Here is a 144179-nt window from a genome sequence, read left to right on the forward strand (position 1 = left end):
TGTTTTTCCTACTGCAAATATGTGATTTGAAATCTGTCATCTTTGCTTCTGAGAACCTTAGTTTGTAAGCCAATCACATGAATCATAACCAAATGTCATATGACTAGTCACTCTTGAGTTTATTTTATTTACGTATAGGAGTACAATATAGCTTATATGGGACGCACTTTTTAAAATATAAAGGCAGCTATTTATATATAAATATAAGACTCATTTCTACAATGAAAAATTAAGTAAATGTGTAATAAAATATGATAAATGTGTAGAATGTGATACGGAAATTAATGGATAGTGGAAATTAATGGGAAAAAAATGTAGATGTAAGCCTGAAGACAATATATAAATATAATATAATCTATAGAATAAAAATACACTGATTTTTATTTTGATAAATAAAAATAATTATTATTAATTATTATTATTTTACTTTTCTGTGGACCCATAGCACCCACTTGTGGCCCCCTGGGGTTGTTGTATAATTTTATATTAACAGTTTTTTAGGATTTTTATGAACATTTCATAATCTTGGAACAATTAATTTTGAGGTTGCCTCCTCTGCGAAGGATTCATGCTGTGCTGCCTCCCAATTTGGCCACGAGAAGATGTGTTATTAGGCTGCATAATTAATATACCAACATCTTAGAACAGCCTTCTCAATAGGATAGCGCCTAAGATGTCTTAAGATGCGGCCTACGGTAGTAGCTCACTAGGTTTTGGAAGAGAGCTACAGGGTCTTTAAGGAACGAAATGAACATGCTGTGCTCCATGAAGGCGCATGTGTGCATCTGTGTGTGGCGTGCAGCTCGATGGGGAATATTAGATGTGATGATTTCAAAGAGAAAGAGTGACTGAGAGTGATGGTACGCTAGAATGCTGATGGGGCCTGGGAGTAAACCGCTATATAAGCCTTTAATCTGCAGGTAGCTCATTGCGCTTCTGGGCGCATCAGAGAAGCGTAAGTAGTTGTGTGAATTATGGGACGCCGGCCATGGGAGTAGCGTGTGGTAGGAGAATGAAGAGAAAGATATGCGCGAGCTGATTAATAATGAAGAGTTATAACAGCATGGCAAAGCTTGGGCAAACATCTCTGCAGACTGTCACGCCACATAGAGCAGAACTGCTGCCTCCATCTGCTGGAGCTCATGTCCAGTAGCACCAGCATGCTGATGTGAACGGTAATGGAGATGATGATGGCGTCTGAAATCACCGAGATGGGATGAATGGCATCTCTCTGGAGGACATTAGTGAACTGGTGTATTTGTTGTGGGACCCTGTCTGTGCCTGTGTGAGGTGTGTAGGAGGGTGGGAGAGGATGCACGGCAAGAGGGGAGGAAATCATTCATTTTGTGACCCATGTATTCGGTTATGGAGAGACCTTGAGCACTGTGTGTGTGTGTTAGAAGATATTTTTAAATGTGAGGCTGTGATGAATCAGAGGTGAAAAGGGAAACCAATAATAATGGTCAAAACAACATGATAACAGATTACGGTGAAATAGCCTCATGATGCAGCAGTAGATGGGAAGACCTGTTCCCCTTTCTGCCTTTTTATGAGAACAGATTTGTATGTTTGTCCAATGTTCCATTAGCTGTAGTAAGTCAATATTATACAATAATGGGGCTCTTGTAACAAAGAGCCAGCCTTTATAATGGGGAAAGAGAGAAAGATATTTTTTATTTTAGTTGTTAAAGGTGAAGTGTGTAATTTTTTGTCACAATAGCATCACCAAACGGAAGTTAAAAAAAAAAAAAAAATTTTAAGCAGATAGCCCCGCCTCCAAAATCATGCCATTGATTGAGCCGGTGTTGCTGTGTCAGGCTGGTTGAGGTGCACAAACAAAGAAATGGTTTGATAGCACCACACAGAAAGAAACCCAAATGGAATATTATAGTTATTTCTGCATAGAAGACGAGAAAATATTATCATAAAATAATTACACACTTCAGCCCCTTAAAAGATTTGATTTATCTCTTTTAGTTAATCTATTCCAGAGGTGAACAAACTTTTTACAACAAAGAGCAAAATATTAAACTTGATCGTTGGCCAAAAGTAAATGTTACATTATATTGAACTATATTATATAAAAATTGTACATAAAAAAAATAAATAAAAATAAAAATTACTTGCATTCTCTAAATTTCAATGCAAAAATAAAACAAAAAATGTTAAAACAAAAATATAAATGAAATGAAGATATACTCTGTACAGAAATAAAGATATGCTTTAATGGTATGTTGCACTTCTTTTGTTTTTATATTACTTTTTTTTGTGCTGTTCACTTATACGGCTGAAGTATGCTGCAATGCTTTGGAATATAAAAACACAGTATATATGATTTTATACTATTTTTTTTTTTTTTGTTTTTTTGATGGGGAATAAATACATTTATTCAGCAAGGACACATTAAATTGACAGTTTACATTGTTACAATAAGAAAGATCATGTGATATTGAAGACTGGAGTAATGGCTGCTGAAAATCCAGCTTTACCATCACAGGACTAAATTACATTGGAAAATATATTAAAGAAAATGTTTTAAATTATAATAATATTTCATACAATTTTTATTTTTACTGTATTTTTATCAAATAAATGCAGCTTTGGTGAGCTTAAAATACTTCTTTCAAGAGCATTAAATATCTTTTGAACAGTTATATACAGTATATAAATAGAGAGGGAGAGATACAGGTACATGACATCACAATCAATGCTACCAGAAATGATTTTAAATTTGTTTGGCATGCTGTTCACTGACCGCATGGCCAACTTTAATGCACCAGTGGTCACATTTCCCATTTCAATTGCTTCATTTATGCCATTCTTTGGCGTGGTGGTGCATGACTAGTTCTAGCTGCTGCAAACCTCAGTTCGCCTTCAACAAAATGATGTGAGGTGTGAAAAAAAAAAAACACAAGGCCATACATCTTTTATTCCTTATTTCCGTTTCTACCGCAAACACTTTGACCCTCGAGACAATTCGGGTGATTCTTCTGACCAATTTCAGTGGATGAATATACAGACCACTTGTGAGTGATAAAAACACAATAACCTTGGAATATGTGACCCATTTTTCTGCTGTCAGCCAACCAAATGCAGAGCCGCAGCATAGAGATATAGCAGCAAAGGAGAAACTGACAGGCAGCCCCTTTATGCTGTGTCACTGTGCATGTTACACCGAGTTTGAGTGGCATATAGATCTGGATTACTGATATGCTCTACTCTCCATTTTTTTTTATTCCCGGAGACATTTAAGGCCCTGATATCTCTGGCTGGAGGATGGCTGGCTAAATGCTGCCAGTCCCTTGTGCTTTATGATGTGACTAGTGCAAGACAGTTACCCATATTTCTTTGCAGAACTGCAACCAATTACAGAGCCCAGTCACAGTAGACAGTAGGACAAATGCCAAGAGCACAGAAGCTGTTGACTGGCCTCCATGTGGCCTCCCTTTACACAATCAGTGCATGACCCCCTTTCGAATAGAGACGTTTCAGGAGCCGGTGTCATATGCAGTGAAAACACTTTGCGGGTTGCTGTTCGTTTGTCAATGTGTACATTTGCTCTATATGTATCACACGTGTTCAACAGCACCACATAAAGCCTGATTTAATCCGTTCAGTTTGAATGCCTGCACACCTTTTGAGGGATGCAAACCTAAACATCTGTTTGCATCAATATTTTATATCAGCGCTTCTCTCATGTGCATGTTACCTCGAACAGCATATGAAATATTTACTATGGAAAAAAAAAGGCCAAAGCAATCACAGTGAGGAATGGGCCACGGGGAAGGACCTGGCATTCATACTATAGCAGGGCGGCTCTCTTAAATTCATAAGTTAAAGGCTCTCAACAGCTATTATGATATGCCCTTACATCTCAATGTCCTCACATTTCACCCCTGTGTCTCCCTTTTTTACTTTACTCGGTAGAAGGACCCTAAAAAATGAACATAGTAATGAACATTGCATTAATAATGAACGCTGTATTTTCTGGATCTGCTTTTCTGTTTTCTACAATAAAAGCATTTCTTGATTCAATAACATGAAAGACATAGAAGAAAATGAAATGTGACAGAAAAAAATTTTTTTTTTGATTTGTATCAGAGTTGCATGGAGCTCAGATGGTGTACCTACATGTCCTAATAGCCACTGAAAAGCCCCCGGCTGTGTTTCTTGATATTTATTGTGGATTAGATATAAATTTCAGCCAGCTAAACAAGAACAGACATTTGAATCAACAATCCATAATCATTTTCCATAATTGCCTGTATGCAAATAAGAATAAATGTCCTTTTGATCATGTAGAATTTAATGAAAGCATGCCATCTGAGTTGCGCATCGTAATTGCACAAATTGATCCCTGTATCAAAACGGGAAGAGTCGGGTGAATCAGACAGTTCAGAGCAAATGTGTTTTCAAATATTTCAATATCTGAGAGAGCAGCAGGGAAGAATGAAATGGCAATGTGTTCTGTGAGAAGGTTAAAATGTTTTCTTACCCATTAGAATTGTGTTTAATAACCACCGTGCAGTCTGAACTACAGCACATGGCATCAGTTCTTGGAAAATTGTGTTTTCTTGTCAATTAGGGAATGCGGGGTGAAAATGCAACGTTGTGCAATTTAGATTTTGGCCTTCTTAAAATGCCAAACAATCAGCAGTATACAGACATTGACAATCAGTTTACATGTGTGTAATAATTAAGGATAACTAATTAATAACGGGGTCCACGATTAGTATTGTTGATGCTGGCACAGTGGGGCAGAGCTGTTTTTTATTCTATGGAAGTCTAAGCAGTTTATTAGGCTGTCAGAAGTAGAGAGTTTCTCCCATCTTGTGGCATGTCTGAAAATAGAAGCACAACTTTTTGGCTGCATCTGATCCATTATTTTTTTTTTTAAGTCAGTTTTCTCTCTTATATGGCATTGGTACCGGCATTAAATGGCAGAGAAGTTACAATATTAACCATCTTATTTGGGTGCATTGACAGGCTAAAATAAAACAGGATAAACCGCACTTGACAGTGCATTAAGGTAGTCATTTTGCCACGATTGAAGATATATCCGACTGTCAAAGAGTCATGGGTTGTTTACAGTGCAGTGCAGGGCCAATGACTGGACGTTTATTGCCATCCGCTCGGGTTGTATTTCACCATTGTACCTCAATCCACTGAGCTGTCATTGTATGCATTGCAGTCAGAGATTTCCCAGAAGCCTCTGCTCTTGATATGTCTCATTGCAGACTGTTATTTTGAGTAGTAATATAAAGTTGCTTAACAAAACTTGAAAATCATTTGATCTACTGTTACTTTGAATTGCTGAATAGTCAGTAAGAGTGTTTTTGGCTTTTCCCTTTATGGTTTGTAATCTAATACACTGAATGGATTCTGCCCATAAATCACATACATAAAGCAGCATCTACAGGCCAAATTTGGCTAACCAATGTGGGTACTAAACAAAAACTGATTTTATGTACTGTACTGTACAGAGGACAATAGATATTGTATTATAATTTGTTTTGTGCTGCTTGCTTAGGCAAGCCATATCTGGGGATGAGAATATCATAGATTTGTGAGCTTGAGCTCTTCTGAATTGGGCAGGTGAGTAACCTCCAAGCAACCACACAGTAAACCCTAGTGACACCCTGATAATGCCAGGATAGCAATGTTCTAAAATTAGCAACTGCTTAGCAATGCACTAAATCACTCAGAACACCTCCCAGAATACCTAATGCTAAAACTACTCGGCTAAAACACCTTAGCAACTTCATAGCAACAGCACTGCAACCTGACAGAACACCCTAGCAACTGCATAGCAACGACCTTGCAACCTTCCAGAACATTCTTGTAACACCCAGAACCATTGAGAAGCAGACTTGCGCAATGCTTTGATCCTCTCAACAGATTTGAATGGGTTTAACCGGGACAGACAGCAGTTGCACTATATTTGCAGCAATGTGCATTAAAACTACGTTTCACAATAGCATTTTATTCTGGGGATTGCTTAAATTACTCAGAACACCTTAGCAACTGCATAGTAACAGTCTTGAAACTTCCCAAAGACCACAGCAATTGCAAAGCAACATGCTAAATTGTTCAGGACACCTTAGCAACTGTATAGCAACGACCTTGAAACCTCCCAGAACACTCTAGCATGCTGATAGTTTTGACTGGGCAAACACACCCCACTTTTCCCTCAGAAAATGTAAAAATCAGTAGGTTTGTGAACAAACTGACATTTAAAAAGGACAATTCTAAAGGATCGTTAAGATGAGCAGAATTTCATAGCTTGTTTGTTACCTGTGAATGAAGCATCACATTTGATTTCCGCTGTTCTGCACTGAGATTCTATTTTAGCCACCAAGGTCTGGTTTTAAAAATCACCTTTTTTTATAGTGTGAAAATCTACCTCTTAGTACCTGACATTCGTCTATGCTCCGCTACACATTTTTATCTCTTGTGACTCGCTGAACTTCATGCTGCTCTGCACCGGTGTGATATATTGACACATCGACAACATAACAACAACTCTTGATATTTACAGAAGCCAAAAACAAACCACCGGCAAGCAGAGTTGTGCTATACTTCTCCATTATATGAGGTTTCCTCATCGGAAAGCATGTGTCAAAGTAATGAGGCAGAAATTCAACACTGCATCTCCTCACTGTGGTCTGGGAGAGCTGTGACATTGTGCTGTTCCTCCTGACCTATGATTCACACAGTATCTGTGCATTCAACATGGATGACTGAATAGTGAAAGGAGAAAAACAGGTGGTTCTTGCTTCACATTCTCCTATAAACAGGTAAAATTCAGAGGCTTTGTGATAGGAATGATAAGATACTAAAACAAACAAAAAAACAAAACACATGCAACTTCCTATATACCATTCAAATGCAACACTTTTGTTCAGCAAGGACACATTAAATTGATTAAAAGTGACAGCAAAGATGGTATAATGTTACAAAAGAACAAAATGTATGAAAACAATTAAGCAACACAACTGTTTTCAACAATGATAATGAGAAGAAAAAAAAATCTTGAGCATCTGATCAATATATTAGAATGATTTGGGAGGAATCAGGTGACACTAAAGACTGGAGTAATGCTGAAAATTCAGCTTTGCCATTACTGGAATAAATTACATTTTTAAATATAGCCTATTAAAATAATAATAATAAAAAAACAGTAATTTTAAGTTGTAATAATATTTCAACATATTGTTTTTACTGTATTTTGGTCAAATAAACACAGCCTTGATGTGCATACAAGACTTTCAAAAACATACTTTATTTTTAAATGGTAGGATATTAATGTATATAAATAAACAAATATAAAAATATATAAGTTGCAGAAATCATCTGTTTATATGTCCAAATTTGCTAATTCAGTCCAAATGAGCAACTGCATATTTAAATTAAACATTGTCACAATCTACCCACTTCATATCACTTAAATCTTGCATTACACTTTCCTGTGGAAAACAAAAAGAAACAAAATGAAAAAGCCACACTTTTCCATAAAATGAATATGCATGACGATCACTGGCTGTTAAATTTTTAACTTCGGCTGGTTAATAAAAATGTATAGCCTATTAGGTCAGGATTTGAACCCATGGTCTCGTGCATAAACAGCGCCTCTTGCTGGTATTTTTGGTCATGTCTTATCTCACCAAGGACACTGTGTGAGCTAAAAAAACGCTGCAAGCTATATTTCAGTCTAATAGAACTTGCAGAGTCACAACATGCCCAGCCCTTAGATTTGTGAAACCCTTTTTAATCCTATATTTTACAGCAAAAGCGTGTCTTTTGTCTTGAGGTGACTTACAAGCTCATAATGGCCCTATTATTCAAATAATGAACCCAAGAAGTCATCATCATCACCAGGCTTCTAACAAGCCTGGTTTTGTATTGATACTCATTGTCATGAAAAATACGCATGACATCATGCAATCGTAATTACAGCATTCTTTGATCCTGTTCAATAATTCTCTGCAGTTCACGTCGATAATAGGTTGAAGGAAGCAGAAGCCCTGTGGAGTGGGTTTGATAGATCTTGATCACACTGGCTCCCAGTGAGACCCTAAATGAATTCAAAACTTCAATATATTCACAGCCGCTGTATTAATCTGCACTGACTCACCAGGAGCCGTCAGAAACCTTGCATTGACCCAGCTCAACAGGAAATGAGTGTCTCTCTCTCCAACTCCAATCTTTTTTTTTCTTTCTCTAAGCTACTTGACTTCTAAATAGCAAAATACTTTGAATGACAGTTTCCGTGGCAGCCTAGCATGGAATGCGGAAATGTGCAGAAATTTATGACAGAGACATGTCGTCATTTAAATCAGTCCACTTCCTACGCAAGTAAGTATTATTGGAAAATCAGCAACGACTAAGTCTAGTGTTAATTGCTCCTTGCTCTGTTTGCTTCTGTAAATACGCTTGTGACAGTGGTGTCTGTAACCAATCAAAGACACTTTCTTATCAGGAACGCTGACAAGGGATCCAAGGGGACATGGAAAATATGACAAGTCAAAAGACTCAATGCATGTGACCCCTCCATAAATAGCTCATTAACTCCTTCCTTCTAAGTTGGAAGGGATATTAAACAACCTATATGATCATTATCTAGCATACAGTCTATCACTGCGCACCAATCAATGCAAAGTACAATTAAAAATCTGCGGCACTGAGCAGGAGTCAATTCAGAATCCTATAATAAGCTAAGCAGGGGAAACGCTATTACCCTCTAGGGACCTGTAGGAGGCGCCACAAAAAAATCGCGATGATGGTTTATTTCAAGTTTCATCACAGTGTTTTAAACTCTCTCGCTCACCTACTTCTCAATCTAGCTCCCATGTGAATCTTATAGTAAAATGGAACAGCTCCCAAGTGACGGGCTTTACAAAATAGGGCTGCGCGACAGATGAACCTAATAGCAGAGAGTGCCAGAGGCACGTTAGCGAAGAACAGGCCACAGTTGATAAGTCATTGAGTGAGAGTCTTATCCATGCATGAGAAATTATGTCAAATATTCTATTTATCTCACAGACCCTAGAACAGACCGGCCAACTTCTATTAAATGTCACAGCTTAAATTGCTCATCACAACATGGTAGAACGGTATTTAAAGAGCATTTATTTCTGTTCTTGTGAATGGATGACTTGAGCTACCAGGAAAAGAGCTGAAAAGTTGACATTTCCACGCTAAACATTTCGCGCTCCAGGTTTAAGTGCGCATAATTTCTCGTGTTGCCTTTGCTTAGGAATGACATTTAGTCCTTTCAGATAAATCTGACCACGATCTGTATGCCTGAGCCACAAGGTGGCGCTCACTGGACCCCTATCAAAGATTTCAGACATCAGAGCTTGATTCAGAAATGTCAGTTGGATTTTAAATAATGCAAAAGCATGTCAACATCGTTCCCAAAGGTTTGATTGAACTGCCGAAAAACACCCAAGCATTGCGTTTGCAGAATAGACTCTCTCCGGGGCCGTGTTTATCAGTCCACAATTGGCCTCATTATGAGAAACATCAAATCTCAGTGCGGACAGGATCACTTTATTATAATCATTAATTCCATAGTACTCTGTGTGCTAGTACTCCCAAGTTTCATTTGTATTTGTGTTTATGTTTGGGATGAAGCCCAGATTTTCTAAGGCTCTTGTTAGTGTGAAAGGCAGTACTGATCCATGGCTTCAGGGCTGGCTGTGAGTGATGTTCTCCCGAACACGGCCACAGACGCTACTAATAACATAGCAGAGGAATGCGGTGACCATGGAAATGACTGTGCCATGCTGATAAGGGCTCCCACTGATGACATCATAGTAGTCTATGTGAGACTGCAGGATGACTCAGAAGGGTGTGGTGACTGAAGTCATCATTACCGACCTTCTCACACAAAAACTCCTTCCTGGGAAAAATTCTTCAGAGCCCCCATAAGGAACATGGCAACTTTAAACAGCTGATTGCAATGGAGATAATTTATTATCCATTCCGAGTGACACACATGTAGATTTCTTCAGTATAACAAGGAATAATTTATCACAAGCAGTGCCTTATATTCAAAAATACACCCATAGATACTTATAACACATATTACGCTTATACAGCCTCTTTATGCATATATTTATTATATAGGTTTATATAACATTTAACCTGTGCAATAATCACTAAATCTGCAGTTTGGACGAGTTCGTAAAACAACAACAGTGAGCCTCAACTTGTTTAAGAATCAAAAAATGTTTATCGTATGGAATTGTCCATGAAATCAAACACTTAATATCATTATGAACTGCATAGGCCCAGCAATATGCAAAACGATTAACATGACATGCTGAAAAGGAAGCAGACAATTTTGGTTTCTAAAGGTCTCATGAATTTTGATGGTTTCATGCTCTCGGTAGCCAATAATTCATTGCACAAATCACATTGTTGTTGGCACAAACCGTGTTTATCTTATCTGCAGGTGAACCCGTATTTAATGTAATCTGGGTTTTTTTTTCTTTCTTTAGCTTATGGAGTTTTGCGCATGATTTTTGACGATGAGGGATCTCAAGCAACCTGTCCATGTTGGCATCATCTTAATTTGGCTAGCTTTAACCAAGTAACTGTTGATTTTGTGCCAAAATACTGTTTGAATGGATGCACAGCCTGTGATATCAACAACAACAAGAAATATGGGAAGAACTTTTGCCTGGCTTTTAAAAGCAATGCCTTTTTTTATTTTGCATGATTAAATTTGCATCATTAGCATTGCTTTTCCCTGATGTCTGTGATTGTATAAGAACAGACCTGCAACCCTACACCAGAGAACCCCTTGCTTAAAGGGATAGTTGAAAAGCACTATACATATGAAGAAAGTAAAAGGATAAATTATGCAATGGATGAAGAGAAGCTCATGGCTAAAAATGTCCACTTTTGTTAACTTCAGAGCAAGGGACATCAGTGTTTTAGTATGCATTTCAACACAGCACTCTCACACCTTAACGACGGAAAGAGCAAGCGTTTTAAGGATCCACATTAACAACAAAACCTGGAAGTTCTTAATTAATGTCTAGTCCAACCAACTAATGTAGTGGGCTTTTTCTTCCTCCAGTACCTGCAGAGCAAGAAGTCATTGTTGTTAATGCACTCTACCTTCCTTAGCCACTGAGTTTAGATTATTGTCTGTGCTCTACCACTAAAGCAATTTCCTCTGCGTATCTAATTGGTATTACGACCACTTGGCTTCTCCTGATTTGTCTGAGAGTTATTTATTTATTTTCATTCCAGGGAACCGCAGCACTTTCCCAATGGGCAACAACCATGAGATGCATAACCTGCGGAAAATATGAATTTCTAAGGGCTAAATTAACACAGCTGTCAATTACCCTAATGCTGTTTTATGTTCCCATAAAGAGAAAATTTGAAAATGCCATATGACACAGTAAAAAAACAGACAGACTAGATGCAAAAACAACATATTGAAGAGAATAAAACATCCACTTTCATGCACCGTCATCTTTTCTGAATGGCCATTATGGGTGAGATGCGGATGTTTATTTTTTAATACATCTGGCCCCATCCAATAACCTGCTTATTGCTCCTCCACTTCATTAAGCTCCAAGAAAAAAAAAAGAAAGAAAGGAGGAAAGAAAAAAAAACTTGGGTCTGGCAGATTTGCTCATTACTTCACAATAGTATTCAGGCTTGTGAAGACAAAGTACTTGTCATCCACACTGCAGTCCCCTCCTCTACCAAAATTGCTTAGCAGTGCATATAGTCTATGTCATATTCACACACATTGGTTCACCTACCCTCCCCCAAACGGACTATCAAGCACATGAACACCGCCTTGACACATAGTCAGCGGAACAGTATCATGCATAGATGTAATAATTTCCACTAGAGGTTAAGGTGTGATTTTTATGATAGTTGTATTACGCCTTCACCAGAGTGGCCCCTCTCTTCCTCTGTTGACTGATGGTGAGGATAACTTGAGACCATTCAAACAGAATATGAGATTCATTCTGCTCCAAAGATGAATATGACAGCCTTGCATAAAATATAACTTCAATACAATTCCAGCTAAAATATAAAACTATAAAAAAGGCAGAGAACCATTATGAATTCTTAGAAAATATGAAATAAATTAAATGACTGTCATCCACTTGGCTCTATTGTAGAGCACTATGCCCTCTCCATATAAACTGCTGAAAATGTAAGATTATTACTATTCATGCTACAACTCGCCTGGGACTCACATCTCAATAACTTCCTATATGAGTCAGACCCACTTGCACTGCTCTCTGCACTGTGTTCTGAGGAAAAAATCTCATACCAGCTGCTCATATATTCACTGCAATTCCTACTTCCTCTTTTTCATACATAGATTTTTGAAAAAGGATGAATCCGACCATGAGATTAAGTATCACGAGTAATCTAAACACAAAAAAAGGTCTTTCAGCCTTTCCAATCTGGTGTACAAATGGTCAGCAAGCTGGTCTTTCAGCCTGACCAAACTGGTGTTAAATTGGTTGGCAAACTGGCCACCCAGCTTGACCAGCTGAAATGTGCCTCAAAACCTCCTAAAGTGACCAACAAACCAGGGAGACCAATTAGACCAGCAAACCATCTATGGTCAGAAGATAGATAGATAGATCAGCATTATTGCTTATTCTCTGTTTTGTATTTAAAAATAATTCTTAATTAATATGTATTTGTCTTTCTTTATACATTATAAATCTCTTGTTGCTTAGATTATGAAACTATGATGAAAATGTAAAACAAATTTAGCCTACTGTTCTTATGTCAAATAAATAAAGCTGAACTGAAACTTGATAGTAAGTAGAGAGAAAAAGACAGAATATGCACATTTCCTCTTCAAACCGAGTCAACAACCATGTAAAATCGTCCCTTCACAAATTTCGCCACATTTAAATCTCCTTTCACACCTTTTAATCTGACACCATTGTGTTTTAATGTCCCCCACTGCGAGCTCAGCTGAACTTTACTCGAGTATCGAGCCACTCCCAAACACACCTGATAACACTGACCGACTTACTGCTGGGAATCCGCCATCATCCTCCGCGTTCAACTCACGGGAAAAACCGAAACTCCTCCTAAATACTTACACGAACTCTTACATTTATCACTCAAACGGGCTCTTTTAGTCAGGTTTTAGTGGATTATATCTTTTGGCTTCGGTTTAGCCGCTGGGAGGGATTATACCACGCGGAAAAACTTTACCACAGTATTTTAAAAGTCTCATCCCTCCATTTTGAATCTGACAGGAATTTCAACAGTTTGGTGAGTATGTTTCGCTTTTGTCTAGTTAGTTTAAACGGCACTGTTTTTATTATTAACTAATATAAAAGCGAATTTGCCTCATACTTGGTTAAATGTATGTCTATATTGTGAATACAAGACAGAAAGGCGGAATGTGTGTTTGTGGCTACATTGTTAGCTCGTTTCCCAACTTCATGGAATGTTTGGGATATTTCTGTCTCTGTCGTTTCATATTACACTAAATAAACACCGGCTTGTTTCTTGTAAACGCTTTGTTAGTCATCTTTTGACGAATTTAGAAGGGTCATGAAAGGACAAAAAAGTCGAAAACTTCTTAAGAGTATGAACCAGAAACTATCCAGAAAACTTTGGTAGGGAATGCTAGTTAGCCGTTAGCTGCATGTCTCGTATCAGGACAAATGTGTCGGCAGTTTTTATTCTGAAAGGTGTTGTTTTTTTTGTTTTGTTTTTAATCAAAATAGGGCACGTTAATGTTATCGTATGTGTTGTTGTGGATGTTTTCATTTTTGAAATCGACTATGATGATAGTTTAAGGCATTTGAGATAATAAAACCCATTCGAGGAGTTTAGGGCTCCGCCTAAACCACAAACTATGGATCGGGCCCTTCCTGTGAGCTCTGCCCTTAGCAGTGTGTAATAATACAGGATGCAGACAGTTAACGTTACTGAGATAACAATGTGTCGTCTATCTAAAATAACAACAAAGATAATAATATTTACCACTTTACCTGTTGATATGTAAGAGATAATGTACAGTCAGCTTGTCATTATTGCAAAATAAACCCTCATTGGCTTTATGGAAACCGGCTGTAACGTACAATATTCCGTTTTAAAAGTGATTTATCAAAAATGTTTCTCTCTCTCTCTATGTATATTATACTTGTACTACTTACAAATAAATAATGAACTGTTACGTGGCTTAGATTCGATTTGAAATTACTTTATTAAATCACCTGTATATGGTCATATATATATATGAGTTCGCAAAGGAAAATGTTCTTTACAATGTATAAAACAATCGGTAATAGATAATTGAGATACAAGATGGTGCCAGTTGCATTTTTGTAAAACAAGACTGAGCAGACGTTGTGATGCAAGACAAGAATGCACTCATTCAGTCCCATAATGCACCGCAACAACGAGTGTAGAATCGATGCACACTCGATAGCTAGAGAATACCCATATTGCACTGTAAGACTGCAGCTGAATTATCCATCCATCCAAACTGTGAATTTGAACACAGCCTTAAGGCTGGAATACACTACACGACTTTTAAAATCTGAACAGATTTTTAAAACACTAGGCATCATACACTTACCGACATTGTAAATAGTGACAAAGGAAAACTGGGCATCATACACTACGCGACTGAAGATCATACACTACCAGACTTTAAAGTTGTTCCGATCACAACAAACTCATGCAGAAACCTGCGCCTTGTTGCTAGGAGACGCATGACAAATGAAAACGAAATGTGACCATCATACACTACATGATTTTCTGTGGAATCTGTCCGCTGTAATCTGCAGACTGGCTCTGACTTTCCTCAACTAGTGTCAACTTGTTCAGACTGTAAAATCGGGGGGAAAATCAGGGCACAAATCGTGTAGTGTATTCCAGGCTTTAGTCACGCCATCCACCGTCGTCCATGGCATTGCCCTGTAAGTCTTGAGTTGGAGAATTCTTTGCAGATTTTTTCACCAATATTCTGACTGTTAAACATAATTTGACAAAAGATTTAAGTAATCTGGGTTGATGGGTTCAGCAAAAGCATATAGACCCTTTTTGCGCTGATGCCACGATTACGTCACCTCGCTAGCTGGAGGCAAAACAAACGGAAAACTGGAGGCGGCCCATTAAAACCAGTGCAGATTCGGCTACATAAGGAGCTTAAAATATCATCTTGTTGTGATGTTGGATGCAAGAATCGAGGTAGTACAGGCTCCAATTTGAAATTTTAACACATACCTGCTGCCACTCCCAGACAAAAAACCGACGACAGCTGTGGTTAAACGAGATAAAACGAGCAGACTGGACAGAAACAATCGTCAAAAATACTCGCGTTTGCAGCGCGCACTTCTTATCAGAAAAGGTTAAATAAAGTATTGTCTTTTGTTGTTATGGATTATGGTTTGTGTTACGTGTCTAAAGATTTCTTATGCATCTCACAACTATGAAATAATGTCTGCGTGCATGTGTGTAAAACAACAAACTGACGATTTATATGCTTAATCATCTGGAATATACATTATGATTGATAGTGGCTGGACTTTCTAAGAACTTGGTAACAAAGAATAATCAAACACAGAAAGTTCAAAAATTATTTCTAGAATTTTTATTTCTAGAAACTATTCACATCTTCCTTTAAATGTACTGTATGTAAAGTATTGTAAACTTAACTTGCATATAATTTACAGGATGTATATAGCCTACTTTAAAATAACTATTTGGCCATGAGACATACATCTTCAAATAATATATCCATCACATTGAATGTTTAACTTACTTTTTGTATTTTGGCCCAGTTCACTCTCACGTAACGTTAGCTGTAAAAATAGTTGCCTGCTAAAATTGAAATATATATATATATACATCTTCATGACTAGATAGACACAGGTGAGTTTCTCTTTACTACTCGTTAGGTTTCTCTATATGCGACTCGAGTCACTCAATCGGAGGTAATCCTGTCAGATCGTCCATCCATGAGCATAGGGTCGGATCTTATTTTGTCCATTAAAGTTAACTTATTTAAATAACAATCGTGGTCCTGCACAGTGAGTGACCTTACATATGCAGGTAAAATCGGATTTTCTTCAGCCATTGTTAAAAAAACAAGGTAACAAACTTCATAGCTAGCGTTAGTGAAGCGGTCAGGGGAATCTTTCTGCCTCCACCTAAGCCCCGCCCACAGAAAAACGTCACAATGTTTACTAACAGAAAAAGGGTCTATAAGGTCGTTAACAACATTGTTTCTCAGCAGTTTTGTCTATAAGTTATTGTCAAAAATGAATTCCTTTATGGAGAAAATTAAGTGGATATTTACTTTCGGAACCCCATACTTGCATTCCATTGGAATGTAAAGAATTCTATTTGATGTTTTAATATATGTTAAACATGCGTGTCTGTTCTTGCTGGTTCTGCATTGTTTTTTTTTATAAATTCTAACTTTTTTTTTTTTTGTAATAGAAAACTACTTATGTATTATTCAGTTTACTTGGGCCAAAGTTGAATGTCCTAACTTTTTGTAGGACACATTTGAATTCAAAGGTTTTATTCCGAGTATGTTGGTCATGCAACACTGACCTCGCCCACTTTGTCTGCATTCCCTGACCTATATAGCAAACAATGTCCATTTAGTCTGGCTGTCTAGTGCAGACAGACCCCTGCAACAACAGCAGAGCCCTTGGGGTAGGCTGATTATCCTTGTCCTTCAGTCCAAGATTGCTGATCAATACAACTGCAGTCACTGTTTGAATGGAAAATAGCAGAGTGGGCAACAGAGCTACTCGGACAGCATAAGTGTGGGTTGGTTTTGGTTAGCAGTGAGGATTGTTTACATCATTAGTGATTGCGTACACTAAATATGAGTCTGTCATGTGACATTTAATTTGATAAAAAACACAGCCCCGGGCAGCTTATTTGTCTGTCTCACCACCCCTCTTAATCAATTGATCGCTTTTTTTCTCTCCTCAGAAACATGACGAGCATTAACACAGCAAACATCAACTTCAAATGGGATCCCAAGAGCCTGGAGATCCGCACACTGGCTGTGGAAAGACTGCTGGAGCCCTTGGTTACCCAGGTCAGACTACGTTTCCAGATTTCACCCTCAGTTGCTGCATTGATCACCAAAGGTCACTGTTTTCCTTAAATTTTTCTTGCACCATTTGCAGGTCACCACTCTTGTGAACTCCAGCAACAAAGGACCGTCCAACAAGAAGAAAGGCCGCTCCAAGAAGGCTCACGTTCTGGCAGCCTCCGTGGAGACAGCCACCCTGAACTTCCTGGAGAAAGGCGAGAAGATTGCTAAAGAGAGTCAGTTCTTAAAGGACGAGCTGACCGCAGCGGTGGAGGATGTCCGCAAACAAGGTATGCAAAAAAGGGAAGTGTGTTAACTAGGGTTGGGTTGACAGTATTGATTTCTATTTTTCCTTTTCTGTAGTGTGTTATGTAGCTGTTTGTGCATGTATAAGATCTGCAGAGTTACAAAGCTCAAAGTCTCCCACAAAAGGATTTATTCTATCTAAAAGAGAAGGCTGATCCAGACCGGGCTAAAACGCCTCATTCAATCACGCCCCCACATGTCTATCAGGGCTCGCAAAATCGCTAGCCCGACGTCCCGGGGCTATTGTGTTTTCCAGTCGGGCTACCAAAATGTATCACTGCCTGCCCGACGGGCTCCTTAAATACAGATCTCCCGCGGGTCCTTAAAAACTCTGAAAGTGAGTTGTATCAAACTTAAGGCCATAAAAAGTTTTAAATACGTTAAATGGTATAAGAAATGTCTTAATTATAATTTCAAGAGGTCTTACAGTTGGGGACGGAAAGACAAGAGTCGCGATACAGCAGGATTAAACTTCAAAAGGCAATGATGTCATTGAATAAATGAGCGCTGCACGTTTCAAGTCAAAACACGGCGCGGATGTCTTTATGTGAATGCATCTGAAGGTAACCGACTGTCCTCAGAAATGTGTCGTTGGCATTTTAATTTCATTTTACCTATAATTCCTGATAAAGCAGCGTTTATGAGCGCGGAGCTGCTTTGTGTACAGCGTTTCCGGGGAAACCGCAACATTTCAACGCTCCTAAAGCGACACTTCGTGGCAGAGAATGAATTTACATTTCCAATAAGCCTTTCTTGCCGTTTATGGTCAGATCAATGCAAATATCATCTCATGTTTTTACGCAGCAAACACAAAGAGTTGTAAATGAGAAAGAAGTTGATGTGCCTTCTAAAAATCTAAACAGTTAAGACAATTAAGAAAATTTATACGTTTTAAATTAACATAATGATTTATATGCTTGATTGATCCCTTTTCATAAAAACGGTCTATAGCCTGAAATGCTGTTGTATAAGATTTTTGTTTTTGTGAAAACCTGTATGTGAACTGTAAATCATGTAATTTTATGGCTCAAAACTTTAACTTGCCATCTATCCAATAATCATCTTTTTTTGATGTACTGCTAGTTATAGCTTGAAATCAACATGAATGAACATCAGAAAGTATGGTCAAAGAAATGGTACAACGTACCGAAATGTATCATGTCTCATGTAATCGCTCAATCAGTGTTTTAGCCCCAGCGAGATGTCAACAAAAACAGCTTATATATATAATATGAAACATAACATTACATTTACCCCAGAAAGCCATTCAATGTCCATAGCCCATTAGTTAGCTAGAACAGATTACTCTATAGAGGAGCATTTTACTAAATGTATGCAATATATTTGATATTTATTATATTTTGACTTGAGCTGTTAGTGATGTCTGTACTACAGAGTATGTTAGTGTATGAATTTGACGGATATGTTTAATGTGAATACATCTATAACAAGTTTTTTTTGACAACCGCTGCTTATATTTCAGCAACAAAATAGAGTAGAAACATATGAATAAATAGATATAATGTGATACAAAAATGTGCATGTAATTTAGTTTTTTTGTACACAGTTGTGTTAAGAGACTGTTTTCCTAAAGAAAAATAGACTTGGACTGTACCTGATATATCCAAATAAATCAATATTGAGTTTTTGTATCTGAAACAAATCTGTCAATACACAGCCCTATTTTTACATCTACAATAAGTTCAAAAGTGTCTACAGCCATTGAAACTATTACAAGAAACGGTTGAATATCCTAATTCGAGTAATGGCTTTAATTAGTGGTTTCATTTCCTGCTTTCCTTATCTGCCTGTGCTTATCTGCATGTGCGGATGGATTTTTGAATTAAGAGGGCTTGGCTTGTGCTATCGGAGTTGCTGCTATTGTGCAATGGAGTGTGTACTTCCCCAAGACTGTTGTCCTGTATATCCCCTCATGTTGTTCATTCTCATTACAGAACATCACTGGTATCTCTGCCATGTCTCCTTATGGCAAGAGGATAGAGAAGACAGGTTAATAGAAGGGTTTAACCCTGTCAAATTGCACAACTCCTCATTTCTCCACGCCTTGTTTGCCATGCATTTATGATTAAAATCTTGTCAATATCGATACGCGATCACTGCGACACTCTAGTTAGCACGCGTTTTCTTTTGACTTTAGTTAAATAAAATTCAGTAGCTTCATCATATCAGCATGAGTTTAGAGGCCTTCAGTTTATGGTATAAATTTGCATGGCATTTTTGACACTGATTGCTAACTAATCCTGGGTATATGGCTATGCTCCCTCTGCTGAGGAGGAATTGTCACATTTATTAGCGAACAGCTTGCCTTGACTTGTTGCGCTGATCCATCAAGATATTTTTATTTATGCTCTGTTGCCAAGAATGAGAAAACAAGAGCAAAACAACTTGCATATATACATGGAGTCTGCCAGTTGTCAAAGCTGATGTCAGATTTCGAGAAAGCGACGCTTTACTTATGCAAGACTTCAGCCCAAGTCGGTTGGATTGTGACAAAAATAACCTGTAGCCATAAAGTCATCACCATACGTTCTCATTTGAAGTGAGTGGCTGATGTGAGCCTCCTTGGCCGGAATGCCCCCTTCTTCTGGAATTAGTGTGGCATTTCGCACTTCTGAGATGCAGAGTGCAGGCTCAACCCACTTATCACTTGTTGGAATAACATCTTTGTCAGTTTCAGACTCGGCACTCAGTGTTTATTGGCTTAGTTTGGGCTGTAAAATCTGTCAAGCGCCGGCCAGCATGCTGCTGTGATGCTGGGGAATGTCACATTGGTTTTGCTATTCTGTCATTGGCTGCAGAATCCAGACGCTGTTGCTCGCTGGTGCCGGAGACTGTCAGCTATGCAGTTTTGCTCGACCATGCGTGGTTCGACTGATAATGCCACTATTGAGTGGGGTTAAAGCTTCCCTAGATTGAAAAGAGATCCCGTACCCAGCTGTGGCTTACCAGCTGTTCTACGAGCCGGGCAAATGTAATCGTTGCGTATTGCACGTTAGAAACCACCGAATCCTTGAACGTTTGTCTCCCTAACAGCTCTAGTATCGTCTGCTGCATGTGTATGTGCAACATTAGCATGTCTCCTGGGTGGAATGTCTTATTTACCGTAGAAACTGATTTTGATTGCTTTGCACCTTTCGACGGGACGGTTGAAGGATGCTGGGAATGATAATGCCTTTCTGCCTTCCCTCCAAGGAATCTGGATGCTCATTGTGCCTTCTTCAGACATCCGCTTTCAACATTTCATCACAAGCCTCTGTGGTCTTCTTGTGAGCGCTACCTTAGAAGTGATAGATGTGAGTTTATTATGAGTGCACTGATCACTATCAGGCCCATGAAAATGGTCTTATTGATTGCACCCTCTGGAGGGAATGACAGTCCCAGAGACCTTAGTTCTTTTTGGCTGGTATATGGTGGGGTGAATTTATTTTTAAGTGATGGGTAAAAATAGAAAGGTTCTTAGAGATACTATTCAGTGTGTGGCAACCACCGCTTGCACAATAACCCAGAAAATCTTGTTGCCGTCATTCTGTGAGACTTTCTTCCTGTTACCAGGGAACACTGTGCACATTATTCCAAACATCAACAAAGGAAGGAATGAGACCCCCTCCCGAGCACAAAGCTCTTACTCGCTGCCCTCTCAGATAGATTTTTTTCTTTTCATTGAGTCCATTTTAGTTCAGTCTAGTTATGAACTTAGCCATTGCTTGCACTCTTGGCTGCTTTCATTGCAAGCTTTTTTTTATTTTTATTTATGACTTGAGTGGGATGCGGGGATCTGCATGATTGCGTTCAATTTATTTGCCGACGCATTTGACAAAACAAGCCGAAACTGTGTCTAATGTGAGGTTTGTGGTCGCACGGCAGCACTTATTCATTTCAGTATTTTAAGCTGCTGTTAAAATGCTCTGCTTTGTCGCTTTGAAAATGTTTCAACATGAGCCAACTGGGATGTGAAGGCAAGTGATGACACCCTTTCACAGGCACATCAGATAAGACGTCAGTGTTATCCCAGGGACTCGACCTTCACTGAAAGGACTCGTTTGGTGTGCTAGCATGTGTCACAGAGCTCTGGCTATGAGTAGACATGAATCGAGCCTTTGCTTTCACCACCATGTTTCACTGCTTCTGACTTTCCTCTCCATCTAGCATTTCACAAAATGACATCCTAATGCAATTAACCCGTCACCCCCCTAACCACTGGCATTTATCCTTGAACATGAACACCCGCTGCCCTGGTGATTAACTCTATATTTCACCTTGTAGTTGTTCTTGTGTATAGTTGTTGGCTCTGCTCTTATGACAGACTGTAGGGTAGCTGAATCAGACCTGCCGCCTGAATTGTTGGTTTAAATTTCACAGCTCATCATGTAGCTCTTTGTTACAGGGTATTATTGATGTTTTCCCCCTGTCGTGCTCATTGTTTACTTGGGTTTTTGAGGCAGAGTTGCCACTAAAGAACCTCCTGTATGTTATGTTCTTATATCTTTGTGTTGTCTTGCAAGTGACCTTGCTTGGACGGTATTATCATTGTCAATTAACAGAAGCGGATTTTAATCAAATAACGGACAATAATTAGGTCCCAGTCTTTAGCATTTCAAAAGGCCTCTTTGGAAGTAATTGCATCTTCAGATGTTGAATTATCTGTTATGTCGACTTCCACATTGGGAAATGATTATTTCATTGACCTTGCTACTCTTGCATCATGAAGGCTATGAAAGGACGAATTAAAACTAATAATGAGACTCTGTGTATGACTGTTTTTCTGTAGGAGAATCCATGAAGTTGGCCTCAGGAGAGTTTGCAGAGGATCCCTGTTCTTCAGTGAAGAGAGGCAACATGGTCCGCGCTGCACGTGCCCTTCTTTCTGCTGTCACTCATCTGCTTGTACTGGCGGACATGGCTGATGTGTACCAGCTTCTTCTTCAGCTCAAGCTGGTGAGACACATGCGCACACATTTTTACTCTATGAAAAGTTTTCACCAAAAAGTGAAAATTGCTATAGTTTATTAACTACATTTTCTAAAATATGAATTAAATAGGATACAGAAATTGAATAAACTGTAAATCAACATATTAAAGTTATTCAACAAAACATTTAGTCAAGAGCAGTGAGGGATTTCTTCTGTCTTTTGTTGTTTGATTAACATTAATGACAGAAGGCACAGCTTTATTAGGCTGCTGTCACAAGACCTGTTTCACGGATCCAATACTTATACATATGCGTTTTCTTTCGCAACTTAAGACAAAACCGACATGAGGATACTCGCCAGGACGACCATTTTGACATTATTTTGTGTGTATTTGGCCACTTAAGCGCAACAAACTTTGTTTGTTTGTTCGCAGCGCTTTGGATGTGACTGTGAGCGCACAGAAAAGCGCCTCTGGAGTGCACGAGTACCGAAAGACTTAAAAAGACGTGCAAATAAAACATTTCTGTGATGCACCAATGACCAATTCTGTCAACTGTACCAAAACGCGAGCTAAAGTCTTGTATCGCAGCGTGCAGCAGCACTAGATGCGCCGATGTGAAGAGAAGGTCAAAGAGAGATGCGGTACAGCTGAATCACTCACGTTGTTTTCAAATGACTGGTTGTGTGAATTTATTTACTCATCTAACCTACACGCTATATTGAATAAATGTTTTGCAGGAATTTCCCTCATTTTGAAGTCGAAAGCTGTGGGTATATATGCGCAATCCCACACCGAAATTCAGGACCTGATTAAGCATAATTCTACTGTACATAGAATTGTGAAACATGACTTTTCCAAAACTTTCTGGGTTTATTTATTTTTCCAAAACTTTACAGGCCTGGAAATTGCTGTTTTAAAATTCCATGACTTTTCCAGGTTTTTCATGACCGTATGAACCCTGAATGTGACGATCGGGTGCGGTTATCTAAATCAGACAAAAATATAGGTGTGGGCGGTTGGCGGGTGGATAATTTATTTGAAGCTGCGGATTCGGGTGACGTTTAGCTCATCTACGCATCACTAACGCGCATGCATTTTTATTTGCATGTCACGTTTCACTTATAAAAAATGCCAGAACATTTGGTGTCTGTCGAGAGTAAATGATGACACAATTTTCATTTTTGGGTGAATGATTCTTTTAACATTTTGATCACTCTAGACATGCCCGGAGGGGTTATGTGAAAATGGGCAGAGTATGTGCTCGGCAATTTCCATTTTATTTTGGAGTGGCTCACATCATGCCAACCAGCAGAAACTCTCTGGCAAAGTATCAGGCTGGTCTTTTTGAAATATGACACTTGTTGGAAAACAAGTTTTAAGCTGGAAATTAGCCAAAATGTGTTGTGCATACAACTGGTGCTAACATTTACATTGTAGATGGCTGATAGCAAAGTTATTTTGAATCTTCATATCTTGCTGCATCACTTGGACTCAGTCCACCACTGATTTCAGATTTCTTTTTATAACCCCCTTCATTATCTCTACCCCTCGTCAGTCTGTGGATCTGAGAAAAAGCGAAAGCCGAAGGGAGTACCGCAGGGAACTGGCTTTGGTCCAGAAGGCTGGGTAAAGCACATAAAAAGATGCCTGAGTTTAGTCCTATTTACCCCCTTCATCATCTGCACTGGTGTCAGTGCTTTTATTACCCTCTGGTTTTACTGCCCAACTCTTCTTGAACTTCCAACAGTAATTATATGCACGGCAAACCCAGTTACTGTGTGTGAATATTAACACTTCATATATAAAAAGAAAACCCTGCATGGCAGCTGGTTGTTGCAAACATTTCAATTTGTTTCACATATGCCTAGGTTTTATATTAGATTTGTTTGCATTTAGTCTATAGGTTGTTGGTACAAACTAGATTACATCCCCTTTCTGTTTCTGCAAGCAACACGCTATTGAATCACATTTTGCGTAGTCCCTGATGCAGCGTAGAGAGGTCTTGCCACGTTTGTGCACAAAATGATTTCACCATGTTGGCAGGTCTGTGAAAATCTCCCCTATTTCATTGAAAATATTATAGGATACAGGTGGATTATTTTTTCAGATTTTTATGCCAGTGTTTTTTTGCTTGAAGTTTATGATGGACGTTCGTGCAAGTGGAAGCGGAAGCTTTCTCGTGGAAGAGTAGGCGCTGTTTTTCTTGCCTTTTTTTCTTTGTTGAATTGTTCTGGGAGCTCAGCTTGAATGATCAAATGAGAAGCTTTTTAAGTATGCTTGTGTGACCATGAAATATTTCTCGTGTCTGATTTTGACTAATATACTAATGAATTGGCTAATGCATTTGTTGAATTAATTGGAGTACACTATGAAGGGGGAAATCATGATGATTTTTTTCTTTTTTTTTTTAAACAACAGTGGTTGAACGAAGTGCACTGATTACAATTTGAATGTAGGTAGCATGAATGGTTAGGTCACTAATCATTTTTCAATACAATAATTTCATATTGATACCTTTTCAGGGCTCGCAAAATCGCTAGCCCGAAGTCCCGGGGCTATTGTGTTTTCCAGTCGGGCTACCAAAATGTATCACTGCCTGCCCGACGGGCTCCTTAAATACAGATCTCCCGCGGGTCCTTAAAAACTCTTAAAGTGAGTCTTAAATTTAAGGCCATAAAAAGTTTTAAATACGTTAAATGGTATAAGAAATGTCTTAATTATAATTTCTAGAGGTCTTACAGTTGGGGACGGAAAGACAAGAGTCGCGATACAGCAGGATTAAACTTCAAAAGGCAATGATGTCATTGAATAAATGAGCGCTGCACGTTTCAAGTCAAAACGTGGCGCGGATGTCTTTATGTGAATGCATCTGAAGGGAACCGACTGTCCTCAGAAATGTGTCGTTGGCATTTTAATTTCATCTAAACTATAATTCCTGATAAAGCAGCATTTATGAGTGCAGGGCTGCTTTGTGTACAGTGTTTCCGGGGAAACCGCAATATTTCAGCGCTCCTAAAGCGCCACCTCATGGCAGAGAATTAATTTACATTTCCAATAAGCCTTTCTTGCTGTTTATGGTCAGATCAATGCAAATATCAACTTTTTACGCAGCAAACACATAGAGTTGTAAATGAGAAAGAAGTTAATATGCCTTCTAAAAATTTAAACAATTAAGACAGTAATATTTATTCATTTTAAATTAACAATTTATATGCTTGATTTATCAAGATAAGATTATAAGATTTTTGTTTTTGTGAAAACCTGTATCTGAACTGTAAATCATGTAATTTTATGGCTCAATACTGTATGTTACCTTAGACACTGTCCAACCTAGCTCATTCTGTGTTCATTTTCCTCGTGCAGCTCTTAAAATGGGTCATAAATTGCCTTAAATTTATTTTTAAAAATTCTGCAGATACCCTGTAAATAGTGAAATAAGATTCCTTCCTTCATATTTGTTGATATTTGTGTATTGAAAATATTTTTGATTTGACATTTAAACTCCTATCTGATTTTTCTATATTTAAAAAAAAAAAAAAAAAAAAAAAAGGTCGTCTTTTAATTTGGGCTAGTTAAATTAATTTTCGGGCTACCAAAATCTGAAGAGTACCTGCCCGAAAGGCTACCAGGGATTTTGAAATTTTGCGAGCCCTGCTTTTCAATCGTACAGCTTTGTTTTCCCCTTATATATGATGTTTTCTGACACTTCTCTCTCTCCAGTTCTTTCTGTTGTCTTTATCGATAAAAAGTAGAAAAGTTCACAATAAGTTCTAAATTTTAGTTTATCCCGGAAGGCCCTTTTAATAGAGTTTTATGGTGATTAAGAAATACAAAGCCTGCAGGATAAATGCATTAATGATTTTCAGATGTTGCACTTAATGTCCATAGACCATAGATTAAGAGTTTTTTCTTTAACGGTTTATTGTACTTGACCCACAGGTTGAGGAGAGTCTGGTGAAGGTGCGTAATGCTGGCACTGAGCAGGACCTGGGTATCCAGTACAAAGCTCTGAAACCGGAGGTGGACAAACTGAATGTTATGGCGGCCAAGAGGCAGCAGGTAAAATGCAGCCTCTCCTCGTACTAAATGTTCTCATAATATGAAGAGATCTAATTTCATTCGGAGATGTACTGACTTTGAATAGCATTACATCCCCCACCCACATGTGCAGCGTGGAGCTATGTATGTAGCACTGGTTGAAGATTTGATAAGTGTAAGCACGAACAATCTTCTTTGTACCGGTCGGGGAGGGGAAAAGCAAGACTGGGTTGGAGCAGCTAGACTAACAAAATACATTTAAATGATATGAGAATTGGGTCTTTGGGATTTTTTTTGGGCATATCAGGATAAGCAGTAGTCAGCAGTGATGGATTTCAGGATTAATTTTCCAGGTGAGCTCACTGATTAATAGAATGAACGTTGTTTCGCAATTGAGAGAGATTATAGTATATTGACAATGCTAATTATTTCTCTTTTCGAATATGGAGTAGAGCTGTTCATTTTATTTATTCAGCGTGATTTCCCCTCTCATGCTACACTGGGCCCTTCTAAGTTTATAATTTCGTGAATCTGTCGGCAGACGCTACAGCCTCACTCCCAAGGTGCAAATTGCTGTGGTATTAAATTTTTGAAAACTTTTTCTACTTCCATCTCAGAGGAGTTATGCTTTTTTCCACCGAGAACAGAAGTCATTTTCAGTGAGGGCTAGTCCACACTTGGGAGATCTCAGGTTTGACAGCAAAGATCGATCATGAAAGCACAAAAATTGACCCTGTCCCCCCCCCCCCCCAATCTTCAAAACATTTCACACAGATCAAAATCCTGTCAACTATACTCAAACTGGCCACAAAGTGTGTTTTTTTTTTTTTTTTTTTCTTGGCTGTAACTTGTGTTCTGACAGACAGTAATTTGTCAACACTGTACACTGACTTTAAGTATGGGGCAGCAACAGCAACACTTTAGAGATTAGAAGGCATTCACGCAGGATGTATTCCCTCTTTCAAACAGCTAGACAGCGTGCGTATGGAGCAGGCCACTGATTATTAACTTGACACATCCTCTTAAAAATGTGGCACTTATGATGTGAAGGAAAAAAAAAAGATGTCCATGTGACATTATGTACACTGGCAATAAAAAAAGTAGACAAATTACCTATTTGTTCACTTAACAGAAGTGATCATATTTACTTTGGTTCCACATGGCATGCGTTTCTACATGGCATATTTGCCAGGCTGTACGGTCATGATCTGATTATGAGCATGTGTGGCCCCTTGGGGATTCTCTTTAATGTCCTTATTATGACATGCCTGTAACATCACCCCTGAATTCTCCCTCTTCATATGACAGGAACTCAAGGACGTCCATCACAAAGACCAAATGGCGGCGGCTCGCGGCGTCCTTCAGAGGAATGTTCCCATGCTGTACACGGCTTCGCGCGCCTGCCTGCAGCACCCAGACGTGGCCGCGTACAAGGCCAACCGGGACCTCATCTACAAGCAGCTGCAGCACGCTGTCTCCGGCATATCTAATGCAGCTCAGGCTACCAGCAGCGAGGACTCCAGCTTCTCCCAGTCTGCAGGTGGAGGAGAGCTGGCCTATGCCCTCAACAACTTTGATGTAAGTCCGTGGGCTTTTGGATGTCACGTGTTTGGGCTTGTTTCTCTGATCCAGACAGAAATAGCAAGCCTATATGCTGTGTCAGTGAAGAATTGTTATTCAGCAACACGACCGAGACTAAACTGAGAATTGGCCTCCCTCTAATTGAGGGGAATGTGCTCTGTGAACATTGTCATTTAGGGAATAGGCGCTTTTTTTTGGCAGTTGTATTGGGATGGATGCCATATTGCATGCTGCTGTGAGGTGCTAATCTCAAAAAAGGGTTGAACAACAGAAAAGCTTATGCACTTTTCAGTGAGGGTGTGAAAATCCAATGAATGGCTTGGTCCAGCTTTAGGTATGGGATGTAGATCGTGAAATATTCAGAGTTCACGGAGAAGGTTATATTGAAGAGTTATGAAATATGCAGCTCCTTGCAGACCTTAGGCTTGGCTTAACGTGTTAAAAATTCTTTAATTGCTGAATCAATAATTCATCTCCATTAGAAAGTCTGCAGAAAGATCGGGATTTGGCTAAAAATGCAACAAGGCTTGATTTTTTTTTTTTTTGGAAATTTTGCTTTCGGGTTTGTGAAAAGCGCAAAGTTGTTTTGCAGCCAGTGATGAAGATGAGCATATTGTGTGTTGGATCTAACAGCAGTTGCATCACCCTCTGCAACTGCTCCACACAATTTTATCAACAAAGAGCGTGAGAGCAACGAGTTGTTGACAAATCCGGTGTGTGATTGAACTGTGTCGAGGAGACGGTAATCCAGGATTGGATCAGATTAAATTTGTATGTCCAAACAAAGCTTGAGTTACTGACCTCAGAGAGTCTTTCACAAGTCTGAACTTCTTTTGCAGGGTTGAGTCAGGTCAGCACCAAAAACTTATGGGAAATAACATGACAATTTGACTAAGGCAGCAATACATTTTTGTCCTGATGTGACTTGTTTTAAATAGTTCAGATCAGAGTCTCTAAATTTAATTTGAGGTTAAGGGTAGCAAGTGATCATTAGCTATCCTTCATTTAATTGCACTTTGAACAGTTAGTCTCCTTCCGGAATAGGATGCGAACCATTAGTCTAACCGTTTTTGGTCTGTTGCGCACTCAACATTTGAAACAATCAGTTAGTGAAATAATAAATTCAAATGATATGCACGAACTGAAATGTTGCCATAGAGATCTGATAAAAGGGGAAAAAAGTAGGTTATAATGACACCAGCTGTTTTTTTGAGCATAAGGTGTCTACATATTTCTTTTGAATTTGGTCTAGCAAATGTAACCTGTACTTTTAAGTAATGTTCCTGATGGACAGAGTGGAAATGAACCTTTTTCTCATTATCCACAGTGACTGCTAAATTTTTTTTTATTCAGTTCCAGCTCAGTATATCTGTGAAATTGAACAGAGCATTAAATCTCGACAAGCTATTTGTAATTTTTTTTTTGCTGAATTGGTTGATTTATTTTCTAAAGCTGTTTTTGTTTTTAATGTTGAAAAGAAATGCCAAAAAATTAAGTTTTTTTTTTTTTTTTCTTCAAGGCTGCCAATTGTGGTGCCTTGTCAAAGCTGAGTAAAATGTCCCACATTGAGAGAAGAAAAAAATTGTTTAATTTCCACCCTGCTGATGGACATCAGCATAAAAACATCTTAAAACTCTCTGCTGATCTCAAATACAATTTGTTTGAATCTGTAGTTTTTGCGATGACTGACTGAAGCAGGTGCCTCTAATGAAGCTTAAAGCTGTTCGAGGAGTGTTTACAGACTGTGTTGCTCTTGATGTGCAGAATATACTGTTTTTACTTGCTGCTTTGAAATGGATGCTTTCAGTCATGAAATAATGATGAGATAAGTCTTTAAGAGATTAGCACAGCACTTCATTTCATCTCTAAAATCCCTAATTATAGGGTGTCTTATTAGTCCAGCTCAAATAAACAATTTTATGATGTATCGTATATGTTTGCCTGCACAGCTCAAAATAATTTGTCAATTAAGGCATTGTACCTCCTGTTAAACCTCCTCAGCATCCTCTTGTTAAATTTGCAACAAATCAGTCACCACAGGTACTCGTCTCCGTCTCTTGTGGCGAGAGGGTTTGCTCATCAGATTTCCTCTGCCTCGATTAGCTGTTGAAAGATTTTGCACGCAGTGGTGTCAGAAGTGGCGTCGCTCTGCTAAAGAGAGAACTCGCACATCAAATCAAACCCTGTCACTCTGTTCTTTCACCATTTTCTTTTCTTTTTTTTTCTTTTTTTTTTTTTTTTGTCTTCTGCAAAAGTGCAATCTCATCCTTAGTTCTGGGGCCTTTAATTATTGAGGTAATGGGTTATTGTCTTGTTTCGTGAGTTTTTGTGCTCCTTTTGTTTCTCCAAACTGTCTCTGGGGTTGTTGGCTCTGAGCTCAGGGACTTTAGAAAGCTCTGATCTTCAAAATCTGCTGTCTCTGGGGCTCACATGCTCAGTTACCTACAAGGCATTTATTTATATATCTTGTCTCTTCTTGCTTCCTCACTCTCATAGGATGAAATCACCCTTTTTTCTTTTTATTTTTTTTTTTTCATCTTCCCACTTGACTGCGAATACATCTGTAAGTTGATAGATTAATGCAGAATTCATTAGTCATCTACAGAGCTGTAGGTGTAGTAGCATGAGTCAGTTTCTCTCTTCTCGCTCTTTCGCACCCCTCCACCCATCTCTCATTCCCTTTTCCCTTTTACACGCTGCAATTATCCCTCGTCATTCTACAATAATGAATCGACATACTCAATTTTTTTTTTTTTTTTTTTTCCTGCTTCTGACTGGAGCCCAAAATGCATTGTTTGTCGATGGACTTACCAACTGTACCGTTTTCTTTGTTTTACGACAAGGGTTGGATTCCACAGCATCAGGCCTTTGTCATTTGCTGTTCTCTTGTTCTTTTTAGCTCAAAACCATTAGGAAGTGATAATTTAATCATGTGAAGCAGACTGCAGGATACACCGAGACAAAATTTAACGCTGGCAACAAAATTAAGTTTATAGATTTTGTTGCATATGGTTCATCAGATTGAGTATCTGCGAGAGGCAATTAATCTGAGATGTTTTAAATGAATTAAGAGTTTTCAAAATGTTTTTGTGGTAACCCAAGGCTAAGAGTGTAACATGGTTAATTGTAAGTGAAGCAAATGTCCTGTTTTTTTTTTTTCCTTTCCTTCTTAGCCAATCAATACTCGGCACAACGCATGTCGTGATTTCTAGCAGCCTGCAGCTCTATCCGTACCTGCGGCTGCTAGAATTATGGGTACCCTCGGACCTCCATTATATTGATTGTGCTGTACTATGTGATTGGCCCAGTTTTTACTCTTGACCTTGCATGCTGCTTTTCTAGGGAATTTTAAAATGCTGTATAGAACTCATCTTTTTAGATTGATCTACAGACAGCTGAATTTTTGCTACCGTACTACCTTCTTTTTTTAATGATTTCCATTAATGCTAAAACCCGTTATAGTCTTATTTTAGCAATGTGTTGTCACTTGCTTTGAATAACCAGGTGACTTTTTGGGGGGTCTCGAGTTATTGCTGATGAGGGTGTCTTTTGCAGCTCGTGTCAGGGCCTGGCGATATGTCACATTAATTCACAATATTTTTAATAAACCTTTGAGTAAGTTAGCATATGCAGGGATCAACGCTAAGGATTTTTTCTACTGCCCTGCCACAAAAAATGAAATAGTTGCTGTTATCATTGTTTTTGATCTGTTATCTTGTATTCTAATAAGCTTATTTGACTCCAATATTTTAGATATCAATTAAATTTTACAATTCTATTTCAATTTCAATACCACAGCAAAAATCACTAGCCAAAAATAATCATAAATATAAAGTTTAAACATTTATTAAAGACAAGTGACAGCCAGTAACTACATTACAACAAATTACAAGTATTAGCACAAATAAACATAGGCCTATAGCACAAAGATAAATGAAATGATGCTTTAGGTTTTTGTTTTGTAGATATTGAAATTGAAAAATCACATAAAATAACATTTGAATATTCTTCACTCTGTGTTGCACCTTCAATTCGATTAGATTTTTCATAGCCATTTGACATTTTAATCATGGATTAAAAATTGCAATGTTTGATTTATATTAGACTGTATAATTTCAAAATCTGAAGCAAAAACAGAATGACCCGACTTTAGCTTTGTGAAATAATGCTAACGTTACATAAAACATCGGCACTAAACAGGGCTGAATGAGACGCTATTTCACTCTCTGCCAGCAGGCGGCGCTCATGGAACAGTGATACAGCGTTTCCTTGGTTACCACTATTAAACACAGCAGCCCTGCGCATATTAACACCAATTTAATATGCATTCTACGGAGACAAGATGAAAAGAAAACGCCATTTCTGAGCCAGTTCCGCTCAGAAACATGTTAATTTAAAATTCAATATTTGGATTTTCTTCCTATATTTCGCGCATTGTGAACAGTGATCTTGTTCTGCCTGCTAGTGCTACAGTGTTTTCTCCTCTTTGTGTCCGTCATCATCTCTGGCTTCTGTTAACGGCCGTTTAAAGACTAATTATAATAACATAATATTTCCACACAAATGGCATTTGGGAAAATGATTGCAGTGCAGTTTGTGTGCAAGCACGGAACAGAAGATGCTCTAAAATAAAACAAAAAATGTCTGGTTGATTGGTGCATCTGTACTCCTGTGTATAAATTCAATATAGATTAATCATTGTTAAAGTTACTTGCCAGAATGTGTATTTTGACTAGGGATGCAACGATACCATTTTTTCAGAACCAATCCAATCCGATACCAGCGCAGTTTTTTATTTTTTTTAATCGATTGTAGAATTTCTGTACTTCTGTGTTGACCTGATCGTCACTCTTTTGTGTTAAACACAATCTACTACATATAGATAACTTCATTTTAATGAAAAATAACAAATGAAAAAAATATATAATCATAATCTATGACACAAATACTATTATAAACTAGGTTAGTGGATAATTCAGCAGCAAAAGATACTCTAGAAAAATCATGGGTGCACAATTTTATAAAACCTAGTGAAACATTTTTATTTACAAATAAGTGAATGTGTAGGACTAAATCTGGTAAAATGGTACACATTGCTCTTTGTATTGTTGTAAAATACATTCATGAAAAAACAAACAAATGCATTTATATATAAATATATACTATACAATTAAAAGACATTTCTTTTAAATCTATAGCACAGTAATGAAGGCAGTGACATATGATAGATAGGACAGAACAAGAAAGGCTATTAATAATCTTTCATTGCGCAAAAGTATTATAAAACGAAAGGCTCCAATACAGAGCGGCACAAAGTGCTTATGCGCATCCTGAGTGCAGAATGATGCGCTTAAATCAACACGGAGTCACAGCGCGCAGGCTGCGTAACCCTCCGAGTACGCATGGGAAAGTTCAAAGTGAAAAGGTATTGATGCATAGTGTATTAAATCTGTGCATTAGTTTATTAAGCCTTTTCTTTTAACAGTTTTAAACCTCAGTTACTGTGCGCTCTTGAAGAGAGTTTGACTGTAGTAACCGAACGTGACACGCAGTTTGACGCTGAATGGAGGATGACAGACAGACGCAGCGGAGAGAAGAGTTTACCTGAACTTGAATTTAACGACTTAAATATTCATCTGCACCTCAGATTAAACTATGGAACAGCTTCAGAACACTTGAAATATAGTACACGAAAACTTTATGGTGCTTTATAATGTTTTTGTGCCTTTCGTGGGGCTCAACAATAACAGAATAGTATACGCACAATATCGGATCTGGATCGGTCTCTTCTGACCCATACCCGATCCGCAGAAAATGACCGTATCGGAGCCGATACCGATCCTGAATATCGGATCGATGCATCCCTAATTTTGACATACTTTTGTATGTATTTGCCGTTCAGGTACTGGAAGGAGTTGTCTCTTGTGCCCAATTGCTTTTTAATCGCTTGAAGGTTTTAATTAAGGCTTAAAAAACGCATGCAAATGCTAAACTTTCGTGATGAAGCTGCAGTGGTCCGATCGGGCAAGTGACAAATCCGTCTACTGTCCCGAGCGTCCTTCACGCTGGCCCTGGGCCATCGGGCAGTCCTTATTGTCGAGCCCTGCTACATATCAGGAGTTTAGCTCCAACCCATCTGCCTTTAGTATTCATTATCTGCTTCAGGTGCGTTCAATTAGAGCTGGATGCATGAAATGTGAACACCAAAATAAAAATTCAGTTTAACTTGAAGAAATTTATACATTTTTCTTGTATACTAAAATGTACATTTTCTTCTGAAGTAATTTTATTATTAAAGGAATATCATAGTATAAAGATTTTTCATCCTTTTTATTTATACAGTATACACATTCTGTTTTGCAGAACTATATTTTACTATAAAATTTGATGTAAATTATTGTCATTTGATTGCAGCTTACAAGATTCAATTCTTAAGGTTTAATGAAGCAATTTCTTTAATGATAATTGAAATCATAAAATTCAATCGATGCAAAAACACAATTTTGAATTACACAATTAGCTTACTCTGTGTAGTTTACTTGCGTCATGTTTTCCCTCAAACAGCTCTCTGCTAAACTCTTTAAAGGCACATCTCTAAACCCCTCTGTACTGTTCTTTGTGAAAGGCTGCTAAGTCAATTGCCCTTGTGGCTACAGAATGAAAACATCACCAAGCATCAGCAAGACTTGTTTCCCATAATTGTTGTAAAACCAGCTTTGCTTCCCTTAATCTTGGCTATTGGGATCTGTATTGCTTTGAATGCAGCACAAAGGGCCCTGAGCAACAAAAAACCCTGGTTAAAACTAAAGCAATCATCAGAAAATATTGGCATCCATGTATAGTTTGGGTGACGATATACTGGCAATGTCACGTTGGTTTGACATGTTACAAAATTGTATCGGTGCATCAAAAAATTGCACTTTATATTTTGTATGTTAAAATGGCTCATGCTGGAGATGGATCTGCTCTATTCTTGGTGGTAGCTGTTTCAGGAGGCCAGACATTCTCACAAAAGAGAGTCGGTCCTCTGCCCAAACAGATGGCATCTGTTTAACTAAAAGAAAAAAAGTGGCTGTGAGTGTGTGCTCAAATGAGATGGGGAATGTCGGTACCTCAGATCATGTGCGTCTTTAATTTCCTGGTGACCGTGCAGAAACTTCAGCACACATGCACATTTTTTCCACATCGCTTCTTGCTGCTTAATTTGAAGCTGGAGCAACTTTGCAGTGAGTCAGAGAGAGAGGCTTGTTGCCATGCCAACGTGACACGCAAGTAAAGGAGGTCAGATGAGATGAGGCTAATAAACTCAGATTCTAACAACTGAATTGTTGAATATTTTACACCGTATATGACATCAGATGGAGGGGCTTGTCACGTTGTTTTGAAGATTGACTCCGCCTGCCACTGTTCTGCCTTTTCTTTTCTTTCTACGCAGTTATTGCTTTTTTGGCACATATGTGAGTCGCGTCGCTTTAATTGCACCAGACATTGACAGGTTTATTCTTTGAGAGCGGGAGTGTGATGTCCCCATGTGAGTGTACCCAGCAGAGCACATGTAGGGACATCTCAAATGTCATCCTGGCTCAAGGAGAAAAATAGCAGTGTTTTTATATGCGCAACTGCATTTTGTTGCCCTAGGCCGAAATCCGATTGCTCTGCCGTTTAGGGTTAGTAGCCTTAAAGATGCGCTCGTACTAACTGCAGTGTTTACCGAAGCAGTTCTCTGTTGGAAACCCCACATGAGATGTGCAAGAGTCTGTGATCTTACATAATGTGCAGTTAAGCTTGATTTTTGTCCCGCTTGTTTTATTTTTTTTCCCCCATTCGTTCCCAGAAGACAGTACAAATGGCTTTTAAGATGCCGTCTGTTACGTAGAGTTGATTTAAAAGGCAGCCAAAGTGCACAGGCAAGCTAATGCAACCTCTGATTGAGCAAAAGCCGTTGGCCTGAAATTGCATCAGGAGCCCTAGACCATCATCTCAGATCTTGTGAATTATTGATTCGTCCAGTTAATGAATATCACAGCTTGTGCCTCGGCGTCAAGGGAGATAGATTCCAAAATCCTGTTGGGACCACACAGCCAATAATGACTGCCGTTTAACTGTCAAACTCTTGTGAAGTTGGACATTTGCTATGTGAAATCATAAATCTCACTTTTTCCCCCCCCTGTTTTGCACAGAAACGCTGAATGGCAATATTTTAGTGCATTAATTCTGAGAAAGTACTTAATCTTCCTGTCGTGCTCCTTCTACTTTTAATCATCTTATGCCTTATTCTCTCTCTTTTTCTCCCCCTGCAGAAGCAGATCATCGTGGACCCGCTGAATTTCAGCGAGGAGAGGTTCCGGCCTTCTCTCGAGGAGCGTCTGGAGAGCATCATAAGTGGCGCCGCCCTCATGGCCGATTCGTCCTGCACACGTGACGACCGGCGTGAGCGCATCGTGGCCGAATGCAACTCCGTGCGACAGGCGCTGCAGGATCTGCTCTCAGAGTACATGGGCAATGTAGGTGCACGTGAAATACTGTTTTTCCTTCTCGTTTACTGCTTTTCCCCTTCCACAGTCCCACATCCCTGAATGGCGATGCGGAGTCCCCACCTGCTACCTGAGGCAGACGCACTCCTGCAGAGATGGAGAGGGGAGTTTTATTTCAGGGACAGTGCACACATCACGTTCGCTGGGTGGTGTTGTATAAAGACCTCCAGTCTCATCACAATTTGTCCTGTGCTGCCTAGCTTTTGAACAGAGGGGTTCAGTACACACAAGCCCCCTCCTGTGATACTGATCTGTGCGTTGAATTGTTTGACTGCTGTTGTTTTCAAATAATTCCCTTGTTTGCTCACCAATATTGGTTTTATTTATTTTTGCGGTCTTTCATTTCATTTGTTTTCCTTTTGCTTCTCCATTTATTATATTGTTGTCACGGATTGTTTTTTTTTTTTCTTTTCTCCATGAAAGTCCTGAGTAGTTTAAAGAAATGCTGGTTGAAAGCAACAGTTTTACACCCCTGCGGCGTGCAGCACGGTGGGTGACATGATATGCTTGTGGTCCAGTGGGTAAATGAAGAACTTGTAAGTTCTTTGAAACATTTGGCAGTATTTGCCCCACACCGAGAGAAAATTGGCCACTTTTAGGCCAAGCTGGTGTGGAGTGCTATATTTGATAAACAAATTCAATCATTCTAATAAGTAATTTAACTTTAATTCACCAGGTTAAAACCCTACCTCATTTCCGCAGGCTAATTTATTCCTTCGATTTCTAACAGACACTGAATGTCATATCATCACTCTCTTTCTCCCCTAGTACATTTCTCTAGATGACAGATCTTTGTTTTAACTGACCTCTTTCCCCATCTTCATCTCATTTCCAAATGGAGTAGCAGCCAATCAGTTTTGCTGTTTTTGGCTGTCGTGGTACTGCATTCCATCTGTTTTTTTTGTTTTTTTTGAAATAACTAAATATTACTTTCTAGATATCTAGTAAGGGCTGCGTGATTAATTGAAATAAAACTGAACTAAAGAAAATCTGCCTCTTTCAGGGTGAAGTATGGCATTATGTTCACACACATGAGCAGCTCATTATGCGCCGGTGATTGCAACGTCTCAGAATGGCTGCTTTTTTTTTTTTTTTGTAATTTTTATATTTAGTATTAATTATAGTTAATAATTATTAGTTAGTAATATAATAATATTTAATAACGCTCGCGTTTTTTCTAAAACCAAAACATTTTGGCCAATTTTGTACAGTCCTACAAATAAGCAAAGCAAAAAAAAAAGAAAAAACACTAGCTACTCCCATTGTAATCTGTATTATAATAATATTTTCCTGCTTGATGGCCTTACTCAAAGTTCAAATAAGTTCTTCGCCCCTAGCACACAGTAACATAATTTTTCTGTCACACGTTAATAGCGGTGTGTGGGCAGCCGAAGTGGTGTTGTGCCACAAACCGCTGAAGATGATGTTCGGGGAGGCGATGTCTTGCAGGTGTCAGTGACTATTTATGTCAGTCTTACAAAACGTCAGGAAGCAGCAGGTCCTCGGCTCTGTCTGGAAACACAGCAATGTTCTCGGAAACCTGAGCTGACACGCTCCAGATGGCTCATTGCTGGTTCTGTGTAATTCCAGACCAGGATCGTGAGCAAGCGCCTCTGTCATTACCGTCCATTTTTAACACTGCGGTGCGAGAGCCTGAAAATGGCTGTCTGATAACATCTAGCAAGAGGTTTGGCATGGATAAGGCACAAGCATTCAATAAAAGTCAAATTACACATTCGATTTCCAGTGCCATTTCAAGTGATCCTCGTGAAGAGTGCTCATGCCTGGAATGGAAAAATCATACCAGATTGATTCCAGCAGTGATAGTAATCACTAATATGCAGCTATCTGTGTAATAAGCTTGCCATGTCATCCAAAATTAGCCGTGCTACCATGACTGCATGAGAAATGCTAATATAATTGGACAGGACCTTTTATAGAAACCCCAGCTTATGTATAGACTTTTTTTATGTCCCCGTTAAGATAAATGACACAGAGCAGTCCCATATGTCCCTACACAGATAAATGACAGAGCCGTCGTTTGAATACAGATGAGCGCCATCCATGAGACGTACGTTTCTGTGATCGCTTTTTTACTCATCCTTGGTGCTGCTGGTTTATTTTAGCTACAGATTCATCCAAGCAGTGTCTGGGTCGTTTCAAAACAGGTTTTCTACTTGACTAGGCCTTTGCATCGTGTCTGCCCCAACACACAAAACACTGCTCCTCAGCCCTGAAGCGCAGCTGACATGACAACGCTTTGGCTGCTCACTCGTTCAGACAGGAGAAACAGATGAGGGAGATGATATGTCCATCTTTCTCCACTACCCCTGGACTAAAGCCTCCTGGAGTCTCTGGATGCTTTGGCCGGCACTTTACCTGGCATTACCTTCTGCAAACTCTCTTCCAAAACCTATAGTGAGCTATTGCTTACATAGGCCGCAGTTGACTCGAGATTGACAATGTAATGCATCTTGCTAAATAAAAGCAATGTTCATTTTATTCAAATATTATTCGTTTTGTTATATATATATATATATATATATATATATATATATATATATATATATATATATATATTTATTTTTGAGAGAGAGGGTGACATAGCACTTTATTTGTGGATGGGTTAAAATGTTTATTTAATGTTTAAAATCTTAAGATGTTTTGTCATAGTGCCAACAGATTTCTGGACATTTAATGCAGGAAAAGTCTTAACATCTTTTTGTTATAGTCTTTCAGGATTTCCTTATCAGGTAGTAAAGTTATTTCTCCCTCAATTTTTTCTTACACTTTTATCCTCTGCTAAATGGAGGAATGTATTGGGTGCAATAGGCTGGGATTTTCGATTTGAGTAAGACCGGTGCAGCTCCTCCTCCCTCTGTTAGAATGAATAACTAGTCTCGCATCCAATTTATGCTCTGACTGTGTTGTTAAATGAACTCTGAAGGCCCGCAATAATACAGAGATTAAATTGGTGTCCCAAATTCAATTTTTAGCCATATGATTTCTCCTGGAATAAAGGAACTGCCTTGTTTGAAGTGACTTGGTTTGATAGAAGGACATATTGGCCAGACAGCATATGGGCTCTCAGTCACAGCTGAGACTGTGCTATTGGAGGAGTTTTGCTCTTTAAACCTCTCTCTTTTTAGCTAGCTAGCATAGCAGTGGGTCCTTTTCTCTGACTTTTACATTTTTCAAACAGCAAAATGAAACTGCCAGCTGGAACTTTGTGCTTAATTTATTGAAGCAAAATGATACATCGACATAATAGAATTGAAGACAATGTTGTCAAATATTTTCCTGCTTAAGGCAGTTCATTCTAGTCAAATTTCTACAAATTTATCTTTTCGGATGAGAGATTTGATTGGATGTGTATTTCGACAGCCTCCCACAAATCAGCTGTGTGAAACAGACTTTATTATTCTATAAATTAAATGAGAGGTCTCGAAAGGTTAATCTGAAACCCAAGTTCTGTAGTTAAAGCCTCTGGCAGTGGCTCTGGTTATGAATGTTTATGAAAATAAAATAAAAAGGCATAATGTAACTATTTCCGGGCATGTTGGTGACCAAGCTAAGTGCTTAACACTTTAGGCTTTCTGACTTCATAGTGCTTGAATGTAAATGCTTTAAAGTTGCTCAAATTGGCATAAATTTTCGTTGTTTTTTTTCTCATGTTTGTTTAATATCCTTGCTTTGATTCTTGCCTCTGTCACACATTTAAATGAATTTTGGAGCAGTGCCTCAAAATAATCAAACCTCTATTCATAATTGATATAATCTTATGATGAATACTAACGTTTTAATCACTGTTATGCGACCTGAATTTTACAGGTTTCATTATCATTGAGCAGAAATGGTGCATGTAGGCAGAAAAAAACCAAAGGCACGGATTGAATTATAATGGACTGCCGCATCCCGTTTTTGGCTTAGGTTTGCAAAAGCGGTTTTCAGGCTGTTCAAAAATAGATTGTAATTAATTGCCGATTAGCACAGAGATTGATCAAGCCTTTGTTAGCCAGGATAAGATGTGTAATTGTTACGCAGGACCTTAAACCGCATGCCCCGGTTTGTGCTGTAACCCCAAACTCAGGCAGTCAATCTGGTTTCGACTTAAAAGTCCAGCCCAGACTGATTAGCCAGATGATTAACAATGCAGAGCACTGCTAAACAAACAAGCCTCTTCACTTTGCCGAGCACGAGCTCATAGTTTTGAGTGCTGTGGTTCAAGCACGTATTTAATTATTCCACCCTCTCGTGACTACTTCACATGTGTCTGTTCTGAGCTTTTCTGCTGCATTTTATTAATAATGCATTTCAGACCCCCCCCAGACTCTTGTTGTAGAGGTGATTGTACACAAGGCGAGCTGGCAGTAATAAGGTTTGACATGTCAAGCTTTTGACATTTAAATTCTTAAACCTGAAGGCGAACATCTGAAGAATCTGTGAAAAGACAGATGCGAACTCTTCAAGGCCTTACGGAGGGGAGATGGAAGAGGAGACCCACACACACCCACACCTCTCTTTCCGTCTGTTCTCTTCCTCACGTTTTCCTCTTTGCCATGGGCATTCGGCAAGATTGACACCTGGTCTTGTTTCATGACAACTCCCTTCTGTTTTTTGTTTATTTATTTTTTTTTTTTAAGAAGTCTCTTAAGTCGAGCTGAGCCCTGTTTCTATCATTCCTCTTCTTGTTCTTTCACCTAACTGTGTGCTTTTTGAAAATATTTTTGTCTTACCAGCCTGGAATAATTTTCCTTTTTCATAAATAGCGATAACATTTGAACAGTAAGAGCAGATCATTACCATTTGACCTTTTCTGCAGCAATTTTCTTCTTTAGGAAATTCAGTGTAGGGACACCTGCTTGTTAAAGCCGAGTCTTAATGAGTCCCTTCTAACCTGTTGGCCTCTGGTTTTCCCAAATATTTACTAAAGTTAATTAAGATGGAGTCAAGAGTTCCTGCAGCTTCTTTAAAAATATTTGAAAAGCCAGGTCACTTTCAATGCATATTTTCTCATTTACTTCAGTTTTCAAAATCTCAAAACTGACTTTGTCTCTTCCATTTTAACCTCATCTGAATGCGTAATTAAATCGAATCAAACCACATGCAGTGCATCAAGGGAGCACTTTACTGTCCCTGAGGCTTTTGCTAAATTTACAGCTCTCCATAAAAACGCAAATCTGTCACACATGGGCTGTCAGATGGTTCCCCCATACCTGGTCCTTGATCATTTAGCTGTTAAAATCACATCCCTGGCTTTTCAGAGAGATGGATGAGGTGCTTTTTTGCTGAAGCAATTTTAATTGCATAAAGATTGAGACCGTTTGTCCATTTCAGAGGAAGCTTGCTGCACTAAATTTTTTAGTCTTTTGCTTAAAGGGACCGTTGACACAAAGGAAAATCGTCATTTAGTCACCCTCATGTCGCTCCAAACCTAAATGACTGACTTTCTTTTGTGAAACACGAACGATTTTGAATTTTCTTTTTTTTTTTTTTTTTTTTTATATCCATACAATGAAAATCAGTTTGGTACAGTGTTATTTGGACCCCAACGATCTTCAAAATATATTTTGTTCTACAAAAACAGATTAGTAGCTATTGTTACCTGATGCTGATCACAAATAGTGAAAAGTCACCCAGAATATTACACTGGAATCTTACTGTGCTATGATTAATGAAAAAAAACATAAATCTCTGTTTTTGTTATGGTGTAAAAGCCTGTCACATGGGCATTGCTTTTCAACAGTGATTATCCAGCTATGCAATACACCCTCTAGTCAAATGGCTTTTAGTGCTTGTTGGTTTTTTTTTTTTTTTTTTTTGCGGTCTGGGTGTTTGGCTGTAAATGTTAAAAGCACTTTCCTCCAACTGCTGTAAATATGATGGCAAAAAGAGAGACTTAATCCTTTCTATATTGATCACTTTAGCCAAAGACTTTAAACAGTAGACCTAATTATTCACAGTTTAGAAGATTGTGCCCACTTCATATCCCATCCAAATACCAAGCCTTAAGGTGCGTTCACACCATATCGTAATTCCTGTAATTACGAGATACCAACTTGTAAAAAGCGTTCACGTCCTTGTAGAACTCGTAATTACAACTTGTGAACTGGGAGTTTTCAGAGAGTTACGGCTTGTACCACGTGACCGCTGCACCACCTGATAAAACGCGCCCCAGGCTATGCTAGGCTATGTAAACTTGCAACAAAACACATTAATTGTTTTTAAATTTGATTATTTATAATTATTATTAGTCTTTTTTTTGACAGTTCTGCTGCTGTTACCTGGGTGGGATGAATTTGTATTTTCTTTATTAATTTGCTTAAATTAGGACTACATTATTCTGTAATTATTTCTTCCATTTTTATCTAAATTTAGTATTTTTTTTTAAATGCCAAATGACATGATTATTTATGTATATATTTGATTAGTATAAATGATAAATTAATAAATGGGGTCTAAGATTAAATATATTAATTAATCTGTCTAATGTCTAAAATATATAATTATATCTACTAAGCTCTGATAATGTATGGAATATTATATTAAGACTATCCAAATGTTAATAAAACAATACCCTAGAACAAATACCTTTAGAAGCAAAGATGTGTCTATCACTTTAAAGGTATTGTTCACCAAAAAAAACAAACAAAAAAACAAAGTCATAATTTACCCAAGTTGTTCTAAACCTTCTTTTGTTGAACACAAAAGAAGATTTGAAGAATGTGGGTAACCAAACAGCTGCTGGTCCTTGCTCAGTAACTCAGTGGTCCTCAGAGTCATTGGGGACCAGTAACTATTTGGTTACCCACATTCTTCAAAGTATCTTTTATGTTTAACAGAAGAAATAAATTATTACAGGTGTAACAACTTGTGGGTGTGCAAACGATGATAACATTTTGGGTGAACTATCCCTTTAAGTCAGACAGTCCACTGTAGGCAAACTCTTCCCTGCAAACTGCGCGTTCATCATTAGTTACTGGACAGAACCATTGATAACTTTCCCATTCAGCCCTACATCTGGAGAGTCTTGTGTTCAAAGGGCGGATGTGAGCTCTTGATGTTTGAAAACCGCGCAGGTTTAGCGCATGCTGCACTGCATGCAGCGCTCACGTGAAAGGGCTTTGGACTCCGTTGCTATGGAAACAAAGACGTCAATGCAATCACGCGCAAATGAGCTTCTCTAATACTTATGAAATTGATTTCATTAGAATTGCGATTAGTCTTATAAACAGTGCAACATACTTGTTTGTTTATTCAAATATGTGCTGGCCTTTGTAAAATACGGCACAAATCGAGTCCCGTGTTGATTTGATACGGGACACATAATTTTACCTTTTAAATGCGGGACGATTCCTTATTTTAAGGGATGGGTGGCAACCCTACCACCTGACCACCGCACTGACCGCAGGCGCTGTTTAGGCGTTGATAGTGTTGCCATAGAAAATCATAATTCCAAGTCCGAGCAGAATGTCACGTGTTGTCATCTCAAAATTACGGTAATTATGATATGGTGTGAAGGCAGCATTACGACACACACATGGCATTTTACTGCTTTACCATAAAAGGTAAAAAAGACAACAGGTAAATAATTTTTTTGTGTGTGGTTTGTTTCCTTAAAAGCATTTACCACTTAGTACAGTAATTTATGTCGCTGTGTGCGATTTAGCTGCTGAGCAAGAGTTGACCTGACCTCTTATAAAATTTAAATGCGAGTAGATAAAATGTGTGTTTGAGGGATGGAGGCGTGGCACTTGGAGGATTTATGCCACACACTTTGCCATCTATCTCACTGCCTGTTCCATGTTGGGAGACGCACGTGTGTGTGTGAGAGAGAGACCGAGCACAAACCACTGATGATTCCATTATTTTCATTCATCGCTCTTATCCTCATGGGTCTTAGACCACTGCTGTTGGCTGCTGCAGAGCTGTGGCATCACTCCGTGACTGACAGTTTCTATTAAGGATCGTTGAAGTCTTAGACGTGTTGTAGAGCATTTAAACGACAGCCCAGATCTGTGTTGAAGGTTATTGTGGTGCCATTTCACCCCTTTCAGGATGCTAAGTGACCTCTGCTGTGCCTTGTCATTTGTCCTTGTTGCATATGTATTTAACAGCTTTGTTTTGTCATGCGTGGAAGTACATTTTCCTTTTTCTGTTCCAAAAGATAGCACTGTGCCACAGCACAAATACTAAACGGTCTTAATGATGACTATAAAGATAACTATAAATAAATTGTTCTGTTTATAAGAAGCCTGTTTAAATGTCATTTGCTGCTTTAAATGCAACAGCTCTTTAAAGTTGGGGCAAAATCGTTTGTCTGTTCTTATAGTTGTGGTGTGGACCGCTTTATTCTTATAGAATTAGATTGATTAACAATAACTAAAGTTTTAGTATAGTTATTGTCTTTGGTGTAAACGACCTTTAATTTAACTTTAATTTAGGTTTAACTGACACAATTACCAAACATGAACTAACAATGAACAATATATTTCTTTACAGCTTTTATTAAAGGGGTCCTATTATGCTTTTTCACTTTTTTAATTTTAGTCAGTGTGTAGTTTGGGCATACGATCTACAAAGTTACAAATCTCAAAGTCCTCTCCAAAAGTATTTTGTTTTTAAAAAATCCCTTTTCAAGAACTACAACGAACGGCTTGTTTGGACTGCAAAGTTGTTTTCCTGTATTTGTGATATCACAAAGCGCTCCATTAGAATATCATTAAAATAAATCCAGTTACAACAATAAATAACAGTTTCACTGCAATTCATGTTATAATGTTAGAATTAAAGAACAATAATCATAATACATATTACCGTTGCACTTATCTGTACATAGTAGAGCTGCAGCGATTCGTCGACATCATCGATTATGTCGATTTATAAAAATACGTAGATTAGCATGGGATGCGTTGATGCATTGCACTTTTTAGCCACGCCCATTGCGCGAGCCTGCAGTTATCCCTACTTAAGACTGTTTTCCTGCCATGTTTAACACAAAACAAGACTCTAGAGCAGAAGGTAAAGGCTAGAATGGCAACATCACTTCATAGAGTTGCATTCATAGTGCATTTTATTATTATACGACCGTCAGAACCGCATATAAATATAGCCAAACTGACGCCTTTACATGTCAAGATCCAACCGCATTCTCGCATTCAAAGCTGTGGTGAATGAACGGAACAGCACTGGACATCGAGTTGTCTATATAATCATGACGGGTTTAATTCACCCACAGAGACTGAGAAGGAGAAATGATTTGCGTTCATCTGAAGATCCACTGGAACTGCAGTCAGCGCGATCGCGCGAGCTCTGAGACGCGCGCACCAAACGCGCTCTCTGCACTCGCTAACAAAGCATTTAAAGTCATTGTTAGTTGTTTAACTGTGATGGATTGGACAAGCCTCGACTGGGCTCATTTATTTAAAAACGGGCTGTCAACTGTGATAAAACATCCTGGTGTTATGACGCCATTTTTGATTCTGTCGCTCTAGTGTCCTGAATGCGGTTGTGATTTCAGCTGTTCATTCATACAGAGATGTATTCAAGCAGATGTTTTAATCTGCTGAATAAATAAAACATTTCAAGTCTCTCACCTGTAAGAAACTGCTGTCAGTCCCAAACAGTAACTGTGAATGCAGCCATAAAGTGCATTTCTATTGTTTGTATTGTATCACTGCCCTGTTATTCTTTCTTTAATTCTTTCTTTCTTATTAATATTTGTATTTCTTTCTTGCTTCCTTGCTTTCCTTTCCTTTTCTTTCTTTAATTTTTTTGTATTAATCATTTGTTTTTATTTTTTTCCTTTTTTTAAAAATTTATTTTCTTTCTTTCATTTGTATTTTTTTTATTAGTTATTTATTATTTCTTTTTTTTCTCTCTTGTAATTTTTTCTTTATTTGTTTTTCTTTATTTTTTGTAAAGTATTATGAGAAAATGTTTGAATAAAATATTAAAAGATATAGCAGAAGTTACTGTTATTATTTAATGATAGTTTAACTAAAGAATTAATGAACTGATAAGAAAATAGATTAATTGAAAAATAATCGAGAGATTAGTCGACACTAAAAATAATCGTTAGCTGCAGCCCTAGTACATAGTACCGTATTGACCCGAATATAAGACAATGTTTTTTTTCTTGGAAATGCATCTGAAAAAGCGCGGTCGTCTTATATTCGGGGTCTAGACTTTGACATGTCAATAATACACCCACAACAATAGGTGGCGCCAAAAATGCATAAAACCAGTGTGCCATGAGATATGTAATGTAATGTGTGCTGTAAAGATCGCGAGTGAAAACAAAAGAAAAGCTTACAGCGGTATGAGTCGTGACTGTCATGTTAGTTTGATGGGACCAAACTTCCTCTGCAAGTGATTTTAAAACATAAGACAATACCCAGATTTGAAGACTACAATAAGATTTCACTTCTACTGTTAATACAATTTTGGTAGGCTACTATGAGATGGATAGCCTAAATGTTATATAATTCAGATGGGCTACCTGTTATTTTTATGGTATATCAAAAAGTGTATATTTTTCAATGTCATTGTTGGTACATTTTACCAGTATTTACCATACTTTCAAAACAAAAATTAAAATAGGAAAAATATGCAATATGAAAATAATTTAAGAAAAAATGTGTTTTACAGAGAGAGAGAGAAAAAAAGGTTTTCCAAAAGGTACATCTGGAAAAAGGGGGGGGTCGTCTTATAATCAGGGTCGTCCTATATTTGGGTAAATGCAGTTATTTTTAAGCTGTTGTTGACATCCTGTCTAAAACATGATTTAGCCAAAAAAAACAATAACGTTGCCACTTTAATATGTCTTTAATTCATGCGTGCAAAGGCTCTGCGCGGTCCTCTTGTTCAATATTCTCAGGGTCTGAATTGATATGGCAATATTGATGAACTTGCTGTTTTGGCAACGAGCGGGGCAGTATTGAAACACCATATAAGCTGTTCGCCGATCACAACACACTGGGACAGCTAACCAATCACAACACATTTCGTTTTTCGGAAGGCGGGCCTTCATCAAACCCGGAACTAACCGAGCCGTTTGTGCCAGGCTGGGGAGAAAGTATTGTAATAATGTAAATTATGTGAAAAATAATGCGATTTTTCGAACCACCAATCATGGGAGCATGTTCTAGTACACCCCCAAAACAAAATCAAGACTTTGTAAAAGAGCATAATAGGACCCTTTAATGATTTGTAAATGTATTTACAATTTAAATTTATTCATGTTATTTCACAGTGCATTAACTGATATTAACAGATACAATTTCTGAGCATAATGTATTAGTAAATTGTTGAAATGAAAAGGTAGTTATGCTGTTGTCCATTGCTAGTTAGTGTTAATTAATGTGGTTAACCAGCAATAACAAATCAGACCTTATCGTAAAGTGTTTTCACTTGTTGCAGTGCTCAAGCAAAAATGACCTTGGCTTAATAATGGCAGATAGCAAATAAATTTGGCTGGATTAGTGCTTAGATGTTTTCTGCTCTATAGTTTCCCCGTCTCTTTTAATGCAGTTTTGATGAACTGCAGTCCACACTGTGAACTCTTTTGACAGCCTCTTATTTTTCCCCTTCTCATAATGAAATATCCACTGACATTTTGTTCCAACTCCAAAGTTGTAGAGCCTGGTAGAGCAGGTATCATAACATACAATAAAGGGGTGCTTTACTCTCTATGCTCTTTCTCTCTGTGTAATTTTTTTTCATCCTGGTACAGAGAACACTTGAGTGAGCTCTATAGACTTCTGAAACTAGGAGTGATAGCTTGGAGTGATGGTTATTTTCAGCCGCTGTCGGTGATTGGAAAAATGTCGCCATCCTGTTCTCGTACACAATAATTGATTATGCTCTGTTGAATCACGATGCCCCTAATTTACTCCAGCTTCTGTTCAATTGAAGGGATACGTCCTTTAGTTGAGTACTGTACTACAGTGGGGAGTCCAGACCCATACCTGGCAGAAACCTGTAAATCAGCAGTGGCTTTGTGCGGTGAATTGTACAGTGAATAGTTCCTGTCCTAGGTGCTGATTGATCAATGAAACATTCCAGTCATCCTGCAAAGTGCAATATGGTCAGGACTATTAAACAGAATGCCTATTCAATTAGCTAGTATATGGGGATGTTAAGATTTCTTTTCAAAAGCATCTCATTGGTGGGTTGCTTAAACAACTAGTAGAATAGTCTTAACTAAAACGGTCTTAACTGAAAGCCTGTGTAATTAGACAGATTCTTATACTCACTTGAAAATGGCTAGACTACACGCAACAGAATGGAACAAATTTAGTATGTTGGTTTGGTATCAGTCAATCAGTTGATATTGAATATACATTGGACCTGAGTGAGAATTTGATGACTGAAAAGGTATTGTAAACCTTAAAAGCACTAAAAATGTAAAAACACTAAAATGTAATTTTTAGCAAATCTCGAATATTAAATTCTAGTAGTTACTGATAGCCATGGCTACACAGAATTCCTAAAAAATTCATAACAGTATATATTTTCTATATATAGAATAGTGATTTGTACTTTAATGCTGAAATGAGGTAGCCTGACTACTATGGTTGGGTACCGTTCACATTTGAACCTGTACGGTACCGGTATCTGAAATTCGGTACCGGTACCCAACGGTACCTTTTTTCGGTACTTTACTCTGTGTAATAATAACAAACATTTATTTCCGTGAAAAAATAAGTCCAAAACTCTCAATTTCAACATTTTGAACAATAGGACCCTACAATTGTTTTTCTTTTCTTTTTTTCCAGAAATTCTTTTATTTTTTTTTTCTGATAATCAAATGAAGGCATGAAACATTTATTTATTTTTAATCAAATCAAAATGAAACCCTTTTATTTTTTTGGCAAACAAACCGAGGTTTATTGTTAAAATTAATACATGGTAGAAAAATTATGTGAATATACCTTTAAAAAAGTTATTATAATAATTGTATTTTTTTCTACAATTAAGTCATTAATGTGGTTGTAATTATTTTTATAATTGTTTTATTTAAATTTGTCAGTAAATGGAATATATAAAGACGTACATTATACTGTACAAAAGTAATACAAGAGTAATATATTTCTGTTACATGTTAAACCGCACTTTTATTTTGACAGGTTGCGTGAAGTTTCTGTGTGTGTACAGTATGATATGATGCTGGTTTTCTCAAATGAAACGGTAAAATTCTCAAGAAGTGACTCAAAGCCTGTAAGTTCATGTAGTGAGATGCAGAGGCCGAAAATCACCGCGAGTTCACGTGTGCGTCAGTATTTGTTTACTAAACAAAACCGCGTCTCCGCCATTCATACATACCGAGGCTAACGGAACATGCAGGATTCATATTTAAACCGTCTTTTTGCGTTTTAATATTCACATACACTAGTTCATATCGCGATTCGAATTAAGTGACAGACATTCTTTTATTCATCCAAAACTTGCTGAATTCCATGGCATTCCGCGCTATAAAGTAAATTCCGTTTATATGAATGGACTCCGCCATCCTGTCCGCGTCTTCGCGGAAACCATATGACCCTAGAAATGTAAGCACACTTCAGAACATTTCGGTTTGCTATATGTTGTGTTTTAAAGAGTTGCAGGGGTGACAAGTCACAGGGTCTCTCTCTCTCTCTCTCTCTCTCTCTCTGTCTCTCTCTGTCTCTCTCGTATGCGCCCAAATGCGTTCTCAGGTACCGAAATTTGGTACCGAATAGGCCTGTCGCGATAGTCGATATATTGACTTATCGCATGATGTATGGAAATGAGCGTGATCATTTTTGGTGCCGCGATATATTGCGACTGGTCATTTTCTTAGAATGAAAAATAATGATTATATTATTTTTTTACATAAAAATGAATATCACCAACGTTTTAGTTGATCGCGCTGCCTCTGTCATCTCGTCTGCTCTCTGTGGCGGAGGCGGGGCGGCAGCGTCTCCCCCACACACACGCACACAGAGCGGACAGCTACAGGTGAAGAGAATTCGTGAACCCACTGCGTTATAAAGTGTTTCGTGACAACTACAGCCAGTTAGGAAGAACAAGTCCTAATGGACTTGGTTTCAAAGCCGCAATCTTCAGCTCCGGTGTGGGAGCATTTTGGCTTTAAGCCGAATGAGAGAGGAGAGCCAATTAACGTGAATGAGCCGGTATTTGTTTTATTTATTTAGCATATATTTTTTTTCACATTCCGGTTCCAATGTCTAAATATTCTTAAGAATAAAATGTTCTTTGTTCTTTGAAAGAGTGTACTTGCATTATTATACTATTATATTGTCATACTGTAATTACATAATTAGTGAAATAAAATTGTCTTAAAATGACAATAATATCGTTTATCGCAATTAATTTTGGTGCAATATATCGCACAACAAAAAGTAGTTATCGTGACAGCCCTAGTACCGAATGATTTAATGTGAATCGATACTCGGTAGTACCGATGCAATTCGGTCCATACCCTTAAACGTACAGAGTTTGGTACCCAACCCTACTGACTACGTCAGACTTCGTACTTCCGCTCAATTTCATTTCGCTTCTGTACTCAGTCTGATATAGCAGACCATCTCCCAGTTTATCTCCGGCTCTGCAGCAGCCAGGCCAATCAACGAACAGAGGACGGGCTGAGAGCCGTGACGTAGACGCTAAGCGCCGAATTTAAGATTGTAGTTTAGGTGAGGGAAATCTAAAACGACAGCAGACATGGAGACACGGGATGCTATTCGCTCTGTTCCCGGCATTTGCCAACTGAATCCCGAACAAGAAGAGTGTTTGGTTCACATTTTAAATGGAGGTGATGTTGTGGCCCTACTCCCGACAGGTTTTGGGAAAAGTTTAATTTATCAACCGTTACCGATCATTAGCAAGGAACTGGGGAGGCCAAAGTTCGGCAAGGCGGTAATTGTGGATGCGTAGATTTACTTCACATAAATTGTAGAAGTCGTTCACAGCCATCTTCACTCCTGTATTTCGCTCGATGGTTTTGTTTTCGCCGCATACCTGTGTTTACAGCAGAAGTTAGAGGCGGCTGAGCCGGTGAATAACATACGTCATAACTAGGGTTGGGTACCGAACTCGGTACTTTTAAGGGTACGGACCGAATTGCGTCGGTATTACCGAGTATCGATTCACATTAAATCATTCGGTACCAAATTTCGGTACCTGAGAACGCATTTGCGCGCATACAAGAGAGACAGAGAGAGAGAGAGACCCTGTGACTTGTCACCCCTGCAACTCTTTAAAACACAACACATGGCAAACCGAAATGTTCTGAAGTGTGCTTACATTTCTAGGGTCATATAGTTTCCGCAAAAACGCAGACAGAATGGCGGAGTCCATTCATATAAACGGAATTTACTTTATAGCGCGGAATGCCACGGAATTCGTCAAGTTTTGGATGAATAAAAGAATGTCTGTCACTTAATTCGAATCGCGATATGAACTAGTGTATGTGAATATTAAAACGCAAAAAGACGATTTAAATATGAATCCTGCATGTTCCGTTAACCTAGGTATATATGAATGGCGGAGACGCAGTTTTGTTTACTAACGTACACAAATATCGAAGCACACGTGAACTCGCGGTGATTTTCGGACTCTGCATCTCACTACATGAACACATGAACTTACAGGCTGTGAGAGTCACTTCATGAGAATTTTACTGTTTCATTTGAGAAAACTAGCATCATATCATACTGTACACACACAGAAACTTCACGGCAACCTGTCAAAATAAAAGTGCGGTTTAACATAAATGTATTACTTTTGTACAGTATAATGTACGTCTTTATATATTCCATTTACTGACAAATTTAAATAAAACAATTAAATGCTAAAAAATAATTACAACCACATTAACGACTTAATTGTAGAACAAAAAATACAATTATTATTATTAACTTTTTTTAAAGGTAGATTCACACAATTTTTCTACCATGTATTAATTTTAACAGTAAACCTCTGCTTGTTTGCCAAAAAATAAAAGGGTTTCACTTTGATTTGATTAAAAATAAAATGTTTCATGCCTTCATTTGATTATCAGAAAAAATAAAACAAGAATTTCTGGAAGAACAAAAAAGAAAAAAAATCGTAGGGTCCTATTGTTCAAAATGTTGAAATTGAGAGTTTTGGACTTATTTTTTCACTGAAATAAATGTTTTTGTTATTACACAGAGAGTAAAGTACCGAAAAAAGGTACCGTTGGGTACCGGTACTGAATTTCAGGTACCGATACCGTACCGGTTCAAATGTGAATGGTACCCAACCCTAGTCATAACCAACCGTTATGTGATTGGCTTACAGGTACACCAATGATTTTAAACTTCAGACAAGCGCCTGCCCACGAGAAAGTAAACGCTTGTCAATTATGCCCTTCCAGATTCTGTCTACGAAGCAAAGCGAAGTAGCAGAGTTTGGTATTACCAGGCTAGAAATGAGGTCCTGTTTGACAAAAAATATGCAAAGAGTGATGACTGTTGATTATTGATCAGGTGTTGATTCTAACTTTATATTAATTTAAAGTGTAATTCAACTGCTACAGTTCTCTGTGAATGCGTTTGTTTGCATAATCAGTTTGACAAATTATGCGTTAGTACTTTCTGAAGCAGAGGTGCTATTTGTTAAGTGTGCTGTGAATTTGGCGATTTAATGGCACATAACTAAACCCCCCATGTTGTGACTTTACTCTCGTGGCCCTAAAACTAATAATGGGTATCTGCATACAGTGCTTTTGGTAATCAACATCATCCTAATATCTCTGTATCCTCCGAAACATTTTTAATCCAGTTTTCCATTTTGTTGTACATTCACACTGGCCATAATTTGCCTTTTGCTCAGTAAGTGCATGTCACTGTCGCAGTCGCCTTTCTTGTCAGATGTATTTTTCCAGATAGTTAATCATAAGCCTCATTTGAAAGGAACAAATCACTCTTATTTTCCGCTTGTTGAGGGGAAGACATGCTGCATAGTCTGCAAGGTGGATGTGTTCAGTGAGTTGGTATGTATGTACTGAATTTATTTGAACTATCGTTGGGAACAGGGCCACATCCCCACCTGTTTCAGCGCTGACACATGTCTATGATTCTGACCTTGTCAAGATATTATTCCACCCTGAGAAGAGGGAAGTTATTTTACTTTTATAAAACTTGATAAAGAACTAGATTTGTTAAAAATAAAAATGTGAACTGACTTCATTAACTTTATGGTGATGTGCTGCATCCATTGTAGACTATATCAAGGTGTTATGGCATTGGCCGTTTTGGTGTAGAAAGTGTAATTCAAACAATGGGTTGAAGGAACTAAGATATTTAAATTCATGAAGGATGTTCCCTTTGTCCTTTCCGAATGAAGATTAAATGATTGTCTCCTGCTTAAGGGTGATTGCGTGTTAACATGACTGTGACCTTGAGCTGCTTATTTACTCTGCAGATTGAAAAAAAGTCCATCAAATGCGTTGTGATTTTGTACATTTAAATGACAGTAAAAATCAAAATTATGTATGCTAGCCCAGCAATGCTTAGGGAAAGAGAACGAAAAGAGTTACTTTAAATGCAAGTGAGCGTGTTTAATGCATTGTCGTCTCCTGGAGAAACAGGATGAATCATTGAGTGCTCCTCAAGCACAAAGACGTAGTTGCTTTTAGAAATATTTGAAATGGTTTTCTGCTCCGCTAGGGACTGCAGTTGCAGTTCACTGTTTAAAGCCACATTTAGACCAACATTTGGAGTTTTTTAATCTGGGAGATGTGGTCCTGGGAATTTGCATTACACACTTCCTGAAATGTCTTGTAATTGCATTTAATAAATATCCAGAGGAGCTGAATAAATTGTTTTCCAGCAGATAAATGAGGTTAGGCCAAGATTAATTGCCTCTGAACCCCCCAAAACAAATATTTCAATTAGTTTGACCTAAACACAAATGGTGCTACATGCTTTCAAAAACCGCCAAGCCCCATGAACCAGGGTGATTTATCTTTCAGTTTAAATGCTTGGCTTTATATTGCACTCATTTGTAATAACTTCTTTGTAAGTACTTTTCCACGTTAAAACTTTTGTATCATTTTATATCCTTACTGATGTGTTGTTCTTTATTTAAGTTGGAAGCAGCTCAGAGAAAAAGAGAAAAGATCTACCCAAATGCTTGTTTGTTTTTCTGTTGTTCATTTTACCAAATCTTGCCGTGTAAGACAAAGCTGTTTATGAAATGCGCACAGACAGCAAGCCTTTGAATGGTTCAAAAACAGAAATCAATGGCTTGCTCAAGCTTCAAAAGCTAGCGTGGATCTTTCGGTTTAGTTTTGATCTAGTGAGCATTTGTTAGGACTAGATAACTGTCTTTTGTTTTTTGTTTTTTGCTGGAAAACAATGTTAGAGAGGTGTCCCATCTCTTTTCCTTGCAAATCCAGCACAGAATGGAAATATTTGATATTTTTCCAAGGGCAGAAGGATTCAGACTAGTGGCTATTAAATACTGCTGTCATGGATAATGGCATTTGCCCACATTCACTTTGGTGATGTAGCATTTCTGACTCTAAACTGGGTTACCCTCAGAAGAGGCTTAGGATTTTTCTGTTGTTATTGTCAAGGGCATCATTGGCCTCATAGGTAATATAGAAAAATAATTTTTTTCCTGATATATTGTCAAGATCCAAAGAGAAATGGTTATTTAATGGTCCCACTGGTTGGATTCCTGTCACACTGGCTCTTTTACGGTCTTCCTTAAGATTGCATTGTTTCTCAGAGTGCCGTTACATGTCCATTTAGCTCATGTGTTATATAGACGCATGCTCAAGCTCTTGTTCTTGGCGTTCAGATAAAGTCTTGTAAGCTGCTTGCTTTGAGACAATTGAAGCTGTTGACTTTGTAGGATTGTTTTGCAAATGGCATATTAAAAGTTAATAGCCCGTGCTGGTCCTTGTGTGTCTTGAATATGTTTCAGACGTATAGTGATGATGTGTTGCTTGTTTTCAAGGGCGACCATTTTATATTGGGTTCAGCACAAGGTCTGTGTTAACAGAGTTTTACAGTATCATTGAAGTGGTCTTTCTGAAATGAGCTTGGAAATTAACAGTGCCAGGCAGTGCAACTGAAAATCGTTGTATGGTTAGTGCATGCCAAGCTTTATTAAAATGTCAACAAATTAGCACTTTATCATCACCGAAAATAGATTCTTGCTTTAAATTGTTTGAGATACTGCTCCTTTGGTGTGTGGTTCCTTGAATCTATGGAGAGATGTTAGGCTTTCGGGATGTAGTGTCTTTTTTTTCTTTTGGCCAGAATGGGCTCTAAGGAGCAGTCGTAGCATGAATATTAATGAATTCAAAATTGAAAGGGCAGGAGGTGAACATTTTAAGAAATTAGATTTCACCTTGCACAGCAGAACTTTCTCTCTGTAAGATTTAATAATGATTGAAGCATTAAGTCGTGCTCATGTCTTCTCTCATCGTCATCTGGGATACACTAAAAACTCTCGCAAAGGTGCCACTGTGTCAAAGATATGCTCTGGTAGTTTGACGTATGGGCTTGTATTCAAAGTGGCCAAGGATCATTCCCCAGGTAATTAGGGCGCATGGACGGTTGCATAAATTTGTGTTGAACGTTCTTAATAAATCAAAAGATCTTGTCACCTTTTGCTGGTGACACCGCGTTTTCATTTCTATAGATCATCAGAGCAGACAGTGCGAAGGACGAGAAAAGATCCCCACAGTGAACAAGAGCATTGGTATTCAAACCCTCGAGGTTCAATAACCCACCTTGGAATCGGCCTCACGGCAGGCTTCAGCCTAAAGTTGACAGTATGAAGACAGATAGCATGCCATGTTTATTAACCGCTCTGTACGATTTGCCAACAGCGACTGGATGCCACAACTGATTGCTCTGTGAAGACAGATGAATCCTGCAAAGCTTGACATGCCCCATTCTCTGCCCCTCAATCATGAGCCGGGGCTTAGTAACTACATGCTGTCCAGTTTTGCAGACCTCTCCCTAGAATACTGAGGAATGTCTATCATGCACCTCCTCTGGTGCACGGTGCAGGTGTCTTCATAAGACCTGTGACGTTTCAGCGGCCACACTGTTGTTCCTTGCCTGCAACAGGTAGGCGTATGAAATGAAAAGGTCACCCTCGTATACATAATGTACCGAGCTGTTTCTAGTGACATGTCACTTTTGGAAAAGTCATCTCTCTAAATAAACTGCAGTGCTGAAGTTTATTCAGTTGAATCGAAAGGGGAAATTAACAAGGCGTTTTAATGTTAGTTGTTATTAGTAATGTAGTAATGTTTTTTTTCATTTGACAAAGTCATTTAAATTTATTCATTCTCTTCATATTCATTAAAATCACTTTTACTCTAAAATGGCATGTAGTTTTAGTCGACGGAATTAAATTAAAAAAATGTTAAAATTGAATCAACATTAAAGTCTCCATTAAAATATTCAAGCATTTTATATTAATTTAAACTTGGCATTTATGTTTTCATTATTTGAAACAATATTCACATCCATTTTACTTCAAAACCATTTTGTGGTATTTTTCGTCATTTTAATTGCTAATTTTTCTCATATTCATTAAAGTTGACAATCAAAAAAAAAAGTTAACAAACGTCTTTTGTATTTACCAACAAAATAAACACTGATTAGATGTGCAAATTGACCTTTTTATGCATGTGATTTTTATTTTCAATTTTTATGTAGTCGTTACACTGTAAACCAGTGATGGGCAAGCTTGGCCCTTCCAGGCCACTTTCCTACAGAGATTTGATCCAACCCTGATAAAACTCACCTGCCTGTAGCCTTCTAGTAGTCTTGAAGACAATGATTAGCTGGTTCAGGTGTGTTTGATTAGGGTTGGAGCTGAACTATGAAGGAAAGTGGCCTGGAAGGGCCAAGTTTGCCCACCCCTGCTGTAAACTATATGACGACTGAATAGGAAACTAGTTTGGCTGGACTCAAGACAAGGTTTTGGCAGTTCCCTCCACTTGTATATCTCCTTGTTATGGGTTTCCTACTGTGCTTAATTGATTCTGTCTGGTCTGGTCCAAGATGTGTTTTTGGGTTCCAAAGAGGAGCAACTTTAAAATGTGTAAAGCAGTAAATGTTATAAAGGTTTCGGCTGACGAGAATCCAGATTGATGCGTCCTCCCTGGTAAGTGTTTTCAAGATTAATTGGAAGCTCATAATAAATGCTTCAAACATATGCAGCCCTTGAGTCCTTGAACCCTGAAGGTTGTTGAGTTTCCTAGTAGCATTGCCTACAAATGGTTGCTTTATTGCTTCTGGGCTGGTTGAAAAGGTTTGTTTTTGATCGAATAGACATGGAGTGTTACTGAGAGAAATGGGCTATAGTCTCAGCATCTGGCTGGTCTGAACTCTAAGATCTCAATGTAATTTGCCTTTCGATATATGATTGATTTTCAAGAGTGCCTCTTCAAGAGGTTCGAGGCAATAATTGGATTTCCTTAAATTGTGCATATGGTCTCTTGACTGTATTCAGCGAGTCGATGATAAGTGCGATACAGATGTTTCACCTGTGGCGCTGGGAAATAATGGGCAATCGTGATGGAATCTAGATAGTAGTAATTATAGCAGGCTTGCATCATAGTTGATTATGAAGACCTAGTGGGTGGCGATGGCAGGCTTTCTCTGTGCCGCATCAGAATGTCAGTATGCCATTTTTAGCTCCACTCATGTTCAGTTGACTATTTCTTATGGTATTTTAGGCAAGAAAATGCTTCTCTATTGGGTTGTGTGACTGCTTTTAGGCGCTTTCGCACAGGAGGAACCTTTTCGTAGTTCTTAGAACTATTGGCGGAAGTTCCCAGTTTTTGGCGTGTTCGCACCGGAGGAACTAGGAACGTATTTGGTTCCCTCTTGAGCTTTCACGAGACATCACAGAGAAATTCTCTGTTATGGGAACTTCTTCCCTTCCATAACGGAGAATTTCTCCGTGATGTCTGGTTCCCGCTCTCAGGGAACTGAGGTTATGATAGTAACCGGAGGCGTTCTTGGAACTCTGTTTGGGAGAAATATATTAGCTCCTACTTCAGAGTACAGTCTAAAACAGTTCTATTGGAACTACCAGTGATGTAGGGTACACTGGTAGGACAAACATTTTTAAAAAGCCGTGTAAAAAATTTACTCAACGAACATGGAAAACATGCTGGCTAGTTCCTAGAACTAAGTTCCTTGAACTATGCCTTTTGTTACCAAGCCTTGTAGCATGAATGTCACTTCTATTGACAAGTCAAAGAAAAGGTATGTCTGTTATTAGGGTCCTTTTCTTAACCTGCTTCTGTGGATTATCCCTGACTCATTGCATTAGCTCTGTGTGCGCCTTGATATCTGGTATTACTTCCCTCTGATTCTTAGATGTGTCAGACATTCTCATGAATAGGGCTGCATAAAGTTACTTCTGGTCAGAACAAGGATAATGAATGTCTTTGTTCGTCACACCATAGATGGTAATGAACACGAATTCGGTTTGGCTGAACACTGTTTCCCTGGCAACCATGTGAGAGATAAATGGAGCGTTTTGTCATTTAAATCCTGTGTGTCCACATCTAGTGACAGTCATCATCATTAACAATGTAGAAATCAAATGTGATGGCTGGTTCTTTTTTTCTTCTGGGTGCTTTTTATGTACATTTAAATGCTAGTTAAACTCAAACCTAGTTATCTTTTGTTGCATTTGTTGCCATGCATTGCATCATTGCATTATTATAAACTACAGCAATAAACGTAACATTTAAAAGTCATTCATTACTAATACACACATTCCTAGATCTTTTAGTTTTTTTTATAAACCAAAGAATCAGCTAATATAACATCACAGATTACATGTATGACTTGATGTGCAAAAAAAAGTGGCAGCTAAAAAAAAAAAGTGTACATGTGATTTTATTTATCTTTTTGCCTCTGCAGAATAGAGGTTGTGCGCTTGACATGCACAGCTAGTAATTAGCACTACAACATTTGGTATCATCTTAACGTCCAAGGGTAAAAGCACTTCAGCTGAATCTAACGAAAAAATGCTTTTATTTTTCTGTAGCTGGTTCATTGAGCCGCATTGCGCCTCTTGCTATCACTTCCTTTTTGTTGACCGCTTTGATCAGGGAGTGGATGAGGGATGACTACCCTTGGTGGCTAATGGAGCTTCGGCCCTTTGCTTTAATATAGTTCATTTTGAGAGTCTTGTTTTGAAGAGAGGTGTCCATTCATCCTCTGTGGTCCCTGAGAGCGCTGAGCTCTAAGGAAATGAGGCAGAGAGAAAAAGAAGACCCTTTTTCGTAGACTTAAAAACAGAGGGAGCAAATTAACGTTTGGAGCGACTGCTGTGGTACTATAAGAAATCCTCTAAAAGTATTAGCCTGTTTTCATCTGGTCTCGGAGTTGCCTTTTCTTTTGTGTGTGTTCAGTGACTTCCTGCAGGGTTTAAATGAGCCTTCGTAATTGGGAACACGGTGTACAGTTCGAACACAAAGTTGAGACGCACAATATCCTCTCACTTTCTTACATTCATCTTAGTGTACTTAAATCTCGAGTTAAATCACTTCTGTTTTCATTTCCTCAGACGGGGACAGACCTTTGCCACGTAGGGCCGCAACCAAATTAAAAAGTGACCTTTGGAGTTAATAGCTTCCTTTCCCAGTGAGTGAAAAGCCTTAGAAAGCCGCTGCATCTGAAGCCTCTATAGTCACAAAGCCTTTTCTCTTACACACTCCGTCTGGCCAAGAAATGGCTGTCCTCTATAAATCATGTTCAGCTTCAGCCATCCTGCCTCCCCCCACTCCCTAACAACTTTCCTTTTTCTCTGTAGAAAATGCCTATAGGCACAGCATCAGTGAACCAGTGGTCAACAACTGCCCGGAGGGAGTCGACCAATCGCTTAGCTTACGCCTGCAGTAAAATCATTCAAATCAATTCTATCATCTGGGTTACATGGCCTTGAGATTTACAAAAGATATAAAATCTTTAAACTGTGAGGCAGCAATCACGGATGACACACGCAATATCAATGTTGTTCAGGTGTCTGGATATATGAATGTATTTATAGAAAAAGCATTTACAAATGGCTACATAAAAGCTGATATTCACTGTGCCTGATGTATTGGAATCCCAAGGTTAGGCATACAGTAACAGTCGGGGTATTATTTATGTTTTTGGTCCCCTTCATTCTGCACTGGAATTTTTTTTTTTTTTTTTTTTTAGCTTGCCCTGCAGTACTTGTGCAGTGCACAGTATATAACACCGGCGGGTAGCTGTTGTGGCATATGCTTGCTGCCGCCCTCACACTTTTGAAACCTCCACAGAGGCTGCAGCTGCAGTCTTATTGAGTAAATCACTGGTTTCACTCTAGGCTTTATAATATACCTGTATTTTATTTAATATTTATATTTTAGATGTTTTTAAATATATATTTTTATGTATTTTATTTATTTTTTAGCAGTTTCTTGTACAGTTATTTCTCTTCCTGGCCAAAGCTCAGATTTTACAGAATTATTTTCTCAGAATAATACAGTTTTGGATGAAAATCAGTAATGTGGGTTCAGAGTGACTAACTTGCCTTTTCATTTCATTTATTTTTGGAAGTGTATTTCTAGAGCGTCTGAGACCTCGGTAATTTCCCACTGGCGGTGTCATGCATCAGCACCATTTTACGTTCTCTGCTCACCAAAAAACCTCAGAGGAATGGAGAAGGAAAAACCTGTCCAGACGGATATATATATATATATATGCAACACTTCACGTGAGAGAAGTAATGGTCTCATGTAATTCTCCTACTTTTGTGCTGCTTTTCTACCACCGTCCACCAAGCTACCACTATTTAGATCAGATTTAAATCAAGAACCAGTGGGCTAGATAATCATTTTGAACCAACGTCAATCATTTTTTGTTTATAATAGCATTTTTAAGCTGATTTGAACACTGTTCTGCCATGGGCTAGAGTGGAATCTCGGTTGTGCTGTTGCGTTTGATGCCAGTCATTCAGGCAGGTTGTTATCTCTGTTTAGAAGGGCAGGTGAGTGCCGGGTTATGATAATGTTAATGATATCAGAAGCCATTTACTTCAGAAGGGCACCTTGCCTGAAGCCCAGACCAAATACCCTGAGTGTACCATCCTTAAAAGCCTTTCAGCCATCTCTGTATTCAGCACGTTTGATAGATGATAGTTTCTGCAATCCTTTGTGTAGAAGATATTTTAAAAGGAAGGCAAGTATACAGGCAAGTAAGATCTAAAGAGCATATTAGACCAAAACGTTTATAAATTGTAACATTTTTATTTAAAAATATACGTCTTAAGGAAAAAAAATCTTTTCAGTTGGCCACATCTTTACCCACTATACAGATATGAAATTGTACATATTACAATACAAAAGGAAAAAGCTGGGTTTTGGGGAGAGGAGGGTGAGAAGCATTCATTTTAGCACAAAGAAGTTTTGGGGTGTGATTTGAAAGGGGCTTTTTGGCCAGAGTGAGCAGCAGGACTATGCGTATGACAGGATAATATTCCCCCCAAAAACAGTTTACAGGAGTGCAAATGGATTCATGTTCAGTGGTTTTTGTGATTTGCTTATAAGCTGATAGTTTAAACAGATTACAGTGGTTGTCAGTATTTTCATTAGAAAGTTGTTCTTTCCCACCGTATATGCCTAAACTATCAGATCAGATGTGAGACTTGACTTTATCTTTTTTTTTTTTGGGATGGTGCTGATGTTCATGTTTTCTTTAAACATGCAAGGTGTTTTTAAGAAATGCAGAAAGCAAAGGTCGGCTTTTCAAATTCTAAACAAAGCAACACCATTGTTAGAGGTTCTTGGCTCAGTAATGTTAGCTGTAGTTTTTCTTGTTCAGTCCAACAGCATTTGAAAAATACATTTTGGAATGTTATTTCCCAGCTACACCTCTGGCTGCACAGAAAAGATCAGCTACACAGACCTACATTCCATTTGTCTTTACCAACTTATGTTTTGCAGGGTTGGAGTTGGTGAAAGAATTTTAGCAGCCATTCCTCACTCATGGAATTTTACAGCACCCTCTAGAGGACAATTTTAATCAGTCTCTTCAGGCATGCTTAATTTCAGAATATGTTTACTACTACCATTAGGTAGGTGACCAAAAATGGGCTTTGATGTAGATGCCAATTTCTCAGATTTTGAGCTTTCCACCAAAAACCTCTGCCTGGATATGAAGTTTCTTTTTTATTATTATTATTTTTTTATACTAATGAGGCAATAACCCTTATTGCAGCACAACTAGGGTGGCGTTCAGAGCTTTCCAGCTGTTGCCCAGGGTGTTGTCGGTCACAGTTTTGTCATGCAGTCCTTTTTTTGTCCTCTGGTTTCTGTTCCCTGATTTAGCCTCACTCGGTGGCTCCTAAGATGCTCATTGACTTCAATTAGATGCTAACCAGTGTTTGTGTTCCCTGTACCCCCTTGTGCATCCCTGCCCCCAACTCCTGATTGCAACACAAAGAGCTACTGCTGCAGCGGCTTCTTTAGTTTGATGCTAATGTCTGTCCTCTCAGTGCTGCATACAAATGTCTCCTGACCCAGCCTCCCGCCGTCTTCTGCATGCTCTCCTGAGAGCTGCGCTACGCTTTACTTCAGCTTTTCTCTCCGTTTCTGTTTCTTTAGTGTACTTGGTTTGAACTTCTGGATATTTCTTGCAGACGAAAAATGGCCTTTTTGTTTTTATGGGCTAAAAGGAGCAAGGCTATGAAGTAATAACTCTAGTCTCTATTTTTTTTTTTTCCTTTTTAAGTACTGGCTGAGGAGGCTGAAACTTGCAGGGCAGAGGCTTTGGGTGACAGAATATTAGATTCATTTTCCCCAGGCTTAATTGACTCAATGTTGAAGCTGTCAGGTATGGTTATGCTCTTTGCTGCATTCGAACAGTGCGACGGCAAGCGTACGCATGTATTTTTAGGAGGCAATTGTCAGTGTCCTCTGCATGCCTTCTTTTTCTAGCTCTTCCCCTCTCCCTAGGAAGTTGTTCTCGCTGGTGTTTGCTTCATCATCTAGCATCCTTTGATGGTCTCTACCATTAATTAATGATGCAGTGATCTAAGCAGCATTGTTCTATCACAGTGAGGATGTCAGTGTTTGGAGCCATCTTATGTAAGAATATATGCACAATGATAATTGAGCAATTGCCTCTGTTTAACATTTAGTAAATCCCTGCTGAAGTCGTAAAAGAGGGAGCTTGTTCGGACATTTTGTTAGAACCAGTGCAGAGCCATATTGGACATTAACCTTTTCACACAATGTGCTAGGCTTTAAGATTTCAAGGAAGTGGACAGTTTATTGAATTTAACCAAATGCAGAAACGGGAAGGCAGTTAAGTGTTCTCATTAGCTCAGATTTAAGACTCGATCAAAGTGTAACGATCATTTCTGCCACATGAGGAAGCCAAATAATGTTGAGTGGGTTGAATTCCCTGTTCAAAACTAAATTTCATTATGTGGCTCAATTTGTAACAGTACTTGTTTTCAATTTAGAAAATGTAAGTTTAAAAAATATGCTTTGTGTCCATCTGATGTGGTGTTTTTTAAATTTTTTTTTTTTTTGGTTTCCTCTCCCCAAAAGTGAATATGTGAGTGTGAGATCTATAGTGTTGCTAACGTGCACCAAATGTCTTTTTTATTTGAATTTTTTTTTTTATCCTTTGAAATTTGCACTGCTCAGCGTATGTAACACTATTTTTCCATGAAATAAAATATCACCATTTATCAGAAGATATGTCATTTTATAAACTGTTTTCTGGAGCACAGGGTTCCAGGCGGTTTGGCTATAGATTTCTCATCTCCTCTGTGCTGCAGAATACATAGTACACAAACTGGTGATGCAGTGATACATCCAACCTTCCTCTGCTGAGATTGATTGCCCCAGCTAGATATGAACCTTTGCATTTGTATTACAAAAATAAACTTGTGGATTTTTCTATATTTCCTCTCTTCAAATTCATCCCAGTCATCTCAAGCTTTCATAAATTTCCAAAGCTAACAATTTCAAAGAAATACTCTTCTTCATACAAACTGAAAAGGGGAACATGTCCAAAAGCAAACCCTGTATCTTTTGAAATGGACAAATGGTTAAACCCAGAAACTGCAGGAATAAATAGAGTTTATACTTCACACTCTTTGTAAGGCAGTTGCTGACATTTGCACTGCCCGTAGCCATTGATGATCACAAGTGCACCTTCCTCGTGACTGGGCTCGTACTCGTTATAGGGCACCTGTGTGGCCAGGTCCGCCATTGGCTGTCTCTGCTGGGTCCTCATCTGTCGCCGGTTCTGAATGGCCGAGCAATGGCGGATCCGCCTCAGAGTGGGAGGGCAGCATTTACGTGATATGTACACTACAAAAATTATGAGAAAGAAAGAAAACAACAGAGCCATGGTGCCAATGATGACCCTCTGAGTCAGCACTGTGTTGTCCATCGCAGAGTAGTCCTCTGTAACATCTGCCCCCTCCACCGTCATGGTAGTAGCGAGGGCAGTGCGTGGGGGTTGGGTGGTGGTGGTAGTAGTGGTGACAATCGTAAAGCTCCCAAAATCCTCTGCATAGAAGTCTTGCGTAGGGGTCTGCATATTTCCGAACAGGGAGCTTGTGATCTCGGGGAGCATGGCCTCCGTGCTGGTACTGGTCAGTATGACCGGGGCTGAGAAATTTTGGCAAAGTTGGAATCCGTAAACGGCATCCAGTATTTCCTCGCCCTGTGCGTACTCAGGACTGTGGCAGAGGATAGAATGCTCCCATCGACCCTTAAAGGTGCTCAGCCAAGTGGCCAAATTGCAGATCCGTTTGGTACATTCCCATAGGTTGCTCGACAGCCCAATCGCGTTTAGGGACTTCCACATATCCATGGTTTGGGTGTCGAGGCTGGTCAGTTTGTTGTTATCCAGCAGCAGGATCTTGAGGTTGGGTAAAGTCTCAAACACATCGGGGGTGAGTACACGTATCTCGTTCCCAGTGAGATCCAGCTTCTCCAGAGTTGTCCATTTCCATTCCATGGTGCATGTTAAATTGTTGATCTTGTTCCACTGAAGATAAAGGAACTGGAGGCCGACCAGACGAGGGAAGTGTGCCAAGTTAATCTTGGTCAAGTGATTGTGTTCCAAATGGAGCTCCCGCAGCTTAATTAACCCGGCGAAGCCATTCCGGGCCAGGCTACGGAGCCTGTTGTTGCTCAGGCCAAGGTATTCCAGGCTCCGGCAGTCCCAGAAGGCCCGCACGGGCGTCGTGCGAAGCGAGTTTGACCGCAGGTGTAGGATCTGGAGCTTCCGGAGCCCATGAAAGAGCTCAGGCTCCAGAGCTGTCATCTGGTTGAAGGAGAGATCCAAGATTTGCAGGTTGATGAGGTGGATGAAGGTTGTGTTTGGCAGCTTGGTGATGCGGTTTGAGCTCAGGTTAAGGTCCTTGAGCTTGTACAGCCCCTGGAAGGCATCCTCATGCACGGTAGTTATTTGGTTGTGGTCCAGGTGAAGCCAAGTGAGCTGGGTGAAGCCAAAGAACTGGTCTGAGCTGAGCTCGCTGATGCTGTTGTGTCTGAGCGAAAGTCCAAGGGCCCCTTTATCCACACCATCTGGGGGCGCCAGGAGCCCCTGTGTGTCGCAGTAGAACTGCAGGTCTTCACATCGGCATTTCTGGGGGCAGGTTGTGCATGACACAGGAGGGAGGCACAGTAGCATGCTGATCACACAAAGTGCCGCTGGTGCTTGTCCCACCAATGGCCACCTTGAATGGAAACCTGGGTGGGTTTAAAGATAAGAAAATAAACCGGGGAGGGAAATCTAATCTCTGCAGTACACAGAAACATTTTTTTTTTTCCATTATCATGCGCACTCTTAGGAGTTCAGTCTGCTTGTTGATCCAAGAATTTTAACAATGTTTAAGGGGAATGTTCAATGACTTGCACTGATAGTTATGTTTACTTAAGCTATTTTAATGCATAAATTATTCATCCATATGTTTGAACTGCAGAATTAGCATTTTATTCGCTGGTTTCATTTAATTTTTTTTCCTAGGATGCAGTTTATTTTTTTCCCCATCCCAGGTGGCTTAATTTATTATTATTTTTTCAGTCATTAAGTAGCTTGTAAGTCGTCATCTTTTTTTCCCTTTTCCTGCTACAAAGTAGACTTGTAATATGTAACAAGCAATAATAAGTAAGAAAAGGAAAGCAGCTTTTTAAATATATAGATGTTTCTAGAGATCCTGCCAGCCACTGTCCCCCCTCCTATTCACTACATTGCCTATTCAGGTCCAGACTCTATGAATAAAAGGGCTAACTTACCCATTCTTTTGTGTACATCGGAGGCTGCATTCAACTGTCTTTTTCCGCAGACTTTTGGAGCAGCCAGATGGAAGAGAAATCCAAAGGGAAAAAAACCTTTTGGGTAAATACAAAAGGAATCAAGCTCTTCAGAAATAAAGAAGTGCTGAGCCCCCCCAGTTGAACCAAATTCAGAAATTCCATGTCCTGGGATGCTGTTTTTTCTCTTTTTTTCCGGTCTGTCCTTTTTTCAGTCCTGCTATTCAATTCCCAGATTAAGAAAAGACCAGCATTATTTGCCTTCCAAGAATCCTTAAATTCGAAGTTGGTGATTTGCATCCAAAGCAGCACTGCTGAGCATATCCCGCCGTCCCTTAGCTGCCTCTTTCCTTTTCCACCGCAATGATGTCAGCTCAATTGGTTAATTGAAGATCACGCATTCCTCTTTCATTGCTCGAGGTCCTTCATCCCTAACTTGTTGATGGCAGGCAGAGACTACACTTGCGATGCCAGTTCCGTGTGGCTCTGCTGTGTTGTGTGGAGTTCTCGGCACCGAGGAAGGGGAGATGCAGTGAGGGGAAAAGCAGAGGAGAGGAGCTGAGATGTTATTCTGTGCTTTTGTTGCAGCCACTCACTGCTACAGAGTGGTGGCAGGCTGGCGTCGATCATCAGTGCAGTTTCTCCCTCTCCTCTCTCTCTCTCTCTCTCTCACTCTCCTGCGCGCTTTGGTTCGTTCCCTGGCTCGCTCACTTTCCGCCTTGCACACTTGCACAGTGCTTTGCCGTTTGATTCAACGCACCCTCCCCCTCCCTTACTCTTTTTCCCTCTGGTTCGTCACACTCAGAATATTGATAACTGCAACGTGTTGCGGCAGTTCACAGCCGAAATTAACAATTACATTAAATCTCCTCGTCTGCTGCCTGTCTGGTCAGATTTTGTGTATCTGTGTGTGTGTGTATGTGTATCCTCATGCATTAAAATGTGTGTTTTCTGATGAAGCTGGCTGATTTAGTAAAATAAAACACATTTGGTGGTTTTTGGTTTTGTTTGTGTTTTTACTTAAGTATTGATGAATTAATTTACAATATAATTAAGTTGGCACAGGAAGCTGATGCTTAATCTGATTTGCGATGACTTGCAGTCAGATTGTTCCTTCCCTTCTCTCTCTCCCTTTCGCTCGTTCAGGTTTTCAACACAAAACACGTCACAAGAAAACCGACGTCACTGAGACCTTTTATACTCCTGTCGATCTGCTGTGGTGGGGACAGAGTCTGAATGCTGGACTTAAGAGAGCATTCACACTGCACAGCCCGACAGGAGATTTCACTAAACATAAGACGTGCACAGCGTAGCTGTTGTCTGCATTTTCTTTGCTGCTCTGTCTTTTGGCTAATTTTTCCTCATGTGGGTTTGCTGAATGTAATGGAATGGAAATTAAACTGTTCCTTTTTTTAATGAAATCAAGCCTGACGTGTTGGATGACAGCCTATAAAGCTTACTGACTAAACATGGATGAGAAGGGATGTGTATTAGCAAATCAGAGCCCTTTTTTATTTTTTATAAATGGATCTGGGTGTTTTGATTCCAGATTAACTATGTAATTTTATTTAATATTTTATTTCTTTATTTAATATTTTTGATAGTATGTATTTGTTTGTTTTTATGTATCCCATTAGTTGTTTACTTTTTTAGTCAACTTTTTTTGTTTGCTCACAGGCTTATAACTCAAGACATTGCAAAGATATTTTCTGAAATTATCCCTTTTAAAACGATGCTGCTGCCATCATCAAAGCACTGCTTTTGTAACGCATTCTCTAACGCAAGACAATTATTGCTAGATGTCAGATAGCCTGCTGTGAAAAATTATTCCTGTTATTATGTGTAATTGATGGTCTGTTGTAGTTGGAATCTTTGCATTACGTGACTATTTCTATATCAGAATCTCATGGTATGAGTTGTATTTAGGACCTCATGTCAAGTTAAAAAGTTAAACCTTTTTTTTACAATTATTTGTCAGATTGCCATCTTCTGTTTTTGAATACAACAATTGGTATCAAAATGTAACCGTGACTCTAAACCAGCTCATTTATACGAATCTTTGGTCAATTTATTTTAAGGTTCTTTTAATTAAATGTTAACTACAACTTTTGCCTCAAACTCCTAATTAGTAAGATGGTTTTTAATGTTGGGTATTAAGTATGTTTAGTTATGTAGAATATGTTCATACTGAATATATGCTTTATAAGTACTAATAAATAGCCAATATGCTAGTAATATGAATGCTAATAAGAAACTAGTTAAGTGACAGTTGGTCCCTATACTAAAGTGTTACCAAATCTTTCTTTATTCAGATAAGCCACTCTATAGTTAATTTAGTGTATAGTTTGGCACTTCCTTCTGTGTACACAGTGACTATAGGTTGTGCTAAAATTGCTTTCGTGCCATTGTACCTACTGCGCTTAATTTGAACATCTGTGTTTCTTTTTTTGGGATGGTCACTTTCTAAAATGACCTGGGCCATTTTGTGTTCATATGATTTATTTGTTTGTCATTTTTCTCCATAGGTCATATTACTTTTTTACAGATACTTTTCTCACTGGTGTGTAATCTGCCCTCAAGTGAAGTCTCTGCTGAGGAGGACGGTTTTAAAATCTTTTTATTTTTTTCCCCTACTCCAATCTGTGGGGAGATTTGTTCATGCTGCAAGCACTGCTCTACCTGACCATCATTAACTATATGTGTGAAAACACCACATAAACTAGTGTGAGGAATCAAATGACTGCCCAATTAAGTTGAGCTGCTTGGAGCAAAATCAATATTGAGTGATCCAAGTCATTTGGCCCTCCGGGGGAACATGCGATCATATGGGTAATATCCGTCAAATTTTCTTACTTGCGCTCTGGATGAATATACCATTTGCGCTAATCTAGGTAATTTTTGTTCAACTCAATGAGCAACCCATCTGTAGGTTAGTGATTTAGAATTGACAGTCCCTCACCATTATTACACTGGAGATTCTATGTTGTTCTGAAGTGCTTTTATCCAACTGGCACAAAATCAGTAGGGGACTAAGGCCGATGGTGTTCGCTTGCCTCCTATCGTGTACCACCCAATGGGGTGAGGGTGTAGGGGGAGGGGTCGAACTGCCAGTGCCACTGCCATATTTCATTGACTGTCACGCTTTTGCTGCTTGTGCCCCTGTGACGGCCTTCCCCCAGGCTTTTCCCTGAGCTGGAGATTTACCTACCCACTGCACATGAGCATTTTGTCTGGGGCATGTGAGAGATCTGCTTTCCCAACATTAGCTAACCTGACTTGAAGCGCTGGACAAGTAGACGCTTTGTAAAGTGTGGAAATTGCTCCGATTTATCTCCGACAATCATTGTGTTGGCAAAGATGTGAACTCTGCTTGACCAGACATAACTTCTCCTGGCTACCTTCCTCTGAACTTTGTGTATTGTTAAAAGCCGTCTGACCCATCACATAATGGGTTTTATTTGAGGATCTAAATGCCTTTCTTACATAATCCCTGAAGGTTAGGGATAGAAGAATCAGACACCAGTTCAAATGAATTGGTCACATTTTAACTAATCTTTACATGTGCCTTTGCCCTACATCGTTTCTTGTTTTTTTTTATATTTATTTTTTGTTCTTGCACTGCAGGAGAGCTATTTGTGTCATGAATTATTTCACGGACTGCTTAAGGCCAGCTCAAGAAAGCGACAGACAAAAACTCTGGATTTTTGAGCTGAAAAATGTATTGGTGAAAGAATGTGGGTGGGTGCCTCCTGAAAGTACCACAAGTCATGTTAGTCATACGAAACAATTATTGCCAAAGGGGGGTAAAAGAACCTAAACCCCTACAAAGTTCTCAAGAATGAAATAAAATGTTTGCCACAGGGGGTTATAACCATCCAAGTGGCTCATGCTGTTTTACATTTTTCTTCCTCTGTAGAAAATGCATCTTATCCATCATATCTTATAAGTTTGTCTTGTCCTTTCAGTCCTCAGCTTTAACTACCACCTGTCGTTTTTTTTCCCCAGCGAGCCTGACTATAACAAGTTTAAATGAGACTAAGTATATTTTCCCCTGTTTGTTTTGATCACAGGCTGGACATAAAGAGAAGAGCGATGCCCTGAACATGGCCATCGACAGGATGACTAAGAAGACCCGTGACCTGCGTAGACAGGTCTGTTCACCTTGAAGCAGTGCACAGAATCACATTTATTTTGATTATAGGTGCCAACAAGAATGCTTTACGTCCTTCTCCTTAATGTATCATGACTGTCTCTCTTTTAGATGCATGTTGTTTACATTGCTTATTAAAAATGAATATACCAAACCCAGGTGCTCTGAGTGATCAGACACTAGCTAAGGATTTGTGTTTGCATATTCATAATTTCAGCTGCGGAAAGCTGTGATGGACCACGTGTCGGATTCTTTTCTGGAGACCAATGTTCCACTGCTGGTATTGATTGAGGCTGCCAAGAATGGTAATGAAAAGGAGGTGAAGGAATATGCCCAAGTTTTCCGTGAGCACGCCAACAAACTGATTGAGGTAGGCACCTGTTTTCTGCTCCATAAAGTGCCAATTACTGTCCCTTGTCTGTTGCAGATTTTAAATTCTGGAATTGTTTCAAAACAAATGATGGAACATTATTTGTTGTACTCCAGACTAGCTATTCTTTTGTTTAACATGGCATCTTGAAGAGAGCACACATTATTGGTGATTGAAGGTTTGTTGTCTTTGATTAAGACATTTGTTGACATTTTTCATTAAATCAGATAATCTCTTTTGGGGATTTATGGTAGAAGTCTGTTGAAATGCACAGACCAATTCTGATCCAGAATCGATTTTGTGCACTGTATCTGACTTGCTTTTGTAGTATTTGTCACGAACATTAAACGAAATGTGAGATGTTTTGCCAGACTATATTAAATGAAAAGATGAGTCAGGATAGACAGTCTAACTGATTATGGTGGTCGACCACTGAGTTTATCAAATTTGTACAAAATTTTTAAACTTTCATATTTTAGGATGCCGTGCTTGAAAGGGGATGATTTAAGAGGCTCTGCTTCTCCGAGAGGGTTTTAGTATGCTGACAGCATGCTTGAACGTGCTGCAGAGAAGTTGCATCTCTAAATTCATCCCCATCAAAGCATCGCTTTTGTAAGAAATTCACCGCCTTCAACAGATTTCAAGACAATTACTGTCAGACTTCAAATCACTTGCTGTGAGCAACGTTTCCATTATTATGCATAATCTGTAGATACTGTGAGAGCTATGATAGATCTGTGCAATAGAAGTTTTTAAATATTTAGCCTTATTTGTTAGATCATTAGATATTTGTAGGATGTCTGTCAGTTCCCCTATTGATTAGCCGCATCCTTCAACATGAGCCTGAAACATTCTAATTATACCAGGTACTAGATGAGTGTCTGGTTTGAGTAAAATATAGCTTTACAAATCACTAATTAAAAGTGCCTTATGCCACCCACAAAACAGAAAAAAAGTGGAAGCTGTCACTTCCGCAAGTAGTTGGTGTACACTTGAAGTGGAGAAGCTTTCCATTCTGATTCCAACATGCAAGCTGATGTGAAAACGGAATAAATTTTAATCGATAGTCCGCACCATCACTATTTATGTGGGAATGCATCTGAAGTCTCTGTGTCATGACTGCTTGATCCAAGCGAGTGTGTCACAGCCCTTTTATCTTTTCTGCTTCATATTTTTTTGTGTAGTGTCAGACAGGAGTCAAACTTGCACTTTTTAGTGCAGGAACAAATGCAGTAAGGCTGCTGGGTTTACAATGCTGCAGCCAGGGAACCACTGCATTTGTATGGGCAGTCACAACTGTGAATCACATTTTAAGCTCAGCCAAAGAGTGAAACTCCTCCGAGCCCAAGGTTAAGTGTTGCTTCGTTGGGGAAATGCGAAACAGCTGGGTATCCGGTGTCTTATTGATGGACTTCACGAGAAATCTGCATTGTCGTGTCTGTTTGCGGCGACTGCATTCAAAACCCATAAATATGCTGCGTCTCTCGTGGCGTTTTATTTTCCAGATAGATGTTTTTCATGCCGAATCACTGGGGGCTTTATATCTCATGCTCGCATTGGCAGGGCCAGTGACAAGCTGACAGAAATGTTAGCTATCCTCATTAGTTTTTCAAATCTGTTCATCTTAGTCCCTGTGGTAACACGTCATCCACCGACATTTCAGACTGACCTCTCCCCACAGGGGGCAGGCCCGGCCCTCGTGTGACATGCTGCGTACAGGGGAAGACTGGTGAAGGAAATCAAAGTGAAGGGAAAAGGAGGGGTAATGAGTAAAAGCCTTAGAGTGTCACTGGGGGCTAAAGATAGTCGAAGCAGAACACGTCTCCAAAAAGTCACATCCGTCTCCCTCTCTCCCTCTCTGCCTCTCTCCCACGTTATTCATTGCCTTGATTTGACACCAGCCAGTGGTCGCACCATATGGATTCCAACCTTAATCCAAACATGGATTACATGAACAAAGCGTGGGCTCATTTTGATGATTGCATCTGAGGGGTGTTTACAAACGATTGTGGTTTGTGTACTTCCCTCACTTGTGTCGAGGCAAGGTCTATTTTTGTCTTTGAATGTTAAATGCAAGTTGCTATCTATTCATATTTTATAAAATTGTTTGGATGTGTGTGAAAGTATTTTGCACATCTGAGACTGCACAGGTAGGAACTTTATTGAACCCATAAACAGCTATAATTAGACTGACATTTTATTTTTATATTATTTTAACAACAACATCAATGACAATAATTGTGTATTATTATTATTATTATTATTATTATTATTATTAGTGTTATTATTTATTTATTTTATTTAACATTGTTTTTTAAGGCAGCAAAATCAATAAAAACACAAATACCAGTAAAATGACTGTAACTCACAGCTTCTCGTGACTTATTTCTTTAGTATAAAGAATATTATTAATGCACTAAGCCTGTATTCCAGCTGTGTTGAGGGTCAGTTTATGCGTGACCTTGTGTTGTCTGCTTTGTATGGTGGAGGGGTTTTAAATATGTAGGTTATAAGGCAAAAAAAAAAACTGCATTGTCTGAAATAGCTGGAGCATCTCACTCCTGGTTGGTATCCAATCTGTTGGCAAGAAAATGTATTCATGTGCATTAGGGATTTTCCCGCATTCGTGTACTTGCCTTCTGTTACAAAACGAACACAGTGGGTTGAAACGATGTGCCATATATGGGAATTCCTCTGTTTACCGATGGCTTTCATCACTAAGGACAGTCTAATATATTTTTGACAGGCAGTGAAGGCATGCCTGGCAGCAAGAGATGGTTGCAGAAGGGAAATTATTTTAACCTCTCTTAACTGTGCTTTGATTGGGTCTTGTCCTTCAGTATGGTTAAATAATGACCCCGAACTTTTATTATGCTGGGCATAAAAAATGAAAGTAAGAAATGACTGAAAGTGCAAGTATGCATGTAAAGTTTTTTTTTTTTTTTCAGTTCTTAAAGTCATGGCATAGCCTCAAGTGTCCCATGGATTTTATGAAAAGTTTTTATAAAGCCATCCCAATCATTTATAATGTATTCACAATAGACCTTTCTACAGATGATAATCTTTAACACACACACTAGGGCTGTCAAAAAAAATTCAGATTTTTTTGGAATATTCATTGAATTTAAAATAAAAATGCACATTCGAATACAAAAACGTTGCATTCGAATTTTAGGTGTCCGTCAGGCAGCCTTATCAGTGGCGCACGAGATGCGATGACAATGTAGGTGTCATTGCATTTTAATGTTGCTTTTTATTTAATTTTTTTAGCCTATCCAGTTGAACCCACTGGATGCGGCGCTGCTCATTCAAAATATTGCAGAAAAAGAGAACATCAATACGGAGATGTTTACGTCAAAACTGAAACCAAGCCGTTCACACAGAACACATTTATCGCATTTTCTAGAGCGATGTCTCACTGTTGTACATTTAGAAAGCCATGTAAAATTTTCAACTTTTAAAAAATGTCTCGAGACTTTATGGTGGCTTTTCTGCATCGCACTGCATCTCATGTTTTTAAATGAAAAAAGTGCTCTTTGTGATTGGATTTTGGTCCTTAGTATTGAACTATACATAGGCCCTACATACATGATGCATTTAGTTTCTAATTGTTTAAGCTATGTAATTAATTATATATGGTTTATAAACATGATTGTAAACAACATGCACTTTTTTCAAAGATAGTCGTGCTATTTTTATTGCTCTGAAGAAATTGCTGCCTCTTGTGGCCTCAGGAGAGAAGCCAAAAGCTTTTTTCCCCCTAACAAAAATTATGCCTTTGAAATTCGAATATAATTTGAATATTGATAATATTTTAGTACAAAATTCGAATTTAGTTGTTCAGCCAGTTTGACAGCCCTAACGCACGCACGCACGCACTGTAATTCTAAAATTTGGGATCATGATTTTTGACTGTTTTCAACACTGATAATAAATCAGCATATAAGATTGATTTCTGAACAATCATGAAATTCAGCTATATTTTAAAGAATATAAAAATAGAAAACCATTAATTTAAATTATAATAATGTTTCACAATATTACTATTTTTTTCCCCCTGCATTTATCAAATAAATGCAGCCTTGATGAGCATTAAAAAAAAACTTATTTAAAACACACTATTACTAATCCCAGACTTTTGCATAGCAGAGTGTGTGTCTGTGTAGTTATAATTATGAGATTATTCTTTAAATGATAACCTGATTTTACAAATGTGGCCCACTTTCCATAAACAAGTGAGATTTTTAGTGTAATGTGTTTTTTTTTTTTTTTTTTTTTGCTCCGTTTAGAGTTTAAATGTGGATGTAGTTATTGCTGTAGGGAGGCCATTTAATTTGCGGTACAATGAAGCATCCATGGCTACAACAGGAATGGAACTGCAGCCAATTCTTCCCTCCCCTCACTATCTTTTTACTCCTGCAGAAGGCACGAAGTCGACACTTTCCAAGAGCTGTAAAAAGTGCCAGCTACGTATCTCCTCATCTCTCTCTCTCTCTCTCTCTCTCTCTCAATAGTGTTCTCATACCACCGTTCATTCAAATAGCTTCTTTTGTAGAGGCTTTTGCATTGCAGTCTGCACTGTTGGAGACCCTCCTGGCAACCTACATATATCCCTAGAGTACTCCACAGTTACCTATTTGTTAATTTCAATTTTTTTCCCCATTTTGAAAGCCACTTATATTGACTTTGAACTTCTGAGCTTGGAGGAAGAGCAGGAGCTTGGCTGAGAGTGTCAGTTTTTGGTCGCAGAAACACAGTGGCGGTTCGGTTTTTATACCATGAAATGCATCATTCCTGAAGCGGGATAAAAATAGAACAAGCTTAGTTTTATTGCCTCAAGGCCTTGTTCTCAAAGGTTCCTGGCTGCTCAAGGAACACTGAGATTGTGCAGGGACTAAACTACATGTGCGACAGAAAATGAGAGAGAGACGGGAAGCACGAAAGGAGAGAGAGAAGACCAAAATGAGTGTTGCAGTTTAAGAAATGTCAGATTTTCTTAATTTACTCCAAAGTAGTAGTTCATTTTTGTTTTACATGCTTATCTTGTATTTTGTCTTAAATGCAAAATGAATGCAATATTGAGCTGTTTAAGGGGCAGTTCATACTGAATGTGTTTTTGCATTTAGAAAAGCTAAATGTACAGAGTACAATGAAACTGAACAAAACACAGCTTCATAAAACTCTGTTCATACCATTTAAACTTTGATCATGTAAATCTGATAGATGCAATGAGTTAAACAACACAAATTTGAAGGCATATAACAGTAAGAAGAAAAGATAGGCATGTTCCATGCGGTGTTATGTAATGTATTGAGGTACTGAGCTCTTAACGTGAGTCATGCAAACAGCTCTATACAGGTATTAAATAAATTCAGTGCGCACAGACTGAAGTAGTTTAATTCTTTGGTTCTTTTAATTGTGATGATTTTGGCTCACATTTAACAAAAACCCACCAATTCACTATCTCAACCAATTCACTATCTGGCCAGCAAACTCACCAGACCTGAACCTGTCAAGAGGAAAATGAGAAACGAGAGATCAAAAAATTAGGGCTGCACGATATATCGCATGCGATATTTAATGCGCATCTTGTCAGTAAAGCCGGTTCTGTAATCAGCGGTAATTTCTATCACGTGCGCGATTTTCACATGGAGCAGCATTTACTACACAGAGCTGTTGTTCACTGACAAGCTGCGCAAATCCACGTTCATTATCAGCGTGATGGAAATTACCGCTGATTACAGAACCGGCTTTACTGACAAGATGCGCATTAAATATCGCATGTGATATATCGTGCAGCCCTACAAAAAATGCAGATGAGCTGAAGGCCACTGTCAAAGAAACCTGGGCTTCCATACCACCTCAGCAGTGCCACAAACTGATCACCTCCATGCCACGCCGAATTGAGGCAGTAATTAAAGCAAAAGGAGCCCCTACCAAGTATTGAGTACATATACAGTAAATGAACACACTTTCCAGAAGGCCAACAATTCACTAAAAATGTTTTTTTATTGGTCTTATGAAGTATTCTAATTTGTTGAGATAGTGAATTGGTGGTTTTGTTAAATGTGAGCCAAAATCATCACAAATAAAAGAACCAAAGACTTAAACTACTTCAGTCTGTGTGCATTGAATCTATTTAATACACGAGTTTCACAATTTGAATTGAATTACTGAAATAAAGGAACTTTTCCACGACATTCTAATTTGAGATGCCCCTGTATATTCTGTATATAAAGGCTTTTTTCCCCCCTTCATGAACCTTAAAAATTGCTGTTGCCATGATTCTTTTTCCTCTGAATCTAGCACACACTTCTGTGTGGGAAGATCTACTGACCAATGTGATAAGACTCATAATTTACCTGAAGAGGAAATGAGAATCAGCTCACAATGAACGTTTGTTCCTCAACCTGAAACTGCTTGACATTTAGCTGCAAATGAGCCCTGCAGAAGTCTTCAATGAAGTTGTTTGTTTCTCAGTTCTGCTTTAGCAACAGAGAGTCCATCCACTCTACTGCATACTGTATGTGGTAGGCAGCTCGTATAAGAACAAACTCACCCCTTGGTTGACCCAGCGGAGCCACAGAAGGGTGAAATACCAGCTGCACTGATGGGATGTTACTGCAAGAAAGAACAGCCTCAGGAAGAGGATGGGTACTTGAATGGAAATGAGTCTGAAATTATGCAGAGCTGAAAGCTATTGATTGACATTTTGATTGTTGCAGGTCAAACTAGTTAGTGTTAGACTTGCTTAAATCAGAGATGCTATTAAAATGCATTTGTTGTAACACTCTCAATAGCTTGTGGCACAAAAATTGGAAACTACTCTATTTACTGTAGGAAATGCATCGGGCAAATAAAGTGCATAATAAATTGTTGTAATTGTAATGGATAATTGAATCACTTTTTTAACCAAAAATTGTACAGGATTCTTTCATGTAGTTCTTTATTCATTTATTTAGCTGGTCCAGCAGTAATTATTACAAAACTTGTATAGAATGCCATCATGAGCTTATTACAAGAGGGAAAGAATCCCCTGGGCAAGTCTGGTGTTAACTGCTTTGCTCTCGGGCACCGTAGTAATGGTCAAGGATCGCTCCCCGCAGGAATCAAATCGCCAGCCTTCCGGTTGCAATCTTCCAGAGTGGCCAACAGATATGCAATCTAGTGGTCCTTAGGACCTTCTTCCATAAGATGTTTCATGTCAAGCGGCTTGTGTATCATAGTTACTGTATTAACATAGGTGGACTTGAGATTCTCTCCTGACCACTGGAGACCACCCACCCCCCCAAACCCAGGTTCTGTGGATTCTAAACAGACGTGATTTAGCCTCTACACGCTATTGCACATACTGAAGTGCTCCTTGTTCAAAGTGTTGGCATGTATACGTGTTTTTAATGCTTGACTAGTGTGTTTGCTAATGGCACCCTGCTGTTTGAGAGATTCCCAGTATGGTGCTTAAGGGAGAGAGAGTGAGCGGAAGAGCATCGGCTGTGGTACTCCTGTAGTCAGTGGGGCGTTTTCTGTGACTGCGCTGAGCTCTGTTCACATTTACACTCCACTTGTGTTTTGGATTTCCCATTCCTGGCACAGCCAATTCTCGCACATTACGATAAGGTAGAGTAACTCCGAGCAGTCCCGCTAAACAAATATGAGTGAATCTCCTTGGTAACATTTAATTAAAACGACTCGCCTTAAGTAATGAAGCTACTCTGCAATGTGTCGTGCTTACTTCGCTGTACGGAGGTGCTTGCGCAGTCAAAGCGAGGCAGCGGAAGCCTAAAAATCTAATTTCTTGCCTCAAAAAACTGCCCTATGCAAATAACGTATGTTTGCAAAGAATGTTTGGCAAATCATGAGTAAGGAGGGAGATTTGTGGGTCGAAATGACAATTTACTCTATAGCATTATAAACATCAGCAACAGGCAGTGGGTTTGCTTGCCTCAGCACTCTGGATTTCAGCGGCTTGTGGAGTTTCTGAAAGTGTCAGGAATATTTGCCTCTCTCACTTTCCTGAGGTAACAGCCGCCTGGCAGAACGGTGATTTAATCATCTCTAGGAACCACTCCCTGACACTGTCAACCATCATCCTGTGAATTATATGAGAAATATTCCCTATGTGGGGAGGTGACCAGACCTCAATTTCAGGCTTTGCTTTTGTTTTGACTTAATCCTCTGGGGCGCTTTTTGCCTGCTGTATTTTACCATTTTATCAAATAATCAGATCAACAGCTGACAGCAGGTGTGTTAAATTAAAACTGTTTGTTTGAGGGATGGAAAACCAAATTTTTTTTGTTCGCTGTTCATTTGTCATGTGATAAAATGCTGAATTACTTTTTTTTTTTTCTGTTGTAGGTAGCTAACCTTGCATGCTCCATCTCAAACAATGAGGAGGGAGTAAAGTTGGTACGAATGGCCGCTTCCCAACTGGAAGCACTTTGCCCTCAGGTACGCAGCATTTTGCAGATGCCCCTGCAGTATGTCCACTCCAACCTCACTCCACTGTGGCTTTGACTGCTTTTTAATCTGAGCTCCAATGACTATTCTTTCATCCTGGGGTTATGAAATTACGTATTTTCATCAAAATAAACATGGTTTAATCTCTGTCATAATCTGAAGCAATTGTAAATGTGTTTTGAAGGGTTGTTATGGTGGAGGACATGGGCTCAGATAATCAATTCACATGTGTGTAGTAGGGATGTGCGCTACGACTAATTTGACTGTCGTTTAAACGGAAGTTTTGTATCTGACTAGTCTAAAAGCTAGAAACCCCCAAAAATGGCAAAAAAAAAAAAAAAAACTGTGCTTGTATAACAGCCTACACTTGAAATACTTAATCTTTGCATCACACTGTCAAATCCCTCAATGTAATCTGCTAAAAATAAGTCACGATTATGCCGTATGCTCGCCTCACGTTATCATTTAATTTTAGGCAGGCGTTAAACAGAAAATAAGGAACAGCATACACTCAACATAAACCAGTGCATAGCTTATTTATTCAGATCAGCTGGAGCAATGCAGAAATGGAAAATAGACTGACAGAATTCTTCATTTTCATATAACGTTAGCCAACACATTAAAACACAAGTCAAAAACAATAGGAAAGTTTATCAAGGAATAGCATTAAAACGGCTTTTAAAAATGTGTTGGCTATATTGTCTAAAAACAAAACAATGCTCGTTTTACTTACTCGGACCATGCGCATTTGTTCAGTTAATTCAACATGTTAACGTGGTCTGGCGAAAGACTGGACTAGAGGCGATTCTGCACTTGAAGAAAAAAAACCGCGCTCGGCAGGAACTGAAGTTACAGGCACGCAGAGAGATAACTACAAGCAAGCAGACAGTTTCGAAAAGAGCCTGGAAATCCCGCTCCACCACCGAAGTGGGTCTTCGTTTAGAGGAATAGACGGCGCGGATGTGATCGCGGACCGCAGCGGCAGGTTGTAGTGTATGATATGATTGACATTTTCTGGCTTTGGCTAGCCTCCAAGCTAATGCATACGTGCCTGGTCTTCGCTGGTCATTTCGAGCTCGCCGCAACTGACATGAAGAAAACGCATGCGAGGTAAAAATGTAGTTTCCGCTCAGATACGCTTTTAAAAATACTTCTATATTTAAATATTTTGATATGTATTATTTTTCAAAAGTTTTATTTTAGCTTGTTAAAATGTTTTAAATGTAATGTTAAAATGATGGTAATTTTTTTTTTCTCTTGTGTAATCGACTATTGATTTCAGTGTCGACTACCAGGAGCTGTACCGTTTAGTCGACTAGACCCGCACATCCCTAGTGTGTAATGTGATTTTTGGTTCTTGTACGTCTTAAAAGCGGATTAATAGGTTGCTTATGATAATTACAGGTGATTAATGCAGCCTTGGCCCTGGCTGCCAAGCCTAACAGCAAAGTGGCCCAGGATAACATGGATTTGTTTAAGGACCAGTGGGAGAAACAGGTTCGAGTGCTTACTGACGCAGTGGATGACATCACTTCCATTGACGACTTCCTCTGCGTGTCTGGTAAGCCTACGTTACAAAGTGTAAAGCTGGATCTTGGCTCTTAGATAGTGTTCACTTTCAAATGAAAACCGTGCTCATGTACTCTACCCCTGACTTTCTTTTGTTGGGGGGGAAAAAAAAAAAAGATGCTTAGCAGAATATTCAAAATGTTTTGGGAAGTTTTTGTTCACCAAGGCTGCATTTATTTGACCAAAAACAGTAATATAGTCAAATAATTCAACTGTTTTCTATTTAAAATATTTTTATGTGTAATTTATTTTTGTGATGGCTTTAGTTAAATTTTTAGCAGCCTTTACTCCAGTCTTCAGTGTCACACAATCCTCCAGAAATAATTTTAACATGCTGATTTGGTCTGCAAGAAAATGTAGTTTTTGTTATCAATGTTAAAAGCTAGGGATGCACCAAAATGAAAATCCTTGGCCGAAGCTGAATAAAATAAAACACTGGGCCGAAGGCCGAATACCTAACACGGTTTTTCACATTTCCCCCCAATTTGTTAAATTATTATTATTATTGTTGTTGTTGTTGTTGTTGTTTTTTTTTTTTTCAGCATTGCATAAATTAAATAGCCTGTTTTGTCTGGCTTCTCAAAGAAAAGGTCAATTACAAAATATTTAGCTGACATTATACCAACAAAGCTCAATTTAACTTAAAATTAATAGTATATATATATGTATATGTGTGTGTGTGTATATATGTATATTTATATTTGTTGTTTTTTACTGTACTAATAAATACACCCTTGCTGAGCAGAAGAGACTTCTTTTAAAACATTAGAAAATATTAACAGATCCCTTTTTGAACACTGTGTGAGTATTATAACAAATGTATTAATAGAGCTGTTGTGATTTATTATCATCATGATTATTATTGTCTTGCTTTATTTTATTTTACAGAACAACAGTAAAATTACAATGCTAACATTTATGAATGTTCTTGCTTTTTCTCAGCTTTTGTTTTGGCGGAAACCCACGGGAAGATGTCAGTGCTTCTTTTTGTTGACAACTGCGGATTTATAAATGATTCTCATTACTAATTTAGGAAGATGTTTGTTGCACGTTTTGCCACATGCCCTGTAAAAATTCATAAAATGTTACTGAGCAACTGACGAGTAACTGTTTCAGTGCAGAATTTCCTTGCGCTTTGGACTTTGACCCCTGGCTAACAAGCAGCTTTTGAAAACATGCAATTCGTGCATGTTAGAAAAGATAACATTCTGCAGTTTATTTACTAATTGTTTAAAGCCATTTTGCAATTTCAATCATCATACAGTTAACCAGCAAAAGCCACCCCTTCTACTTCTCATCGGAGACATGAAATGCAGCAGTAAACAGTCTCTCGCTTTTAGTGCTTGTAATGATTTTTGTCTTTCTCCAACAGTTTTAAATACTTCCACACTGCCGACATGTTTGTTCATTTGTAAGTGTTTTAAACACTTTCTGACAGTATTCTTCAGCAATAGCACAACTTCACCAGAATGTCATAAAGAATGATTTTAGCCTATTTCAGTCTAATGATAGGCTGCTTGGCTCCTGTCTGGTTGTACCAGACTCATAATAGCTTCGTGCAGAAGAGGTGAATAGCCTTTACACCGACATCTCTGTCAGCAACTGATGACACGGGTCACTTCCGATCATGGGTCGTTTAGTGGCCACGTTTAAAGAAGTTCATTAGCTTCTCAGGAGCAGACAAAAGCTCTTGAGTGTCAATTCTCTCTTGTGGAATTGACATTCAATCACGAATGTTAAAGACTTACCATCACCCTGTCAGACGTGGCCTTTAAGAGCTCTTGTTAAGCTGTAGGCTGACTGACTGCCTTCACCTCCTCTCAAGGACAGATTACAGTTTACCATGTTGATTTGCATTTCCCAGACACCCATTACTAAACTGTCTGAGTGTGTGTTTAATCTTTTTTTCATCCGCCCTTGTGGTTCCCTTTAATGTTCTTAAGTCAGGGACAATGTAAATACAGCATGAAGGATGAGGATTTCCTGTCTTCATGCTTTGCATTGTGGTTAGCTCTGTACACTCTCCAGTGTTCTTTCCTTAGTTATTTTAAACATGGTCTTCACTTGTGAATTTCTCATTCTTTTTGCTTTAGAAAATCACATTCTGGAGGATGTTAACAAATGTGTCATCGCTCTGCAAGAGAAGGATGTCGATGGCCTGGATCGCACCGCTGGAGCCATTCGAGGTAGAGCTGCCCGTGTGGTCCATGTGGTCACATCTGAGATGGACAACTATGAACCTGGTGTCTACACGGAGAAGGTTCTGGAAGCCACCAAGCTTCTCACTGATACAGGTATAAACCAGAACACTATAGACCTGAAATTATTTTTCGCCGTAAATGTCTGTAGCTACAGCCAGTTTTTATGTAAAATGAGCCAAAATCTGTTGTTTTTGTAGTTGGCGGTCGTGGAAAAGGCAATATGTATTAACATTTAATAAGAAACAAATAATGCTGCTAAAATCATAACTCATAACTAGGGATGCTCTGATCGATCGGCCGGAGATCGGTATCGACCGATAATCACATTTTATGACTCGGATCAGTACTCATACATTTGGCCAATCTCTGATGCGTGGGGACATATGCTGCAAGTCATTGTCGTTGTGGAAATGCTACGACATTTCGAGAAACAATGAAAAATTCGCAATATGTCGTGTATGTTTTGCATGATGATGGTTGGATGAATGGATGGTTCATTTTTAACAACAGATTCAGTAACCTTAGGGCTGATCTGCTCATCACTACACATGTCTGCGGAGCACAGGCTTTACGGCTCCACTGGCCCTGGAGCTGATCGCAGCCGTTCTATGAACATTTATTTATAAAACAAAATATCATCTTTGGCCATATTGGCCTACTCAATAGCGTTAACAGAGGCTTTACTCCTTTTAAACTTTATTTGGAATGTCACCGTTTCTGTCACTGCAACTTCCAAACAGGCGAACACACAAATTAAATCGTCTGCCTAATGAAAAAATGTATTTAAAAAATGTTGTTAATATTGCATCATTTATGATTTATTTTATCCACCCAGAATGCATTTTTTTTTATTACCCGGCCCGTGGATTATCCGCTGCACCCGTGGACCGTGATCAGACTGCTCCATTTTGTTCTTTCAGTAGTTTAAATATTTCAGTTTCTTTTTTTCTCTTTAGTCTTATATTGGACAATATTAAACCTTATGAGTTACAGCAGACTTCTCCATATTGGAATTTAAATGTTTCTATTTATTTTGTCCTCTCTGTAACATTAGATAGGCCTAATCAAAACGTTCTCATCTCATCTAGCCATCTAACAGCAATTATATTTATATATATATATGTAGCCTATATAAATGTTCTTAGCCTACAGATTAATAATGCTAAATGTAGATCAGAAACGTCTTGTTACATCTGGTTTGAGTCGTAGGTTATAGATGGATAAATAGTAAGAAAAACAACTATAATTGCAGCATTTTTTTTTTCTGCTGTGTTTTAGTGAAAGTAATCTAATCTATAATTTTGAGCCCTTGAACTTGGCGCCAGCGTGCATCTGGAGAGAAAGAGCAAGCGCACGGAGCTGAAAGGGCTTGAATAAAGCGTGTTTAGCTTTAGATTAGGGATGTGCACTACGACTAATTTGACTGTCGTTTAAACGGAAGTTTTGTATCCGATTAGTCGACTAGTCTAAAAGCTAGAAACCCCCAAAAATGGCCGATCACCATGACAAGAATTCGGTACTCTGTATCGGCTGCAAAAATCCTGATCGGAGAATCCCTACTCATAACCAGAATTGTGGGTGCAGTAATATAATACATTTATTATTGTCTAAAGCTGCTTCGAACATGCTTCATCCAATCTTAGTCAGAACTATCCATTTAACATTATTTTTGGCGATTGCATTTGTGTATGTGTGATTTAATTTCTATTTAAAATCCATTGTTCTTGTCTAATATCTGAAAATGCTGCACAGGCATCCAAAAATAGCGCTGCTGCCATCTGGGCCAGAATTTCCTTGAGTGGGTTTGTAGGGTGTTGGTAGAAGACTGCTGATTTTAAAATAAAAGTAACTTTATCTACTTCCTCGCAAGGTTGTGTAACATAGCCATGGCCAAATGTGCTGTCTAAATAGGCAGCTCACTAAGTTTTGTGACACTGCCTGTGACCAGTGTCTGCACTCTAGCTTTATTAGGAAGATAAAGCATACTGTTACTCTTTTCTGGTTGATAAAACGGAGTATTACTTTCATGTGCAGTTACATAATAGCATTCGGATGCCTTCAGGAACCTTTTTAAGACTAAAATTACAGAGATGGTTTGTTCCTCTGGGACAAAGCGTAAGATTTTCCCGTTCATTTGCGGACTTTCTCTTGGGAATTACTATGTCACATTTTGTGTACTTTGTTCAGCCTTGCACTAAAACAAATAGCTGGGCCATATTGGCAAAGAAGAGAATGTTATGTCACTAACGATTGCTTTAATTACTGTTAAACCTCATGCCCTATAAGCCTAAAGGCTTACCAAAAACCTTTTGTTAATGCAAATTCCAACTATTCTCTTTTTTCCAAACATACGTCGTCTTATTCAATCTCTTCCTGCTACTGTACTCCCCAGTGCAGTCCTAAATTGTGAATGATAATGAGTATTAATGTAGATGTGTTCAGAGCCTATAGGGAGGGACTATTATTTTATGGCTGGGAGGTGGTGCATGGCTGGAGGGCCGGCTTCAAGAAGTGGTTGGGCAAACTGCTATAGATCATGCTGAATCAGGTGAATGAGTCAACCGAATTTCGTGAAGGTTTGGTCTCAGATGGCCCAGTCTAAATACGTATCCCTAGTGCTTGTTCAGCCCAAAATGTAGCATGAAATGCAGCAGAGATAAGCTAGAGAAGAAACCGTATTCTAGCCATGAAAGCTTTTTGCAATCAATCCAGTTACAGTTTTTTTTTAAACAGCCAGTCTGTTTGTTTGGTTTACTTCTCAACTTTTAATTTGGTTCATTAAGCGCAAAGCTCTTAATGTGGTCTCCAAGCCAGAAGGTATTCATTTGTGTTGCATACACTCAATGTCATTAAATACCCTCTGGGAATAAACTGGTAAATGCCATCCACAGAACGCATAGGAAGCAACCCTCAAAATGTTCCCATAGCCTTTGAATGCAGAGAGACTTTGTGTGGCTTTGAGGTCTTGCTGCCACCTGTCTTGTGATTGATTCATTTAAGGGTGCCTCTGGATTAAGTGTACTCATCTGCCATTCTCGCAGTCAAGTAAAGCCTGATTAAAAGTTGCCTTGAGCAATCATTAAAATCCAGCAGCACATCCACCATGAATTTCTGCATTTACTCAGCTATGTTTCAGGCGTTCCAAGTTAGAAGTGTCGATTCAATTCAAATCTAATTTGAATTATATATTTCTACAGGCGCAATGTCTTGATTGAATTGTTCTTCAGCTCTCTTATATTTTCTGAGTTGAAACGGAATTGTTTCCAGCAAAATTAATCCGTTTTTTTCCTCCTTTTAGTTTGCTGTTTCTGACCTTGCTGTTTGTCCTTTCTGTGTGTATTTACAGTGATGCCACGTTTCACTGAGCAGGTAGAGGCAGCCGTGGAAGCTCTCAGTGCCAACCCAAGCCAGCCAGTGGATGAGAACGAGTTCATTGATGCTTCGCGTCTGGTATATGATGGCGTGAGGGACATCAGGAAGGCAGTGCTAATGATCAGGGTGAGCAGAAGCCTGTAAATAGAAAAAAGTTTCTCTTCCAAATAGGGGTGACCCTGAAGATTCGATGCTTCGATAGGAGGAGCCTGATTCGACTCCCAATCTCAGAGTCGAATATTCATGGGGTGTTGTGATCATGCCATTTTGGCTATATGTGGGTGCTCAAATGTCTGATTTCACACAGAACTACCGGTTTTCTCCCAATAAGTTCATATACAGCCTATTAAGATAATGCTGTAAATAAGAATCTGAAAAGGAAGCTTTAATATTTTACACGTGTGTGTGAATAAATCCAACCACCCCTATAGATTTAAGTTTCACTTTCCAACAGGAGCATCCTGGCAGCAGGGATTTAAATCTTTAACAAGACTCAAATCCAAGACAGGATTTTTTTTGGTCAGTTAGGGTACAAGTGATTTCAGACACATCAGAAACATTTCAGCCGGTTTATATATAGTGTATATATTATTTATCTTGTTTAAGATGCATTTGGTTGAGTTGCGCTGCAGTAAGTGCTTCATTGTAGCCTACTATACGGTGATTTATCTCTTCAGTGCGCAGCGCGAGCACTACAAACAACAATGCATATAACTATGACTGGGACTGTCATATACATAACATTATGAGAACACTATTATAATAAAGCGCTGCAAATTTTTTAGAGTGTAGTTGCTTGTTTCTGCACGTTGTTGTGAGAACGCGTCCACAAAATAAGTTCATTCAGAGCCACGTAGACACGTTCACTTATGCATTCCAGGGGATTTTGTGCAGATAGCCTATAAGTCGTAATATTAACGCTATGTTGTATAAATAACGAAATGTATTCTATATGAGAACTTAAATCCCATTGATTGTAAACCTGCTATCAAATGCTTCATTCTACTGGTCATCTTCAGTGCGCGTGGCTCAAAACAGAAATGCAGAAGATTAATAACTACTGTCATGTACCTAACATTATAATGAGAGCACTATTGCAAAAAATTTTGTAAATTCTTAGGGTTTCGCTTGCGTTTAATGTTGACTATCTTTTAATCAAAACATGAAACATTATCTGCGAGGCGTCCGTTACACCTTTTCCCCTATGTGTTAATGTCAGTATTTATGACTGTGGAATGTAATCTATTTTGCCCCGCCCCCAAACATATGATTCGACTATTAGTAGACTATCGGCAAGATTCAAAAATTCTGATTCGACTATGAAAATCCTTAGTCGGGGACACCCCTACTTCCAAGAATTTTGAACCCTGTACTGTTTTCTTTCTCACTTAAAACACTTGTTAGATTGTAGGCAAAACTATAAAAAAAAAAACTTTACTGTTACTGAGTAAATACTTTTTTTTTTTGGAGGAAATTTTCATCTATTCTTTTAAAAGAGCATTTAAAGAGTTTATTACTTTAACTATGCCACCCACACAGGTTTCCAGTACAGGTTTCTGAATTTTATGACCTTCCATGTGCTTTTTAGCACTTGCATTTTTTCCCCCCCTCATAAGAGCTCGTAATAGTGAGGTAAACTCCAATTAGGTATATCAAAACTCATTTGGAATTAGAGGGAAGAGGAGGGCAGGGTTAATTGGTGGTTTGCTCTGTGAAGATATATATAACTCATAATAATACTGCACTCAAACTGAACGTGTGTGTGAGGGGAAAAAAAAAGAAAAGCCTGGTGTGCATATATGTGCCGCTTTATTAGAAACTAATGGTGAATTTGTTTTGGGCAAATGGTAACCTAATTGAACAATTTCCCTCTCCATGTGCATTATTACTGGAGCTGTAGTTGTCTGAGGGTTAATGGTCTTTCCCTGAGCTGAACTGTAACATTGGACAGATGGTTGCTAGCTTGCAGTGAAGCGTTAGCTAACAGTCTGACAATAAGCAGACAACAGTCCGCTCCTGCCGTGTGGGGAAACGCACAGACCCTTAACTCCGCTTCGCCGGAACAACTAGGTTAAAGGCGTTAATTGAGGCAAATATCGTCTTTCGTAGTTCCAGACTAACGACTTTTCAATTAATTGCGAAGATAATGTACACTGAATTTGAATAATTGGCTCATGAGGAAGTGTGTTGGAATGTATTAGCGCCTTTAGTTAAAGCAAAGAGTGCGGTCACGACCCGGATAATGAAGCCGGAGTAACATTCGATTAAAAGGCCTCCGGAAATTGGGCAGCACATACACGCACTTGTATATTTGCTATTGATAAGTGATAGCATTATATTTTTTGCCGCCTTTGTATGTGCATATTTTGTTTGAATACATCCACCCACCCTCTCTTTTCAAATGTCAAGAAGCAAGACGATTCACATCAACTCACTAGTTTGATGCAGAAGAAACTATCTGACTTGTACCGAAATGTTCATTAATAACAGTGGGCTTAAATTAGAATAAACACAAAAGTAGATTGGGAATCCATTGCATTTTATTTGCATTATAATACGCAATTGATTTTTTAGAAAGGGGATTTAATTAGCATTTTCCCCTTTACTTTCAAATCCTTGGAGAGCTGTAGTGCCTCATTCATTTTCCACTTCAGACATCCTTCTCTAGTTATCTAGATTGATTCAATGGTTAAAACTAAAGGCCCTTTGGCAGACAGAATCTACTTATTTGCTGTTGGTTTAACATGAGTGTTGAACATGCCCCCAACGCTTTATGCCTGCATCGAGTCGAAAGGAGAGGCGTGATCTTTGCTATCTTGTTTTGTTCCTTTCTGACCGTATAGTATTTTTAAACGCTTCAGGGCCCTTGTTCTGAGACGACTCGTCCAAACCGATAAGAAAACCGCCCAAAGGTCTGGCGATCGCTGGAGTTTGTTAGAGAGCACTGTTTTAATACATCCTGCAGACACTGAGATAGCAAAAAAAAAAAGTACTTTAATGTTTGACTTTCAAGTTGCTTTCCCTCCACACGCACGCCATGTCAAGCACATATATTTAGACAGAGCTTGAGCGCTAGCCAATCAGCCAACACTAGTGCCCAATGGGCATCAACCTCTCCGCTGCACGGGAAATCCTCGATCGGAAGAGACAAGTGTGCGGCTTAGGCTACTTAAGATGGACAGAGTCTTTAACCTCGGTAAGTACTGCACTCGTAGTCCTCGCCGACCGGCCGTCACCTAATATTTGACAGGCAGGCAGCCCTCCACTCCTCTGTTGAGGGGATGTCACTGGTACTAATGGCCCTTCCGTAGCAGAGATCCTCATAGCTGCCGAGCGGTTACTGTAGCCTGTAAAGGCACCTCAGCTTACCTACACTGCTTCAGGCGTCTCGGGCTGTTTATTCAAATGCCTGCTCACTACTGCCCTAGTTTGTACATGTGATGCATTCTCTTGGATGGCAAGGTAGATATTTTTAAGCTGTCTGTGGTTCCTATTGCTTGGCACATGGTAGATCTATACAAGCAACTAGGGTTGTGCGAAATTTAGAATTCCCAGAATTGGCTTCCTTGTAGTTCATAGGTTGGAATTTGAATTTAATGGATGGCATCACACAGGAATTGGAATTGACAGGAAGATGAATTTATGGAATTGAAATTCAGGAGAAGGTAATGCATTCTTGGAAATGAAAAGTTGTTCCAACCTGTCCAAAAGTTAATTTATTAAATGTCATGAAATATACATTTTAAATAGAAGCTTCTATCCACAGTACTGTTCAAAAGTTCAGCAATATATAAAGTTTTGGCTCACCCAGGCTGCATTTATTTGATCAAAATAACTGTAATATTGTAAAATATTACAATTTTAAAATGTAACTTATTCTTCTGATTGCAAAGTTGGATTTTTAGCAGCCATCACTCCGTTGCATGATTCTTTAGAAATCATTCCGATGCTCAAGATAGTGAATTTTTTTTTTTTTGTGGAAACCATAATATATATATATTTTTTTTCAGAATTCTTTGAATAGAAAGTTCACTTGAAGAGTATTTATTTGTAATAGAAATTAATTTCTTCCAAAAAAAAAAAAAATACAAATTCACATTCACAGTCTTAATGTCTTAAAATTTGAATTAGTTTTTGTTTTACTTCCTTGCATTTAAATTCAGGAGTTAAATACGATTTCAGTAGGCATATTCACAACCCTGCTAGCAACAAGTAGTAATTTAAAGTTTTAGCACTGTGTTATTCTCTAAATAAAGCAAAACGCGTTTATGAGATGAGCCTGGGCACTTCTAAACCATTGTCCACACCTTGACTGACTTTGTTTGGCCTGTATGTTGTTTTGATGTCATCTTCAGCAGGCAGAGTTTTGGGATGCTTGAGGTGTCTATTATTGGAGCAGCTGCATCGTGAGCCAGTCAGAATCTCCTCATAAATGGATTGTACAGACAGTCGGATAAGCACAGCTTGCAGCACCGGCGAAATAATACATCCGTATCTTCTCACATCTCGTCCTTTCTCCTATCAAGCTGAAATGCATTTTCTTGTCAGTAAGGGCTCTTCCCCCTCGCCGCCCCTCCCCATTCTCCACCATTTCCCTCTGCAAACAGGTCCCTCTGCTCGCAAGTGCATACTAATAGAGCAGTAGAGTTATAATAGGCATGTTTGGCATTCAGTGCAGGGATTAGAGAGAGAGAGAGAGTTCAGTTCAGTACATGGAAAACGTGGGGCACCCGCTGCATTGGTGCACCAGATCATTCTGCTTCTCTTTACTGCAGACAAGTAGAAACGTTTTACTGCTAAAACTTCCAACATTACATTTTCACTTTAAAAATGCATAGGTAGGTTTTGAATGCATAGGGTGCTTGCTATGGAAAGTGTCACTATTATAATTGCTCATCCTTTGGGGTTGGTGTTTATTCAAATTACTTATGCCAAGTGTTAAGCTTCAAGAAATCACTTTTTGTTGCATTGAAGGAGGTACCCGGACCTATCCAGGGAGTAGAATATTGTTAGACAAGGACCTAGCAACCACATAGCAACATGTTAAAAACTGCTCACATCATGTAAGAAGCCTCTTAGAACAGTGGTTTTCAATCTTGGTCCTGGGGACCCACTGCTCTGCACATTTTGTATGTGTCTCTTATCTGACACACTCAGTGCAGTTCATGGAGATCTCTCCTAATGAGCTGATGATCTGAATCAGGTGTGTTAAATAAGGGAGACATGCAAAATGTGCAAAGCGGTGGGTCCCCAGGTCTTAAGCCCTATTCGGACTGGATTAGTTTCACAAGGGTAGATGGAGTAATGTTAATTTACCACAGGACGTCTGTAATATTAATGGTCAATTCGCACGGGATAAGAAATCTCAGTAAAACTACCAGAAGTGGGTAACTCGATTTACGCACTGCCGTCACCTCCCTGTCGTCGTGTGTGCTACATCGATCGATTTATTAAATTATGATTGGATTCTGTTTGCAAAAAGGGCATTAACCTAAAGCTAACAGAAGTTTCGTGCCTCTAACAAGTGCTTTCGACCTTCTTTTTGATCTGAATGGTATGTGTTATCATGTGCAGAAAACATTCGAGGTTTGCCACAGACTTGTCCCACCGCCTAGAACGCAACTGAATGCTTCAAGTGTGGAAAAAACATGGAGAACTACTTCTAAATAGGAAATTACTGGATATTTACGTACATATTTACTGCTGGTCTATTCGAACGGGATTAGTATTACCTGAGGTAATTCTTCCAGACCTTTTTACAGAAGGTAAAAGTCGTCGTAGTCTTTACTGACATTGTCCGTAACGATTACTGAGATGGCACATTCGGACGGGACTAAAATCACTGAGAAGCTCTGGTAAAAATTACTTTACCCCACCTCTCCATGTAAAACTAATCTCGTCCGAATAGGGCTTTAGAAGAGGCAATCATCCACAACTTATCAGTATTGAGTGGCATCACTACTAACATTTAGAAAATGTAACATTTTATTTACAATATGAGAAAGGTGTTAAAGAATTTAAAACGACTTGCCCGTGCAAACTTTCCAGACAAGAAGAATAGCAATGCCAAATGGCATCAGAATATTTGCTAACAGTATACATATATTATATATTTCGTGCTACTTTTTAACTTTGCTGTGAGTATATTGGGGCCTTAAGCTTTAGCTGCAGTTTGTAAGTGACTTGTTGTTGAAAGAGCTTGCTAATGCTTTTCTACATCTCTCCCCGCCCCTGTGCTTTTCTTTTTCCCCACAGACCCCAGAGGAACTGGACGACTCTGACTTTGAGACAGAAGATTTTGATTCTCGTAGCAGGACCAGCGTGCAGACGGAAGACGATCAGCTCATCGCCGGACAGAGCGCTCGGGTGAGAGTTGGGGCTTTTGTAGTTCACAGCTTTGGTTTCATGGTCGACCAGTTTATGAAGCCACTTAGGGATGTCAAAAGGTGTCCAACTCGATCCTAAAATTAGATTCCTTTGTAGATACGTGTATGGAATCTGTCCAGGGATGTAGTAATTTTCATCTTTTTCAGTGTTCCTATAATAAAACTTTATCACAGTCTATTTAAAGAGTCGTAGACAGCGTTGCGAGGTGCTAAACGCTCTATTCACAGGTCAGATTTGCAGCATCACGGCCAAATCCACCTTTGCTTTACTGTTGAGCTCCAATAGCACAGGAACTCTGAATCAGTGTTTTTAAGATTCTGCACTGATTTCATGTCAACAGCGCTCCTGATGTTGCCACCAGCGAAACAGACATCAAACCTCGCCCCCTCTCTACCTCCATTCCTCCTCTCTCTCACCCCCTCCCTTCACATCCTCCTCTGTTGCCTTGGTAATGCTTATGAAAATCCATCCCTACATAGCTGGAAGGAACAGTGAATATATATATATTTTTTATTATTATTTTATTATTAGTTTGAATATATTCTCTAGTCCACAGCTGTGGTGATGGTAGACACTGCTGATGATTGGCATCCTGTTTTCCTTTTTAAATTCAGTGTTGTGTGAGAGAGGTAAGTTGTGTTTGGGAATCTTGTTAGTAAGAGTGCTAGCTTTTCCTGTGAGCACTTCTTCCGAGTTCCTTGTGTGACAGCACAAATGGAAAGCAATACGTGGCCCAATTTTTTTTTATTTTTTTTTTTTATAAATGCATTTTAAAATTTTGCATTTTTCTTTTGTCAATAAGACTTGTTCTTGGTCGTGTAAGGCTGTCATCTATTCATATTTACATCCGCTGTGCTGGTCGCATATTCTTTGTTCCCCAAGCTTGCATGAATATAATTACAGACCTCTCGCCCTCCTTTTCCATAGTGATGCGAGCATGTTGATGAAAACAAATAAAAACCGTAAAAATATTCAGCTCTAATCGTCTAGGGGATGGCAGGAGACTTTTAAGAGCTCAATACTTGAACAGAAAGCTTTTGTTAAAGATAAAAGCGCTGCAGAAGACTTACATTTTCCGTTGAACCTTGTTGCTGGAGAAGCGAGTAGTATTTTTGTTTAGAGAGTTGTAGAAAACGGGGCAGTGGAGGTTGTGCTTGAGTGAGAATGTGATTATATAAGTCTGTAATCACTGTCCAGCCTCCTGTTCCACCCCCCCAGAGGCTTTTGATTTAGTCCCCAGCTCCAGTGTGAATCCCAGTCACTAATGCACTAATGTGTGCTACGTGTTTGCCGGTGCTCCAAATTTAAAGAGAAAATTGAGTTTATGAGGCCGAAAAATTTAATTGTTTGTGAGAATTTTCTTTGCACTACTGTGCTTTGGAGTAGTTTTATGTTCTGGAAACATTTTAAAAATTCTGTTATGCTCTCCAATGCTGCATTTATTTGTTAAAATTACAGTAAAAATAGTTGTATTGCAAAATATTACATACTGAACATAAAACATAGCTTTCCTATTTGAATACTTTTTTTAGCATGTAATTTAGTTCTATGATGGCAAAGCTGAGTTTTTAGCTGCCATTACTCCAGTCATTTAGAAATCGTTGTAATATTCTGATTTGGTGCTCAAGGAACATTTCTTATTAATGTTGAAAACCGTTGTGCTACCCCAACTATTAAACCGAATCTATATATCGGACCACCGAGTTTTGATAGTTGGGACTAATTAGTGTGATGCCTCAAATTGACCAAAAAGAAATGTCCATGAGCCTGTCAAGGGATTGCATCACAGCTGGTTGGCACTTGATATTTAACTAAATTAATCATGCTCTTTTACTGTTCATCTTTGATGAGCTGAACGCAGTGGCACATTCAACTGGCCTCTTCATTCGCATTTTGTAGTGCTATTGAGGCTGCAGAAAGCATTGCTCAGCATAGTTCTGAAAGGTTGTGAACCTTTTACAGAATTAAAGGAATGTTTCATAGCCCATACGCCACCAGCCAAAGCTGTAAAATCTCTCCTGCTCGCTCAGGCCGGGCCGGTCATGCAAGAAATGAGAGGGAGAAAGAGAGAGTGAGAGAAGGACAAAGGAAGGTGTAAGAGAGATGCGAAGAAAGAAGCAGGAAGGGGGATTGAACATCAATTTTCTTTTTTAATTGCATATCCTTTGTCATCTCTTTTCCTCATTAACAGTCATAGATCAGCGTATCGTGAGCAGATTTATGTACGGTGTGTTATATATGAGATTCTCTGTGGAATTGGCAGGCCATCATGGCTCAGCTACCCCAGGAGCAGAAGGCGAAGATTGCCGAGCAGGTGGCCAGTTTCCAGGAGGAGAAGAGCAAGCTGGACGCCGAGGTATCCAAGTGGGATGACAGCGGAAATGACATCATCGTTTTGGCCAAGCAAATGTGCATGATCATGATGGAGATGACAGACTTCACCAGGTGAGCTCAAACTGCCCTCTTGCCTTCTCGAATGCCTGTCAAAAACCACACATACACACACCTCTCTTTTAGACTCAACTCAACTCAACTCAATAGACCTCTCTGGCCATGCACTACTGCTCCGGTTTCACGGCGTCCCGGCTCAGTGCTTCAGCTTTATATTGGTTTGTATGGCAGTTTGCATTGGCAATGAAATGTGCACAAGCCTTTTTAGAGGGAAATCTTTTCCAATATTGAAAGAGAGACTGGTGAAATCTTTTTTTAATTTTTTTAATTTTTTTTTTATACCTAATTTCCCCTGTCATTTACCTAAATCGGCCATCAATTAGTAAGGTCTAATATTAACTGAGACAAGCACTCGGTTCCATCTCATGGAACCTTTTTTCCTTTCTCAGTGGAAGCAAATGAGCTGTGGATTTTTTTGGGGGGCTTTTTACCTGCCTCATTTGCCTGCCTCATTCTCTTTTCATCATATGTGATCCCAAAAGAAAGGGTTTGAAAGGGAACGAAATCTTTCGACCTCTTAAAAAAAGATTTGATTCTAAAACAACAAAGGGCAGGAGCTGCTGGCGCAAGAAAAGGTCACCTGAATTCCTCCCCTGTATGCTGACAGAATCAGGGAAAAGGCCATTTTAGGTGTGACAGTGCACGCTCATGGGCCGCACACCTGAGAGTGACTGCCATCTGCTCTCCCAGAGGACTCTGTGTGTGTGTGTGTGTGTGGGTGAGAGAGACAGAGATGGAAAATGTCTAGGTCTATCGCTTCTCCCTGCCTATGCTAACCAAGACCCCTTTTTAAAGTGGCTCATGCTGAGGACACCGTTTGCCAATATTGCACACATAGTAATGACTGTAGGATGGCTGTCACTCAGCTTTATCTCAAGAATAGGGGAAAAGCAGCTTTGTTTGCTGCTTCCTCCTGTTCAGGAACAAGTCTCCATTCCAGTATTCAGTGAACACTTGAATACTGATGTGCCAAATTTTTGTCCACCACAATTCATTTCTTAAATATAAACAAAATTATATGTAGTCTTATATAACTATATATATTTAGACTTATAAGTATAAAATTTTACACATGTGCATGCGCACACGCACGCGCACGCACACACACACACACACACACACAAGGGGTATGCACAAATGTTTGTTGCTTTGCTGGCTGTAAATGTAGGGAATCCATTATAAATCCTAAGCATGCAAACTAAAAGTCACTAAACTAAATTCACTGGGTGGCTGTGCAAAACGTTTTGTTTGCATTATATATGTGTGTGTACTGTATATTTATTATGTGTGTATATATAAAGACGCACATACAGTATATATTTAGAAAATATTTACATGTATACACTTATATTCATATAATATGTAAATATATTTAATATATAAAAATCATATCTATCTTAAATATATACAGTGCATGTGTGTCTATTTATATACATAATAAATATACACATGTACACAACTTATTTTGGATGCGATTAATCATGATTAATTGTTGCACAGCTCTAATTAAAAATGTGTATATACTAAGTCTGCATGATATATCGCATGAGATTATGCGCATCTCGTCAGTAAACTGACAAGCTATGCAATATCACTTTCATTTCCTGCCCTTTGTTGTTTTAGAATCAAATATTTTTTTAAGAGGTCGAAAGAGTTCTGTGTATTAAATGCTGCTCCATCTGAAAGCACGTGATGGAGATTTATTACTATTCACGTAACCGGCTTTACTGACAAGATGCGCATGAATCGCATGCTATATATCGTGCAGCCCTAATATATACACTCATATTACACGTTTTCAACTAAAAGAAAACCTTGAGATAGAACGTAATGTTGTTGTAGGACATTGTGTATAATGCCTAATCATAAGCATAGAAATGGTGACAAACTTGATTATTAAATGTCTTTCTCGTTAAATATCATTTAAATAAACACACATTTGAATATCATTTTTTTTTTTTTTTAGACCAAATATTCAAATACAATATTTAAAAAAAAATAATAATAATAAAAACACACACATACACATATATGGGAACAAAATGGAATGCAACTAGTTTAATGGGTGTTTTTTGATGGTTCACAAAGGTTTTCTGTGCCACTACACGGGCTTAAATAATCAAGAGTTATCATTATTTATTAATATCGTATATTTATGTTCATTAAAATGTTCATCAACTATTTTCATTAGTGCCCTAAACATGATGTATCTGTTGGCTGTTTTGTGTTTTAGGCAAGAGAATAGTATTGTTTTCGTTGAAGGTGACACTCATACCTCTCGTTGAAGGCCCCCAGAAATCTGTCATTGTCTCGAATAAAAAGCAACAAGGCTGCAGTACATCTGTCAGTGTAGTTGCACAGATTTGGTGGCATTTGCATGAAAAATGGCAATCGGTGCTGATGTGTCACCTGCAGAAATGTGCTGAGTGAAGGTCTCGGCAAGTTAATTCAGTCCACGCCCAAATTATTGCCCCTCGACCTTGGATGGGTACACAGTCCCATGAAGGTTAATGCTATAAAGAGGAAATTGATTTTGGGAGCCTTTATCCGGCATCAGTATCTGCAGAGAAGCGGCTTGCCACCAATTCTGCTTATGTTCCTTTCTGCTCATGAATAAAGCATGCGTTGCCTGGATTCGTGTCACATATTTCGGAGCCACCTGCCTGTGCATGCTGTGGTCCAGTGCTTGAGCAGTTATGACACACACGCGCGCGCGCACACACACACACAAAAAAAATTGCACTACCCCCATCTGGAACCAGTATCAGTGGCTAATTCATGGGCACTCAGTCAGATTTGCATATCTGAGTGTGGGATTGTCAAGTGAGATGAAGTCACCTTTGCTCGACAGTCACCTTGTAGTGGCCACACTCTCACCTAGGGCGGGTTGCGGGTGGGCATCCACCAAAGCAACATCAAAATAACCCGTCCTTTGTGTTTCAAAATGTTAGAAGTGTTGGTCACTCTTTGTGGGGTGCATTTTCTTTTTGGAACAGTGTCTCTAGTGAATTCCTGTGACTGTTTTGATGGATGCAGTGCTGCCAGGAGGATCCTGTCTGAACGGCACCGAAAGAGAGAGTAATAGGGAGGGGTGAGTGTAGAGGAAGAGCAAAAACACAAAATTCCATCTGTTGTGGGTTGGATTGTTCAGTTTAGCCTGAAGAGAGCAGCTTTGAATCCAGGTTGCGCCACTTGCCAACTGTGCCCCGCAGTCCCTTGTGGGCACACAGAACTGGCAAATGGCTGGCCGGATCGTAACCACGGAGCTGCGAGGGGGTGGGCTGAGATGGGACACTGGGATAGATGAGGCCAGAACTATTAAATGAACTGAAGTGGCAGTGACCCCAGGAAGCTGACCAGACATCACAGAAGTGGGTGGGAGCTGCTGCTAGCTCACGCCATCTGTCTGTCTTATGCGTATCTCGTTCATTCGTACCACCCTCGAAGTCTTCAAGCTACTAGTGAATGGAAGCATGTTGGAGAGGGATGTTCCTCCTTAATGAGATTAATCAATTGGAAGTGAATTGATCTCGTTTTGCCCAAAAAGCCCTGTTCATGCTGCGCTGTGTTCCTGTGAGTGTGAGGCTGTGAAACAAGCCTGTTTTTTTTTCCAACAACCTTGTCAATATGACCAGCCATTCTTGTCTGTTGAACGTTTTGACATGTATCATTCATGCTTGCACATAGTCACTAGCACGTCACATGACACTGCTCACAGAACAGTAACTGTGAATGAAACTGTTTTTTTTTCCCCCAGGGGTAAAGGACCACTCAAAAACACCTCTGATGTGATTAGTGCTGCCAAGAAGATTGCAGAAGCCGGATCAAGAATGGACAAGCTGGGCCGTGCTATTGCGGATCAAGTAAGTTGAACTCACAAGTCTGTTTTGCAGGAAAAAAAAGATATATTCTCTTGGTGAATTATCCATGCGCTTGTTTTTCACTTAAGGATCTTAATCCTTATGAAGCACTCCAGTGAAACGCAACAGTGCATAATTTATCTCCCAGCCAACTCCTATCCCTGGCTTTTTCCCAGCACCTTTCGAAAATTGCGACGGAGACCATGATGCAAAAGACGGTACTACGGGTCTGTAAATCCAATCCCTGTAGTCCGACTCTTATTTTCCTGGAAAGCTGCTCTTATTCTTGAAGCTGAGTGACAATGACAGGTTCACAGGCTTCGTGAAAATAATATGGGAACATTTCCAGTAAACATCAAACCGGCGTATGTGCTGCAAGGCTTCTTTCAGATTTTTCTTGTCTTCTCAATAGCGTTGTTGAAAGAGATATTGTGAGCTCAGGAAGGGGGTTTTGCATGGCAGAATCATCACCCATCACTCATCCCTCCACGAAGGCCTCTCCTCTCAGTTTGTCATTTAATTAAAAGAGTGCGTCACGCTGTGCTAACATCACCGTGCAGCATGCAGACTACCAGTTTGACGTGTCAATAGCACTCATAGTGTGTTTTTAAGAACTACAAGACATTGTTACACTTGGAACTGCATTAAGGTAAAGGGTTAGCGGCGAGAACTTGTGAAGTTCAGGGTCGCGCTAGATGTTAATTTCTTGAGTTAATGCATTTGCAAGCACGTTTTGCAGCGCAGTGCAGCACCTAGGGAGGGAATGTAAAGATACGTGGAGTTATCCTATTTGCTGCATGGTTATGGCTGTTAATTAGCCATGCCTGTGAACATCTGCAGTGTGCTTTCAAAAAGATTCCTTTAACATAAACTTGCATAATAAGCAGCCTTCATGTAAACCGAAGCTCTGCACTTTTGATATTTTATTTAGATTGCACTTTGATCCGTCGCGAAGCAGCTCCACTTTTCAAGTCTGTAGTAATGCTACCTGCGCTGACCCAATTGGAGAGGAATACTAAATGTCCAGTTCAGAGCCGGTGAAAGCTTTTATAGACAGCCACGTCCTGCAAAGTCTTTGATGTTGCTTATTCAGTTCCGTGAATACAATGATATCCCCTGCAGAAAACAGATGGGTACTGTGCAGGTGCTTTTGTGTGTGTGTGTGTGTGTGTGTGTGTGTGTGTGTGTGTCTGTGGATATTTGCTTATCTGCACACACTGGCGCACAAATGAAAATGCATTATGTTTTGTAAACGGTGTCCATTATACTAAACCTGCCAATTTGTTGAGTAATGGGATTGATTTGCGTGTAGGACGCATTTAAAATTAACTTCACCACACGTGCCAAAGACAGGCGTGACACTATTTCACTGGTCATAAATTACAGTTTTTTTAAATTATATTTATTCTTGTTTTGTGTGTTTTACAGTTTAATAAAACATATAATTTAATAACAATATTGTAATTAGTATTCAAAATTGAATTGTATTACTGCTAGGGGTGGCACGGTACATGTATTCGTACCGAACCGTCACGGTATGGACATCTCGGTTCGGTGCATGAAGCCTTACGACGAATACAGGCAATTCAACCCCAGTCCAGAAGGGGGTGCCCGCAGTAATGCAATGCTGTTTGATAACCGCCAGCGCCAGCAGAAGATCGTATCTGCGAGTCATGTCGCGTCACCTGTAGCGTTTTTTCCTCCCCTGTTGGCGAAAGGAATGGAACCACCCTACTCTGCCTCTGATTGGCTTACCTTAATGTTCTTTCCCTCATCCAACCAATCTCACTCCTGAAGCCTAACTTTTAGACGCTGCAGGCAACTATCCATATTTCCAGAGGCGACGTAAAATGTGAAGGAACACGCTAATGGCAAGCAACTTATTTTTGAAGTAATTGGGCTATGTTGGTGGTTAGATTATCCTGTTTCTAGCTAGCTAAATTAAGGTCGCTGTAGAGCAGGACGGTTTTGTTTTTTTTGTTTTGTTTTTTTTGCATGAGGTTGCTGTTGCAATAGCTATGAAGATTGTAAATTACGTTATCGCTACATTAGTTTGCTACCCTTTGCAAAATGCTCCTCAATCTCGACCTTAACATTTGTCTCACATATCAGCTATTGCTCTGACATGAAGTCGATTTGAGAACTGTTCGACCTACAAGTAAAGCATACTGTTTAATGTACAGTAATATTAGTATCACTCAGCTCAAGTGGAGGCAGCGCTAAGCTAGGGCTGGACAATAATTCAGTATCAATATGTATCTCGATATAATTTTTTTCAATAACGCTGATATGATTTTTAAACACATTTCTGATATTTCGATATACATTACCAGTCCCATACATTGATTTATTTGTGGCATTTGACTTCGTTGAATAAACATGAGCACTACACGTTTCAAAAAGCGGGTGATTTATATGAATGTATCTCTGAAGAGAACACACTGTCTTTGGAATAGTTTTAATGGCATTTTCATTTTATCTGATAAAGTAGCCTTCAGGAGCAGAGATGCTTAGATTACAGCCGTTACCGGGGAAACCGCTGGTTCTACCAGCGCCTCCTACTGGCAGAGAATCAGATTCTACTCTCCTGTTTTCAACATAATAAATGCTTTTTCAGCAGCAAATCAGAATATTAGAATGATTTCTGAAGGATCATGTGACTGGAGAAATGATGCTAAAAATTCAGCTTTGAAATCACAGAAATAACTTGCATTTTAAAATATTTTCAAATAGAAAACAGTTATTTTAAATGGTAAATATTTCAAAATGTTACTGTTTTTGCTGTATTTTTGATCAAATAAATGCAGACTTGGTGAGCAGAAGATAATTCTTTAAAAAACTAAAATCTTACTGTTCAAAAACCTTTGACTGGTAGTGTATGTTAGCCTATAGTTTGAAGTTAAAGATATTAAGGTGAGTCTGAGATGTTTATTTGACAGTTATTTCACATTTCTTGTTTGTATGAAGACTAAATACAAATAAAAGGTGAACATTAATTTATTTGTGCTGTCTCTTTTCAAAATAAATGAAAAGAAACTTGAGCATAGTAGATTTCTTTCTTTTTTTTTTTCCCTGTTGTACCGAAATTGTATCGAACCGTGACCCCCGAACCGAGGTACTTACCGAACCGTGACATCTGTGTACCGTGCCACCCCTAATTACTGCTACTAATGTTTTTACATAGTTTTTATTATTTGTTATATTTTAATATTTGAAATATAACAATAACAAGCAAGTCTTCATCTCTCTACACCTTTCTCAAAAACAGACATTGTTTTTATTCATATTCAGTACTTGGTAAAATTAATTTTGTATGCTGTATGCATTAGCAAGTGCATTGGTTGTGGGAGATGTGTCTGTCCTAGTGCGACCCCTGCTTTTAAACAGGTGTGAGCAACTCCTGACATGCAGCCCAGCCCAGCTCAGTCCTGAACGGTCCCCCCTCCTCTTGTCCTGCCTACAAATAGAGGAATTGAGGGCAGTAGGTGAAGAAAATTTGAAAGGAATGAGGTATGGAAAGCCCCAAGTGAGACCTGAATCCATTAAGTGTGATTCGTCTTTAATTAGCAGCATAATTACCAGGTGGCAGCTTTCTTTTTCTCTCTTATATATACGTTTATGCCAAACTATATTTAGACTGCTCCTCACACCTTCGTGTGCAGACGAGGCTGCCAGAGGCTAACTGCTGAAAAATGAACAAAGGGAAGCAGTTTCTTATACAGAAGGATGAATCATCAGATTCAGAGGAGCCTGCGGAGGGATGGAAAGCAAATAATCGTGGCACTCCTCCCCCTACTCTCTGTCCTCTCTGTCTTTGTCATTTCAAAGCCCTGCCACAGAATACACAGCGGTGGGCTATAGCATCACTCCTGACTGCTCGTCTAGTTAGTCAAGTCATGTACTTTTGTTACATCTGAGATTGCCAACAGAGCTGGCATGTGTTGATATGCCAAAAATATCAGTGAAAGTTGAATATGCCAAAAACAGCATTCTTTAGAAACCTTGTACAGGTAAACAAGATGATGCAGAATGAGGGAAATAAGATTTGAGAAAAAGGGGGGGAAAAAAGTTGAAAGCATGAGTTGTATTGCGTAACTCTTCACAAATGCATCCTAGCAGCAAGCTCAACTACGTAAACCCAACTAATCAAAATGAGGATGTGACAAAACATACTCCTCTGCATCTGGAGGCCAACCAAGGATGCAAACAAGACAGTGGTACCCAAGCGGATAGCGTGGGTGGCCTTTTAAAAATCAGCGGGTGGTGCGTCTTGTCTGAGAATCGGGCCTTCTGAATCCATCTCACAACATCTAGTTGTTGTATGTAAATGTTTTTGGATCATTGCAGAGTGCTGCCAGAAATGTTCGGGCAGGTTTAATAATCAGTTTAATGGCTGTAACAGCTCGATTAAATTTTAAAGAAATGAGTGTAGTGCATAGATGAGGAGAATGCAGGATTTAGGTCATTGCCACACAAAGGTCTGCACTGCAGTTTATTAAGAATTTACGAGCAGATTCTGCAGGGGCAACTTGTGAGGATTTTGTGTGAGCACAGTACTGAGCAAATAATGCAGTGTAATTGAGATTTATAATGCAAATGTGTAAGCCACCACGCTGCCCATAAATATTGTGCCCTACATGCATGCACACGAAGGCACGAAACCGGCACACATGGACACCATCGCGCAACTCTAGGTTTGCATATTTTAGTGAGGCAGACCTGCGGGCGGCAGCACGTGCTTTATGCCAATGATGTATACCGACATACATAGTTTTCCAATTTACATTCAATCAGGGAAGATTTATGGTGATCCATAGGCACCACCACAGGTTGGATTAATCCTAGTTCTGGCCTCTGGCTGCTTAACAGTGACAGGCCTGTAAATTTCCTTCTCTACAGTAGAAGAGCAAAAAAAATCAAGATGCGATCCCACAAATTCTCAGCTCAGCACTTCAAGGGTTGGTACCTTACATGATGCCCACCAGCCTGATTGAGACTCTTGGTTTTGTGGCATAATGGCAGACTATTAGCAATGTTTGAATTGGGTAATTGAATCATATTTTAGACATGAAGTATGAATTGCCTTGCAGAAGTTCAGAGGTATTAAGACCTTCAGCCAGTTTACTCCATTTCAAATGCTATAAATGTTTTTGTTTCTTTTTCTTTTTTTAGGAAATGTTCCTAAACCGAACTGTGCTGTTTTTAAGTATTCAGTTCCTGTTGTAGCAGCTCTAAATTTACACAGTTGGAAAAGCAAGTGAATTAATTACATGATTGCTTTCTACATGTGAATCATTTAGGTAGCTACAACATTTCCTTAAATCTCCAAAGGTAGAGATCATTATTTAGATAGTGAATCCAGGCTTCCCACAGTCATGGAAATACCAAAAACCTTTTTTTTTTTTTTTTTAAGATTTGGGTAAACTCATGGAAATTAATATTTATCTGCTCTTGTGTAGAGTAAAACTTGATTGTAAGCCATAGTGTTTGGTTTGTGAATGAATTGCTCAGTCAATTCTCTTAAGTGAGTTAGTAAGAATAGTTCACAAATCAGTTTGTGATTCTTTAGCAAATTAGCCTGAACCTAAAATCTTTTTTAAAATCTTTACTCTGCGATCTCAGAGGTTGTGGAGAGCTGTGGAAATTCATCCTATGAATTTGAAGGATTGCTGTGGGAAAAAAATAAAATTGAAGGTAGTATAGGAGAGAGAAATAAATCCATAAGTTAAAAGCATTGAAAACTCTATTCGAGTGTCCCAGTGAGCACTGTTGGTTCAGTTGTGTGAAAGTTGATGCAACATCAAACCACCCAGACATATAGGAAAAGTTGTTCATCACATTCTGCTGTGAAAACCAGAACACTTTCAGTCTGCTGAAAAAGACTAGGAAGAAAGTTCATCTTTCAAGCAGGACAGTGACCCAGAGGCCAAATAAATAGTTGCATGGCTCAAGAACAGAAAAGCCCAGCAGTGCCTTGGATGTTGTTTTGATCTCAGTCCAGTTCCATGGCACCATTTAACAGTTGTAGTGTGTAGGCGTTATCCAGCTAAACTGAACAACCTAAAGCAGATCTGTCAGTTCTGAGTTTTTTTTTTTTTTTTGAGAATATTATCAAAATGTCTTTCGCAATCTAGCAAGCTGTATTTTTAAACATTATTGCCATGTTTGTAATGTATCCGTAATGTTTTCTAGTCACTTTCAGTCAAATGAAAATTTCACAGCACCAAATTTCAGAGGAGCATTTTTAATTTGGTGAAATGTGAAAATCGTTTAATGGTCTCAGTATAAACTGTGTGAAATAGGTGCTTGTAAATATGCTTTAGAGCAGGCAGTCCTATTAATAACTGTTAGGGAAGTGGTTGTCTCTATTTGGCAGGCGTGTTGGCGGCTTTTGCTATATCATGCTGTGGCTATTCAATTGCCTCAGTGATGCACATATAAGGCACATGATTCATATCCTATTTTATCAGAAAACTTAAATTTGAGTTGTTGATCTAATGAGTGAATTTGAGTCTTCTCTGATTCTACATCAGGACTTTAACAGACTGAGATAGAATTGGCACTTGCAAATTTTAGTCTTATTTTTTTTTTTTTCCTTTGGGTAATTGGTTGGATAGGAGCAAGATCATCCCTCTGTTTCAAATGCCACTTGATTGATTATCATGGTCAATGATGGCTTTATATTTAGCCGTTTAAAAAACAAGTGCGCCGCCAGACCATTTAAACGCAATATAAAACACATTAGCCACATGAAGGGACGTTCCTCTCTCCAAGTGCATTAGAGTTCGCTCTATTAAAGAAACTACAGATGAATCTTTTATCTTGGTAAAAAATGACTTTGATATTAACAGGTGCTTTTAAAATGAACCTTCGATTGCCTTGGGTGCTTTGCCGTTTCCAGTTTGTACGTTGAATACTGATGACTGAGTGGGCTGAATTCCCTGGCCTTCTACTTTCCCCTCTGTAGAAAGACGATTTACATAAATGTTTGTGAATCTGTGCAGGATATCAGTTTTATTGCTGTTGCATCCACCACTTCCCCCAGATCTGTATTTTAGCATGGAGCTTGCACAGTCAGTAAAAACAATCTAGAATGAGTTCACACCTGAGATGTTGGGAGATCAAGTTTGCAGTCCAGAAACTTTTCTTCGAAGGGTCACTGTCAGTACGTCAAATCTCCACCTGCGCTATTCTCAAACTGTCTCCAGCAGATGTTTATAGAAGATTAAGTTTTTTTTTTTTTTTTGGTTAAGGTTTTGTTTATAGCCAAAGTAGTCTTTAATTTGGAAGTGAAAATTAGGCCATTTAGAAGTGTTAAATGTGATTAGCATGTCCCTCTTTAAATTTCAGATGCTGACTTAATGTCTATCAGTAACAATTGGTAACTCTTTCTGTGGTTTGGGACACCACATATGAACACCAGGTAATCATATCTATGGAAATTATCTCGCAGAAGACCTTTGGGTGGGCATAACGATTTCATCACTGCTCTAATCACCTCCATATGTCATCTGCTGTGTTTAGTAGAGAGAAAACACACACCTCATTCCATCCCCTCTTGAGAGGAGTGCAGCAAGCAGCGTATCAATATCTCCTCGGGCTTTAGTGGGCATAACCCACAAAAGAATGCATTATCCAAGAAGCTCCATTTATAATCAGGGCTGCTCTATATTAAAATGCTGCTATGTCAGTGAATACAGGAAACTGGCATTTCTCCTCCCTGATGTGTTGAGAAAGGTCAGAACCCTGCTCATGCTGTTCTACTACCGCCGCCCATTTAGAATGGAATTCAGCAGGCCGGATGACATTTTCTATGATGCGGCCTGACCTTCCTACTCACTTTTATAGCAGGATATTTTTAACGCTGAGGTGTGAAATCAGTTATATTTTCCAACACCTGCATTCTCTTCCGCTCATCAGTCCCGATAGTGGCTGCCCCCTTGTTTTCATTGTTTTGAATGGTTTTCTCAGGGTGTAGTTTGCCCCTTTTTTTGAATTTGCATATGGTTTCACACAGCTCCATTGCAGCCTCTGTGCCAGAGGACAGCACTGTATTTACACAATAATGTACACATTTACAGAGAGAAAAGTTTTTTTTTTTTTTCTCTCAGCATTGCCATTTTCATGAATACGCACACAGTGGAAGTTGTTCACTGTGGCAGTTACAGATTATACTTAAAGACATTGTTCACCCAAAAATGAAAATCATCACTTGTTCACTTGTCGTTTTAAACCTGTACGACCTGTTTTTTTTTTTTGTTTTTTTTTTCTGTGAAACTTTAAATCCTATTTAGATCCCATTTTCTAAGATCGTATGAGATAAACAGTCAAAGGGAAATCTGTTTTTTTTTAGTTTTTTTTTTTAAGGTAGCTGAATTGTCATTTTAACGCTTAGCATCTTTCCTAGCTTCATAAATTGTGTAGCATGCTTTTGACTTTATCTAGGTCAGTTCATTAGCATTAGGCCCTTTCGCACCGCAGGAACCTTTTCATAGTACCCGAACTAATTGTGGAACTACCCACTTTTTGGCGTGTTCGCACCGCAGGAACTAGGAACTGTTTTAGTTCCCGGAACTCCGTTTGGAGGAACTATTTAGCTCCTACTTCAGAGTAGGGTCTAAAACAGTTCCATAGGAAGTGTACGCTGATTGGCTAAACGCGTATATGAAAACGCCCTCACCCGCCATGATTTAAAACGCTGTGTAAACACATACTGTGTAAACATCGCATCAACTTATATTTCGCATGAATGGAGAACAGCGATAAATGGACGGACGCTGAAGTGCTGGCACTTTTGAACATTTTGAACTCCTTTCCGATCTTTCAATCGCTTGACGTATACGTCGACATTCCATGTCCATTATTGTGAACCCCACAAGACACAACAACACAGCTCCGATCACAGCGTCCTCCATCCTCCTGTTGTTAACGTTGTTTTTCTTTGTTTTCGTTGTTGAACGCCGCGCACAAATGACGTCGCTGTCGACCGGCTTACGTCACTTCTTAGTACCCACTGTCGGTGCGAATGCAACCCTTTAAATGGTACTAGGAAATAGTTCGCGCAAAATCGTCCCAGTACTTTAGTACGCACTTTTAGTTCTGGGACTAAAGCGGTGCGAAAGGGGCTATTAGTTCACCTCTTTTTGCTGATGCATGTGATAAACATAATGGCGACACCTTTTTTATCACCTTGTACACACCTTGGACACTTCTAAGGTGCTAAAAGTGCCTCTCTTTAACACTTCACGTGATAAAAATTCATCATCATATTAGTTAAGCAGTGCACTTTAAAGAGAGCTCATTACTTTTCAACACAACATGGATTATTAGCGGGCATATACGAGCAAAAGGTTTTTTCACTGATTCCTTGTAAAAAGGAAAACCAAAAGTCCTCAGAACTAGTAAAACATGTATTTCTTAGTTTATTTCAGTTGTCCTTTTGAAGTAAATTTGTAAAAAAAAGAAAAATCAAATTATAAAAAATTAATAAGAAACTCTTGCTGCACAGAATCCAAAGTTTGTGACCAGGCAAGGTAATATCCCTTAAGTGCTTGCATGTACATTACTTAAGGAGTTGAAGTGGGGCTGAAGTTGAAAGTAAGGTTATGCTATAGTATGTACTCTAGGGTTAGATGAGTTTCCTAAGAACACACTTCTCAGAAGTTGCTTATTTTTAATAGAGTGATGGGTAAATGCAGAATAAGCTCTTGGTCTGGCCTGATAAGGGACTTACTGGACACTGCACTTCTCGAAAAAAAAATGCTGTCTTTGCGCATCCTTTCACCGCAAAGTGCCCCCCAAATCAACCGCATCGGCAGAACCACATGTGATCTGCATGGTGCAGGTGGAGGAAAAAAATATTTGAGGAAAGCAGGGAGGACTTTTGTTTGACATGTGCATCATGTATTCACATGCGTCTAGGTCAAGGCAGGCAGGGTGAATTTCCTGTTCAACTTGGATGAATTCAGCAGCTGAGCATGCACAAGTGATGCTTTCAAAGGGCCAATTCGAGCTGTCTCAAACAGGAGTCGAGTCTCTAATTGGTATGCTTAGCAGGTTTCATTTTAGAAGGGCTCTGTTCTGATTCACCACCGCTGTCCCCCCTCTCTCTCTCTCTCTCTCTCTCTCTCTCTCACCCTCTCCCTTTCTCCACCTCGTTCTGCTGTTTGTCTGACTTCCTCTGCAGTAAGCTCTCTAGCTCTAAGGAAGAAAAGCAGCTCGGTGATTGATAAAAATTTGGGGCTTTATTAATGACTTCTGGAATAATGGGTGGAATAGTAAAGCAGACGAGAGGCGGACACTCTGGCTTTCAGTGCTTGAATAAGGACACTCCTGTGCCCCTACTGGCTCTTTATGATGAGCTAGAGAGAGAGGGGCAGAAGTTCTGTCCAGACATGCCCAGGCATCCTGACTTCCCACTGGGGAGTGATGGTGTGCCCAGCTGGATAATCTTTACTACAAATCCCAGAATGCTTTGAACCAGCTGGAGTGGAAACGGCGAATGCCAAAGCAGTCAGAGCTTCACCGATGAATATTCCAGCAGTGCTGCTGGGGATCACAGCATAGCCAGACTTGTTTCTGGATCAACACGCCAGATGTAGGGGTGAGAAGCCCTTAAAGGCAAGAAAATTCTTGCTTTTGTATTGCTGTGAATGTAATCCTTTCCTCCAACCTTTGGCACAAATGCTTTTACAGTATCCTGCAGTCATACTGTCAGCAAATACTGTAATACTGTAGGGAAAGTAGACGCAGAGCAGACTTTTTCCTTGGGCCTAGAAAGTGCCTTTTTATAGCACGTTAGAGCAGGAAGTGTGCACCTAAAATTAAAATTCCTGTCATTTACTATTTTTGTTGTTTTTTAATTGTTAGTGCATGTAAATATGTATGTATTTTTATTAATAAACACGATTGTGCACACAATTTGAGAACTGTTTTACATTGTTTCATTTCCGTAGTAGCATGTAAATCTCACGTTTTACCTTTTAACAAGCAAAACTTCAGGGAAATGCTGTGATCAAATGGCAGCTAATTCTCACGCTGTCTTGAAAGACAAGCAGCCTGTTGCCCTCTTCATCACTCTCTTCCTGTTTCTCACCAGTTCTTTCTTGGTATCCCACTCTCTTTTCGCCCACTTGTCTCCCATCTCCCTTTGTCTCCCTGTCGCTCTGTCTTGTTTCTAACAGTCTGTGTCTGTCTATCTGCCCTTCTCTCTCAGTGGGGTGTATAGACAGAACGATGATTATTAAAGTATGGTGAAGATGGCCTGACTCAGACTGTGTTCTGCTGTATCTCCAGTTGAATCTCCCACAGGCACATCTCTGCAAGTTTGGCTTTATATTCCACTCTTGTATTTTGAGTTGCTGGCCTCAAACATTAAAATGGATGGATACCGAGAGCTCATTTAGCCAAATGCTCACAGAGCTTTTTGAAATATACTTGCTTTAAATATGGTTGCCTGTTCATCATACATAAAATCAGCATGGTCACTCTTGTTTAATCTTTCTCAGTCTTTTTAATTGAGGTATTTTGAAGAGTTTTTAGGCATTGTAATCTGTATTTATTACGTAGACATGGAAGACCATCTCGTTTTAATTTCTGTTTCATACAGGCGTCATTTTGTCATGGGAACTTTACATTTTCTAGGTTTTCTTGCCCCGTTTTTATACATTATGGTTAACTAAGCACTATTTTAACTTAGCTGAATACTGAGGTCTTAAATTACGTGCACCAGAATTTTACATAAAAAAAGTAACTGGTGCATTTTGCATGGCAGAATTATGCATATGACATCTGTGTGTGTCTTTCCAGTCCTGAGCAACTTAAGTATGCATCTGCAGTCTAGATGTTGTTTAAAATAATGGAAATTTGACATTTTCCCAAATGCTTTATGGCATTTGGGGCAGAGTTATTGAGATGAAGGCACTGTTGGGAAGCTGGCTTGGTGTAATTATGTGCAGGCACCCATAAGTCCTGCTTGTTCAGAGCAACAGTGTGGGGCCAGACTCTTTGAACGTTATAACTGTGAAGAAACTATTGTTACCTTGGAGACTGGTGAAACATCGTGAGGTATTGATATTGGAAGGCCAAACTACGGGGAAAAATAAGTACTGTGCTTTTTACTGCACCAACGACTGGTAAATGGAACTAGTGATGAATTCAGTCGGTTGGCAGCACTGCAGTGCAGGCTTTTTATTTTACACACATAGGAATGAGCAGAACCGTTGACTAGTCAACTAATTGATTAGTGAGCTGGACTAATTTTTTTTTTTTTATTCCGTGTTGGAGCCGAGGTGCTTTGAAGGGAATGAAAGATGCAAATTCAACATTTTTAGCGTGCTGACAGTGTGCGTTGTGCTTTTGCATTCTAAAAAGTTTTACAGTAACTGTCAACACGCTAAATCCCAAGAAGTTGTCTTCAGATTTACCCACTGTAACTGCACATAGAGGGCCGTTTTCTTCTGATGGGTGTACAAGGTTTTTTTTCTTTTCCTTATGGTAAAATGAAAAGGACAGTTTGGCTGTGAGCCCTCGGTGGGCCTGATCACCTGCCACGATGGGGAACCGAGTGAATTTGACTAGCACATGCAGCTGGACAGGTGACTGTGGAGCATTAGGGTATCTGCAGGCAACAGACAAACATCCTCAAAACAACCAGTGTGTTGAACGTGCTTTTCACTTTAGATATCAGTTGATGTATTTCCGTACAGACACTTGTCTGACTCACCATCCGTCTCGACGTGTTTTCTTGTCAGGTTTATTAAACGGTGCATCTGTATCATTAGGCCCACACAGATTCTACGCCTCAAAGTGCCACGAATGAATCTGAACGCCCATCTTTCACACGTCCCTGCCCCTCGCATGTCCGTTTTTAAAATATTCTGGCTAATTTTTTTTTCATCTGCCAGTAACTCTTATAGTAGCACTTTCTGCTCCATTTAACTCATTTTAACATGTTTAAATGTTACACAGATTTTTCCCCATAATCAGTGTGGAAAAAATGGTTGTTTGACAGAATGTAACTGCTGTCTCTTTCTCTCTCTCTCTCTCTCTGTAGTGTCCAGATTCAGCATGCAAGCAGGATCTGTTGGCCTATCTGCAGCGTATCGCCCTGTACTGTCACCAGCTCAATATCTGCAGTAAAGTCAAAGCAGAGGTGCAGAATCTGGGCGGAGAGCTTGTGGTGTCTGGGGTAAGTCCTCATTTACTGAAAGGAAGAAAAGGACAGACAGACTTGTGCCTCTGTGGCGAAAAACCTAATTATCTGAAGCAAAATACAATTACTGTTATTTTCACCCATCCATACCTCCATGACAAGAACAACTCATGCTGCTAAGCTAATTTATTTTCCTGTTTTTGTTTTACAGCTCAATAGTATTTCCAGCTTGCCTATTCCCAGCCTTTATTTTAAACTAAGTTGCTATTTGTGTAATTTTAGTTTGTTAACCTTAAATACTCTGTTGCATATATAAAGATTTGTATATAGATGGTCTCTGATTTTTTTGTTTTCGTAAAAATCTTAAAGTCCAGTAAAAACAAATGTTGTTTTTTAAATGTTTTACCTGCAAAGATGTCCTTTAATTCACAACCAGATGTAAATTAACGGACATAAATTTGGGGTTAAATAAAGGGTTTCTGCAGTCTTTGAAAACCTGAAAAATGTAACATTATGGAAATTAAAATCTCTCAAAATTCTGTAATGAGTATACATTATAAAAATGAAAATATTTAAGTGTAGAACATACCTGCGACTAGAAAATTTAAGACATTTTGTAGGTTATTAATTATAATCATTTAAATCTGTTTGTTCAGAAGATTAGTGTCTGACATACAACCTGAAATCTGTCTGCCATCTTCATCAAATTCTATAAGAGAGAAATCCATATCCAATAATCATAAATGGCTAAAAGTGTCATGGAAATGCTAATTCACTGTTTAGAAAGTGTTTGAACTCCTCTAAAGGTCTTTTCAATTTCCTCTCAACTTTCAGGTGGATAGTGCTATGTCTCTGATTCAGGCGGCCAAGAATCTGATGAATTCTGTGGTGTCCACCGTGAAGGCCTCCTATGTGGCCTCCACCAAGTACCAGAAGTCTCAAGGAATGCAAAACCTCAACATGCCCGCCATCTCCTGGAGGATGAAAGCTCCTGAGAAAAAGCCGCTGGTCAAACGCGAGAAGCAAGATGACGGTCAGACCAACAAAGTGAAGCGGTCCTCTCAAAAGAAGCACATCAACCCTGTGCAGGCCCTGAGCGAGTTCAAAGCAATGGATAGTATTTAAGCGGCCTTTACCGCATTTCAGTAGATTATGCTTCAGAAGTAGATTGAGCCTTAAAATCAGTCAGATTTAGCGAGTACACATTTAAGCGCATTCCTGTACCTTAGTCACCAATATGCCAATATTTTTTCCATAAGCAGTGGCTATGCTGAGTGCACTAAGGTCTATATAGCAAAAGTTATATTTTTACACACGAATGCATTAATCTGCTCAATCTTTACACAAGATTTCTTCCTGAGGACAGGTAGGGGCATACATTAAATTTCGGGCATTCCCTCACAGTTTATATGTACGTTTCCCCCTTTTCTAGATGACTATTGTGTATTTTTAAAAACATTTAAGTGTATTTTACGAGAAGACTTTTATATATTTCACACTAAGGGCTTTGATATTGCCCATTACTGTCTGATTTTTGTTTTTCCTTCCATTCTTCATGCCTATGCAAACTCACTGTAACACTTGCAATACTTGTTTTGGTATGAAACTATAAAGAGAAACAGGCTTTGATTTAGTGTCAGTCTCAAGACCAAAGTCTTTGTATTTTGCTGTGCCTAATAAACTTTTTGATAACTCTTGTTTTATCCTTTGATTAACTGTAAAATAGTTTGGTGAATATTAATTCTTAATATCTTCAAGAGAAATTTTGCTGCATGGAAAATAGTGCATTGATGTGAAACTCGATAAACAAAGCCAAACTAGTTGCTTGTCGCAGTCACTAGAGTTGCCTAAAAAGAGAACAATCTCAGTAATGCCCTCAGTAATCTCAAGGAGCAGTGGGGCAAAGCTAAATGCGAATGAGAGGCTGAGAGCGAGCGAGTTCATTCTTCAGCCCTGTATTTAAATTCAGAAGACTGGCCTTAGGCCTCTCTTCTCCTCCTCCTCCTCCCCATCCTCCCACCCCTCCATGACTCAGACACTGATTAAATGAATCAACACACCTTATTCGGAGGAGTGGAAAACTCTTGGGCTAAATGGCTGTGGATGGACTGGGCCAGATGTACGTGAGGCACGGAGCACCACCAACGATAAAATGGGATCAAGCACCCCGAACGCCCCGAAGGAGCTTCCAAATCACAGCGATCGATGTTTCTCATAAGGCCTTGTTAGTTAATGAGTTCATCATTATCGGCTGATCTGTTGAATATATCTTTGGGTAGGAAAACATCTCTCAGTGCTGCTGTGTTCATGTTAATTAGGTTTCGCTTGCAATAGATTGATTGTGAAAGTGCAGGATGATGCTTGATTCATTCCGTGACGCGAATGACCTCAAATGGAGTTGCTCAAAGATTTGAATGGTCAACAGGGAAAAAGCTTTTCACATTAGTCAGAGCAGTGGGTGGTAAAGTGTTGCTTCTTGAGCGGCGTTCTAGCCATGCATACACATTTCTATTACGCATGCATGTGTGATGACTTCTTTGAAGTAGCCTGATGCCACTTCCAGCCTGATCCTGGCAGAAGCGCATTTACTTGTTTCTGCATTTATAAACAACTGTGTGTTGGGTCACCGGAGGTCATGTGACAGATGGCTTGAGAGATGCTTTTGATTCAGTTTGTGTGTTTATTGCAACTTAATTGCATGTCAGATGTTCCTGTGGATTTAGTACTGGTTTGGGATTTAGTTTTTTTTTTTTTTCTCTTTCATTTCTGGAAATGACTGTAGTGAACCGTAGTTTGCTACAGGAGTGTTGTTGTTTTTTTTTTTGATGTTATGTAATGCTTTGGGAGTTCACTGCTGATTGCTGTTTTACACATTTGCATTCTTGGTTAAAATAAAAAAAAAAAAAATGAAAACACCTACACGCATTGTCGTTTGTAACCAAATAGGAAATTGTGGAGGTGTGAGAAAAAGCAAGGTCAGTTTGACATCAAGTGGGAATGCACCAAATTGGATTTCCAAAAGCACAAAAGAACCCCTCCTCTCTAAAGTCACATTGGTCAACACATTATTGTTAAAATTCATGACGACACAAAAATATGCAACTGTAACATGGAACTTATTTCCTTTGCAACACACCATGTTTTAAGAGCTTTAAGATTTTAATCCTATAAAGGCTGTCATGAAATAGTGTTAAATAGTGTCAAATTTTAAAAAATGAAACCGTTCTTTGAACCCTTTTTTTTTTTTTTTTTTTGAGAGGTATAATAATTTTATGGCTCATGTAGTCTAAGGAGAAATATGTGGGGAAAAAGTCTAATAAAAAAAGTTTAATTCAGAGGCCCAAATGGAGCATAAATATGTAATTTGTTGCAGTTTCAGTAAGTGTATGTTACAATATTACTGGGTCAATATCACTAGGGTGCCTTTTGGTGTCCTGTACAAAGTCCTGTCCATAACTTGACATAAAAATGACTATGAAAGGGTGTCTTATATTAGGCTAAGTTTTTATATTTTATTTGTTTTAATTATTTTGTGTATATATATATATATATATATATATATATATATATATATATATATATATATATATATATATATATATATATATATATATATATATATATATATATATATATATATATATATATATATAATATATATAAAAATATAAGATTTTTATTTTTAGATTTGTGTAAGAGGATGCAAGTTATTTTGCTTTGTCCCATGCACTGCTCATTAGTGTAGAATACAGTCAAATCATAAAATTACATTTTTTCTATTAATATTTTGTTAATTTTTTGTTAAACTCAATTTGAGTGTATTGATCATTTGAGAATACAAACTATATTTTTAATTTAATAAAAAAAAGAAGAGTGTCCATGTCCCTTGAATGGTTGTCCACCCTGTCGTGTTGGGAAATCTGTCCGTTTAAGAAAAGGCCATCCCCTTTAGTGACATAAGGACAACAGATTTTTTTGCCCCTTCAGTGGCGGGAATTTCAACGGCTGAGGTGAATAAGTTGGTGACTTTTCAATTGACCAATTTTCTTAGCATGTACACTCTTGTCGGTATAAAATGTGCCAGAAGTGATTAGAATACAGTGTTTTCAAAATATGTATGTTTAAATATACCAAATTCTATTCAACAACCAGACTAAATATTTAGCTAGTCACAGTTTGTTGTAAGCTAATAACAAACTCCACGCATGCTAGGGTGGACTGAATGAAAATGAATGGAGAGGGGGCGGTATATCAATGTGATTGAGGATGTAATTATATTATTTATTATTACATAATTTTTTTAGAAGTTGAATAAATGTTTCAATTTCATATTTTGTCATGATTTGTGTGTTCTGCATTATGTGTCCACACCGTCATGTGCTGGTCCACCCTGTCATCTTGATATTTTACAATAATATTTTCAATAATTCAATCATATCTATATGCTGTCATGTGCTTACTAACTATGCACACAGTGATTGGCTGCTAGGGGAGGGGTCTCGGTAAGAAATGTATTCATAGAAGTATTGTAGAGTGCGATATTATATTGCCATATCCAAATAAAGGTTTAAAAAGTAATGTTAATTGCCACATTCATATAAAGATTTTAAAATGCAGACTAAGTGTCACTAATTCAACAAGTATATGTTCAGCTAATTGTCAGCCTCTTACATGTATGCTTCTCGTAGCGGATATGCATATAAACAGCCTTTTAATTATATATAGAGTAGAATAATCATGGCTGATAGTAAGACATGCAAACATGAAAGAAAACCAAACTGGACGCAAGAACAGCTGTTACTTCTTGCCCAACTGGTTAATGAAAAGGATATAATCAAAGGAAAATTTGGAGTTGGGATAACCTCCAAACCCTAAAGGTGATACCTTTTTAAAAGCTCATTATCGTCAAATGTTTCTAAAATGTTTATATTCTGAGGCAGATTGCCGGCAACACCCCTTTTAGAATAGTTGTGACTTAGGAGTCCTCTTCACTACTCCTAACGTTTCACAGATTTAGGAGCTAGTTTTACCGCTAAAACACTTTGTGAAATACTCTTAGAGCAAAAATGTAGCAGTCCTAAATTTAGGACTGGCACGCCCACTATTTTTTACGATTTTCTCCTAAATCGGAAAGTTAGGAGCTAATTTTAGCCTTAAGATACTTTGTGAATACGGGCCCAGAGCATTAAGCTTGATTCAGGCTTTATAGGGTTAATGCACAACATTTAGACTTTACAGTAATGTTTAAGTTGTTGAATGCATTATGTATCGTGAACTAACAAAAACAACGCCTTTACAACATTTATGAATCTATCTAGGCTAATATACTGTAATATTGCAAGTTATTTAACTCTTTATTTACAGAACATGAATGTGCAATAGCGTTTATACATTTTTAGATTAATGCTGGAAAAAAAAAATCTTGTTTATTGTTAGTGATACCTAATGAATTCATTAATGTAATGAATTTAAATATGAAGTGTTGCTGTAACACTTTCAATACAGCTGCTTTGAAATGATTTGCAAGTTGAATCCATGGACTCTAAATATCAATGTTAAATTAATATAATTTATTAAAACTATAAATATAAAATATGACACAGTCGGTGAATTTGCAGCATTCTGACATTGCACGCATTTAGTGTGTATGTGCCTTTAGGCAAATTGATTCCCTTCTGCGAAATGCCCAAATGAGCTTTCTGCGATAATGTAGTGAAACAGCTTCATATTTTTAATATAACTCGAGCCTACTCTTTTACAGTATGTTAAATCTTTGATTAATGACATCTGTTATCCCACCTGAAGGTGGTCTATATCAAAAGCCTCTATGGCTTTAAGTACGCCCATTTGCATTCTCTTGCCATTGTTTAAAATACGATGTCAGCCATCCAGCTAGTCGCAGGTTATCAAACACTTACTGAATAAACGTCTGAAGAATATTTCATCATAATTGACATGACTCCGAGACGCGCAAGTGAGAAATACTTATTTTCTCCGAACGATTATTCAAATGAAACTGCTCCCTGTTGTCGAAAGCCATCAAGTGTTTCCGTGCACCATATTTTACATGGAATGTCTTGTGTTATGCCACATACATGTTCAAAATTGTTATCTTGTTTTGTTTAGCCAACAAATCCGCTTTGCATTCGCACAGCTCATCTATAATGACACATTTCTAATATTTCATTCTAGTGAGGAAAAGTATCGAGTGTCAAAGCTCTTCTCAGCCACGTAATGCACCTTTTCCTCAACACAGAGATTTTCAGATACGGAGTGATGTCCTCTCGCCCCCCCGTTTCTCTCTCACATTACTCATACTGTCTGCGGTTGACCTTTCCCTCCAGACATTACGGTTCTCCAAATAGGAAATGTACTACAGTGAGGGAGGCGGAGTGGACAAGCTCTGTACAAGTTCACCGCTGAGACAAAGTGCTTTTACACAGGGTCTCGCTGCTAAAGCAGAGCACGAAACCTTGAGTTGAAGACGACTGTTAGGGAAGCTCAACTGTGTGAATTAATCACGAGTGGGATTGTATAATTTGTTGTTTGTCGCAAGATGTAACTGCTAATTGCTTGAGAAGCACAAAATAAACTTAAGGAAGTTGATTTCCGATGTTCCATTGTTCGCTTTTCTCACGGGTTCTTGACACCTTCCTCTTCTCTCCACATTTTAGCAGCCCACATGCTCGCATTCTGTCTGGCTTCAGCTGTCAGCTTTTATTTGGAGTATTTGATTCGAGATTCATTATAATTGCTGCATCTGTCAAGGATGTGCAGTGGATTTGACCCGATCTCCTGATTTCCCTCCAGTCCTTCAAACAATGAGCACCCTCAGATGTCTCCTCCTGTTGTTGGAAGGTCATCTGGGTGTTTCATGCATGCTGTTTGATGCCGAAAAACCTCTCCAGTTTTAACAGGGGTGCATCATTTGGAAATCTAGCTAAGGTCAACTTTACCTGCTGCTGGTTTTTTGACAAGTGAGTTTTTTTTTGGCATGAGAGCTTATTTTTAACTCTCTTTGGACTGCCTTTCTTGGACAATGCCAAACAGTCTGATTGCTTAGAAGAAGAAAAAAAAGAAAGATTTTTGGGCAAATTTCAGTTTTAAACTTGATGTGCAACTGTATCACCTCGCCTCAAATTCTTGTATTTTCTCTCCCAGGATCCGTCAGCCAACCCGATCGCATCTGAAATTGGCATGACATGATTGGTTGAAATGTGATCAATCAAACAACGTGTTTTTTGACAGTTCAATCAATTGCGAAAGTATTCTCACGGCTTCCTGTTATGCTACAACAAATGATTCCGAGGCTTGACGCGTATGAAAAGAAATGTCTTAGCAGTATTACCCTTCAGCTGGCCATGAGAAGACAGGCAGCAAATTTAAATCCAGTCGCTCACGCCTGAATCTCTGGGCATTAAATTGACTTAAATGGACGGCTGAGAGATTTTGTTAGTTGTTCTTGGTAACATCCATCTCTTATACAACAATACTGTCTTTCCACACTACACAGAAAGACTCCTCTCCTGAACATTGGACATTGTTAGCAGGGCAAGGTGAGTTTGGCACCATGTAACCCAAAAATGCTTTCTTCAGTGGAGCACAAAAGGGAAACATTACTTTAATCCAATTACAATGAACTTCCAAGCTACAAAAAGCAGAATACAAGTGGTCCATTGCATGTCTGAAGTCAAACGATAATTTGTGAGACTGCATGAGTTCAATTCATAACCATCCAGACCAGTCTTCTTCCTCGTTTTAATGCAATAACAATGAATTTTCAAGCTTCAAAAGCACCATACAAGTGGTCCATATGACTTGTGCATTTCTCAAGTCAAATGATTCTTTGTTGTTTTGAAGTTTAACAGACCCAGTCCTCATTAAACTTTCATTACAATGAAAATAGTGTAAATAGTGAAAATAGTCTTCTGTCATTTAACTTCCAAATCAAATGACTTGTTAGAAATTCCTGTTTCTGAAACATTAGGTTTAACTGGGGTTATGCCAAAGGTTGCGCTGAGTCAGACCCATTTATTTAAGCATCAACACATTTTTTGTGAAGAGCTTTTCTTCCTGTTCGCACTCATATTCCTGTAATACGAACGCTGAGAGCAGTGTGGCATTAAATTAAGGAAGTCAGCATCCATAGCATTAGCAATCAAAATGTTCTTACTGATACACTTCAGGGAAAAACAAACATTTTGCCGTGTCTAAGCAAGCTGAGCCTGTGTTTGTGTTGGTTTTTATATCCAATCCCTTTCCCTAATATTGATTTTGCTGAAAAACACTCTGTAATCTATACTATATCAGAGGTACCTTAAACCAACAGCCTAGCTCTTTCCTGCTGGAGCGACCGATGAGAAACGGTCTCTCAGTGTTGGGTAGATTTTAAGCTGTGTTTAGGAAAGGGGGTGTTTCTTAATGATCAGGCTTAAGGTTTTCACCTGGACGGCGATAAAAAAGTTCTTAAAGAAAGAGAAATGAAATCTCTTAAACTTACATTTAAAGAGTCTTGTCAAGAGACCAGAATATTAGAAATTCAGGGACAGGTTTTTAGATTTGGACCAGCAAGAAACCACTTAGCACGGTGCCAGGACGTTTGGCACAGGCAGGCACCATGCACTCACATTTCCATCTGAGAACCTATGCTGCAATCTAATGTCTCAACCAATGCTCCCTTTCAACCGCACAGAGGAAAAAAATGTGTTCGAGGTTTCTACAATCAGCGCTACAGGAATGGGCAGCGTTTCAACTGGAGTCCATCTGCATGTCCATTGATTTTCAGTACGGAACGGAAGCTGTGAGCAATCTTGTGCGGAAATAGACAGTGCAGATTAATTCACAAGACAAAGACAACATCCTACAGAACAGAACGGAGTTCATAGAGAACTGAAAAAATGATCTATCTTGTTTTTCAGTATCCTGTATACGACCATGGTGTTCAGAGTGCTTTACTAGGCCTATACAGTATATATTGTATTTCTCTGTTTGTTTGCTCTACTGTTATTTTGTTATCAACATGGATTGCAAAACTGTATACAGTAAGAAAAGAACTGTACTGCATATGCTAATTTTTAATGTGTATGAAGTTTCTTTGTAATGAAATACTAATAGAAAAACAGGTTTCTAAGGGAAACGACTTTCATATGTTGACTTTCACCACCTGTGTGTTGTGTGGAAAGCTAAACACTTATTACTAACACAATCACATTTTATCCCTCCTTTATGTTTTTAAGAGAAAAAAAACAAAAAAACATTATCTCTGTTGCTTGCTGTGCCCGGATTGCCACATGCTAGGTGATTTAAATGTCTCTGGCTGTGAGGTAATGGGGGGCATGGAGAGGTGTTTCCTGAAACTCAGTCAAAACAGCTGTCTACACTGTCTGACTGCTCGCTGATGTTTTATAGCAGGTGGGAGGGAAGACCTGATCTTCGGCAGTTCGTGTTCATTTATGTGAAGCCCTTCAAGAGAAGAAGGGTCGTGATTTACCTGTGTACCTGAATATTGTGCTTCCCACGTCAGGTTTGTAGTTGCATGGCAATACTTTTGTCTTGGATTTTATAATGTGTTAGTCATTTAGAATTGAGGGAGGTTTGGAAATCATTTGTGGGAAGATGACACTTATGGGAAAAGATTTCATATGCACATGCATAATATTAGCATTTTCTAAAGGAAATATAAATGTTGCAAGGCAGCAGAGTTGGTAAAGAGAAAATTGTGAGCTCAGAAAAAGAGGGAGACTGATAGTAATTTGCAATGCAGATAGATGAATACAGATATTTTTATTCAAATATATACTCTCTCTCTCTCTCTCTCTCTCTATATATATATACACACACACACACACACACACACACAGTATATAATAGGAGTTCATACAGTTGTGCATATATAGAAGGTATTCCTAGCATTCTAACAACATAACTGGTAAAATTATTAAAAAAGAGTATATTAACCCTCTGCTTGTGTTCGGGTCAAATTGACCCGGAGAAGATTTTCTTCTACTAGTTAACGTTAACGCATTGAACTCAAACTTACTGACTTTGTTCACACAGGGTATAAGTACTTCTCAGAATTTTTTTTTGAATTTTCGTAATTTTTTGTGGGTTTTATTTCACCTAGTCACACTTGTGGTGTTCCCGGTCAAAAATGACCGGAATCCAAACAACTGCTTATAAATCTCTCATTATGCTATATTATCACCAAATGTTTAGGAGAGCAAATCTCTGACTGTTGGAGCCGTGACCGTTCTGACACTGAGTCATGGTGCTCATACTCATTCAAGTGATCTCTCTACAAACATCTTTAAGTGTTTGTGTAAAATGTGTGCACAGTCACAGTGGACTGTGATTTAGAATTTCTTATTCCTGCAGAAATGTGGATTTTGTGGGGTATTTTATGAAAAGAAATACAAATGTTTGCTAAATCTCTCATGTTATTCTTTGTGGACATAAGAGGACATTTTGAAAGCAGCCCACATCTGACTCACGCACGCTATCTTCATGGACGGTGAAGCAGTTCTAACACTCCAGCGAGCAATATTTTTCATGCTTGTTTTGTGAATGCGTCTCCCTAACACACACACATACTGACTGCCTAACAAAAAAATGTTTTTAAAAACCCTACTGGGTAAAGTTTTTTAAAAGAAGAAAGAAAATAGGAAGAATAATATATATATATATATATATATATATATATGTATGTGAGCTGACAGAACAAAATATATATGATATATTTTTTGTTTATTTTCTGTGAAATAATTTCATCTGAAGGTCGTGCTGAGATCATTCTAAATGGAATTGGTTCTGAATTGTTGCTAAAGGCTAAAGGGATGAATTAGTTTTTAAGCTCTTGTGGGAAAAAAGCCCATAAAACCTAAGTCATAATGGAATCATGTATTATTATTATTTCTCAGAGATCTGATTTCTAGCTGTCACTTTAAAGCTGCTGCCAATGCATTTGTTTTTGCATGTGGCCCTGTATGTGCTCTCTTGTCCGAGTCGATTTGTGTGATGTAATTACAGTTAAAATGCTTTGAGCTGACTCTTTAATTGCTTCCCTGGAGTGATTGGTGGCGATCGAGTTCTTCATCACATCACGCTGGTGTCTTCATTCAAGGCTTTGTGATTATTTGCGGCAGTGCTTAGGTTCTGAATGGCGAAAACAGACGTGTTTGATGAGCTATAGGGCCGTCAGAACAAATGCATTTGTTTGTCACCTCACGTCTAGTTGATTCCAGTCGCGCAGTATACATATCTCATCACTCTGGCAGTTGTTCAAGTGTACTTTAAGGGAATCTAGACCTCCAATGCCATTTGAACGATTGAAAATAAACATGCGCGTCTGCTCCATACACTGTTGTGGAATTTGTCATGCTGCCTGTCAGATGACCTCACGCATACTGTAGGTTTACTTGCTCTCTTTTTAAATGGCTGTCATATCTAGATGGATTCAAGTGTGATTTATATTATTTTTTTCCAAGGCGTTAGTCACCATCATATTTACAGATCTGGATCACCCACTGGGTTCCTTTAATCGCTTTCCATTAAATGATGTTCTTGAAAGAGTTTGATGTGGTCTAACTGAAAATGTACTGCTAAATGGATTCACTAAATGGTAGTACGTCACAGGTTCTACAAAATATTAAGCTAAATTTTATGATTTTAAATGTTTTTATTTTAAAAATATGACTAATTTGTTTGACAAGGATGCATTAAACTGATTAAAAGTGATATTAAACACATTAATGTTTGCATCAAAAACTAATAAAAAAAAGGTTCAAAATTTTAAACAGTCAAGACTAATTTCAACATTGATAATAATAAGTACCATTATTAAAAATTGAGCACCAACAGCAATTTTTCCTACCTCAAGGCACATGATATTTAAAAATGTATGAAAATTGAAAACAATTATTTTCAGTTGTAAGTAAATATAGCCTTACTTTATACAGTCAAACCAAAATTTATTCAGATGCCTTCAACATTTTTCACATTATCACAGTTTATTCGCTATAGTTTAGAATGTGGTGATAAAATATATAAAATAAAGACCTCAGGTTCATCTTGATAATGTCAGATAACTTTGATTTTGAAAGGTATGTAGTTGATTACAATCAACCAAAAATTATTTAACTGTTAAATTTAAGTACACAATTAGATAATACCAATTTAGGTCAACCAATTACCAAGCAAAAAACACTTCCAAATTTTTATCCATTTTACTGGTATTCCACTGTATGGAGAATTTTTGGGTATAATATGTCACAATTCACTTGATTTTGCTATCCTCACTCACATAAATGAACTATAGTTTCCTGCACCCACTAGTAATAATAATAATAAAAAAAATATATATATATATATATATATATATATATCAAAAATTATATCTGGTGTCTGAATAATTTTTGGTTTGACTGTATATATACAGTGGTGTGAAAAAGTGTTGGCCCCCTTCCTGATTTTTTTTTTTTTTTTGCATGTTTGTCACACTTTAATGTTTCAGATCATCAAACAAATTTAAATATTAATCAAAGATAACACAAGTAAACACAACATGCAGTTTTTAAATTAGGTTTTTTATTATGAAGGGAAAACAAAATCCAAACCCACATGGCCCTGTGTGAAAAAGTGCTTGCCCCCTAAACCTAATAACTGGTTGTGCCACCCTTTGCAGCAACAACTGCAATCAAGCGTTTGCGATAACTGGCAATGAGTCTTTCACATCGCTGTGGAGGAATTTTGGCGCTCTCTTCTTTGCAGAATTGTTTTAATTCAGCCACATTGGAGGGTTTTTGAGCATGAATGGACTGTTTAAGGTCATGCCACAGCATTTCAATTGGATTTAAGACTTTGTCCAGACTTTGATTTGGCCACTCCAAAACCTTAATTTTGTTTTTCTTGAGACATTCAGAGGTGGATTTGCTGCTGTGTTTGGAAACATTGTCCTTCTGCAGAACCCAAGTGCACTTGAGCTTGAGGTCACAAACTGATGGCCGGACATTCTCCTTCAGGATTTTCTGATAGAGAGTAGAATTCATGGTTCCATTAATTATGGCAAGCCATCCAGGTTCTGAAGCTGCAAAGCAGCCTCAGACCATCACACTACCGCCACCATGTTTGACTGTTGGTATGATGTTCTTTTTATGAAATGCTGTGTTGGTTTTACGCCAGATGTAACGGGACACACACCTTCCAAAATGTTCAACTTTTGTCGCATCAGTCCACAGAATATTTGCCCAAAAGTCTTGGGGATAATCAAGATATTTTTTGGCAAATGTGAGACGAGCCTTTGTGTTATTTTTGGTCAGCAATGGCTTTTGCCTTGGAACTCTCCCATGGATGCTGTTATTGCCCAGTCTCTTTCTTATTGTTGAATCATGAACACTGACCTTAATTGAGGCAAGTGAGGCCTGCACTTCTTTAGATGTTGTTCTGGGTTCTTTTATGACCTCCTGGATGAGTCGTCTTTGTGCTCTTGGAGTAATTTTGGTAGGCCGGCCACTCCTGGGAAGGTTCACCACTGTTCCAAGTTTTCTCCATTTGTGGAGAATGGCTCTGACCATGGTTTGCTGGAGTCCCAAAGCCTTAGAAATGGCTTTATAACCCTTTCCAGACTGATACATGTAAACTATTTTGTTTCTCATCTGTTTATGAATTTCTTATGATCGCAGAATGATGTGTTGCTCTTTAAGCATGCTTCACTTTGTCAGACAGGTTCTATTTAAGTGATTTCTTGATTCAACAGGTCTGGCAGTAATCAGGCCTGGGTTTGGCTAGTGAAATTTAACTCAGCTTTCTAAAATAATGTGGTTAATCACAGTTCTTTCATGATTTAATAGGAGGGGGCAAGCACTTTTTCACACAGGGCCATGTGGGTTTGGATTTTGTTTTCCCTTTATAATAAAAAACTTCATTTAAAAACTGCATGTTGTGTTTAGTTGTGTTATCTTTGATTAATATTTAAATTTGTTTGATGATCTAAAACATTAAAGTGTGACAAACATGCAAAAAATTTAAAAATCAGGCCAACACTTTTTCACACCACTGTATGCTTCATTTTATACTCCTCTGTGTTGCTGCATTAGCTGTGTCAGTGAATTCTACTATAGTTCAGTACCACTACCAGTATTTTGTGGCTTGGGTGCTGTGATGCAGCTGTGACACTGGTACACCTTGTAACACTAATGGCTACCAATGAATTTCCTGGCCCAAAGACCTGAGACGGAGGATCTAATTTGTATCCATTTCATTGAATTCTTCCTTTCCCACATTTCTAGTGCTAAATTACTAAGTGTTTTCCTGATTTTACAATTTGATCATGCTGGCAGCCGGGAGATTAATCGAACAGCCAGACAACGTTTCTGTGGACGTGCCACTCAAGGAATGTGCGCTGCATGCGTCTGTCTGTGTTAGCTGTCTGTAAAGACCATGTGACCCGCTTCCTCGCCCGTCTTTAATTTCCAGCTGAATTGAATCAGGGGAGATCTACAGTCAGCGTGTTTGTGATTGATCTTTTGGCCGCTTGTCGGTGGAGTAGATTCACTGTAATTGCACGCAAAAACAGAATCAAAGTAAAACTTATTATTTTACCCTTATGCTTGGATAAATCACTGCCCACGAGGACCAGAAATATCATGATTTTCATGTTCCTTGCTCAGCTCTTGGAATATATTAGCGTTAATATATACAGAGCAATATTAGGATTCAAAACGTTCAAGTTTATTAGCATTCCTTTAAGAGGCTGAAATATGAGCAAATCATTACACCCTGCTGTTCACTCTGAAGCATGAGAGGAGCATTGAAATAATCTCACTGTTCTTTAATCAGGGTTGAGCTTAATGCAGTGGTTCTCAATCGGTGGGTCACGACCCAGAAATGTTTCACAGGTCTGTTCTGATAGGAAAAACAACAATAAAAGTAATGATAAAATGAACTATCCATATGACCCTGCACAGCAGCATAAATAGGCTTTTAATAGTGAGAACCCATTTTTTTATTATTATTATTATTATTATTATTATTGTGGATGTCAAAGGCCATGGGTCAAGTCTAACCTTATGCAAATTCATTCTCAACAACCAATTGAGAACTTTGGTTAAAGCAATGTTTTTGGTTCAATTCTAGTTCAAGCTTAACTGCAATTGTGACATAATGTTGATTATAAGATAAGTTACTCATAATGGCCACAAATGGGCTGAAATGCACACTATTCATAGTCATAAGTTTAGTATAGCCAGAGGAATTAAATATATACAGGCTAACATTAGACTAATGTGACAATGTGATTCCTATAACGGACTTGTCATTGTGTAAATTAAAAAAAAAAAAAATAAAAAAGAAATATATATATATATATATATACAGTATATATATATTATTAGAATAAAAAAAACCTTATTTTTAAGTGTAATTTATTCATGTGATGTCAAAGCTGAATTTTCAGCATCATTACTCCAGTCTTTAGTGTCACATGATCCTTCAGAAATCATACTAATATGCAGACTTGCTGTTTAAGAAACACTACTCATTATCAGTGTTGAAAACAGTTGCTGCTTAATATATTCTGTGATAATAGTGATACATTATTTTCAGGAATCTTTGATCAATAGAAAGTTCAAAAACAGCACTTAAAAAAAAAATCCCTAAATTTACTGCCTATTTTTGAACGGTAGTGTGCATATAACTTTTTTCGTTGTCATGACAATGTATTGTTGTAACCATGGAAACCCAGTATGAAGAACAGTTCTGTGTATGTCGTCTGAACTATGCTATTATGACCATTAATGCATTTTAAATGAAATGTTACATAGTATATAACCAATCCTATATATTGGGAGAACAAGCATTTCTCATTTTTCTTTTTGTTTTGCACCCTTTGCGAGCTAACCACTCAGAATGCTAGCTTAGCACACTGCTAGCCAATTAGCCTGTTTAATATGTTTATATTTTATACATATTATACCTTTTTGTTTGATCAGGCATTGCAGCATCACCTAGATATATGACTGAAATGACAATTAAGGAAATTTTACAGACATTTTATATGAAAAAAAATAAATAAATAATAATAATTTGGGTGCTTTAGAAATGATTAATATGCACATTTTTAACCTTAATCCCTCAGGACCGTTTACTTAGATTATCAGTGCTTTACTATAACCAGCATTTCAAATAATATATAAAGGACACATTGAAATGAGCTTATTCATAGAGGAAATGACATTATGCCACAAATGCTTCGTAACGCTTGAAATGTGTTTGTTGAAAGCTTATGTACACTTTCAAACCTCCATCTCCCTCCATCTTCATTTCTCCCTTTCCCACAGCAACATCAATGGCAAATACGCTACAATCACCTAATGTACTCTCCTGCCAGCACTTTACATATGAACTCGAAATGTTTCCATTGAGGGAATGTTTATTTTTATTGGTGTTCTTTATGGGAAAGGCCGGTGATGATTTTCAAATGCACTCATGTGATTTGTAGCCAGTGGTTTAGATCACAGCATGTGCTACTGGGCATGTGTGTGTGTGTGTGTGTGTGTGTAGAGAGAGATTTCTAGTGATGGAGAGCAGCTTTCTGTGAGCACCTCTTGCCATGGCCTGTAGGTACAGGAACGTCAGACACCTGGAATGTCAGCATGGAGCGGTCAGAGAATGACAGCATCCAAACCGAAGGCTACATTTCCCTTTCCTGCATGCTAATTGAGAGAGCTGTGTCCCTCCATATCAACATTTTAAAGGCTTCTTTGGAAAGTAGCTACAGTATGCGGAATGAACTCCTCCAAATCTATCTTTCATTAGCATGCCATTTTTCAGAGTAAACTGCAGGTCTCTTGTGATCTGTATATGAGGGCATTAAACATGAATCAAGACCCGAGAGTTACAGCCTAATAAAAAGTCCATAAAGATTAGGTGCATTAACACAGTAATATTCATCACAAACTTCTCATTCTCACTCAAGCAGGGAAAACTATCCCGTGGTTCTGCGGCACTCATGTGGGTATCGTTGAAAATGTTTACTCAGGATTTTTTCCCATCCACACCACAAAAGAGGGCTCTCTTTGAGGCCCTTAAATAAGGCTATCTAGCTGTGCTGCTAAATTAACCGCCTCTGTGTCGTTACTCATCGGGCTTGTATTAAAAGGACTGGAGGTGTCCAATTCAGTTTTCATGAAGGGTTTTTTTTTTTTTTTTAGAAGTTGTGTGTATTTCAATTTTTAATGAGCTGAGAGCCTGGAAGGAAAAACGAATTAACACAATGAGGAACAAGTGCCCTTCAGAGTTATGTGTCTCTCGGTGTGTGTTTGTGAGTAATAGAGAAATGAAAAGAAAATGCACCCACACTGTTGTATTTTACCTGGCAGTGAACGTGTTTTAGCCTGATGCAGGATCAGTGCTGGAACATTGTTATCAGTTTGTCAGACTGCATATCAGAGGCGTAACAAACTAAAAGTAGCAGCACTGACTTAGCTACATTTTTTCAGTAGTGTGACGGTAGCTCAGTTGTTTTAAAAATGAAGTAGTTTTTCCAGTAACAAGCACTGGGATGTGTAACTTCAGAGGTTATTTGAATTATTTTATTATTTATTTTTTTACCCTAACTCAATGTAACTGCTAAAATGAGTGGTTGTATTCTGTCGTTGCTGTCTAAAGGAATGAGTGATTCATGTATTTTTTAAGACATGAATTTACTCATTTTCATATTTTACAGTTATGACTTTAATATGAATCGTTGTTTCAGTTCTACTGTATACAGTCTGTACACTACTTTAGGTTTATATTCTCATTTTTAGTCCTACTTTATTTTGTTTCACTAATACTTATGTTTTCATTATTTCAGTAACACTTTAAACAGGTTTCATTTGTGAGCATTAGTTAACATGAATTAACAATGAACAATACATTTATTGATCTTAGTTGTATGTTTCATCATTAGGTACAGTAATGCACCGTCTAACGAACATCAACATTAACATGAACTAGGCTATCAATGATCATTATATTTTTACATAATTTACTAACCTTTGATAATGTTAGGTATAATGCATTAACTACTGTTAACAAATGAGACCTTGCTGTAAAGTGTTACCATTATTTCTCATGCTTGTATTATTTTATTATATAATGCACAGTCTATAGTAGCTGATAACAGGGTTTACATTACACTGCAAGTTTTGTTCTGCATATTACTTTGTGTGATGATTTAAAATCTAGAATCTTAAATCAAAACAGTATGACTTTTTGATATTGTGATGTATGTTTTTGGCAATTATGGCTTGATATCTCTTAATTGCAGATTTCTCCAGATTTTTAATTAATTTTTCTCTATAATGAAGCATTATGGCATCACATTGATGGAATCAATTTGTATGTTCATCATTTTAAGATTCACCTATTTGAGTCCTGCATTGTATTTTACTCAACATACTTTTTTTTTTCTTCACAAAATAAGCAGTTAAAAGCTGCTGATCATCAATTTTTATAGAAATTATGTTGGTTCTAATTTTATTTTTAGTGTAATTTTAGTCTTTATAGTGTAAATGTATCTTCTCATTCTCACGTGAAATTAAGATCTAATTTTGTACTAGATACTGTGAACACTGCTCCGTTTGCAAAAGCAATGTGATTAAAATATATATTTAATTATACAGATGCAAAAGCCTCTAAGTGCCGTTTTGAAATTCATTTTTATCAGGCTCCTATGTGTAGGTTCAGTAATTTAACTTTAATGACAATGAATAGGTTTGTTTCATTGCCGTTTAAGTGATATAAGTGATATAAGTGAACATAAATATATGAAAATTTCAGATGGCACTTAGAGGCTTTAGCATCTGAACTGAATATCTGAATATATATATACAGTCATGGCCAAAAATATCGTCACCCTTGTGATTCTGTCAGAAAATGCAACCCTTCTCTCAGAAAATTGTTTCAGTTGCAAACGTTTTGGTACTCACGTTTATTTATTTATTTATTTTTTGCATTGGAACAACACAAAAAAAAAAACAAAGAAGAAAAGTCAAATCTGATACAATTCCACACAGAACCCAAAAAAAATGCACTGGACAAAATTATTGGCACCCATAACTTAATATTTGGTAGTACCCTCTTTGGAAAAAATAACTGAAATCAATCGCTTCCTGTAACCATGAATGAGTTTCTCTCTACTGGAATTTTGGACCACTCTTCTTTTGCAAACTTCTCCAGGTCATTCAGATTTGAAGGATGCCTTCTCCCAACTGCTGTTTTGAGATCTCTCCACAGGTGTTCTATGGGATTCAGATCTAGACTCATTGCTGGCCATTTCAGAACTCTCCAGCACTTTGTTTGTGACCATTACTGAGTGCTTTTTGGGTCATTGTCCTGCTGGAAGACCCATGACCTCTGGTGGAGACGTAGCTTTTGGACACTGGCCACTACGTTGTGCCCCAAAATTCTTTGGTAATCATCAGATTTCATGATACCGTTCACACAGTCAAGGCATCCAGTGTCAGAAGCAGCAAAGCAATCCCAGAACATCTTTGAACCTCCACCAGGTTTGACTGTAGGGACTGTGTTCTTTTCTTTGAAGGCCTCATTTCTTTTTCTGTAAACAGTGCCATGATGTGCTTTACCAAAAACCTCTACTTTTGTCTCACCTGTCCACAGTATGTTCTCCCAGAAGGATTGTGGTTTTGTCACATAAGTTTTAGCAAACTCCAGTCTTGCTTTTTTATGCCTTTGTGTCAGCAGTCGTGTCCTCCTTGTCTCCTATCATAGCATCCCTTTTCATTCAGATGGCGACGGATAGTGCGAGCTGACACTGTTGTACCCTGTGTCTACAGATCAGCTTGAATTTGTTTGGAAGTTAATCGGGGTAATTTTTCATTAATTTTGCTCTTCCGTCCACGTCCAGGGAGGTTAACTACAGTGCCATGGGCTGTAAACCTCTTGATGATATTGTGCACAGTGGACACAGGAACATTAAGATCTGTGGAGATGGACTTGTAGCCTTGAGATTGTTTTTCCACAATTTTTTCTCTCAAATCCACAGACAACTCTTTACACTTCTTTCTTTTCTCCATGCTCAGTGTGACACACAACACAAAGGTTGTGTCAACTTTTCTCCATTTTAACTGGTTGCAAGTGTGACTACTATATTGTCCACACCTGTTACTTGCCACAGGTGTGTCTAAATACAAATTACAGGTGCATCACATGCTTGAAAAGCAATTATTTCTCACAATTTTGACAAGGTGCCAATAATTTTGTCCAGTCCATTTTTGAGTTCTGTGTGAAATTTTATCAGGTTTGACTTTTCAAATGAATGTACAAACAACATATTTTTAATATTTGTTTAAAGGCATCTTTTTTTTATGGCTGTACGCCAGTATCACTGATACCAAGTAATACTGATTTTCCTATAAAAAATTTCATTTCATTTCAGAGACATGTTCTTAATGTAACTCATATATAACATATTACATGCACGCACAGTTTTAAGGCAGCTTTAATCGCCTTTTTGCTAACTTCATGCCTTAACTGACCACGACATTGCATGCAAGTAGTTTATTTCGCGCTTTGATTACCACGCTTGTTTGACTATATGTGCCTTTGACTATATATGATATATACTGTATATGCCTCCTTGAACATTGTCTTCTATTTGTTGGTAGCTTAGTTACAGTGGCTACTTTTTTTAAATGAACAGCTTGACTGTAGTTTAACTATTTTAAATGCTGAGTAGCTTGTATCTGGGGTAGCTACAGTTTCAAAGTAGCTGCTGCATATTAATACTGTCATGTGGGTTCAATCTATATTGAGGGTTCATGGTAAGTTTGACTGGGCAGAATCAATGCACAGGCACATAAAAGCGAATGAAGAGTGCTGGGCTGAAATCTGCTGAGCACATCAAGCCTTCATTAAAATGAGCTGTTACCGCACTTAATTAAAAGTGACGTTTGGTAATTTGGGAACATCGTGGGTGCCATGAACCTAGCTCTTGTTTAATGACAGTCCAGTGGATCATGCCTCGTGACTAACCCCAGTCCTATGGTATCTCTTTCTTTGAACGGCATGCTGGGAAAAGCCTTTCAGTCGACCAGGCTGAAACGGTGGAAAAGGGAAAAAAAACTTGCCGGAATTTCAGTTGTATTGATTTTGTCTGCACTATAATAATGTCTTCCTGGGGGCATTAAATCACTCTGATTGTTAGACTGTATATTTTATGAAGGGCACAAAGCCCCATCAGACCATGGGAAGGAGCGTGTGCACGTCTGAGTAGTTCAAGATATCCGCTATTTCCCCAGGTTGTCCTGAGCACATATAGGAGTCTCCTGTTGTAGACCTTTGAATATGAAGGGGATGTTTCACTAAAGTACTAATCCAGAATGTGATGCCGATGTGAATTTCTGTTAAACCTCTTCAAGATTAGCCCACCTTAGCCAAAAATATTCAAAGCAGTTGGAAAAAGTGGCTTATATTATTCAGAGCTCCATCTGCACTCGAAGGCTGGCGAGCACAAATGTTTTTAACGTATATTATCCGACGAGATTTGTAAACAAAATCAATATGCGTCATGCGAGTTGGAGTGTACGTGAACGAGCGATGAGTAAACACTGCTCAACTTCCAGAAAATACCAAAGTGCAAAGTTTAATGAAGTAGAAGATCGTTTTTAAATGTGCTGAACAGTTATTTGAATTTCTTGTTGCTTTGCAGATAATTGTGTTTATGTGTGGATAGGAGAGGAAACGCTAATGCACGTACTGTATTTCTAAATCTAATCGCAAATTATTGAATTTTAATGCTCATAGTGAGACAAATATAGAAGTGAATTATTTGACGACACATCCCACTTGCTTTGTTTCTCTTTGTCTTTCATAATCAGTTAGTGAACTTGTGTTCCCTGACATTCATGTGGCATTTGTTTTTCACACTGTGATCTTCAGAAGTTTATTGGAGATTTTTAATGTTTGATTTCATAACGTCACAGTAGCCGTTCTTGTCAAGAAAACCATTTTTAGGAAGTTGTAAGCAATTCAATTCTCTGTTCAGGGCATCTATGAACAAACGGCCATGCGTTTCATCCCATTCCTTTAAACTTTCCACTCTCATTGACAGAAATTGACTGCTGTGCCAGTAGCTTCTCAAACTCAAGCAATCATTCATTACTTTGCCAGTCAACTTCTCTGACAGCAGTAAATAACTTAAGATAAGGCAAGAACGTGCCTGACCTGTATCAGTGGTGCTCTTAAAGAAAACCGGTCTTTTTGGTACTGGGAGGTCTGAATAAATCAATCTTTTTTGTGTGTGTTTTAATGTGGAAGTGTACAATAAATCATGCTCCCTACAGAGTTAACAATTATCAGTATAAAACATTGTCACTTACCGTAATATATGCAAAGGCCAGGGCGTGTAACAAAGAGTTGTAATGGAGTGAAATACATGCCCACCGCCTTTTTGAGGTGACAGCTGTTGTAAGTCTTGCTGTCAGACTGTAGAATTTAGAGATGCACCAATATTAATCTTCTATTCTATTTTGTCTAAATAAATTATAACACTAAAAAATAAAATCAGTAATTTGACATTAGTGGACTTAGGCATCAATACATTATAATGTACACAGTATGAACATTTAGCAAAGACTACACTGTTATTAAACGAATAGTTTTTAAGGTTAACCTTAAGTCAGCGCTGGATGAGGGCAAAGATACTTCAAAGTAAATGTGAAAATAAAGATATGAGCATGAACAATTAAATACCCAATATTCATACATTTGAAAGTGAAATGTTTTGTATTTACCTTCGTGCATTTGGCAGACACGTTTATCCAAAGCAGCTCAAGATGCACATTTTATCAGCTCACGCATTTCCAACGTAATCTCAACGTTGCTAGCACTGCTGTTTTGCTAATATCGGCCAATTTCAATATACTGTTTTGTGCATTCCTAATAGAAGCTTAATTATTTTGAACAGTAAATTTGATTACATTTTTCACAAATATTGAACATGTGTTTCTGTTTTCAATTAGTGTCACAGTTGGGGAGGTGGTAACAGCAGCACTCTTTAATTGACTTTAATTTATACATTTTAAAAAGAAGTTGTAGATTTCAAAGCAACTTTTCTAGCTGAAAAATATTAAAATATTATATCAAAGTTTGAGATGCACCATGCAAAAATCAGACATCAAAAATTTATTAATGACTCCCTACTGCATGTAATACTGGCTGGTATTACATGCCCTTCTCCATTCTTATCCTTGAACTGCTTTGAATATTACACAGCTTAACTAGTTCTTTCGCTGGTTAACAGTGGACTTCTTCAGGCAATATACTAAAGATCCATTAGTAGGCAGTGCAGTATATGTCAACTGAATTTGTGTGATACTAGGATACATTGCATGTGCTACATAATGTTTTTCACTCAGCAGATGTATGTATTTGTACAGTTGGATATGGATTATGGATTTATATACATGGCACAAAGTAGATGGGAATGTGAAGAATATCAATAATACTTATTGGTTTTCTGAGATAGATTGTTTCCCATGGTGAAAGACTGATTTTCCCTTGGAGCCTCCAGTCTTTCTGGTATTTTTTTTTTTTTCTTCCTACAGACTGAGCTGACTGGAGCTGTAGGACCACCCTAGTCTTTTTGGTAATTAATATTGTGAAAGGTGAGACATCGCATGTGTCTAGTGATATTAGATAATTATATACTAAAACTTTGATACTAAAGAAATAATTGTGTGAAGGTTTGTGTTAAGTATATAATATTTTGTCTTTTTAAAACTCTTCTAGTAATTTTGCATACATTTTGCATTTTTTTTTTTTGTGATCAACTTTTTTATTGTCTTTTACATATAACATAACATCATAACATCCCTTCAAAAAAAAAAAAGGAGGAGAGAGAGAAAGAAAATAATTCCTTCATATAATCAAGTATGTTAGAGGAGAAACATTGCCAAGCATCAGTAGTACTAGGTTTGGCCTTATATTAATTCTGTTGTACATTCACAAGTCACTGTTTTAAGGAGGCTATCGACCAATATGTTTTTCCACACATGTGCGGTGTAAACCAGCTCTGTATTATTGTCTTCTTCGCAGCTGTAAAACCAGCAAACAACATTTTCTTTTGTATTAAGCTTATACAGACCAGAACCATCATTAAGAAGACATAAACTTGGGTTAGCAAAGTAATTAATTTGTAGTAAGGAGGATAAAACCAGGTTTACATGTGTCCATAGATTAATGACGATAGGAAACTCCCAAAACACGAAGAAACGTACCTGATGATACAGTATTAGCAGATGTGAAATTCTTCTTCATCTTGTTTGATACCTCAATTCAAATGAAAGAATCTAAGTGGAAAGCAGGAAACATTCTCAATTCATTTTCGAATGGTGCACCACTCTGGTGTGAACAAATGTGTAAACAGACTATTCATTAATGTAAGAAAATCATTAAGAAAATATTATTACAATTTCTAATAACGATTTTCTATTTGAATATATTTTAAATGTAATTTATGTCTAAGATGGCAAAGCAGACTTCACTGTCACATAATCCTTCAGAAATCATTCTAATATGCTGATTTGGTGCTTATGAAGTATTTCTTCTTATTATCAATGTCGAAAACAATTGTGCTGCTTAATATTTTTGTGGAAACAGGATTCTTTTTTTTCAAGATTCTTATATAAAACAGAAATCTCTTGTGACATAATAAATGTCTTTACCGTCACTTTTTGATCAATCAATGCTGAATGAAATATGAATTTTTAAAAAATCTTTCTGACCTCCAACCTTTGAATGGTTGTTTAGTTTTGCGCATTAAATATTGTTGATGAAAATGATGATCGATTTACACCTATTGTCACTTAAAAAACTCTCCACAGCTGAATAAAGAGACACTGAGAGAAGAGTTGCAGGCTGAACAGAGTGTTTGATCTATATAGTGTTTGCTATATTCTGAGGTCAGGGTCTAACAGTGAGCTCCGGTGGCCAAACTCTGCCAGCACTTTAATCTCTCCTCACACACTGAGTGCTCGACCCTCCCTGCTCCTAATTGGTGTTTTGCTCTTTGCCTCGGGCCAACAAATTGACTAACTGACCTGCAAAAAATTGTGGCCACTGGTCTCCAGTTTTTCCAAAAGCAGAAAGTTTTGGGGGCCAGACATCACGCTTATATGTGCAGACAGGAGAAACCCTTGGCCTATTTTCATTTTTCACCCCCGTCAACTCTAATAGTACTCTTGGCCAGCCTTGACGGATGAACATAAGGTTTGCTGGGTATTTATTTAGTGCTTGTTTGTGATTGCCTTCAGATATTTAGTTTAGAGGACACTCTCTGCAATATCTTTTTAAGCGGGATGTCAAAACTTGCATCCAGACGGAAGAAAGCAATTTTATGATCTCACTCCAAATATGAAGTACATTTGCCTTACAGCCGCTTTCATCTCCATCTCAATGTCATGGAAGAGCTGTTTGTCCAACAATGGCCACGTGGCTCAGTGTTTGCTGAGATTTGCTTTTTTTTCTGTCTTCCTGCAATGACATTGATACATTGGTGCTTGCCAGAGGCAGAACCTGCCAGAAAAATATGCAGGAATGTGTGAATGTTGACCGATGAATATTAAATTTGTCTTGTCTTTTAGCGTGTGTAACACTTAAGTAAACAAACACGTACATCAGATCACTGTAATAGAAATGATAAGAACTGCAATTCAACTGTATATTTCCATATTTGGAAACTCTGATCACTATGTGTGTGCGCGTGCGCATGTATGATACTGTATACGCTCACCAAGAATTTATTTGATCTAAAATACAGTTAAAAAAAAGTAATATTGTAAAAATATTATTACAATTTAAAAGTTTTCTATTTTATATATTTTAAAATGTAACATCGAAGCTGAATTTTCAGCCATTACTTTTGTGGAAACTGAATAGAAAGATCAATGAACAGAATTTGTTTGAAATAGAAATCTTTGCTAAAATTATAAATGTTTTTACAGTTACTTTTGATCAATTTGACGTGTCCATTTCATGCTGAATAAAAGTTTTAATTTCTTTCTTTTTCTTTTTTTTAAAAGAAACCTTTCTTACTCCAAAGTTTTTGGTATGTGTATCACGGTTTCCACACAAGTATTAGGCAGCAAAAACTCTTTGCAACATTGATAAGCACAACAATAGTAATTATCAAATATATATTCATGTATTCACCTCATTCATACGGCTGTACTGCAGACAAGAAAGTGGCAGTAACTCACTAACACAAACTACTGTTTAAAAGTTTGGGATCAGTAAGATTTTTAATGCTTTTAAAAGGATATATTATATATTAAATTATAATAATGTATATTAAAATAGAAAACCATTATTTTAAAATGTAATATTTTAGAATATTACTGTTTTTACTGTATGTTTGATCAATTAAATGCAGCCTTGATGAACATTAAAACTCTTACTGATTCCAAACTTTTAATATTTATCTTTATTAATAGGGCAGTACTGAGCAGACAGGGAAGTGGCAGTAAGTCCAGGTTCTCTACTAGTTGCACTACAGACGCACTTCTTAAACTAGGTCTGTGTCAGATAGCCAGGGGGCCTGTAGAAAATTTTACAATAGAGAACAAAAATCTCACCAGACAACCATAGCAAGCAATATGATAGAGTTCAACAGTGACCACTCACTTTAGTGGCTTGGGTTCCAGAAATATATTTCCCATTCTTTTTCTCCATAGACATTTAAAATTCCTTAAAGCGATAGAAAAATTCTATGAAAATTCTGTCATCATTTACTCCACCTCGTGTCATTCCAAACTGGTATGACTGACTTTCTTCTGTGGAACATAAGAAAAGATATTTGAGAAATGTTTCAGTTGCAAGCTTATATTACTTGCTGTGGTTTTGCCATTTTTTGTTCTCAATCAAGAAAGAATTCCATTCATTTGAATATTCTTAGAAAATAAACTTTTGGTCACAAAGATAAAATCGGAATCAGTTCCCCCCACTCTCTTTATACAGGGGTCTGTGAACAGTTTGGGCTTAGAAAAGGGGTGAAAAACTGTTCAGACACCCTGTGCCACTGTACAGGAAAAATAGAGATACTAGTGAAACTCCAAACAAGAAAGAATCCATGCAATACGTGTTTTTTATTTCCACAAAGCACTCTTCGTAATGCAGGATCAAATGAACTGGCATCTGTAAACACAAACACATGTCAGATCACTGGTATCCAATGACTACCAAGAGGAAAAAAAAAAAAAGAAGGAAAGAATCAGTGCTTGTTTCCTCCACAAATAACATCAAATGTAAGACAAAGACCGTAATCTCCTTTAAATATGCATATGCAGAGAGCATCCCAAAGTGCTGTTATGGCTAAAAATACAAATGCGCAAATCTTATCGTAAACAGATCCTCTAACCCCACAGATTGTGTGTCTTCCACTTTGCATTTCCAAAAGCCACAACAGAAACCAAAAACCATGAAAGCTGCCTGTTCTGTTCTTGAAACAGGGATATATTTGAAATGTAGTCCTGCTGGCGAGACTGAAAGTGCAGCTGCATAAACAGTGCATTATTTCTCATTCCCTCTTTTCTGTCTGGTTACTCACCGGCTCCCACTGGACACCGATAGTGCTTAGTCACACCCTCGTGTAGCCACGCTAATTAGCCTCACCATAGCAACTGTATCTTAGTGATAACAAACCTCGTATTGAGAACTCCCACAAATTTACAGTTCTCCTGTTTCCTTTTTAGCTCCATTCTTTCATCCCGACATTGTAGGAGTCAATATCCGCTGCTCATGAAAACCCAGAATCCCTCTGGGTGATGTGGGAGAAAATTGTTTTGTTTTGTCCTATCCTGTTGCTTAACGAAGAGTGCGCTTGTATAACGTGAAGACTCTTGGAACGGTTTTAAAAAAAAAATATATATATATATTTTATGCTTGCATGTTTACAAATTAACCACCATAATACACACAGTGTTTTTGTTTAATTCTCAATTTAGGTATTCAGAAAGATGCAGCTCTATAATCCTTCCTCTGATTACGCATAATTCCCAACTCAACTATTTAGGCTTATTTCTTCAGAAATGTGTTGCATTCTAATTCTTACAAAATCTCTGAAGTGCACAATGCAAAAGAGGTTTGAATGAAGTTATTACTTTGTCCACATCGTGAGTAACTTGTCTCATGGCCGTACCCTTGACTGCTCTGCATCAAACAGTCCCGACACGCAAAACTCAATGCCTGTTATCTGCTTGCAATTTACTGCAGCCTAAGGGGTAATTTAGACAGTGCACATGGAGAGTTTTTAAACCATTTTAAGAAATTATGCCACTTTTACTTTGCTCACTAGAGACAACACTAAAATGGCTCTTAAACTGTCAAACATCCCATGATGCTCTGTTTTTGACAATGATAAGTAGCTGTACTTTGAGTGTTACAAATGTTCACGAAGAAAATGGCTTTTTTTTTTTTCTGTGGAGCTGAAAATCTGGAACAAAATATTGTATCCTAATATCATTAACATTCAGAAATGTGAAGTACAACAATTTTAATTTGAGAAATGTTTATAAATGAGTTTCTTTTGGCTTCTGAATGGAATACTACTTTACAGCTTACTGAACATACTGTACATGCATGTATACTAGTTTTGGTCACACTTAAGTTTAAAGGTCCAATTCTCACTATTAACAAACCATTAACTACGAATTTTGCCTCAACAAACTCCTAATTTGCTGCTTATTAATAGTTAGCAAGGTAGTTATAAATTTAGATATTGGGTAGGTTTAGGGATGTAGAATATGGTCATGCAGAATATGTGCTTTTTAAGTACTAAGAAACTGCTAGTGTGTTAATAATAGGCATGCTAATAAGCAACTAGTTAATAGTCAATAGTTAATAGAATCCATTTCCACCATGGAATTAAAAAGAAAAGTAACTGTGACTTTTTAATCTCACCATTTTGACTGTTTCCTGTAATTCTGAGTTTATATCTCACAATTATTATTATTATTATTTTCTCAGAATTCTGAGTTTATGAATAAATAAAATGAATAAATTTCAGATTTATTTTTTTTTCCACCACGCAAAATAAAAATAAAAAGGTAATTGTGAAGTTACAGTGTATCTCACAATCCTGAGTTTATATTTAGAATTCGGAATTGCGAGATGTAGACTAAAAAGTCAAAATTGTGAGATAAGTTTCCACGGGTCTAGGTATGTCAAGCATTCCCTTCATTTCACTGTGTTTGTTTTTGCATTTACTGTTTTAACACCTTAAGCTTAGTCAATATTGTAAATGCTAACAAAGCATTTTGCCTCTGACCCCACAGCAGAAATAAGAGTAGCATGTTAGTATGCTATTCCGAATATAGCCTTTGTTGTAAGTTATTATGCTGGAAAGACCAGGGGTGTCAGGGTTTGGCTGGTTATCATCAAGAAGGCCTATAATGTCCAGAGAAAACCATTTGTATTCCCATTCAACTGCCACAGCCTGTAATATTATACCTATAATAATGAAATATGTGCAATTATATGCTTGGAAAAGAATTTTTGCAATAATACAGGCTTTTTTTTTTCGTTTGCAGAATGGTGCAGTTACAACATCTACCAGCAGGGCTTGATTGCTTATGCTAGCCAGCCAAAACTTGACCTTCTAGTAGTTGCCAATCCTGTCTCATACACCAATGAGAGAGATTTTCTAATTATTGCAATCAGCGACTGGCAGCTGCATTGGTGTGGAGGAAGGCTTTAAAAAGCCACTTGGCGATTCAGATTAGGGAGTGGGAATGCAGATGAAGGCTGGTGGATTGAGTAGCTGTGTTCTGATTGTTGCATTTCCCTTGTCCTTGATTTTTCTTTATTTGTCATATTTTATAATTGCTGTTCTTCCATACATGCTCACATACTACTGCTGCACATGATGTGCTTGTTTTAAACTTTATGTAGCTCTGTAGTAGTGGGTGATTTATTTTAACGAGCATTTATTTTCTCACTTGTTTTTGTTCTTTTGTTGTGAACCACCACAGTGCTTGTGCAGGTCATAATAAATTGCCATTTGATGGTAAAACATGTTGAACTTTAGTAGCACAAAGACTTCAGATTGGTTCTTGCCCTTTAAACTTTGAAAAATGTGTTTTTTTTAATGCCTAGAAGTTTAAGAATAGGTTATTACCATGTGTTCCTGTGACAAAAACAAGCTCATTTTCAGGAGAGATTTCTATTTTCCAATCTCAGACATTAGCCACATCGCATCAGACCAATGTACCTTCATAACAGACACGCTGCTTTTATAGAATTCTTATTTAATGTCTCGGATAGGTCCATGTGTTACTTCCTGTAGTCATTTCCTGGGGATTTGCAATGGCTCTTTGTCATATTTTACATGGACACCAATTTGGAAAGTTGATTATGAGGGATGTGTTAAGACAAGCTTTTATCGCTGCTCTGAAGTTATTAAATCTAATAAGCACTGTAGTCCGATTATTCGACCGAAAATCACATCATTTTGGCATTACATATTCTTCATCTATTCTTGTCTAAATTTAATAGATTGGAAAAGCTGTCGCAATCTGTGGATCCATTAGCGGCGTAATCAAAATTTCAGAGCCATAAAATGCAGTTTAAGGATGTGTGAATGACAGCTAACACACTATTCGTACTATTGTAGATGTTTAAAACACCTATGTTTTTCCTGTCACCAGCGAAAAATGAATGGCTCTGTTTTTGTCCAACCAGGTGTGAAATTACTGTTGTATTTGGCAGTGGTGTATGTGGGTTAATTTACTCTCTGTAGCTTTCAGACTCCCATAGGTCCTCTCTTACATGTGTTCAGCTGTGGAATAGGCTGACGGTGGTTGAGTTGCAACTTTAATAGCCTTATTGAAAGCGAGGGATGTTGTCTGCGGCGGGCCGAGGGTGCATCGTTGTGAAGGGAACGGAAAGCTTTTGCTGATGAATGCGTTCATTGGGTTCCTGCGTAACAGCACGGACATGCTGGCTCTGACATGAAAAGGCTAAAAATGCCATATCGAACCATTTCTTACAGAGCGAGAATAATCTTTTCCTTAAAGCTAGCTAGTCATTTAACATCCCGCTACAGTGCACCTCTTCTGGGAAGTAATCTCTCTCTGCCGCTCTCTCCGCATTCGAGACAATTTCAAGTGTTTGTTGCGAAGGCTTTGGTGTGGGCTTTGTGATGCGCCATTGAGTTCTGGATCCCTTTTCATCTATAAATCATTTAGTCATCTGCAGGTTGCAGACTTTTGCAAACAGCAGGCTAGCATGCAAGGGAAGCAATCAGCGCTAACAGGCATGTTGCCATGGCTGTCTGTGATAATTGTTTTATGAAATGTGATGCTCCCCTTCTTTATGACAGTCTCCTAAATGCCATCAGAAGAATGAGAAGTGGAGGCTGCCCAGGTACCTGGA

At 38.4% G+C, this 144179-nt stretch overlaps 2 protein-coding genes across 2 annotated transcripts; one reads left to right on the top strand and one right to left on the bottom strand.

Moving 5' to 3' along the window:
• Positions 1-12974: 12974 nt before the first annotated feature.
• ctnna1 (catenin (cadherin-associated protein), alpha 1) lies at positions 12975-114793 on the top strand. The gene is made up of 18 exons (XM_058797205.1): positions 12975-13281; positions 16975-17083; positions 17175-17370; positions 22176-22342; positions 26258-26377; positions 27665-27934; positions 36238-36441; positions 70855-70935; positions 71152-71304; positions 79660-79752; positions 81166-81322; positions 83424-83624; positions 86878-87029; positions 93159-93269; positions 95554-95735; positions 99499-99604; positions 112656-112790; positions 113589-114793. Exons 2-18 carry the CDS (start codon positions 16979-16981, stop codon positions 113877-113879), a joined length of 2724 nt encoding a protein of 907 aa, XP_058653188.1. The 5' UTR covers positions 12975-13281; positions 16975-16978; the 3' UTR covers positions 113880-114793.
• Positions 58486-67680, bottom strand: lrrtm2 (leucine rich repeat transmembrane neuronal 2). The gene is made up of 2 exons (XM_058797206.1): positions 66767-67680; positions 58486-66220 (listed from the first exon to the last, which is right to left on the bottom strand). Exons 1-2 carry the CDS (start codon positions 66768-66770, stop codon positions 64596-64598), a joined length of 1629 nt encoding a protein of 542 aa, XP_058653189.1. The 5' UTR covers positions 66771-67680; the 3' UTR covers positions 58486-64595.
• Positions 114794-144179: the final 29386 nt, after the last annotated feature.

This window comes from Onychostoma macrolepis, chromosome 14 (assembly GCF_012432095.1).
Source record: "Onychostoma macrolepis isolate SWU-2019 chromosome 14, ASM1243209v1, whole genome shotgun sequence".
Classification (NCBI taxonomy): domain Eukaryota; kingdom Metazoa; phylum Chordata; class Actinopteri; order Cypriniformes; family Cyprinidae; genus Onychostoma; species Onychostoma macrolepis.

Coding starts and splice junctions, on each gene's coding strand:
- ctnna1 (XM_058797205.1), top strand. CDS start 16,979: ATGACGAGCATTAACACAGCAAACATCAACTTCAAATGGGATCCCAAG. Junction 22,343..26,257: donor TTCTTCTTCAGCTCAAGCTG/GTGAGACACATG, acceptor CTTGACCCACAG/GTTGAGGAGAGTCTGGTGAA. Junction 71,305..79,659: donor ACGCCAACAAACTGATTGAG/GTAGGCACCTGT, acceptor TTTCTGTTGTAG/GTAGCTAACCTTGCATGCTC.